At 41.6% G+C, this 126,268-nt stretch overlaps 2 protein-coding genes across 4 annotated transcripts; one reads left to right on the top strand and one right to left on the bottom strand.

Annotated features, from left to right (window-relative positions):
- Positions 1-30,429: 30,429 nt before the first annotated feature.
- RAP1A (RAP1A, member of RAS oncogene family) lies at positions 30,430-101,593 on the top strand. Of its 3 annotated transcripts, none has more exons than XM_047870222.1 (8): positions 30,430-30,523; positions 81,216-81,299; positions 85,550-85,618; positions 88,501-88,557; positions 90,870-91,010; positions 92,620-92,763; positions 97,540-97,655; positions 100,895-101,593. In XM_047870222.1, exons 2-7 carry the CDS (start codon positions 81,243-81,245, stop codon positions 97,624-97,626), a joined length of 555 nt encoding a protein of 184 aa, XP_047726178.1. In that variant the 5' UTR covers positions 30,430-30,523; positions 81,216-81,242; the 3' UTR covers positions 97,627-97,655; positions 100,895-101,593. The 3 variants fall into 3 exon arrangements, with proteins under 3 accessions (XP_047726178.1, XP_047726181.1, XP_047726179.1); XM_047870225.1 differs by having other exon boundaries at positions 30,495-30,523; positions 81,216-81,246; XM_047870223.1 differs by having other exon boundaries at positions 30,502-30,519.
- A 10,736-nt stretch (positions 101,594-112,329) lies between these two features.
- Positions 112,330-125,471, bottom strand: INKA2 (inka box actin regulator 2). Its single transcript, XM_047870221.1, has 2 exons — positions 125,287-125,471; positions 112,330-115,010 (listed from the first exon to the last, which is right to left on the bottom strand). The coding sequence occupies exons 1-2, from the start codon at positions 125,320-125,322 to the stop codon at positions 114,210-114,212; spliced, it is 837 nt and encodes a 278-aa protein (XP_047726177.1). The 5' UTR covers positions 125,323-125,471; the 3' UTR covers positions 112,330-114,209.
- Between the last annotated feature and the right edge of the window lie 797 nt (positions 125,472-126,268).

Here is a 126,268-nt window from a genome sequence, read left to right as displayed (position 1 = left end):
CAGCTTCTATTTTTTAAATATCCATAATAAATTCTTGGTTGGGAAGCAGGTAGCCATCTGACTTGGGAAGTGAAGAGTTTCCTTTTTCTCCTGTTCTTACAGCATGGAGGAATAAACTTACTCTTTTTCTCTTCTCCTCGATTCTTCAATCAAACTGGATTTATGCTAGGCTTAGGAAGAGAATCCCTCCTGCAGAGAATGCTTACAGCATCCTGCTTGTTCCCCAAAGGGAAAATTTTGGCTGAAAGTATACATTAAGCCCCATCATTAAGCAATTAATATTGTGCCCAAGAAACAAAAAGCAAGAGCATTACAAGTGGATTTTGTCATAATCCTACATCTCCCAAACGTGTAAACTCCAGGAAAGTCCAGATCCCCAGCAGGAACCCATCTGCTGTATTTCTGGTGTGATACTCTTCTGTTTATATTTGCTCATTTCTCTCACAGAGTGCCAGAAAGAAAAAGTGATATTTAAAAAATTCATCTGCTAGTATTTATGCAAACACATTTCTCTCCAAGTGTGGGTTGAGCAGTGTGAACTAAGCAGACACAAATGTCTCCAATGGACCACAATGTCCCTTTAATGAAGAGAAGAGAGAAAAATATATATGCCTGGCAGATTTAAAGATCAGAAGACAGGAACTGTCCTCTGACCAGCCACCCTCGAAGGGGAGGAGTTGTGGGACTTGAGCCCCAGATTTGGGGGCTCATTTGAATCTGTCAATGAATCTGTGGAACGTCTCCTCTGAGCTAGCCAGTTAGGAGATTACAAAAGCTTAAGATGCCTGGTTGAGGGTGTAACAGTAAACAATTATAAGACACCATGTCACTGACATAAGGAGAAAGGAGAAGAAACTTTGGTTAAGCCTCAATTATGTGCCAAACTTTTTGCTGAGCGTTTCACGCACATTATTTTGTTTAATTCTGACCCCTTTCCTATGATACCATCATCCTCGTTTTTCAGAGCCAGCATCACAGCAGCCAAATAATTTGCTCGACAGGCTATTTCGAAAATCAATGCTCTTTCCCCTATATCATACATAAGAAACTTATAAGGCTTCAAATCCAATGTTACATGTGTTTGTTGTCTAAATAGCTAACATTTGCTGAGTGCTTTTTAAAAAAATATTTATTTATGTACTTTGAGAGAGAGAGAGCGTGCGCACGTGCACAGGCCCGAGTAGGGGAGGGGCAGAGAGCGAAGAGAGAGAGAATCTCGGGCTCCTCTGTGCTGTCAGAGCAGAGCCCAGTGCAGGGCAGGATCCCATGAAGCAAGGTCAAAATCAAGAGTCAGACGCTTCGCCGGCTGAGCCACCCAGATGCCCCTGTAGAGGGCTTTCTATGAGATAGGCAGAAGTCTAAGTTCTTTATATGTGTTAACTTTGTAACCGTCCTATGAGGTAGATATAGCTATTATCTATCCCTTATTTTAAGGATGGGGAAACCGAGTTTCCATACAAATAAAGTCACCCAAGGCACAAGGAAATAGCAGAACCCAGTCTGGACTCCAAGCCCACACATTTAAGCCACACATGTACTCCACTGCCTCTCCTCTGAGGAGTCCTTCTAAGCACCTTCTAGAATCCCACTCTCCCCTTCAACCACCCCAAGCCTACACTGATCTGGTGGAGACAATATTCAGCAAACACAGTATTTTGATTCCTCTTAATCCCTCTTACAGCTCGTATCCCAGAGGCCTGCCTGGAGGTGTCATACTTCAAGCAGGTCAGGATGGTTACAGGCTTGAAAAACCCTAGATGATCTACACTCTTTAGAAGTCCAACAACCAAGCACTATGATTTTAGAGTTTCCTCTTTAGTATAAAGAGAAGATTCCTCTGTTTGTGATGGGGGCCGGCAGGCCTCCTCTTCCAGCCCGATGCTAGGAAGAGAGGCTGGCTGCAGGCTAGGCCCAGAGTCCCCTCGTCCTTGCCTGGCTTCTCCTATCCAGGTCTCTCCCTGAAGGAGAATGAGATACATTAGAAGAATCAAGGCAGGAGAGCTCTTTCCCATTCCCTGTGAAAGCCCTTGTTAGGGCGCCATGTTTAAAAGGGTAGAGCAGGGGCGCCTGGGTGGCACAGTCGGTTAAGCGTCCGACTTCAGCCAGGTCACGATCTCGCGGTCCGGGAGTTCGAGCCCCGCGTCAGGCTCTGGGCTGATGGCTCGGAGCCTGGAGCCTGTTTCCGATTCTGTGTCTCCCTCTCTCTCTGCCCCTCCCCCGTTCATGCTCTGTCTCTCTGTCCCAAAAATAAATAAACGTTGAAAAAAAAATTTTTTTAAAAGGGTAGAGCAGTGAGGAGAGGGAGCCAGGGGCCTGGTCTCAGAACCAAAAGTACCACTTGCAGAGAAGCAAGCACAAGAAGGGAAGAAACTGAGACTGCGCCTTAACCCAAAGATACCCAGTTAGGCCTAAAGGAGCTGCTTAAATCATTGAATGACTAAATTTTAAAACCTATTGAACTAAAATTAGTTTTTCCCTCCAGCTACCCAGCAGGTGTAGGATCATAAGGGATATCAGGGTGATTCAGAGAGAAAAGAAACTATGTGTTCTTTACACATCTGAGTGGAGTGAGTAATTGTGAATCCTGGTTTACACATGAAAGGGTAAGCAGATGTGAGTTTCAGCAGTCAAAGTCAAAAGCGGAGGCTCCCATGGCTTCACTCCCTCCCTCCTCCACAGTGGAGTAGGGTGCAATCCCCAGGACCTTTCTTTGAAGACCTGGTCTCTCCCCAGTGAGGTCTACATACTTATATTTAGACAATGTGAGAACACGTTCAATGGGGAGCCTGGCTGCCCCAGTCGGTACAGTATTCTACCCTTGATCTTAGGGCCGTGGATTGGAGCCCCACACTGGGTATAGATTACAAAAAAAAAAAAAAAAAAGAACATGTTCACTAACCTCAACCACCGTGTTCAGTGTGGGTAAACTGCCTGCCTGCCTGCCTGTCTCTGGTGAGTCGGTGATGATGGTGGCATCCTCTGGGTCCAAAAAGTAGAATTGCAGCCACTTTCTATTGCCTGTGGCTGTCCAGGACACTGACCACCAGAGAGTGGTAACCCACAGCTGAGAATGAAGATCTGGGTCTCCAGGCATCCATCATTCCCATCACAAGAGGAAGGTGCTGGAGATCCCCTGAGGAGAAGGAAGGAGAGGAACAAGGCTGCAGTGAGAGGGATCAGCCTCAGCAGGCCTCTAAGGGGTTAACGCGTCTGTGGGTAAAGGGACCCAGTGCTCTGTGTGGCAGAAGCCTGCCGTTACTCTATAAATGGAAAATGAGAAGAGAAGCCTCTTCTTCTCCATGTGCAGGAGTGACAATTCCTATCTCTGTACAAGCTTTCCTGAAAACAGGCTGCAGAAAGTGTAGTTGATAGGTGCCCAGGTTGGAGAGTTCAAATCCCGGTTTTGCCACTTCCTTCCTGTGTAACCTTGGGCAAGTTACTTAACCTCTCTGTAACTTCCATCTGTACTTTCATCTGTAAAATGGAGAAACTAATAGTACCTTCCTTATAGGATTGTTAGAGGAATAAATAACACATATAAAGCCTAAAGAACAGTTCTTGTCACATAGTAAGCCCTCATTCAATTTGGCTTGATTACTTTTTTGACAAGGGTATAAAAAGTATCCTTTTGCAGGTCCTTCCAGTTTAAGGTATCCCTAAAGGTGCTGAACAGTGACCGAGGGTAAACTCCAATAAGATTTTTCACCAAACAAGTCTTCGAGTATCTCCCTCCATAGGCCAGTGACCTTCAGAGGGACCTGTACTTTACACCCTGGTGTGGCCTTCAGTCAAAGAGGGTTTCAAAATGAGTTTGACATCCTGACCCTTCCTGTCATTGGACATTCTGATAACCATGTTGTGTAAGAAGACAGTACCAGGCTACTGTCCTTTTCCTGTTGAAGACTGAGTTCAGGATCAGGTCAGTCTTCGTTCAAAACAGGCACATCAGCGACACAATACCCACCGAGGGAATGTGGAGTCAGGAAGCCCTGGGTTTTCAATTCTGGCCTCATGGCTTCCTAACTACAAGAGCCCAAGAGAGTTGTCTTTCGGAAGGGGGATAATAATACCTACAAAGTAGGGTATCGTGAGGGAGAATTAGATTCTTTATATAACGTGACCAGCCTAGAGTTGGCACTCAGTAAGCGTCAGTTCCCACTTCCTCTCGCCCTGTTTCCTGCTGGGGAGGGAGCAGTCATCAAATAATGCGGCAGTTTATTTTTCTCCCATTTACCAGAGGCGAGAGATCGTGAAGATGGGAGGAAAACATGCACCCATTGTTCTAATCTTTTCTACCTGGTGAAAACTGTCCATCTGTCTCTTCCAGCCCTTAACAAAAATGATCGAAGTTCAGCCGATCCTGAATTTATCTACCTGCTCTAAGACCTCTTGAGCAACCTAGGAAAAAGTGTCTTGTTGATCTCTAACGAAGGTGGAAACAAATCAGGTCTCAAGAAAATTGACCCCAGGGGCGCCTGGGTGGCTCAGTTGGTTAAGCGTCCGACTTCAACTCAGGTCATGATCTCGCGGTTCGGGGGTTCGAGTCCCACATCAGGCTCTGTGCTCAGAGCCCGGAGCCTGCTTCAGATTCTGTCTCTCCCTCTCTCTCTGCCCCTACCCCGCTCACAGTCTGTCTCTCAAAAATAATAAATAAACATTAAAAATTAAAAAAGAAAAATAAAAAGAAAATTGACCCCCATATGGCCCCTCTGAAAGTTTGCAGGATATGTGCAACATCCAAGGGGGCGGGACAAGGGAGGCCAGGGGTCAGGCCCGGCCACGGCGCTGTGATGCTGCATCAGCAAGGGAGGAGGTCATACAAGTCCTGCTAGCTTATTACTAGAGTGTGAAGGGCAAAGATGAGTCTGCCGCCAGTCCCCTCGAGCTATATTAATTCACAATCACAGAGCTCAGATCCACTCAAGCACCCAACTGCAAAACTCACCCATGCTTCACCCCTATGGTCGCACCTGCTCCATTTTCTTCAACTGCCAGAGAACTTTTCTGAGGGGGAGCAGAGGCCAAGGACCTGGGGCCTCTGGGATGGGAGTCTTCTTTGCTGCTGACACATATACGAGCTGACATGGAGAAGTACAGCTGTTGAGTCCAGAAGCCACTTCCCAGAGATGACAGAGGGACCCAGTGCTGGGTTCCTGGAATACCTCTGATTTGGTCCAGAACCTCGAAGCCTTCCGTGCCTGTTTCCCAGCATGTGTGGGAAGGGTAATGACAGCCAAGGCAAATTGCTACCTACTACCCCACCTGTCATCACTCGAAGTTTGAAGAACTTGACCAACTTCAGACTGCTGTGGAGATTAATGAGTATTTACCATGTATTTAGAGATAAAAGGTGCCAAAATTACCTTGTGGGGCGGAGGCAAGCAGTAGGGTGTTAGCTAGGCTGTAGTGAAGATTTGACAGACTGTTGTTCCTTTAGCTTGTCAATGGAACTCTAATTTTTGTTAAGGTAGAACATTTTAGATAACAATTGTTTTATTTATTTATTTTTTCCTTTGTGAGATACTTCAACCTCACTCCTTCCAAGTCTGAGGCGCGAACGGTTGTGTTGGAACACCAAACCCGCTCCTCCCAGGTGACTGGTTCAGGACTGAAATTTAAAAAATAGTGAACATCTTTTCAATTCTTCTTCATACCATGCCTGCTAAAGAGATAGTACCTAGCTCCTTCCTCCCTGCCTCTCTTCCTTCCTTCCTTCCTCCCTCCCTCTTTTCTTTTCCTTTCAAAAAAATTTTTCAATGTTTATTTATTTTTGAGAGACAGAGAGAGACAGAGCACAAGTGGGGGAGGGGCAGAGAGAGAGGGAGACACAGAATCCGAACTGGGCTCCAGGCTGTCAGCACAGAGCCCAATGTGGGACTCGAACTTGTGAACCACAAGATCATGACCTGAACTGAAGTCGGACTCTTAAGCAACTGAGTCACCCAGGCGCCCCTCCTTTTCTTTTTTAAGTAGGCTTCATGCCCAGGGCCCAACACAGGGCTTCAACTCACAACCCTGAGATCAAGACCTGAGTTGAGATAAACACTCAGATGTTTATCCAAGCCCCCCAGGCACCCCTTAGCGTCTCTTTCTTTTCTTTCCTTCTCTTTTTAACAAAACGAGTAAACATTTCATGGTTGAGACTCTATTCAGCTTTTGCTCCCGTTCAGCTTTTGCCCCAAAAGCTGTCTTTGCTTTTTTCAGACGAGCTTCATTTCACGCTCATTTTGGAAATGCAGATGTTTATTTGCTCCTGGGCCACTTCTTCCTTGCCTCTCTACTCAAACTTCAAGAGCACAAAGGAAAAGATTGCAACGATCGTTTGTAATCGGCCGTCCCAAACCTCTGATGTAAGTAAGAGAGGGCAAAGCAGGCTAGAGAGTAGGCCTCGGCTGCTGTGCTCACAAAAGCCGTGTGAAAAGGAGGAAGTGGGAAGAGGCCCGGTGGCTGTGGTGCAGACCATCAGCAAAGTCAGCACCTACAGACTGATGAAGACAGCAGAGGAACCTGCGCCTGGTGCCCCACAGTGAAACTGCCTATCAGTCGGTATCAGGGGCTGTCGAGCCCAATTCCTGCACACCGTCTGCACTCCTCGCTGCTGTCAGTGACACAGACATCCTTTGAAGCCGGGAGGCTGCTTCCCGTGGGCCTAAAGTCTCTGCCTCATGCTCTTGTCCACGTTCTCCCTCGGCACCGGGCTTGAATCCAGATTCTTCTTGGAGGTCCCTGCTCCATGCTGGTGCTTCTCGAAATCAATTCCCAGTGGCCAGAGTGGCCAAGGTTTAAAATGAAAATCAAATGAAAGCAAAATCATCAAAACAAATACAAATGAGTCCCCACTCCTGACATAATTTTGATTTCTGGATGTGTTGACAATGCTACAGTTCCTACCTACTTCCCATCTTGCACTGACACTTGCTGCCTCTGGCCCTTTTCTTTCTTCCTCCTTTTGGGCCAAGCCATTGACAACCATTCCACAAAATGGTTGAGCAGTGAAGTCCCTGTCTTATATAAACTTATCCCTAAATCAAGTGTAGTTAAAACGATCTTGGGCCCTTTATCAAAAGTGGTCAGCAATGTGCTTTGAAACATCTAGGCCTGTCACCTCTCTGAACAGACCTAGGGTCATTTTCTGACTCATCGACCTCTCTGACTCTGGTTTTCATGCTGTTAGGCTACCTTGGGGTTAGTTGTGAGACAAAGAGCTACTGACAGAGGTTCGAGTTAGTAGCGATAATACTCCATTAAACCTCAGACGGACGGCTGACGTGGTTTCTTACCTGCCAGAAATCAGCAAACGTGGGAGTGGAGTGATTTCCAAGACTCAAGATTTGCTGAGTGGTCCTCATAGCTAACAGCTAACAGAGGAAGGGGACACCCAAAATAAGCCTATCCAGTGAAGTGTTGGGCACAGTTGGCCTACTAAGGATGGTGGTTTGCACATCTTTGTATTTTTGCCATCATTTGGGCAGGATAAACATCCCCAGGGGTCCGTTTACCCCAAATGGCCACCACTTACCAATGCAAAAACAAACACACTTAAGTTTGTTTATTGAGAAGAAAACCAAAGCTTTGAGAGAGGATAGGGACAATGTTCTTGGATCCCCAGGACCTAATGGCTTCAAAATATAATTATTGAGGTCATTGATTATTCTGAGGGTTAATCATACATGATTCTCCATCTTTTCAGTCTTGGAACTGTCTGTCTCAGAGGGCAACTCTCTGTCTCAGAGTGTAGCCAGGTAACATATTATGGGTCGATCAAATTCTCAATTTTTACAAAACATGGAAGGAGGAGGAGAAGAGGAATAGGAGCCCGAGCCTCACCAATGCTGAGAATTAATTAACCGATTCGTTCATTGGTGTGTTTTAAAGATGTTTCCCTCTAAAATTCAGTGGGGGGGGGGGGGGGGAGGGGGAAGGCAGGTCCAAAGTGGTCACCAAGATGGCCAGAAACCCAAATACTGTTACAGGCAAAGGTCTCAGTACAAGAGCAAAGAAAATCAGGCAGTAGGATTGGACTGTGTGTTTCTGAGGTCATGTCAGCAGTCTCCTGGGCCACAGCTTTTGCTTGCTCAGAATGCAATTTGTTCAGGCAGTGCAGCTGGGGGCAGCAGGGCTAAAACATTGGCTGGCGAGAGAAAATCAAAATAATCCCCATTAAGTTCCCATTATCTTAAAAATTAGAAACCCTAATGAGAGGCTTCCAGAGCAAGCAGAGCAGCAGGGGTGCACCTCTGATGAACGCTGTCCTCTGTGAGGATGTCACTGTCACCGTGGGCAGGCTGAGTGCCTGAGTGCCTGGGAGCAGTTTCCCTGGAAGCAGCCAAGACGGATTGGGCACCCCCAGGACTCAGATGTCATGAAAAGACAAGAGAAGCAGCCCAGAAGCGAGGCGAGCACTCTGAAGGAGAGACCTGTGGCCTGAGGCGTGATTGTCTTTAACCCTGAATTTGGTCAACTTGTTCCTCAGACACTGAACATATTTAACTTGGAAGGTCCCAGATTCTAAGTGTGGTGCCCTCTAAAGGCAGGTGAAATGCCCCGTGGAGGTTCTTAACCTGTGATCTCATCAGGTTTCAGGTAGAGGAGCCTCTGATAAGAAGGTAGCTGGGATGCCTACTCCCCTGGCAGTGAGCAACTGGGGACACACTCTACTTATAGGCCTGGCCAATGGCCTCCAGTGTTTTCTGTCTAAAGGCTACATCTCCTCACCAGCTCTGCAACACATCTTGACGCCACGCGGTCCAGTAGTACCACATCATCTGGTGGCACTGGGCCAGGAGCGTGCCCAGATCGCTTAGCACCATACAGGGAGTCTACAGGGCCCGCGGGCTCCCTCCCCCGCACTCCTACTGGAGCACAGGAGATTATCAGGCGGCGAGTCATGGTGTTGTTATTATTACCCTGATGTGTAATAAATCTACATGGTGCAATAAATTAAGGCAAGGCTCTGTTCTCACTTTACATACTGCCAATAGTTTTATTGTAACAGCTTGAAGATGTGAGTTTTCCTTTTTAGGCAGAGCAGAGGAAGCTGTGAAATCTGAAGAGAGAACAAAAGGAGATGAATGTAGTTTGCAAAGACAGGTATTGTACCCCAGCCGGCTCATCAGGACATCCAACACCTAACATTTTTGTGCTGAATGGTATCGGGGAACTTGGAAGCCTTACAATGCCCCGAAGAATTCATTTGAATTCATTTTCATATCAATGTATCTGCATTCTGCAGCGCTGACTTCTCTAACAAGACTTACAGCACTTTCTTTCAGCGGTGAACCTGAGCTGATTATAAGATCACAAATTGCTTCTGGAACTCATTAAAATCAGCAAATGAACATTAGCGAGATAGCTGCATGGGCTGAAATTGTGATAATCTGTTCATTTTGGCAATGACAGCTCAGGGGATGAAGAGAGGGGCGGTGAGACCCTACAACTCCCCTCCCCCACTCCCCCTCTCCCCCAGGAAGATTATGATTCATTTCAGACCCCTGTCCAGAGATGCACATGCTCTGGCTTTTCTTCCTTTACACCGAGCACCTCTGTTCTACAGGAGGCAAGGGAAGGCCTTGAGAAATGCTTCGCCTCTACCCTTTGCCAAGTTCAAAGCTCAGGCAAGGCCGTCAGCCACGTCCCCAGCATACCTGACACTTAACAAATTTTGTAGGCATCCTGTTCTTTGCTAGCAAATTGTCAGCTATGAGATTTCTTAACACACTGGTTCCACAGCCTTCCTTTTATCTTCTTCCTCTCAGGTCTCACTGTCTGTGCTTTATGTGTCATTGTATCCCCTGAAAGCTTAATAACATAGTTGATACTTAATATATAAATGTTTATGAACTGACTTTCAAAGTAGTCATCTAGCTCATTCTACAACTTCCAGCATCCTTGCCCTACTTTGCCATCATGTATTGCCCTGCAAAGCCATGGACTCCTTACCACCTTCCAGTCCACAAACAACTACCTCCCTTGGTAATCCCCTTGACAAGACCCTAAGTTCACCCCTCTCTCCTCCTTAGAAAAGCCCATACTCTTTCAGTCAGCAGCAAACGCGAAGACAGGAAATTTCACTCTCTGAGTTTGGATGTTCTCATGAATTCTATTTTTCTCTCCTAGGTTTTTCCCCTAAGACCTTCTACCTCTGGTTAATCTGCAAAAGCCTAATCAGTACACACTCTGGAAAAGCTGAGGTCATAATTTCTGAATCTGGTTTGCATTTGGGATTTGCTTCTGAAACTCAAAATTAATATTGTAAATTTACTGGAAGTGTGTTTTCTGCTTTCTGGCCTCAAACTAATATTTTTCACACACAAACATCAGTATCTGGCTCAACCTAGTTATTAAATGAAAAAGATATTTCCAACTCCTTCCCTGACCTTTCCCTGTCTCACCACTGCCTGCCTCCAACACACACACACACACACACACACACACACACACACACACAGAGTTACTGTCAATGGGAAAGATGCAGTCCTTGCTTGAATTCCCCTTAGGTTGTATCATTGTTTAGAAATTATTGGTTCTCATCCAGAGGCAGACATGGACAAAGCAAGGAGTTACTGTTTTATTTATTTTTATTTTTTTTTTTTTTTAATTTTTTTTTTTCAACGTTTTTTATTTATTTTGGGGACAGAGAGAGACAGAGCATGAACGGGGGAGGGGCAGAGAGAGAGGGAGACACAGAATCGGAAACAGGCTCCAGGCTCCGAGCCATCAGCCCAGAGCCCGACGCGGGGCTCGAACTCAGGGACAGTGAGATCGTGACCTGGCTGAAGTCGGACGCTTAACCGACTGCGCCACCCAGGCGCCCCAAGGAGTTACTGTTTTAGCTCAGCCATATAAAGTAGCACAAACCCCAGGCTTCAGTCTTTCTGTGTTCAGTGTTCTGAACTTTCTGTCTTCTGGTGTTCGGTCTTCCTTCTAATGAATAAGCAGATTCATGTTAAGAATACTTACGGAGCACTTCTGTTATTCCTAGTACCGTATTGTCCATTACGTTATCTCATTTAACTTGGTTCTTGCCTTTTAAGGTGTATTGATGTTTTCATTTTATAAATGAGGAAGCAAATGTTCAAAAGTACCAGGCGACTCGTGTTGAGTGGTAGAACCAGATTTTTGGATACTAGGTCTACTATTGTAGTAATATTTCTGCTTGTCTGATTCTCAACTTTGCGCTAACAGAATCCTGTTATATGCAAGAACCATAACTCCATACGAAGTGGTTGCTCTTAAGCAACCTACAGAGCACAGAAATCCCCTTACAGCAAATACCTTTCTGACAAAATCCCATACTAGAGCTGCATTGGCTCCTGAGTTCACCTAGTAAATACTCAAGTAGTACTTTACGAAAGTTTCAACACATTTCTCAGAGGATATTTGGCCTTTAGGACACCTTTAAGATTGGGCTGATGTGTTAGGCCACCAGGGAAAAACAGGAAGCCTGATGATAAGATGCTGGTTGTGTGCTCCTTTATGCGATAGATAGAGGTCCTAAAAGTTATACTAATTTCGTTGGCTGTAAACAAAATTGAAAGTAACGTGAAAATAGGAGAAAAAATCATCTCCACCTAGGTTTTTTTGTAAAAGGTACTTGGAATCATAATGTCAACTGAAGAAAACATTTGGAGGTAGTAAATAACCACTTATGCTTCCTACAAAAGTAGCTAGTATTTTTATCAGCATTCACTATGTGTCAGTTACCATTATGAATTTTTATGTATTATTTAATCTTCACAACAGTTCAATGAGGTAAATGCTGTTTTCGTTTTATACACAGAGAAACCGAGGCTCAGAGAGGTTAAGTAACATGACCAAGGTCACATAGCGGATGAGCGGCAGGACCAGATTTTGAACTTACACAGTATGGTTCCACAGCCTACATGTTTAATCACACTTTGAGTTGCAAGATAAAATACAGAATGTCCTGAATTTCAGATAAACAAACCCCAAATATTGCATGGAACATAGTTATACTAAAAACATGTTTGTTTATATGAAATTCAAATTTAACCGGACATCTTGTCTTTTCACTCGCTAAATCTAGCAAACCTAACCACACTATCCTGCTTTCTATAAATTCTGTATATATTCCGGTTGCCTCATTCAGTGGTTTACTTGTGCTTGAGTTTTATTACAGAATAAATAATGTTAACTCATATCCACAAAGCTAGGGCAAGCCCTCCTGGATTCCTTTTCCCTCCACTTACTGAAGGCTGGGGACCGTCTTTTCCTTGATAGCGCAGTTAAGTGCAAGCTTTTCTCTTCTGATAAGAAAAAACTTGGCTTACCGTTGGCGCATTCTGGCCTCCTGCCTACATTGGGCTTTCCCTTCAGTGGCCAGCAGTGTCCTCCCTGGTGCTCATCCGTATCCAATTTCCTTGCTGCAGAAATCCTTGATTCTTCCTAGGAGTTACAGTCCCGCATGGCTGAGTAGTTGCTTCCTTCTAGATGACGGTGTTCCCAGAAGGAAATGGAAAAGAATGAGCTGGCTACAACTTAGCAGGAAGGGACCCTGCAGATAAAGTCTGTGGCATAAAACATATAAGTAGGCAATACACACATCACCGAGCAAACAGCTCTTGCTTATCTGTGTGTGCACTCTCCACTAGGATGTACTTCATGCATTTCAGGACACGCACCTGCCTTCTTCTACCGCCCAAGCAACCTGTGCTGCAGAAATAGAAATTGCATCTAATGGCCACGTGGAAGACAAGTGTCCCATGGCACCTGGGTGGCTCAGTTGGTTAAGCATCTGACTCTTGGTTTCAGCTCAGGTCATGATCTCGTGGTTTCGTGAGTTTGAACCCCGCGTCAGGCTCTGCACTGACAGTGCCAAGCCTGCTTGGGATTCTCTGTCTCCCTTTCTCTCTCTGCCCCTCCTCCACGCTTGCTGTCTCTGTCTCTCTCAAAATAAATAAACTTAAAATTTTTTTTTAAAAAGACAAATGTCCCCCAATGTACTAAAAGGCAAATATAAAGGCCTTGGAATTAGCTGATGTTCATTATCTTTTAATAATGTGAATAATTGAAAAGCGACCATCTATTTACAAGCCTGGATAGTTACAGAATCACCTTCATAGTCAATATTTTTTAAATCTTTCAAGCAGCATGAATTTTTATGAGCCCAGGATGAAATGATAGATAATATTTCTTATAACATAAGGCAGCATTTTGTCACTATGTGACAGGCTCTGTGAAAACCACTGTACATGTCTGACCACATAATTTTTACCAAAACCCTGTGAAATTCTGTACTTTTATTATACCACAGATAAGAACACTGAGGCTGCCAGAGGTTTAGCAACTTGCCCAAGTTTGCACAGTCGGTAAGTGGCAGAACCTGTGTTTAAACACAAGAAGTCTCACTCCAGAAACCATATATTTAATTCCTGAGCAATGATGCCTCCACAGCATAAGATCAGGAGATACAGCTTCTGTGGTGAAAAGCAGTTTTGTGTGTTTTGTTTTGTTATTTCAAATCTGTTGTTAACTCTTTTATTCCAAAGGCATGAAGTGTTCTCTTTCCAAAAAAGTAAAGGATATCCAGGAGGAGAAGAAGGTGGGTGACAAATGGCCAAACTGGTTAGGATTAATAGATGATTAAATCCCTAGAAACATGCAATCTACTAAGACTAACTTATGAGGAAATAGGAAATCTGAACAGACCAATTACCAGTAAGCAGGTTGAATTGGTAATCAAAAACCTCCCAATGGACAAAAGTCCAGTACCAGATGGCTTCACTGGTGAATTCTACCAAACATTCAAAGAAGAATACCAATCCTTCTTAAACTCTTCCCAAAAAAAATAGAAGAGGGGAATACTTCCAAACTCATTTTCCAAGGCTGGCATTACCCTGATACCAAGACCAGACAAGGATGCCACAGGAAAAAAAATTACAGTCCAATATCCCTGATGGATACAGTAAAAATCCTTAACAAAATATTAGCAAACTGAATTCAACAATATATTAAAAGGATCATACACCGTAATCAAGTGGGATTTATTCCAGGGATGCAAGGATGGTTCAACATCTGCAAATCAGTTAATGTCATACACCACATGAACAAAATGAAGAATAAAAATCATATGATCATCTCAACAGATGCAGAAAAAGCCTTTGACAGTACTCGACATCCATTTATGAGAAAAACAAAGAGGGTATAGAGAGAACAGAGGGAACAGACCTTAACATAAAGCCTACATAGGACAACCCCAAAGCTAATATCATACTCAATAGTAAAAATCTGAAAGCTTTTCCTCGAAGATTAGGCATAAGAAAGAAAGAAAGAAAATGCATCCAAACTAAAAAGGAAGAAGTAAAACAGTCACTATTTGCAGATGACATGATATTATATAAAAAAAACCCTAAAGACTCTATTGAAAAAGTATTAAATGAACTAGATAATACCGCAGGATACAAAATTGATGCACATGCACCAAAATTTCCCCACTAACAATAAACCCTAAGAAAGAGAAATTAAGAAAACAATCCCATTTACAATTCCCCCCCCCCATTAGGGAAAAACACAGAGTGGCAATAATTTTCTAAAATCTGACACCAAAAATAAGAGCAACAAAAGCAAAAATAAACAAGTGGGACTACATCAAACTAAAACAACTCTGCACAGAAAAGGAAATCATCAACAAAATAAGAAGGCAACCTACTTACCAGGAGAAAAGATTTTCAAGTCCTATATCTGAAAGAGGTTATTATCAAAAGTGTATAAAGAACTCAAATAATTCAATAGCCAAAAAAAAAAAAGAAAAAAAAACCAAGCAAATAAACAAACCAAACAACCCCCCCAAAATGGACAGAAGATCCAAAGAAGGCATGCAGCTGGCCAACAGGTACATGAAAAAATGCTCCACATCACTCACCATCAGGGAAATACAGATCAGAACCACAGTGAGATACCACCTCACACCTGTCAGAATAGCTAGCATAACAACAACAACAACAAACAACAGGTGTTGGGGAGGATATGGAGAAAAGGGAATCTTGTGCACTGTTGGTGAGAATGTAAATTGGTGCAACCACTATGGGAAACTGTATGAAGGTTCCTCAAAAAATGAAAAACGGAACTACATATGATCCAGTAATTCCAATTCTGGGTATTTATCCAAAGACAACAAAAACCTAACTCAAAAGGATACCTGCACCCCCACGTTCATTGCAGCACTATTTATCATAGCCAAATATGGAAACAACTTACATGTCCGTGGATGGATGAATGGATGAAGAAATAGATAGAGATATATACACACACATATACATGTAAAATAAGTCAGACAGAGAAACACAAATATCATAAAATGTCTCTTATATTTGGAATCTAAAAACCAAAACCAAACCAAAATAAACTCTAAGCTCATAGAAACAGAGAACAAATCGGTGATTGCCAGAGGGTGGGAGGGGAGGAAAAATGGGTGAAGAGGGTCAAAAGGTTAAAAAAAAAAGTTGGATGCTTTATAACTAGTATCCAGCTCATACCACGTGACTCACCACACAAGGCAGTCGGGCAACACCTGAACTGGTTTCTGCCCTGCTCAACTGGACAAGCCTACTGATTGCTTCTTGTATGTCACAGCGATGTCAAGTTGCCACAAAGGATTCTAAATGCTCACTCTCGTTTTCTGTCATTAAGGCCAACTGGTGCTAAGATCTGAATGCTTGTATCCACCCCCCAATCTATATGTTGAAATCCTAACCCCCAAAGATGATGGTGTTAGGAGGTGGGGACTTGGAAGGTGCTTAGGTCATAAGAGTGGAATTTCATGAATGGTACTAGTGCCCTTGTAAAAAAAGGTCCCAGAGAGATCCCTAGTCCCATCCACCAGGTGAGGACACAGCAAGAAGGCACCACTATAAACCAGAAAGCAGGCTCTAACCAGAACATGACCTTGCTGACACTTTGATCTCGGACTTGCAGCCTCCAGAACTTGAGAAATAAATTTGTTGCTTATAAGCTATCCAGTCTGTGGTATTTTGTTGCAACAGCCCAAAATGGGCTAAGGCACCTGGCAATAAAAAAATTCATGGACCAGTACCAGTCTTTGAACCACACTTTGAATAGCACTAATATAGAAAATATCAGCTTAGCATGTAATTAATTAAAATATTAAAATATGCTAATGAATTAGATGGTTGGCTTATATTCTCTCCCCAGCCCTCTCTCCACAACACACACACACACACACACACACACACATACACACACACACACATTTATTGAGAACCCACAATATGCCTGGTACATTTTGGGCTCTGAGAATATAGTAATGAACAAAAAGGATCAAGTCTGCGCCCTCAGGGAACTTATATTCTAATTCAACCAATGTTTTGACACCCAAAGATCTGGGTTCCAGTTTGAGATCTTGCCAATTAATAGCTCGGCTTCTGTGCAGTTCATTGAATCCCTTTGAGCAAGTTTTCCCCTCTGCAAAATGAGACTTAAACCTACTTTAATGATATTTGTTTGTAGGATTAAGTTAGGCACTGTGGAGTCATTTTGAAAACTGTAAAATGGTATACCAATGCCCGGTCACTTATATCTGTAGCAACAAGCATAAAGTAGCAAGCACTCAGTTAAAACTTGTTGAATAAATGTGTGTAAGTTCCTATATGTGTGAGGTATGTTTTTCTGTGTAAAATATGCCTGCTTTTCAAATCCTTTAAACCACCGCACCAACAAGAAAAGCGTATTAGGTATTGTAGGATTTAGCATATGTAATTCTGTTGGGTTACAGGTTCCCAGGAATCCCGGTCTAAAAATACATTTTCTAAACATATATTGGATGGAAGCCTCTTCTTACTGATTTGTATCACAATCTGAATGCTTCTTAAAGACGTCTTCCATAAATTGACCCTAGGAGTTGCTAACTATGCTGGCCCTGCCAGTTCTAAGCGTGCTGACGACGCTCCCTAGGATTACAAAATAGAACTGAGTTGTAAAAGCACCCTAAGTTTGGAAAGCACTTGGAAGAAATTCTCAGCGAACAGTAGCATGAAAACAAACACAGTCCACTTCTCTTCAAAAGTTTGAATGTCGTGTTAGGAAATGTCATGGTTATGTGTTTGCTTTTGTTTTAATTTTAAGGTCAGTTCATTGAGTCCAATGATGAAAGCTATCAAAAGAATATTCTCCTGAAAATTACCTTTTCTTAGAAAAACAGAAAGGCAAATCAACACCCTGTCAGCACAGCGTAGACACAGATGTTGTGGCAGTCAAGTTCAGCAGACAGAAGAGTCCATTTGCCGGTCAAGGTAGGGGGTTGTAGGTAAGACTGTCCTCACCACTCAGCCCCAAGTCATCCAACTCCTGGGACAAAGACTCATCTACCTCCACGTTGTTTCCAAAATGCTCTAGAAACTGGCTACCAGATGTGTCATGATTATGATCTATTTCAAATACCTGTTTCTCAGGGTTTTTCCTGCTTGTTCTTCTTCTTTCATTCATTTCTTCTTAATTTCCCAGAGTTCTGCCCCAAACCTGGCATTCTGACCTAATAAATTCTCAATTGTAACAGAAGTGCCATCGAATGATTGTGGGTTTTTTTGGTTTCTTCTGCTTCTTTTCCGTTTTGTTTCTCCGAGGGTATAACAACATTCTCTCTGGGGGTTAGTGATAGTACTCGCAGTCAGGGAGAGGCATAAATTCGCTTCACATTCCATGAAAGCGTGTAATTCAATGCAGTGGCTAGCTGAGGATTACCTCATACATATAAGGTGCAAGACTGACAAGGGGACACGAACATGATTAAAACACAGTGATCGGCAAGGAGGGAAATGTAGTGACGGGAATAAAATGAAAACACAATACATACGACAAGGCAGCTTGCAGGTGCCACAGGTGAGGTGAACACAGAAACTGTGGGATTTCAGAGGAGAGGAAAAATCAGAAAAGGTTCCAGGTAGCTGCTGCAATTTGAGACAGGCCTCCAAGGATTTCAACAGATGTGGGGGCTGGAAGAGGGAATGGGGGGCACTATTCCAGGTAGAGACAGTTTAAGCAAACAGGTTGGCTCCTCTGTAAAAAGCTGGTAGGAATTACACCCAGTAGTTCCATTTTGCTTGAGGAACAGCTCTTTCTAAATAAGGGCGCCATGCAAGGGAAGGCTGGAAAAGTGGGATGGACGCACATCACGGGGCAAATGCCAGTTTGAAATTGACAGAGAAATAGCAATCATTTTAAAAATAGGGTGGGGTCACAATGTGGCCACCGTTTAGAGAGGTGGCTCTGGCAAGAACACATGACAGATGGCAGGGGAAGTAACTAAGCAGGAGACCAAAGAGGAGACTACGGGAAAAGTCTGGACTAGAGGTAGTCAGGCATGGCAGCAGATGTGGAGAGAAGCAGAAGAGACACTGTGGGGTGCCTGGGTGGCTCAGTCAGTTAAGCGCTCAACTTGGGCTCAGGTCATGATCCCACAGTTTGTGAGTTCGAGCCCTGCGTCAGGCTCTGTGCTGACAGCTCAGAGCCTGGAGCCTGCTTCGGATTCTGTGTCGCCCCTTCTCTCTGTGCCTCCCCCACCCCCACCGCTCATGCTCTGTCTCTCTCTCTCTCAAAAATAAATAAACGTCGGGGCGCCTGGGTGGCGCAGTCGGTTAAGCGTCCGACTTCAGCCAGGTCACGATCTCGCGGTCCGTGAGTTCGAGCCCCGCGTCGGGCTCTGGGCTGATGGCTCAGAGCCTGGAGCCTGTTTCCGGTTCTGTGTCTCCCTCTCTCTCTGCCCCTCCCCCGTTCATGCTCTGTCTCTCTCTGTCCCAAAAATAAAAAAAATAAACGTTGAAAAAAAAATTAAAAAAAAATAAATAAACGTTAAAAAAAATTTAAAAAAATAAAAAGAAGAGACATTGTGTAGGAAGGACCTCTACCCATCTGTCCAATACAGTATCCCCCAGGTATATGTGCCTCGTTAAGCCTAATTTAAATCCGTTAAAGTTAAATAAGATTTAAAATCCAATTCCTCAGTCATGTTAGCCACATCTCAAGTGCTCGATAGCCACATTGGCTGCTGTACCAGACTATGTAGATAAAGAACATGGCATAATGTTCTATTGGACGGCACAGATTGCTACACTTTGGGGACTAACTGGACACAGGGATGGGGAAGATTAAAGGCAGCTGAGGCTTGGCAGTTGAGTAACTGAAAAAGATAGTGTCATAAGCAGAAAAGGGGATATCAGGAGGAAAGATGTCATTTGGTTTCTGTCAAACACCAGGCAGAATAAAATGTCTACACAAATGCGTGGGTGTCGTCGGTGAAAAAAAAAGGCAGGTAAAGCAAAGCACCCAGTCGGCTCCCCAAAGGCTTGTAAAGGGCTTATTCCCTGCTGTGCTCAGTTTCTCCCCAGCTCGTGCAGCTCCCTCAACCTGCTCCCAACCAATGGCTCAAGTGTGCTGCCACAGGGCAAGAGCCCGAGGGCCTTGCTGGTTCTTCGTTCCAAGGCTCCTCCCTGAACCCATTTTTTCTCATAGATACCTTCACTTCCTCTTTCCCAACCCCCTCACTCACCCTTCCCCATGCTTGATCCTTGGAAAGTCCCCTTTCCCTACTTATTTCACTGCTTCCTCTTGAACTCTTCTTTCTCACAGGGACCACCAAACCCTTGACCCCACTGTTTTATTATTTGCCTCTCTTCCCTCCCAGTGTAGGTTCCAAGGGGCTATCACTACAACCACTCCCTGGTGTATACTCCCTCACCTTCTCATTGACTTTCATCAGCAAACCCAGCCCTGGTCAAATCCAACTCTCCTTCAATCCCTCAAGCAATGGAATGTGACTGGAGAGAACCATACAACTTTGCCTAATGATCTCACTTTGAATATAGGACCACCAGCTCAAGAGGGTCCTCCTCAGTGTTGTCTATACCACACTTCTCTAGTAACTCTTCAATGCTTCAAGAGAATTCTTGCTCACCTTCTTTTAGCTCCTTAAATAGCCAATAGCCCCTCCCATTCACAGTTTTTATTGCATAGAGTAAAGGAAAGCATATAGCCCAGATCTATCTCATCAGATCCAGTGAGGTAGCTAGCACATACAGTACTCAGTGTAAACTGGGAAAATATACATACTGTGTGTGTGTGTGTGTGTGTGTGTGTGTGTGTGTGTGTGTGTAGGAGGGTGGGTCAAATTGCTAAAAGGCACCACCCCCTCCAGCTGGAGTAATTAGAAGAGGTGCCCCTCCCCACCCCTGCTTCCTCCAGATTGGTATAGCCTCATAGCTGCTTGGTTGGCAGTACAGGGGCTGCGTGTTAGCTTCCACCTGTCCCCTTCTGCTCTGCAGTGGCCTAAGCATGCCAACACCAAATGGACTACTTAACCTACCTGCATTTGCACCCACAGACTGCCTTCTCTCCAAAAATAGTGTGTGAACATACAGTCCTTATTCCTACCTGAGGCCATTCCCTTCACTAGGACATCATTGCTTCTCTTCTTGAGGACAATCTTTCTCCACTTGTCTCCTATCTTCTGTGCTATCATATTTATCTCTCTAAAGGATCGTTCCTCCCATCTTAAAATACTCTCCCTTGATCCCAAATACCCCTGGGGTACTGCCCTTTTCTCAGTTGCCCTTGACAGCAAAGCTCTTCAAGAGCTGTTTAGACTTGCTATACACACTCTCTCTTCCTCACTTCTCATTCTCTTGTTCACACACCCTAATCAGACTTTCTCCCCTGTGAACCATTGAAACTGCTTTCATCAAGGACATTAGTAACCCTCATCCGGCCAAATCCAGTGTTCAAACTCTGTCCTCAGCTTATTTATTTCAGCAGTATTTGATAAGAGTGATGACTCTCACCTTCCAGAAACAATTCTCTTATCTTCCATCACTCACCCTTTCCTGGTATTCCTCTGATCTGACTGGTAGCCCTTCCTCCTTTTCTACTTAATCTCCAAGTGTTGGATTCCTCTTAGTCCTCTCCTCCAGTACTCTCCCTCCCTAAGTGCTTTTATGTAGACTTAAGGCTTAAAAAGCATCTATGCTGATGAATCCCAAAAATATATCCAATTGTTGTACTCAATATTCCATGTGGGTGCATAACAAGCACTTTATGTAACACGTACAAAACAGAACTCCTGATTTCCCCCATCCCCAAATTTCTCCTGTTGAGTCTTCCCCATCTTATTAAATGGCACCACCATTAACCCATCCTTCAGGCCTTGAACCTAGGAATCATCCATGATGTTTGTTCCTTCACACACTCTCTGCCAAATCCACTCCAAAATATATCTGAAAAGCCTTCTCACCGTTTCTCTGCTGCCATACAAGTTACCTACCACCACCAACATCCTTAGGGGTCTTCCTGCAGACGTTTGTGCTTCCCTATTGTGTATTTTACACATATTAGCAAGAATAACTTTAAAAACATTTTTTTAAGGTTATTTATTTGAGAGAGAGCTCCAGTCCTTGTGAGTGGGGGAAGGGCAGAGAAAGAGAGAATCCTAAGTAGGCTCCACGCCGTCAGTGAAGAGCCCAACTTGGGGCTCGATCTTAACAACCGGGAGATCATGAGCTGAGCCAAGATCAACAGTGGGATGCTTAACCGACTGAGCCACCCAGGTGCCCGAAGAATACTTTTTAAAAAAAAAAATTTTTTTAACGTTTATTTATTTTTGAGACAGAGAGAGACAGAGCATGAACGGGGGAGGGGCAGAGAGAGAGGGAGACACAGAATCTGAAACAGGCTCCAGGCTCTGAGCTGTCGGCACAGAGCCCGACACGGGCTCGAACTCACCGACCGTGACATCATGACCTGAGCCAAAGTCGGACGCTTAACCCACCGAGCCACCAAGGTGCCCCAAGAATACTTTTTAAAACGTGAATCAGATGTGGTCATTCCTCTGCTCATCCTCCCATGGTTTTCAGTTGCTCTTATAACAACTCACAAGGCTCCATAGGATCTGGTCCTTCTGTACCTCTCTCAACTTAACTATTGCTACTCTCTGGCCAGCTGGTTCCATTCAGCCACACTGGCCTTTTGCTGTTCCTGTAACCTACCAGGTGTATTCCCAACTCTGAGTTTATGGCTGATTGTCTTTCAGCCTGAAAAGGCTGTTTCCCTCACACCTCCACACTCATTTGCTAGGCTCATTCCTTCATATCCTATGTATATGATAGGTGCTCAAAGGTCTCCTCTGTGGGGCAGTATTCTGGCCAGCAATAAAGTCATTCCATTCCTGGTTTTATTTGTCTTCACACTACATAATACGGATTGAAATTTTTGTTTAGTTTTTTGTCTGTCTCCACTCTCCCAACCCAGTAGAATCAAGCTTCACAAGGGCCTTTGCTTGACTAGGGCATTATCCCTTGCGCCTAGACAGTGCCTGGCACTTACTAGGTGCTCAGTTAGTACTTGTTGAATGGTTGCATTCCCTTCCAAATTCTATTCCTCCTAAATCGTCGGACCCTCCTTCGTTTTGTTTCCCGCCTTTCGCAACCTCCTACTCAGCTCTTCACAATACCCCAACACCTCGCTCCTCCCCATGATCCTCAGCTCTCACCACGCTCCTCTGCGCGGCTCCTTTAAGCGGACTCCGGAAAGCCGTGGGGAAGGCGGGGCCAAAGTCTAGCTGACGGCGACTCGGAGGGGCGGGGTGGAACTGGGGGCGGGGCCAACGTGCTGCGTGCGTGCGCGTTCTGGAGGCGCCGCCGCCGCCGCCGCCGCCGCCGCTCTTGAGGCCGCTGCCGCCGCTGCCGCCGTCGCCGCGCAGAGCCGGAGCAGGAGCCACGGCCGAGAAGAGGGAGGAGGTGGAGGAGGAGGTGGAGGAGGCGCCGGACCGGGGGGGTGAGTGAGGGGCGGGGAGCCCAGCCGGCCCCAGAGGGAGCGGGGGGCGCGGGTCGGCCGAGCCTGGGCTGAGGTGGCTCATGTCGCCGGTCAGTCCCCTGGCTCCCCCTTCCTCCTCCGCGTTCCCTCGGTGTCCGGGGCGGCGGCCCGGGGGCCTGGCCGGCGGGAGGGGCCGGGGCTCCGGGAGGCCCTGCCGCCGCCGCCGGGGCCAGAGCCAACCACGCCCGCGGACCGAGCCGGTCGACTGTGGCGGGGCCTGCGGGAGACGGACGGGAGGGGCCCGGGCCGGGTGTGGGAGAGAAAGAGGACATTGTGTCCCCCACCCTCCAACTCCCCGAGGTGTCATGGCACAAGCCCGTTTCCCTCGCCATCTCCTCGGACACAGTGCCCTCGTCACTCACTGCCCGAGAGATGCAGAAGCTTGGACATCGCTACCTTTTCCCTCTTCGTGCATGTCCCCAGACTAGGGTCAGACCTTCCCTCCAACCCAGCTCTCCCCTTGGGGGGCACGCGAAGAGGGGGCTGGAGGGTTAGGTGAATTTTCTGTCCTCCCTCCTCTGCTAGAGAGGTGCGGAGAGTAGGCGGGAGCGTTGCCCTCCCTGTGTTCACTTCTGGCAGGGTCGGGGTCTCCCTTTCCTTCCTTCCCCCCTGCCCCCCACCACCCGTGCCGAGGGCTGACATCTCTGCGCCCCGCTCCATCTCCCTGCCCCTTTCCCGCCCTCTTTCCCCCACGTCTTCCGTAGCTTTGCCATGTGTTCGCCTTTTCGGCGTTGCCCTTCTTGGGTCTCTGCTTCATCCCTGAATTTTGTGAGGGAAGGGGTCACCGTGTGATTCTTGTCTTCCTTCAGACTGGGGCCGGTAGGAGTGTCACTTGTCCCCCTCAGGAAGTTAAGGACAGTGTCTTGAGCCGAATTGTGTAATTTACTGCTAAAGGGAGAAGGTGAGGGGGAAGATTCTTGCGCCCGAGAACTGGGATCTCCTCGCAGGGCGAAGCACCGAGAGTTTGGGAGACCTTTTGACCTCTTGTTGGAAAAAAGAACTATGACTGAGTTATGTATTCCTTTTTGGGAGGGAAGATGGTTTTGTCACTGCTTTGAAGGGAGGAGAGTATAAGAAACAAGGGAATACCAGGGTAGGAGGTTAAGGGGCCAGGGCCTTACAGGTGGCCACAGTTTTCTGCTTCCTGGATGTGGGATGATGATTCTTTCTGTTTTCATCACAGTCAGGAGTAAGGTATCAGCTCTTGGTTTTAAGGTGGGGCTCCTACCTTCAGAAGCATGCTGTAGGGCAGTCTCAGAAGGGATGCTGCTGGAAACAGGATTTGGAAACTTTTCTTCTGGTTTCCTGTCTGTGTGGGGGCGGGCATGTGTACGTGTACTTTTTCTTTTCTTTTCGTGTAATTGATATCTGCAGTATTTTGACATAATAATCACTAAATCAGTCCCGGAGCCCCTTTCTTTCTGTCTTTATCAGGATTTCTTACAACACTTTCTGTTTTGACATTATATTTGCATCGGTTGAAGCTGTTTTTTAGCCTGGCGTTTCACTGAATCCTGTCTCCTTGGTATTTTGAATTCTGCACTGCAAAATATGATTAGGTGCGAGGTATTGAGGATCACACGGTGCCTGGCACAAGGGAGGCACTCAGTAGTTTGTGGATGAATTGAATGATTACAAAGATGTGTCTAGGTGTTATCCATATTCTGTCCTTTTGAGAGATGGCTTATATTAGAATATTGCATTTTACTTCCGATATAAAATAGTATAGTTCTTAACCTTTTCTAGGCCACTGACACCTTTGAGATTATGATGAAATATATAGACTCTTTCCCCAGGAAAAAAAAAAAAAAGTACTAGACCAGTTTCAGGGACACTCTGAAGCCAAACATAGATACCTGTCTCAAAAGTAAACTGGAATCCTGAGTATTATTCAGTTCCATATTAAAACTGTTTAAAACTGTTCACTTTCTGTGTGGCCTCAAGAATGACAGTGTCGACACTTATAGACTAAACTTTGGGTCTTTAAGAACAAGATTTTGGAGTAATTGTTCTTATAATTTTAGGAGGAAAAGTTGTCACTAATAACTAGTACTAGTCAGTTTTAAATCAATACACTAGTGGCTTCCAAAGAAATAAGATTGTTATAGAGACTTTTGGCAGCCTAAAATCATAATCACAACTGACGTAATTTTTATTGTATAAACTGCTTAATAATATGATCAGCATGTGAACATTTTCACAAATCAAACTATTCATTTTTCCTGTTCTCCTCCAATCATATTTATATGCATAGTTTTTCATGTAGTTAAAAATTATTGTGTCAACATTTAATATTAATTCAACAAATGCTTTTTGAATGCCTGTTGTGTGAATAAAATCGAGTTCTTGTTGTCGTAGAGCTATAGTCTAATCAGGAGAGATGGGCCGTAACCAAATAAACACAGACTATGTTAGACGATAAGAGCTATGGAGAAGAGTGAACTAGGGGAGGGGAAAGAGAGGAACGGTGGCAGGGAAGACATGCGACTGGAGCAGAGACCTGAAAGAAGCGAGTTATGTGTGCTGTCTTAGGGAAGAAGGTTATAGGCCGAGAGGACTACAAGCGCAAAGACCCCCTCAGTATATTTGGCCTTTTTGAGAACAGCTAGGGAGACAGTGAGCAGGAGGGAGTGAGAGTTTAGGTTAGAGAAGTAACTGAGCATTATAGGTCATTGTAAGAACTTTGGATTTTACTTTGAGATGAGCAACCATCTATTGGAGGATTTTACGGAGAAGAGTTTCTGAGAATCGTTCTGTGTGGAAATCAGCTTGGCAGGGAGTTGAGGTGGGCAAGAGTGTGAGCAGGAAGACCAATTAGGAGGTTAATCTTTATTTTAAACCTTTTTCGGAGGTTGCAAAGTAGTTCATCTACCCTTTGTTGGGCATTATAGGCAGTTTGTTTCCCCTAACTGAAATAACAATGAAATAAACACTTTTGTATATGCAACATTTTCTTTCTTTTGGAATATTTCTTTGGGATTAATTTCCGGAAGAAGGACTGCTGAATCAAAGTATATGAATTTACTTGTCTTCTTGATGTATCTGTGAATTCCTTCCAAGAATACGTTGTACTAATTAAAGTGATAGCCACAGTCATCAGTCTTAAGTATCAAAACAGTTGTCACTGGCATTGAGTATTATTATTTATTACTTAAAAAGTCATTTGAGTTATAAAAAAATATCTTTTAGATTGTTAGTTTGAATTTCCCAATAGCTTGAATTTAGAGTTCATATGTTTGTTCACCTCTCTCTTCAACATTTAACAAGAGAGTGCTGATTGTTCGGGATATGGAGATGAATTAGACAGGGTCTTTGTCCTCAGGGAGTTTTACATTCTGTTGTAACTTAGATTCGAATCGTTAAATAACTTAAGATCTTGCTATCTTGCTAAAAGTTTACTATCATTTGTGAACTTTGTTATTATATGGCTGATAATCTTTTATATAAAATAGACTTTCCAATCAAGCATCTAATTCTTCATATTGATAATTCCTTTTTTTTCTTACAAAGGGAGTTTTAATTAATTTTTAATGTTTACTTTGAAAGAGAGAGAGAGCATGAACGAATGGGGGAGAGGCACAGAGGAAGGGAGGGAGGGAGAGGAAGAAAGAGAGAATCCCAAGCAGGCCCCATGCTTTCAGCACAGCCCAATGCAGGGCTTGATCTCACAAACAAACTGTGAGATCATGACCTGAGCTGCAATCAGGAGTCAGATGCTTAACTGACCGAGCCATCCAGGTGCCCCTACAAAGGGATTTTAGATGATATCTGCAATTTGTGTAATTTCTGTTTTGCATGTCTTTATAATCTTAAAACTGACAGCTCCATGTTTTGTTCTTTGCAATAAATTATGCAACTAGTACTTAGTTGAATTTTTAGATTGTTATAATTCTTTACAGTTACTCAAAACACAGAGACCATTGTTTCTGTTAAATAAGGTTAGCATTGCATCGTTGACATTTTTTTGAGTTTCAAAGGGAGAATGATACCAGTCTGTTTGGATAGAAATTATACCACTGTGAGGGCATTGCTCAGAGTTTCTAGTTCTGGAATCTAGATGGTTCGATTTGGCATAAGCAGAGAACTTCACCACCTCTGAAGTGAGTCAAATAATTGAGTTACCTGCAAGCACCTAGCTCTGTGTTTGACACATGCTAGGGACCCAACAAATGTTCCTGCAACCTCAAATAACCTCTGAGTTCCCAGTTCTAAAATTCTCATACTTTAGAAGTTCAGTAAAAAAAAAAAAAAAAAAAAAATTGTATAAACGGTTTATATATTAATGTTGTGGTGAGTTTAAAATTGTGAACTTAAAATTACTTCCTCCTAATGTTCTTTTTCAGATTAAACTCATCAGTTTTAAAAAGAGTTATGGCGTATTTCCAAGTATATCCTGTCCATTCTGATGTCATATATTGCTGCATGACTTAATGCCAAATTCACATCTTATGAAAGTGATCAGGGTTAAACATGAATGTATTTAAGCTTTCATATGTTATTGAGATGAAGCATCCATCCCCCCTCTCCCCTTTTTGCGTGTGAATTTTGGGGATTACAAGTGATAGTTTTTATGTGCTTTTCAGTCTTTCATGTACAGAGTTAATATTGGCCCATTCAGGTTATGCATTTTTGTAATAGTGGTTATGGACACTGAATGATTTCACACACTCTTTACAGTCCCCTTCTCACAGTTTTGAGATGAGTGGTTAAGAGGGCACTTTGTTTCAAAGTTAAATGATCCAGAAGAGTATTGAACCTATAAGCTTAGCTTATCATGATGTACTGATCAGCAAAGCAGTTTAACAGAGAACTATGCCATGCTCTTGTTTCCGCTTGAAAATAGGTCTTTAGAGGTAGAAAGTAAATGTGTGTACCAACAAGAAAAGGAAATTGTGTGTGATGATTATGGTGGAGTTGAAACAAGAAATAGTGTACTTTTATAAGTGGTCTAAAAATAATCATTTTAATATAATTTTCAGAAGTATATGCTATGCACATGGTGGATTAAATATGTTTTATGAAATTAACTTCAATCATTAGAGAAGTTAATGGCTTTTTTTTAAAGGTACTGATGACTTATTTTTTTAGGCTAATTCCAGATAAGTCTGGGAAAAAATTACTTTACATATTCAGTTTTCTTTTTTTTTTTAAATTTTTTTTTCAACGTTTATTTATTTTTGGGACAGAGAGAGACAGAACATGAACGGGGGAGGGTCAGAGAGAGAGGGAGACACAGAATCGGAAGCAGGCTCCAGGCTCCGAGCCATCAGCCCAGAGCCCGACGCGGGGCTCGAACTCACGGACCGCGAGATCGTGACCTGGCTGAAGTCGGACGCTTAACCGACTGTGCCACCCAGGCGCCCCTTCAGTTTTCTATTTCTAGCCTATTTAGTTGCCATTGATAGAGATTGGTTCAAAGTGTAGAATGGTAAAGGTAACAGAATTTGGAATTAAATATGTAATCCCGTGTTTGGTTTCAGAATTTTTTCAAGTTAGTCCATATTTCATAAGAATAGGAATATACGAAGCTACACTTTGTAACTGGTAAAAGGTACTGTTGGATTAATTAAAACTTGAAGTACCTTACTCTGAACTCACAAGTATATATACCTGTAACATTCATGGTTGTTTGCAGTGTACATTTATTCTGGTTGTATAAAATAACTTTGCTCAGGATAGAACTGTTATAGTTATTAACCACAAAAGTGTAAAAGTAAGAGAGGCACAAAGAGCTGGGTGCAATTGTTTCTTTGGGCAAATCCCAAATGTAGCTTGTACGGTTCTAAATTAGTAGTAGGAAATTATCTCCTATTGCAAACTGAACATTTCAAATTGCTCAGATGTGTAATCTGAAGAGTAAATTCATTCACTGTGTTTTCAGTGATATTTAAAAATGCATTTATAAACAGGATCATTCTGTTCTAGACAGGTTGGCTGTATTATAGAACATTAAGCAAGTAACCATAACTTAATTATTTTAGCAGTTGAAATTTAACACTAATCTTTGGATTTTATGTAGTTTTAGTGTCTAGCCCAAATCATTGATGTTTTTTGATCTACCTTTTCCATTCCATTGAATGCATGTAAAAATGTTGCATGATTTTATTAATAGATTTCAGATTCAGTCATTGAACAGATGTTTGCATGACCCAATATTAAGTTCTTTGATGGAAACTGAGATGTGACGCTGTAGTTTCTACTATAAGGAATTTATAGTCTAATAATTTGTTTGCCAGGACCTGACACGTTTTATAAATAAATGTTGTATTTTCACGGTAGAGTGGAAATAGAATGATACTCTTTTTCTAAGTAAAATCAGTGTGATATTTTCAAAATTTTCTTAGTAGCTCAACACCTATTTCTGTGGTATTATTCCCCCGCACCCATGGTGTTATTTTCTGACAGCTTACTATTACAAGAAAACCAGTTCCCCAGTTTAAAATACAGTAAAGTAAAATAAGAATTGTTTCCTTACTGTCTATTTTACTTTACTCCAAGACCTTTTTTTGGGGGGGGGGGGAGGGCAGCAAATCGCTCTCTGCATATATGCCAAACTGTAGCGAAGTCCCCCTCCCTGCCCCCAGTTCAGTTGGCAGTTTTAATTCTGTGTTTAATGCAAGAATGTTTATTTATTTATTGTTGTTTTGTTTTTTTATAGAACAGCTTAATCTTTTTTCTACACCGATAAAAATCATCTTTTGCCACTAAAGTTAACTATGCCCTAGAACAGAAATGTTCATGTAGATAAAATGCATCACTGTGCATTTTTAGTGAATGCTGGTAGTTTGCCAGCTTTATTTTCAAGTTCCTCCCCCCTCCAGACTTAATTGTGATGTGCTTATAAGGGAACAACAGTATACATAGTTAATTTGCAAAACCAGAATAGTTTTTCTGGTTTTTCCATTTTGCATGTTTTGAGTTAGGATTAATTGGACATTTATTATTCTCAGTAGACATACAGTAAAACTGTTCATTTAACTGTAGTGTTTTCTGTTGAAGCATTGGCTGACTTTTAGATAGTGAGCCTAGTGCAATTGTGTGAATACTACTGAATTTTGGATGACATTCTTTACACAGTTTAAAAGTAAGTGTGAGTATAACAGAAGCTGGAAACAAAACCAGTTTGACTTTTTTTTTTTTTTTTTCTCACTAGGAAGTATTTCTTTTCCAAGTAATATGCCCTTGTTAGGTTCAGGATCATTCTCAGTAATTATAGCCACTTAAACGTTTTTTTTTTTCCTGTTTGCAGTAATTCATGTTCCACCGTGGCAAATTTTGAAAAGAACATAATTGTAAAGAAATGGAAAATCATTTATAACCCATCACCTAGAAATAATTACTGCTAACATTTTAATGTACATTTTTCTAGTTCTTTCGTTGCATGTACACATTTTTTAATTTTTTGAAACATGGAATTATACTTTTATATACATTGTTTTGTTCCTACGTTTTTCTCTGAACAGGATATTGGTCTCCTAGTGTGGGACTTCTCGGTTGATTCTTTATAATATTACTATTTTAAATAACACTGGGGCAAACATTTTTGTACATTTATCTTTGATTGCATCTCTGTTTTTTTTTTTTTTCTTCCTTTAGGATAGATTCCCAGAAGTGGGATAACTGGATCAGAGGGTGGTTACCCTGTGTATAAGAGTGTGTGTCTCACTGCACCTTCAATGGCATTGAGTAGGTCAGTTTTTACAATCTTTGCCAATTTGATAGATATCTGTTACAATTCTTGGGTGGTAATCGCAAAATCCTCTTATTATTAATAATCTGTAAAACCATCACAGTGTATGAATAGTAATTTGCAATCATCTTTGAAAAAGTTGCCTGGAATGAATTTCTTTGAAAATATTTTAGGTGAAAGTAATCTTTGTGACAAGAAAAGACATTCTTTGAAGTTGCAATTTGAGCATTGTTCTTTTATTGGAAAGAAGTAGCATTTTCATGTTCTCCCTTTGCTAAACTGACAAACATGAGAAAGCTTATTGTATAAGAAGCAGTAAGTGGAAATGTCATGTAAAATTAAATCATTTCAGATAGTCACATGGTTCAGACAAAAAAAAAAAGGCAATGCAACTTAGTGTTTAGAGCAATGGCTCTGGACTTAGGCAGCCTGGGTTCAAATCCTTGCTTTGCCACTTACTAAGTATATGATTTGAGGCAACTTACTGAGTTAACTCAAATTTAATTTGAGATAACTTCCTAAATATATGATTTGGTGTTTCTGAACGTTGGCTTTCTCATCTTTACAAGCAAAATAATAATGCCTACTTCTTAAGTTTATTGAGAGCGTTAGAAATAATATATAAAACTGCTTGGCACAAAGCAAGCATTTAATAAAAGCTAGCTGTTGTTAATTTTTTTTTGCCCGATTGGGGGGGGCGGGTAGGGCAGGAGATATCATCTGTGTGTCCTTGTTTACATGAATAAATGCAGAGACGCAAGAAGGTCATGAGCAGTGGCAGCTGGAGGGGAGTGGTAGACATTCTTTATGGTAGGAATGGCATGAGCCAAGATAGAAAGTTCAGGACAAGTTGGAGGACAGGGGGTTGATTTGACAGAAGCCTAAGCTTGTGTAATTAGAAAATATGGCGATAAGGCTCTAGAGAGATTTATTGGGCTAGACTTTGGAAGTCATTGAATGCTAGGTTGAGAAGTATAGACTTTATTCAGGAGCACAAGATGTTTTGATATGAGGAAAGTGACCCAATCAGCGCATTTATCTTTTGGAAGATGAATCTAGCTACAGAGTACAGAATAAATTGAGGAAGAAAGGGACTGAAGGCAAGGAGGCTGGCTTAATACAGGTAAGGCATATCTGAGGGTTTAACGGAAAGCAAGAGGGAAGGATTTGAGGAGAGTTGCTAGGAGTCATTGTTGTGAAAGTCTCTGGGTCTTCAAGTGCATCCAGTTTGGAGATGAAATTCAAAAGGAACAGTCTGAGTCTAATGGATAGACGATGAAGAATTAGGAACCCCAAGAGAACATAGGACATACTATGTATGCTTTGGTTGTTGCTACTTTTTTTTTTTTTTTTTTATGTTTTTATTTGTTTTTGAGACAGAGACAGAGCATGAGCATGGGAGGGGAAGAGAGAGAGGGAGACACAGAATCCGAAGCAGGCTCCAGGCTCTGAGCTGTCAGCACAGAGCCTGACGCGGGGCTCGAACTCACAGACTATGAGATCATGACCTGAGCCAAAGTGGGACGCTTAACCGTCTGAGCCACCCAGGCGCCCCAACTACTTTTTTTTTTAACTGAAGGGTAAAAGATTCCTATTATTTCATGTGTGAAAAGCATATGTTTAAGCTTTCTTCGACCAATGGATAGTCTGCAGAAATGTTATTTATTTAGCATTTGGAGTTCTTAGTTAAAAAGGACCCCTCACTTTTAGACATTATATTTCTGGAGGTATTATCTTAAAATACTTCATTGTAAGGTTAAATTCGGAATGTGGTCTTTCAGCATTTGTCAATGCAACTGGACTTTAGAAGCATCAGTTGTGTGAGCAGAAGTGAAGAAAAGTGAAATGCAGACTTCTCGTTAAACACTTAGAATGCTGTGGGCAGTGAAATACGGAGCAATGAAAAATAGGAAATTGAGTATAGAATCTTCAGAGAGAATAATACTTTTAATATTCTGTCCTTCCCTACTTAATTTCTCAATTAAAAAAAATATTTGCAAATGTCATTCTTAGTCATTGTGGTACCTGGCTCTAGTTCTGTGCTAAATTGTACTTTCCACTTGGCTAAATAATAAACAAGAAAGTTAGCCTACAGACCGATATTAATGTTTCTTTGTGACTGGTAAGTAAACTCACATGGGCTGTGGATTATCTGCTCCCTGTCTTCTTTTAATACCACCAGTTGAGAAAAGAAGCAACCCCCAGTTTTTAAAAAATAAATAGAGGCTTGTGATAACTTTTAAGGTTATCACATTTTCTAAACCACTGAATTGTTACACCTTTCTCAATGTTTCTTTTAGTTTTCAAATATTTTCTAAACTCTGAAATAAACTCTTCATTAGTTATTTGTATTTAAAGCTCTTCCTTTTAAAAGTATTTTTAAAAATATTTTTAAATTAGTAAGCAAATGTAGCACATAGTATTAGAGATTGTGTGTGCTATTTACTACAAATACTGTGTTTTTCTTATGTGTAACTGCAAAAGCCCATGTATTGTCAATCAAATGAGATTTCATTTGCCAAAGAGACCTCAGGTATTCAAAACAGTTACAAGATTCCATTTGAGTCTCTTTTGAATTGGTTTCAAGATCTTTCAACAGAAATCAGAACTATACTCATTCTCCTAGGTCTGATCACTCTTACCCCTCTCTCCTTCCCAGCCATAGCTGAGAGCAGGATCTTCCCTGTTTTGGGCCATTCCAGCACTGTCGCTGTTAGGGCAACTGTGGCCTTCTCAGTCTGTATGTTTTATATTCGTAGAAGCTTTCCTGCAGGCATCTTGGCAGGAAAAATAAGTTATTAGGTTGAGAGGCTAGCAACTAATGACATACTTTTTTATAAGAAAATTCACAATTTTATGTCAGTTGTACTTCAATAAAACTGAAATTAAAAAAATCATTTACTTTTTTTAAAGTTTATTTATTTGGGGGGGGTGGGGCAGAGAGAGGGAGACAGAGAATCCTAAGCAGGCTCTGTGCTGTCAGTGCAGAGCCTGATGCAGGGCTTGAGGTCACAGACCGTGAGATCATGACCTGAGTTGAAATCAAGAGTTGCACACTTAACCGACTGAGCCACCCAGGCACCCAAAATTCATTTACTTTTTACATGAGGTGACATACGAAGTGTGTGAAATATTTTCTGTCTGAAAGGATAGACATAAAAGAAAGCTCACTTGTTGAATAGAATGTTGTATACATTTTTCTTATTCTCTGTAGTCAAAAACATTTTTTTTTCTAATTTCTTTTGAATCAGTAATTTTGAATGCTAAATGTAAGTTCTTTACTAAGAAATCAGTCTTTCTCCAGAATAGTCTTAAACAGCTTGGCCAGTGATCCAGCAAATAGTAACTGCATGATTATTGGGTGCCTTGTAGTATTATAGGAGCTAGAGATAGAGCAGTGAATAAAACATGTTCTCATGGAACTCTTGATATTGGTGGGGTTTGGTGGTGGTAGAGAGAAATAATAAGCAAATAAGGGAACAGGGTAATTTCAGAGGTCACAAATGCCACGAGGAAGCTGTAACAGGGTGAAATAGTAGAGTGATAGGAGGGTTTAGAGTGATAGAGTGATAGCAGGGAAAGCTCTGAGATGGTAACATTTAATCTGAGGCCTGAATGAATAAAAGCTAGATGTGATGATTTGTAAGAAGAGTGAAGTAGGCAGAGGGCCCCCGTGGTACAAAAGCCCTGAAGTGGGAACCAGTAGGTCACGTTTAAGAAGTCCATAGTGATAGGCTGAGAAGAGACTGGTGGATGGGATGGGGTTGGCAAGAATCAAACCACGTCAGGCTTTGGTGAAGGGTTTGGATTTTGTTCTTATACATACCAGGGAAGACACAGGGTATCACTACCTACTTACCTTTATGGATAAATATATGTAACTTTTGAATTTGAAGGTGGTGTTACTAATGATACTAGCTTAAAACAAATCTGTAGGGTAACTAGTAGTTTCTTTAGACATAGAAAATCACTAACCTGGTAAATAAATTACGTTTTTCCTGGGGGTCTGCAGAGAAAGGAACAGATTATTCCCATATTGTAAAAAGCCTTATGAAAATTATGTATGTTTTCTCAATAGATTTAAATAGGTGAAATATTGTATATCTTTGCTTTGACCAATAACTGTATTGACTCAAACCTTTGTGACTGATTATCACAAATCATTATCATATATTGTGATTTGTAAGCCGTTAATGAAATAAAACACGCTTGCACCTCAAGAACCTAACATTGAGTTTCATTAGTATTTATGCCTTTGGCAGTTTGAGACTTCTGATTAGCTGTTACCTATCTGGTTAATTAAATGTCAGTGCAGTTGGTAGACAAAAATCTACCAAAAATCTAAAGATGTGGAATCTGTGGACAAAAGAAAAGATTTTTCAGAGTAAGGTTGAGAACCACCGATCAGTGTCCTAATCTCTAGAGGGATCTACAGGGAGAAGGGAAGTAATGTTTTTTTGAAGGTAAAATTACTGTATCTCACGTAATCTGCACAGCAAATCTGCGAAATATTGTTCACTTTTTACAGATGATAAAACTCAAAGTAATTATATAACTTATGACAGTTAACAAACTCTAATTATAAAGGATCATACTGACAGCAAACTTCCAGAAGAGACTACCACAGTTACAAAGCACACAAGTGATCAATAAATATTTATAGTTTACTTATATCCAAACATGAATAAATGAACAAGTAGGTGAATCCCTATATTCTTATAATCCTTTCTTTAGTGTAACACATCATTTTTCTTCCAAATGAGTCTAAAAAATTCCTCAGAAATAATTGGTTTCACCTTTTTTCCTCTGTAAATCTCCCCTCACCCCCCCTCCCCCCGAAGTTTAAGTTACTTAAAATAAATCACACAGTAAAAATCCTGAGGAGGGAAATAAAGACTAAAAACTTGGGAAAGTATAATTTCCACTTTGATTTTAACTGAGTAGTCTATAATGTTTTTAGTTTTTAAAACATTCAGGATATCATCTTTTGTATTCATATTCAAGATACCATCTTTTGGTTCTATGTCTCTTATTTTTTTTTAACTTTAAAAATTTACTATAGTTTTCTGAAAACTATATTCCATTATTCCAACTGATGTTAGGCAGAACGATAGTATGAGATCTCTAAACTGTGTATTTATAAAGCTTCTAATCCTTTAAATGAATTAATGTCTTAATAAATTTAAGCTTAGAGTTTTTTCAAATGAATACCTAATAGGAATGGATGCCTAAGAGATGAAAACAGATACAGGTCATCTAGGGAGTGAAACTATTTTAGATGAAGATTACAAAAGAGAATGGATTGTGATACAGGATTAACCATAGGAGAATAAATAACACATGGAAGTTGCTATGATTAGAAAAGAAATTTATTTTCCCCGAAACAAAACCAAAATTGATGAAATGTGAGCTGTAAGGACATAAATTAATGTTGAATGAGTAAAAAGAACACTTAGTTTAGAGATGGTGGCCTATAGGGACCTTCAGAGAGGATATGATGAACCTTACCACGTGTGGCAGTAACATTATTTCATGGAGTGTGGGATCTGTCATGTTGATTTGAGTTGGAAGTACAGTACAATAAATGTAGATAGAATGAACAGGGTTGTTTTTGTGAAGCAGGAACGTATTTTAAAATTTGTTTCCAGTTGTCTGAGACTAAGGTTGTAAGATGACTGGTCTGTAAAAAATACAACTTTATGTGACATTTTGGTTCTTGGTATCCTTGAAGTGTTCTTGTTATTTTGGGTTTTTTGCTATATTTCTGCATGACAACTTTTAGACTGCTTTCTGTACATTCCACTCTTCCATTCTAATCGTAGAATCAGTTTAGTAATGACATACATAACCCCTGGTATGAAATTTTCATGCTTCCGGACATTGTTTTGCATATAAAGTAGAAGTGTCAGTTTGCCCTGTAGATGTGTATATCTAAAAATTGCGGGTGACTTTGATTAATTTAATTATTTGAGAATATCAGATTAATTTAAGAAAAACCATGGGCAAGTGAGTTTAGACGGTGAATCTTATGTCTCAGACTCACCTTTGTTTAGATTTTCAGGTAGTAGGTTACTTGGATGGTGTTTCTTTTACATCCAAATGGTAAGTCTGGAATTTGAGTAACTCAAATTGGTTGAATAGTATACTCTTTTTAAAAAGTTTTTGTGTCTTTTGAATAGTTTCACACTTAGGACAAACTTCATTGTAAAACATTCCTTTGAACTTTAAATAAATATTCAGTGACTTCTCATAGTACTCCAGTGTCATAGTTTTCACATTGTAATAGGACAGTATTATAATTCAAGAACCAACCAAAATCTGCAGTTGAAACCATGAGTAGAGTGGTTTAGATGATGTAGTCATTCTGTTATTCCCATTTTGTTTTAGACTTGGACTACTGTCATCAATGGGACGAGCTTGAGATTGTGTCACCACTCAGTACCATCTGCTTGCATGTGTATGTAAGCACTAGGCCTTCAACACTGGATATAAAGAATCCTCGCTTTGTGGTGTTCTCAGCTGGCTTTGCTTGGGTTCCAGTGTACTAGGCTGAGCTTGTGTCTAGAGTGAATTGTCACGGTTTTGATCTTTTGCAGCCATAACACTTCCATAACCATGTCTTCGATACATTGATGTGCCGAAGATGGATGTGTGCCGTTTTTTAGTAGTCCAAAGAAAATGCTTATTTAATCAGTAAAATTTAACAACGAGTTTTTAAAAACATTCAAATACTTGCAAGAGAGAGAACACTTTATGTAAAAAGTCCAGTAAACCAAAGTGTTTTGTAGAAAATCAATCAGAATTGTATTTGCACGATTTTTAAAAAATTCTCTATTGTTAGGAGAGAAATAAACAGACTACCAGTGTTTATATAGTATAATTTCAGTTTTAAATTTTACAAAATACCTATTCATATATAGGTGTAAAGGAAATACCAAAAGGACTAAAGTTATCTTGAAGTTGGGATTATAGGTGGTTTTATTTTTTTCTTTATACCTTTTATTTTCTGAATTTTTATACATTATATATTTTATAATAAGAAAATGAAAGTAATAGGGGCACCTGGGTGGCTCAGTTGGTTAAGCATCTGACTTCGGCTCAGGTCATGATCTCACGGTTCATGAGTTCAAGCCCCACATCAGGCTCTCCACTCCTGGTGCAGAGCCGCTTCATAGCCTCTGTCTCCTTCTCTCTCTGCCCCTCCCGCTCTTTCTCAAAAATAAGTAAACATTAAAAAAAATTAAGAGAAAGGAAAATGAAAGTTCTAAAATGAATTCATTATAGAATAGGAAATGAAATTTAGTAAAACTTTTAAAGATGAAGATTCTTATGGGATAAAATGAGTTAAAGGCTGTAATGATAAAGTCTGTATTTCATTATTTTTTTTAAAAAGTTTAAATGTTTATTTTTGAGAGAGAGAAAGAGCACAAACAGGGGAGGGGCAGAGAGAGAGGGTGACACAATCTGAAGCAGGCTCCAGGCTCTGAGCTGTCAGCACAGAGCCTGATGCAGGGCTCAAACTTTCAAACCATGAGATCGTGACCTGAGCTGAAGTCGGACACTCAGCCAGCTGAGCCACCCACTCACCCCTAAAATTTGTACTTGAAAACCAAGCAAAATTAAGTTGCCTTTTATGGGGTTTAAGGAGCAAGAGAAATGGGAAGAGTATTGTACTATTGATATGATAACTTGGACAATTTTTGTTCAATTCTTCTCACTCAGGTTTGCCTCAGTCACATACATTTATATGATGTTTTATGGATAATTATTTAATTACAAGTTTTAAATTTATTTATATAGAGAGATGATACACCAAATCTCACTTTGAATATTTGGTCATTTGGTAGTAACATATTTGTGGTCAGCAGGCAAAACACTCAGTGAAGGTTTGCAGATCACAGATCGCATCTACCAGCTGCAAATTCACCTCCTTATTTCTTGTTGTTGTTTTTTTTAATCTGTAAAATGGAAAAAGAACAATACCTATTTCTTAGACATGTCTGAAGACTAAATAAGTGTGTGCGGCATACAAAAGCGCTTAAATATTATTGCTGACACTGTTTGTATTACCACCACCGAAAGTTGGTTTTGGTGGCTATAAGAAATTGGAGAAGATTGCTAGGGACTGGAGCGATATCTTACACTTTGTATCCACTACTTTGACTAATCCAGGTATATTCTCAGTCAGTTAAATAGGACTCTTAGCTATGCACCAAGGTAGTTTCATTTTTTATGTATGCAATAAATCTTGGCATTGTGGTTTAACATTTTAAACCTGGAGGATTTAACAAGGGAGATTTTGAATTTGGTGTAGGCAGAATTTGGAATCCTGCGTATTTCAAGGCCGATGTGCCAAGTTAAGTATACTAACTAGAGAACTGAGTGTGACTGACTGCATCTTAGTTATTATTATCCAACAGTGACTTTTGTTCCTTGTTTAATTTGCATCATAAGAGCAAAGAAAACCTGTGTTTCTTTGTGACTAATGGTGCCTTGAGAAAGCCAATGGTTATGTTGGCCTAAGTGAGTTTATTTGCCCCTAAATTAGGGGCAAAATTTATCAATATTCCTTTTTTGTTTTATATTCTTCACAGTGCCTTGTACCCAGTAGAGATAGTGAATAATAGGGTGTGTTTGAGAGTTCATGAAGAAATTTGAATCAAGTTCCTTAAAGGAAAGGGAGGAGTTTAGCAGGGATTCCTAGATTTCTAGGCTCTTAGTTTAATTTTATCACTATAGTACATAATTTAAAAATCTCTTAGTCTTAAATTAAAATCTATCTGCATTTCATATTTCCATGGAGTGGGATGATGATATAAATATGCCTCATTTAATAAAAGCCACTCGCCCCATTCATAGAAATCTTGATTGGTCTGCAGTAAGGCCAAGGAATCTGTAGTTTACTTCTTCAGGTGAATCCAGATGTTCTGATGCAGTACTTTATCAATTTCTTTATATTTTCATTTTAGTATTATATTTTAAAAACTCTGTATTCTATTTTAAAGACAGTATAGGAATAAGTTTTATATTCAATAATGAAAATTAATGCTTTCTTAACTTTCATCGTATCTCTCTTTTTAATTAGTTAACTGTACATATATTACCATTCAAGTGCAAGTAATAATCGAGTTCATTGTAGAAAAATTGAGAGTACCAATGAGGCAGTGTTTCTCAACCTTTTTATCATTATCGCTCGTCCTGCCCCAGTGTTTTTAGATATTATTTTTCTAATTGTACCCCCTCATAAAATTTTAATACCGCTCTGTTTATGTATTATACATTAATTTGTGTTTTATAAGCAAAGAATGTTCATTTTCTTTCCTTTTTTTTCTTTTGCCCTCAGTAGCCAATTTTCATCCCCTTGGGGGTGATAATGTCCCTTTTGAGAGTGCATGAAATAAGCTAAAAAAAAAAAATAACCCTTAATTTTACTTCTCAGCCTATTAGTATTTTGGTATATATCTTTCCCAGTGGTTTTTAATGCATATGTATTTTTTTCTTTTAAAAAATGAGATCACGGGTGCCCGGGTGTCTGAGTCAGCTAAGTGTCCGACTCTTGGTTTTGGCTCAGGCCATGATCTCAGGGTTCGTGGGTTTGAGGCCCACATCGGGCTCTGGGCTAACAGTGCCGAGCCTGCTTGGGATTCTCTCTCCCCCTGCGGGCTCTCTGTCTGTGTCTCTCTCAGAATGAATAAATAAACTTAAAGGAGATCAGAAGCATAATGTTTCATTTTCCTTTCAAAAATATATTGTGGGGGTGCCTGGTTGGCTCAGTTGGTTAAGCGTCCGACTTTGGCTCAGGTCATGATATTGTGGTTTGTGAGTTCGAACCCCGCGTTGGGCTCTGTGCCAACAGCTCAGAGCCTAGAGCCTGCTTCAGATTCTGTGACTCTCCCTCTCTTCCCCTCCCCTGTTCATGCTCTGTCTCTCTTTCAAAAATAAACAAATGTGAAAAAAATAAAAATATATTGTGAATTTTTGTGAAAAATGAGTATATTTTAATAATATCTAAGAATAAATAATATCAGTGCATAGTATTCTGTTACATGAATTTGCCATCATTTAAATGATTTCATATACTTTTCAGTTTTTTTATTGTAAGAACTGGTCTGAATATCAATCATTGCAGTTGAATTGTTCCATGCAGTCTTAATTGTTTCCTTAGGATAAATTCCAAGAAGTAGAATTATTTTATTCTGTACATTTAAATATTTTTGGTAGGTATAGTTTAGAGGGTGAAAATCCCTTTCCCCAAGGACAACCACCATTAATGATGTGTAGTAATTTATCCATTCTTCTATTGAAAACCTTTTGTTTCCTGGTTTTTTGTTTTTGTTGTTTGCATACACCTTTGTTTGCTTGTGTTTTTCTGTATCAAAAATTCCCATTTGTGTTAGAATTGCTGGATCATTTAAGAATTGGAAATAAAATACATGCTTGAGTTTCTTTTTCTTTTTTCTTTTTTTAGTTTTTAGGCTTGCTTTATTTGCCTACTCTGATGTTGCTACTAGATTTTAGTTACTGTAACTTTGTAGTGTTGTGCTTTTATACCTGGAAATGTAAAATGTTCCATTAAGTAGGCAAATGTGTCTGTATATTTTTCAGATTATAAGTTACAGTTTGGCTAGCTTTTTTTGTTTTATTGTTTTTTAAAAGCCAAGCATATGTATTTTAACTAGACTGGAAAATTATGGATTTCTGAAGATTTACAGTTTTAGGCTTGAGAACTTTTAGGTGCCTAGCAGTGATTTAGAACTCTAAAAGCGCCTCTGAATTGCAAAGTAAAGAAAAAAAGCTGTTGAGCTGTGAGCTTTCTGGAATATTTGGAACATTTCTGTCAAACATGCCTTTTAATCTTTGGTTTATTGATTGAAGTATCTCGGGCATGCTCTTGTTTGCAATCCAACTTTCCTTCCTTTTAAACTTGGTAATTAGGTATATAGTTATATATAGGAGATACATTCTCTTTCTCTTTTTACATTTCTGGTACGTATTTTAGATATCTCTCACTATGCTATTCCTGCTTATTTTTATAGAGTTCCATTATATATCATCTTTAGAGTTATTCATACATTTTTTCTGAGGGTTGGAGTCTCATAAAGTTAAAAATATATCAGAATAGTTATTATATTAGGTAACACTTGTGAACCAACACCTGATTTTTATAGAATCTTAATCTTAATTAGTGTTTTTGCTGGATTCAGGTAGGTTTCTTTATGAGAAGCCGTTTAACATTGCAAAAAAATTATGCTTTGGTTTTCAAAGTAGAAATGTTTTTTTGTTTTTTTACAAAAAGGGCTAATTTTTCTCAGGTACTTTCACCTTTAAATTTAAATTGAACTGCTGACACCATCACTAAAATCTTTAAATGTTGGTCCTGACCCTACTATAATTATATGAGCTAATTTTCTTTTTTAAGACACACTCTTGAGTGAGACTTCCAAATGCTCTTAGTGTTCTGAGAGAGTTAGTTTACCTTTGTAATGAAAAATCCCTCCTGTGGGTACTACACTCGCCACTAGGATGAAGGCTAATCATAATAAATATAATAAATGCTAACTCTACCTAGGCAGTTCAGACAGGGCTATTTTCTATGAGTAGCTTCTCCACGTTGACTTGTCTACAGCTAGCCCCGGCCCATTGCAGAGGTTTACCTTGCTTTGGGTCACGGTTCTTTTCTCCAGCGGATTGAAAAACCCATCTGTTTTCCCTCATGGTGATGGTCTTTCTATTTGCCTGCTATGTTTTAAAAAATCAGCATTGCTGATGTGATTTTGTCTCTTGAGGCTTACCATTTAACCAGGTTGGAGATTCTGTTCTTTGGTGATTCTATTCTATTCTATGCTTTATGAATATACACGAAGCTGGGTCCTTTACCGAAGTATCACAACAGCAAACAAATGACAACATGTTTGGGCATTAACTCATTATGGCTTTAGACCTTTGGCCAAGCCCTGTGATTGCTTGGGCACTGCTTTACCACCCCCATTGCCTACTTCTTTGTTTTCTGAAGCTGGAAGCCGAATGAAAAACTTAAAATTCATTTAAATGTGTAATCCATATAAGGAGGCTATTTTAACTAAATTGAGACTACTATAAATATTGTAAAAATTAGCCTGTGTGATAGACATTTGTGTTAGTAAAACTTCAAAATATTTCCGTTTTATTCTTATCTAAAATATTTTCTTCTCACACTCAGTATTGTTATAAATTAGTATTAGTAAGACTTTAATTAGTAATAGCCATTTGGTGGGAAAGATTCATTAAAACGTTTGTTAGAATATAGATCTCCACTGCAGAGAAGTAGGGAGATTTTATGTTTTGTGCCCTGACAAAAAGTAAACTGCTTTTCAGTAAAAAGCACCAAGTAATTTTTACTAGTTTTTTATATAATTATTTTTCTATTCAAAGTATAATTAAAGTAATCTTTGAAGATCTTTTTAGTCACACTGTTTTTAAAAAGCTCATTATTTTGAACTAAACAAGTCATGCATTATGAGAAGAAATAACAAGTAACATATAAAGTACAGATCAAGAAAAAAAGTACAGATAAGGCAAAAAATAATAGTTAACAGTTTGCTGTGTACCCTTACTGAAATTTTTTTGTGTAAACCTATGTATATGCATATATACAAATATTTTTGTTTTCATACCTGCTTTTTTTTTTTAAATAAAGTTTTCAGATGGTGAGGCAAGAAGACTAGAAATGTTCTTTACTAGCATACTGTAGCACTAAATAAAAATTCCATTCTTCAAAGACAGGGTTTGTCAAGTTCCCATCTCTAGCCTTGCCCTTCCCCTTACCTGGATTCTTTTTCATCACTGCTCTTCTCCTTGAAAGGAGAGAAGTATACTGATGTGTGGGTCTCCATTCTGGCTTGGCCATACGTTAGAATTAACTGAGGAGCTTTGAGAAATAACCACATCCTGGCTCCACCATCCAGAAATTCTTTTATTTATTATTTTTTTAAGTTTATTTACTTATTTTGAGAGAAAGAGTGTGTGTGCACAAGTGCTCCCCAGTGGGGAAGGGGCAGAGAGAAAGAGGAGAGAGCAAGAATCCCAGGCAGGTGCTGCACTGTTAGTGCAGAGCCCACTGTGGGGCTTGATCTCCCAAATCATGAGATCATGACCTGAGCTGAAATCAAGAGTTGGACGCTTTACCTACTAAGCCACCCAGGCAGCTCCACCATCCAGAGATTCTTAATTAATTGGTCGTGATGAGGCAAGATATGTGAGAAGAGAATGTGCTTTATCTTAGCCTGAGTATGGAAACCTGCCTAAACTTTTGAGTTCAAGCATGGGATAGGGGAAAGTGATGATTGAGTCCAACGGGTGTCTTCCTCACTTTCGTATCTTTAAGAAGGGTGATAGGCATAAGTCTTGGAAATCCCTCATGTTCTCAAAGGAAGGTACTGCCACAAACTTCTTCATTTATTCTAGTATTGATTCATCTACAGAATTTGTAATATTTCAGTTCTAAGGAAAATCAACTCATTAAATTAATGCAGTGCAGATGAGATAGACAAGAAGGTCAGTGGTAAAGCAGTATGGTGGTGTTGGTTAACCTCACAGATGCTAGAGCCACACTGTCTGGGTTGCAATCCCAGTTCTGTAATTTATATCTGTTGAGCTTGGGCAAGTTTGTTTTAGCCTCTGACTCATCTATAAAATGGGGATAATAGTCTCTACCTCATAGGAATGGTGTGAAGATTAGAAATATTAATATGTGGGGCGCCTGGGTGGCGCAGTCGGTTAAGCGTCCGACTTCAGCCAGGTCACGATCTCGCGGTCCGTGAGTTCGAGCCCCGCGTCAGGCTCTGGGCTGATGGCTCAGAGCCTGGAGCCTGTTTCCGATTCTGTGTCTCCCTCTCTCTCTGCCCCTCCCCCGTTCATGCTCTGTCTCTCTCTGTCCCAAAAATAAATAAACTTTGAAAAAAAAAAAATTAAAAAAAAAAAAAAAGAAATATTAATATGTAAAGTGCTCAAAACAGTATTTTGTAGGAGCACCTGGGTGGCGTAGTTGGTTGAGCATCCGACTCTTGATCTTGGCTCAGATCATGATCCTAGGGTCATGGGATCAAGCCCTGCATCTGACTCTGTGCAGAGCATGGAGCATGCTTAAGATTCTCTCTCTCTCCCTCTCTCTCTCTCTCTCTCTCTCTGTCTCTGTCTCTCTCTCTCTCTGTCTCTGTCTCCCTCCCCATCTCTCCCCCCCCTCCCGCCTCTCCTCTTTCCCTGTGCTCCTCTCCCCAACTTGCACACACATGCTCTGTCTCTCTCAAACATAACAAAACAAACCCAGTGTTTTGTATATGGTAAATACTCAGTAAATAGTAGTACAATTAATATATTCTTTTTCTTGTATCTTCTTTTCTAACAGTTTTACCCTTTTCTTGCCCATTTGCCAAAATTCATACTTTTTTTGAATTTCTTTACTGGAGCAGGGGTCAGCAAACTTTTTTCTGTTAAGGGCCAGATAAGAAATATTTTAGGTTTTTAGGGACATACGGTCTCTGTTGCAATACAGTAGGGCAAAAGCAGCCATAGACTATATGTAAACAAATGAGCATGACTGTGTCCACTTTATTTATGGACATTGAAGTTTACATTTCATACAATTTTCACATGTCATGAAATACTAATTTTCTTTTGATTTAAAAGAAAGACGTTTAAGACTGTAAAAACCATTCTTAGTTTATAGGGCACACAAAAATAGGCAGTGAGCCCTATTTGGCCTACAGGTCAGAGCATACTGATTCCTGAACTAGAATAAAGGAACCCACCCATTCTGCCTATTTTAGACACTCTTTCTTTCTTAAGTATGCCTTCATTCTTTAATTCCCTGTACTTTGGAGGAATCTAGAAAATTATTTTTGTTGCCATTAGGTTTAGAATTTAAAAATTGTACTCATAGCTTAAACGATTAGCTCATGGATAAAACAGGGAGCTCTTTGTGAACTCTGTCCTCAGTCATGTATATAACAGTACTTAGGGTTCTTTGGTTGCAAGCAACAGGAACAGACTTTGTAGGTGTGTGTATTAGGGGTCTCCAAAGAACAGGCCAGTAGGATACAAACACACACACACACACCCACACACACCCACACACACACACACAATTATTTATGCATACATATGCATAAATAATTGTGTGTGTGTGTGTGGGTGTGTGTGTGGGTGTGTGTGGGTGTAGTGGGAGATATGTTTCAAGAAATTGGCTTATGTTGTTGTGGGGCCTAACAGGTCCAAAATTTATAGGGTAGGGCAGCTGGAAACTCTCTGGCAGCCACATGATAGAATTTCTTTTTCATGGAACCTCAGTTTTGCCCTTAAAGGCCTTCAACTGATTGGATGGAGCCTTCCCTACATTATTGATAATCTCCTTCACTTAACGTCAATTGATGGTAGATGTTAACCACATTTACATAATACCTTCACAGCAACACCTAGATTCTGTGTTTGTTTGTGTAACTGGATACTACTGTATCCTAGCCAAGTGACACCTACAACTAACCATCACGTAATTCAATAAATATTTTTCCAGTAAAAGGATGAACAAATGGCTAAAATGGTTAATTTAAGCAGAAAAAGACGTGTATTTGAAGGATGTTGAATAATAGAATGTAAGAAAAAAATAAGCATGCAGGCCTCAGGAAGCCTCAAGAAGCACCAGGGCAGTCAGTGTGCAGGGCTTGAGACCTAGGTAGCAGGAATAAACAGCGTCTTTAGCGTAGCACAGTCAGAATGAATCTACTTTAACCATTTCCCACCTTTACATCACTCTCCTCAAGATTCAGCTTCTTAGGAAAATCTGCCTGAATGGCCTACCTTGAGTTTGGGTAAGAGATCTCCTTTGCCCACTGGAGGGTGGGGCATCTTGATTGACAGTTCCACCAAAACTGCAGTGAGGGAGATGGGTTATTTCCCAACAGAGAGTCAGGATGCTGTTACCAAAAGAAGGAGGAAGGGATACTAGACATGCAAAAATAACAGATGTCTACTTCACCAATTCTTGATATCTGCCCACATAGAGGGACAGCTGGTGAAGCTGACATGGACCAGGGCCAGATCATAGAGAACTTTACAGGCCCTGTTAATGAGCTTGGTCCTAAGTCCTCTAGAAGAGTGGACCTTTTTGGAGTCGTAGACTCCATGAGAATTGAAATTTTTGGACCAAATTTTGGATCCTCTTCTATTCTTCAGAAAATTATATTTAGTCTTAAGAAAAAAAAAAGTTTTTTTTTTCTCCTATCTTTTGAAGTACATCCATGGTTGGTGGGAAGAAGGGCTAGTCTCTTAACCTGAATGGTTAAGAATTCATAGGGAGAGGGTGGTATATACTGTTAAAGGATTTTAGGCAGGGGAACCACAGTAGAGTTGCATTTTAAATAAATCGTTCTGGCTTGCACTGGAGGATGGATTCAAGGGGTGTAAGGCTGGGTGGAGGCTAAAAAAGAATGTCAGTATTACTGCTCTTCCCTCAGCTTCTGATGTTGCAGTTTTTTGATTCTCCTTAATCTCTGATTGCTCATGGAAATACTTGATTAAGGGATGATGAGTGCTTTGATTAACAAGTAATAGGGATGAAAAGGGTAAATAAACAATTTTAGGAAATATTTAGGAGGTAAAATCCACAGGACTTAGCTATCGATCATATTTGGGGAACAGATTGTACATGGGCATGCATGTTTCTAGCTTGCGTGACAGAAGATTGCAGAGGGATTAGTAGAGAGCAGGTAGAGGGATTGACCTTTAAATGTGAGGAGGGACTTTATCTTCTGAGTGGGACTTGAGGAAAAAAGATGATAGTGACTGGACTTGATACCGGTAAGGGGGGGAGGGAATGAGGGAGGAAGTATAACAATGATCGGTAAGAGGATTGATGTGCAGTACTGAAGGTCCAGGTGAGATTTCAGACCAGGAATGTGTTGTAGTGATGTCAGTTACATAATGGTGTTGTCTCCTGCAATGAAAGATTTTAAGATTCATTCATGGTTGATGTTACATTGGCTGATTTGGGGGGAAACAGAGGAATACACAGAATAGAGGTAGCTGATCAAAGACTAACTCAACAGGGTATAATTATGATGAAGAGCGGACACATATAGAGCCCATACTCTGTGCTAGGCACATTTATAACATATGCTCTAGAGATACTAACTTATTTACTCAGAGTAACCCTCTGAAGTAGGCACTGTTATCCTAATGATGAAACTGAGGCACAGAGAGGTTAAGACATTGCCTACGATTACAGAGCAAGTAAGTGACAGAGCTGGACTTCAGACCCAGAAGTTAGGTTCCAAAGTCTATGCTTAGCTACTAAGCTACACTGATGACCGCTCTTGGAATCTAGATTTAGGAGAGAAGGAGAGGAGCTGATAGGTTGGGAGATGATGAAGGGATCGATGTGTCTGAGATTTTATTTTAGTACGGTGGGAAACCTGTGCTGTGGGATTTTCCTCGGATTACAGACACAACGATTTATACCAGGCCAGGTATTGAAAAAAAGGAAATTAGTTTAGACATTTACTAATAATTCTTAATGATCAGGAGCCTTTTTCATGAATTGTATTTGGACTGCCCAGTTCTTTTTGCTTCACTTTTGTGTGCTGATAACAAGATATTCTTGTGAAAGTAAACTTCTCCGTTTCCTTTTGTATGCTTCATTACCCTAGTTTTGACAGAACCTTTAATAAGTGACCAGATTTTTTCTACTCTTTCTCTTTGCTCCCATAACATTAATTTGGCAGGCTTTTTCACTCCAGTGTGTTTGCGTCCACTGCACTGCTGCTGTTTAGTAGGGGAGCCCTGCCAGTTAGAGCTAGAGAGGTTTTGTTCTGATTTGGAGAGACAGCATGTGTCTGTCTTTCAGATTTTCTTTTCTTTCCTTCACCCACCCTCCCCCCGCACCCCGAACTTGGTGCCCAATTTGTAAATACATTTCAGCAAATGCAGACTAAAGGAATAAAAAATGAATGCATGCCTCAGAGTAGAGCCACTTCTCAACATAGAATTGGCTTTTGGAAAAATGTTTGGCTTTTTCCAATGGTTGTTGTTACCTAGAGGCCATACAGTTGATAAATTAATCAAACTAACACTTTGCACAAAGGCATTATAATATTTTTGTCTTACTAAATTTAGTCAACTGGTCTTATTTTCTTTTATCACTGCCATGTATTCGTAGTAGATCAACATAATGGATATTTGTAAGATTAGGGACCACTGTAATACTGTTTTTTTTTCCCGGTATTAATCCAGATACTGAGTTAAGTTTGATGTTTGCTGGGCTCAGTATGCCTTAGATTGATTTAGGCAAATAAATCAGTTATTTACGTCTAGCCAGTAAAAGGCATTGTTAGAAACAGGGCTCTAGATCTAAATGTTAAGATTTTAGCCTCTAGGAAATTTAGTCATATGTGTTTAATTGTAGTATCTGCCTTTGAACCTTGACCCTCAAGACTTTAGTAATACTTAATGTTTTTCCTGTACTCAAGTGGTTTTTGATTTGTCTCTAAATACTTTTTCCCAGTTAACAAGCTTAGTCCAGATCTAGGCCTCTAAGTTTTTTTTATACTCAGAGAATTAAAAAAATTTTTTTTTCAACGTTTTTATTTATTTTTGGGACAGAGAGAGACAGAGCATGAACGGGGGAGGGGCAGAGAGAGAGGGAGACACAGAATCGGAAACAGGCTCCAGGCTCTGAGCCATCAGCCCAGAGCCTGACGCGGGGCTCGAACTCACGGACCGCGAGATCGTGACCTGGCTGAAGTCGGACGCTTAACCGACTGCGCCACCCAGGCGCCCCTATACTCAGAGAATTTTAATAGTTCTTATTGATTGGTATCTTTTAACTAATATGAAGTTATTTAAATTGGTAAATTTTTATCAATAAAATATTATAATAATTCATTTTTGAAGAACATTGAAAATTATGTGAGTCCAAAAGCATTAGACTCAAACACAATGTTAAGAGTTGGTAATTTTGTAATTTACTTGTATGTAGCATTTTTCAGAGTTCGCAATTTATATATGCTGTTGTTCTTATAGTTTCATATCTACCAAAGGATTAAGATCAGTCTAGATACTGAGAAATTTCTAATCATTGTGAATGTGTATGAATGTTGTAGGTAACCTATCGGTCTTTTAGTTTGCTCTATATTGAGAATTCTGTTTTTCAGTGAAAATATCTGGTATACTTGTCAAGAATTCTGCATAGAAATTCCTCTAATCATATTTTCTGGTGTTTCATGACAAAGGCACTGCTTAACTGTGCTATTGTTTCCATTTATTTGTGGTATTTTGTGTATGTGGTTGTTTGGAAATTTTATCATATATCATGGAAATATTCCTTTTATGACAATTTAAAGATTGTTCTCATAACCCTGCATTTTATTTTTGTAATTTTAATTTTTTTATTAAATGTTGCTTCTTTGGCAACTCTTAATATCCTTAAATGTTTCCATGTTTGTGACCTCTGGTCGCTGTCTTTCAACATATTGATGTCAAATGCAAGATTTGGGAGTTATTTTCTCCTTGTACGATATTCTTTAGATAAAAGAAAGATAAAAGCTGTAATTCATTCAGCCCTAACTTTAAAATAGAGTTAGATACTACTATTAAGCAAATATTTAGCAGGATTAGTTTTCTTTCTAGTCAGAATTTTCTGGGCAGAAATGTTGTACTCAAAGTAATTTTCAGAGTTGGAAGTATTTTAAAGCTTTGATCAGAATTGCATTTTCAAGGAGATTGTTGTAATATATTGATTTCTGTAAACATGCAGACTCAGTATGTACCAGACCTTGCATTGATGTATATATACATAAGTAAAAATGGGAGTAGGGAAAGTGGAGGTGGGATCAGTTGGTTATGCTGATGGAATGTGGGTGGACCTGGGTGATAATAAGTATTTCCTGGTGGTCATTTCTGTCAGCAAACAGTATTTCAGATATTGGAAGTGCTCCTTCTCTGAGGCAGGTATTCTAGCACATTTCAGACCCATTGGAATGGGTTTTCTTAAAAGAATTTAGCCACTGTGAGCAAAGAAACCTGCTGAAACAAGGCTTAATTTTGAATTAAAATTAAATAGAAGCTGATATTAGAATGAGTACATACAAGATATGTTATCTCAATGCTTCATTTCATCACCCTATTTTGTATAGTCTTCTGTCCATTGACTACTTTTTATCAGTTTTGTAGTAGTTGGACATGGAAAGAAAATAAGATGAAGCACACATCTGGAAATCTTGCCTTTTTAAAAATTTTGTTCTTGTTTTGTTTTTACTATGGAAAATAAAATCTGGTAAACAATTTAGGAAGACAGCATAGAGTTGAGGTTAAGAATGTGGGCATTGGAATCATGTTGCCTGAATTCTGATCCCAGCTATGCAAATTACTGTGTGATCGTTGGTTAAGATACTTTTCTTAGCCTCACTTTCTTTAGCTATAATATGATATAATGGTAACTCTACCTTAGGCCATGAAAATCACATGGTATGGTCCATATGAACCACTTAGCATGGAATATTAGATATTATCATTGTTCTGTTATCCCTTCTTTTCTCTTCATCAAAACTTTACTATGGATTCTGACTTGATTTTTGAGGTTACTGTTTGGTTTCCACTGAATTTTAGCAGGCTGTTTAGTGTTTAAAGGAATATTTAGTACATTTTTCTTTTAGCTAGAATAAGCTAAAGATGCAAAATGTTGTGTTAGATTCCTGAGACCTGGGGAACCGGTCTGAATACTTTTATGCACTTGGTTAACCTTTATGCTATTCAGAATGTGAGACCAGTTTGTGCTGATTTCCATTCCTCTATTAGTCTTTAAAAAAATGAGTCACCATAGTGTCCATTGATGTCATTGGGACCATTAGGAGAATTGCTTGTTATCTATGAAGATCCAGAGAACTCTTGTTTGTACTTATTTTAATAATCAAAGCTTGGTTTTGCTTAATTCTTCTAACAATATATGAGTAATGTTATTTGTAGAGTGCTTTTTAAAACTTTTATAAACTTTGTCTCATTTGATCTTCACAGTTATGTGAAAAAGGTAGGACAGATGGAATCACTCCTACTTGTAAAGATGAGAAATCTGGGCTCCGAAGAAGTTCAGCGACTTGCCCAGAGATAAATAGTTATGTCTGCTGTCTCTTATATTAGTTTTCATTCTACTATATCAAAGAGTTTCTTTGTAGAACCAATCCCTTCTATAAGGGTCAACCTATAATTTCCAGAACATAAAATTCAAATTGTTGAAATTACTGGATTTTCACATTTGCTAGAAATATGTACCTTTTGTTATGGTTTCACTTTTTTTTTTTTTTTTACTATATATCAACTTCTGCCGAAGTATATTACTATAATTTTAATCTTATTTGTAGGTGTAGGATTTAGAGATACTTGATTTGGAAGTATTCCCTTAAAATACATTTGATGCTAGAAAGTTATTTTAATAAGTAAATTAACTGTAAATATAATTTTGATTTCAGAGGGCGTTATGAAAGACTTTTTTTCTCTGATTCTTATGGTACTTGTAGTCAAGCTGACCAATTTCAAAAGAAAAAAATGACTTTTTACTTTCTGGAATCATTTTAAAAACTAGTGTACTTTATATTGTGTAAATACCTGTGGGGAGATACATATATTTTTTTTAATTGAGGACATTCTTTGTGTAAGAAGTTCAGTTTAAGTAATTTTAGATCTTCTGCTCTTGTATTCATGAGCTCTATACAAATCATTATGAAGGAATACGAAATAGTTCTTAACTTGCTTTCAACAAAGTTGACATTGATACAAGAGAAGGTAACACTAATTATGACACAAAGTAGAGGTTGCCAAACTACAATATAAGACCTGGTTTTGTATGGCAATCAAGCTAAGATGGTATTTGCTTTTGTTGTTTAAAAAAACAAACAAAAAAACCCAGGAGAATGTGTGACTTAGACCATGTGTGATCTGCAGAGCAAAAAAAATATATATATATATATATTTACTATCTGGCTCTTTACAGAAAACATTTGCTGACTGTGAATTAGGGGAATATGTATTACATAAGATAAAGTATAGCTAGAGACATTCAGGAAGGCAGGCCAAAACCACGTGATACCGTTTCATACCCACTAGGATAGCTTTAATCAAAAACTGGACGGTAACAAGTGTTGACAAGGATGTGGAGGGATTGGAACTCTCATGGTCTGCTGGTGGGAATGTAAAATGGTATAGTCACTATGGAAAACAATCTGGCAGTTCTTCAAAAATGTTAAACATAGAGTTACCATATGACCCAGCAATTCCACTGTAGGTATAAACTCAAGAGAATTAGAAACATGTTCACATAAAAACTTGTTCATAACATTATTAGTCACAATAGCCTAAAGGTCCACAGCTGATAAGTGAATAACTAAAATGTGGTATAGCTATACAATGGAATATTATTATCCAGCCTTAAAAATAAATGAAGCACTAATACATGCTACAACATAGACGAACCTTGCATTGTATGTGAAAGAAGCCAGACACAAATTATCACAAATGCTATTATTCCATTTGTAGAAATGTCTACAGTAGTCAAATCCATAGAGACAGTAAATAGAGTAGTGGTTGCCAGAGACTGGGTGGGGAAATTGGGAGTGACTACCACTGGATGTAGGGTTTCTTTTTAGAGCAATGAAAATGTTCTGGAATTAGTGGTGATGATTGCACAGCCTCGCGAGTGTAATTTAAACCACTGAATTATATACTTTAAAATGGTGAATTTTATGTTATGTGAATTATATCTCAACAAAAGAAAATGTAACTGGAGACTAAGTAGTTTTATAAAAGAAGTAATGAGAGGTCAGGTAAAGAAGAGAAGACTATAGGCACGAATCGATTGATAAAACTTTGAAGTTGGGGCTTTAAATGCACCTCAGAGGGCGTGGAGGATTTGGATAGAAACAGAGGAAGGTAGGTAGGTAGGTGTGGCATTACAGATCTTAGGGAGGGGTATAAACTGAGTTCTTGGTGTTTGACTGGAGATGAAGGAGTGGCAAGACTAAGAGGAAGAAAGACCACTTGAATTTGTTTTCATGAGGTTTGTAAACTGGCATACTTAACTGATTTGTCCTGTTAGGGATCATGCTTTGCACTATCATTTTTATGGAACTAATTGTGTATTCTTCTAGGCTAAGGCAGGAATTTTTTATTCCAGCCAGAAAGCAAGAGCCTAAGGGCTATCCACCATGGCACCTTTAACAGGTTACTGTATGTAAGGATTTTAGTTCTCAGTATATGCTTTGAGGAATTTGTTACCATCTTTTTTTTTCTTTTTCAAGCTTTTATTTAAATTCCAGTTAGTTAACATGTAGTGTAACATTAGTTGCAGGTGTAGAATTTAGTGATTCATCACTTACACACAATATCCAGTGCCCATCACAAGTGCCTTCCTTAATACCCATCACCCATTTAGCCCCTCCGCACCTCCCCTGCCCATCTCCTGTCTAGTAACCCTATTTGTTCTCTATTGTTAAGAGTCTGTTTTCTGGTTTGCCCCTCCTTTTTCTTTTATCCCCTATATCCATCTGTTTTGTTTCTTAAATTCCACATATGAGTGAAATCGTATGGTACTTGTATTTCTCTGACTTACTTTGCTTAGCATAATACTCAGTCTCCATCCATGTTGTTACAAGTGGCAGGATTTCATTCTTTTTTATGAGTGAGTAATATTCCATTGTGCATATATAACACTTCTTCTTTATACATTCATCAGTCAATGGATGTCTGAGCTCTTTCCATAATTTGGCTGTTGTTGATAGTGCTGCTATAAACATCAGGGTCCTTGTATCCCTTCGAATCAGTATTTTTGTATCCGTTGGGTAAATACCTAGTAGTGTGGTTCCTGGGTAATAGGTAGTTCTATTTTTAACTTTTTGAGGAACCTGCATACGGTTTTCCAGAGTGACTACACCAGTTTGCATTCCCACCAGCAGTGTGAGAAGGTTCTCCTTTTTTGCTTGTTTTGTTTGTAACCAATTTTAAGTCATACGTAGTATCTGATTTTTTTGTTATTCACAAAAATCCTTAATAATATGGTTCCTTATACTTGCCACTTTATACTTTATAAAGTTCTTTCTTGTATATCCCCTCATTTAATCCTCTCACCACACCTGTGAGATAGATAGTATCATTCCCATTTTAAAGATGAAAGAGGCCATATAATAATAATAGAGTGATTTGGAGCCAGGATGGGGGCACTGGAATCAAACAAAATGCCTAGGTTTGAATTCTGGTTTGGCCATTTACTAATTGTGTATGAGTTTTGAGTTATTTTAACCTGTCTAGGTTATACGTTTTCTCTTATGCAAAATGGTGTTTGTAATATTGTAGAGTGATATTTGAATGTTACAGAAGTAAAATTCTTAGAATCGTGCTTGATGCATAGTAAGCCCTCAGTAAGTGTTGTGCTGTTACTATAGATCATGAGAATTGAGTGAGATTAAGAAGTCCAAAGTCTTCCAGCTTAATAAGTGGTAGAGCCAGCACTTAATTATTGGTGTTCTGAATCCAAGTCTTGTTTATCTAGTTGCTTTCACCAGATTTTATTGTATACTTATTTATTGGCCATACATTTATAAACTTTCTAAACTTTCATTTAAGTGTAAACCAGACAATAATCCAGGTATTGATAGCACAAGAGATTTTCTTCTACGCCCTTTACAACAGAACTTTCATTCCTAAATCCAGTCTTTTACTTTAATCCACTAACACCCAGTCCTTAGCACTTATAAACCAAATTATGAACTAGGAAGGGAAGATGACAAAGGAAAACATAGATTTAACATAGTAACAAAAATTAACTTGGATATGATAAACTATTAAAAGCAACACACCTAGGGGGAAAACCTGGAATAATCAAAAGGGTGGCTGTCCTTAATAAATAAGCAGAAAAGACTGATTGATTGGAAAAATAACTTTTTTTCAAAGACAAATGAGAAAAGACTAGGCAGTTAGCTAAAGAGAAAAGATGTGAATGATAAATATCTGAAAAATAGGTTAACTTCAGAAGTTAATCAAAGAAATTTAAGTTTAGGGTAATACATTTTTGATAATACAATTAAACTAAGAACACTTAAATTTAAAACTTTAAGTTGAAACTCTGCTGTTAGGGATATAGGGAAATGGGAACCACATATTTCTGAGGGAAATGTCAATGATAAACCCTAGTAGTCTCCATGAAAAACCTAATCTTAGATCTAGTAACGATCCATTGGAGAATGTAACCCAGAGAAAAAAATGATAACTTTGGATAAAAATTTATGCACAAATATTCATTGCATCATTATCTATAATAACATCTGGACATATCCAGCCAAAAGAATAGTTAAATTATTATACACTTATTACAATATTATTATTGAAGAGTTTCATTAAAAATTTTAATGCCCTTGGGAAAAGATGATGACATAATGTTTGGAGGGTTTGGAAAAAAGCATGATTCAAAATTGCACTAACCTCTAGTGTCAAGGGGAAACTTAAGTCTTGAGAATAAATAGTTTCTTCTGGACAAACATTTACTGAATAGCTCTCAAATGTTTGATGTGTTTGACTGTCTACCTACTGAAAAAATAGAATAAATAACACAAAAGACCTCTTAAACCCAAATCCTCTTTCCCTTGTAGTAGTGACTGCTCATTTCTCTATTCTTTTAGCAAACTCCTAAAAATTTTTTTCTACAGTTGTTTCTGATTTCTCACTCTGTCTTTCCTGAATCCAGACGGGCTTTTGTCCCTAGGTTAGTCCACTGAAATGAGTTCAAGTCTCCAGTGACCCCCAGTGGTCAGTTCCCAGCCCTCCTCTTCCTGGAATCAGCAGCAGCATTTAGCAGTTGATCACTTCTTTCACAGGTTTTCTTCTCTGTCTTCTAAAGCCACACACATGGTTTCCCCTACCTCACTGAATGTTGCTTGTCCTCCTTTGCCGACTGCTCTACTTAAGGGCTTTTTTTTAAGTTAGTGTGATGAATTATATATTTTTAAAAATTGTGATAAAATACACGTAATACAAAATTTACCATTGTAACCATTTTTAAGTGTCCAGTAAAGTACATTTACATTTTTGTGAAACCTTTCACCATATATCTCTAGAATTTTTTTCATCTTCCCCAGCTGAAACTCTGTATCCATTAAATACTTAACTCCGCATTCCCCTCTCCTCCCAGCCCCTGACAACCATTCTACTTCCTGTCTATAGATTGGACTATTGACTGCTCTAGGTATTTCATGTACCTTGGAATCATACGGTATTGGCTCTTTCGTGACTGGCTTTTTTCAGTTAACGCAATATTTTCAAGGTTCATCCATGTTGTATCATGTGTCACAATTTCCTTCCTTTTAAGGAAGGAATGTATATGCCATCGCATGTATATACCACATTTTGTTTGTCCATTCATCTGTTGATGGACACCTGGGTTGATTCCACTTTGACCTCTGTGAATAATGCCGCTGTAAACATGGATGTACTACAAATATCTGTTTGAGTCTCTGCTTTCAGTTCTCTTGGGTATATACCCAGAAATAGAACTGCTGGCTTTGGGGGGACGGGGGGAGGGGGGGGCGGCGCCTGGGTGGCTCAGTCAGCTGAGTGGCTGATTCTTGATTTCAGCTCAGGTCTTGATCCCAGGGTTGTGGGATTGAGCCCTGTCTCAGGCTCCAGTGGGTATGGAGCCTGCTTAAGATTCTCTCTGTCTCTGCATCTCTCCCCCACTCACGTGCTCACTGGCTCTCTCAAAAAATAAAATTGGGGCGCCTGGGTGGCGCAGTCGGTTAAGCGTCCGACTTCAGCCAGGTCACGATCTCGCGGTCCAGGAGTTCGAGCCCCGCGTCGGGCTCTGGGCTGATGGCTCAGAGCCTGGAGCCTGTTTCTGATTCTGTGTCTCCCTCTCTCTCTGCCCCTCCCCCGTTCATGCTCTGTCTCTCTCTGTCCCAAAAATAAATAAACGTTGGCAAAAAAAAAAAATTTTTTTTTTAAAAAAATAAAATAAAGAACATAAGAAGTAGAACTGCTGGATCATATGTTAATGATTCTATATGTAATCTTCTGAGGAACTGCCATACTGTTTTCCATATTCCCACCAGCAGTGCACAAGGGTTCTAATTCCTCCACATTCTTACCAATATTTATTATTTTCTGGTTTCCTCTTTTGTTTGTTTCGTTTATTTTGGTTTGATAATAGCCATCCTAATGGATCTGAAGTGATATCTAATTATGGTTTTGATTTGCATTTCCCTGATGATTAGTGATGTTGAATGTCTCATGTGCTTACTGGGCATTTGTGTATCTTCTTTGGAAAAATGTCTATTTAAGTCCTTTGCTCATTTTTTGTGTTATTTGGTTTTTTTGTTGTTGAGTTGTAGGAGTTCTTTATGTATTCTGGATATTAACACCTTATCAGATATATGGCTCACAGATGTTTTCTTCCACTCCATCAGTTGCTGTTTTACACTGTTGGTTGTGTCCTTTGATTCACAGAAGTTTTAAATTTTGATGTACTCTATCTTTTTTCTTCTGTTGCTTGTGCTTTTAATGTCATATCCAGGAAATCATTGCCAAATCTAATGTCATGAAGTTTTTTTCCCTGATGTTTTCTTCTAAAAGTTTTATACTTTTGCTCTTACATTTAGGTCTTTGATCCATTTGGATTAATTTTGTATAAACTGTAAGATAAGAATCCAGCTTAATTCTTTTGCTTGTGAATACCCATTTCCCAACACCATTTGTTGAAAAGACTGCCTTTTCCTCATTGAATGGTATTAGCAACCTTGTCAAGTCATTTGACCATTTATGTAAAGGTTGATTTCTGGGCTCCCTAGTCTACAAATTTTGGTGTGTTGTATTTTCATTTTCAGTCTGTTCAAAATACTAATTTCCATTTTAATTTCTTATTTGAATCATGGATTATTTAGAGATATGTTATTTTGTTTCCAGGTATTTGGGGATTTTGATGTCTTTCTATTACTGATTTCTAGGTTAATTCCATTGTGGTCAGAAAACATACTTTGTATAACAAGCTTAAATGCCTTTAAATTTATTGAGACATGTAGTTTAGATTATAGATGATAGTCTGTCTTGGTAAATGTTCCACGTGCACTTGAAAATAATGTGTTTTGTTGTTAGATGAAGTATTTTATAAATATCAGATGCAATTGATTGATGGTATTGTTTCATTCAAATACGTCCTTACTGATTTCTGCATGCTGAGTCTCTGAATTACTGATAAGGTGGTGTCGAAGTCTCCAGGTGTAATAGTGGATTCATCTATTTCTCCTTGCTGTTCTATCAGTTTTTGTCTCCTATATTTTGATGTTCTGTTGTTGGGCACATATGCTTTAAGGATTTTTATGTCTTCTTGGAGAATTGACTCCTTTTTCATTACGTAATATCACTCTTTATCTCTCATGATTTTCCTTTCTTTGAAGTCTGCTTTGTCTGAAATTGTATAGCTACTCCAAATGTTTCTTTTTTTGATTGGGATTAGCATGGTATTTCTTGCTCCATTTACTTGCTCCTTCACTTGTTTCTTCTTCTTTTTTTTTTTTTTAAAGTAGGCTCCATGACCCTGTAATCAAGACCTCAGATCAAGAGTTGGATGCTGAACCAGCTGAGCCACCCAGGCACCCCGTTGCTCCTTTACTTTTAATCTGTCTGTATTTTATATTCAAAGTGGGTTTCTTATAGGCAACATACAGTGGGATCTTGTTTTTTGGTCCACTTGGCAGTCTTTCTTTTAACTGATGTGTTTAGACCATTGATGTTTAAAGTGATTTTTGATATGCTGGATTAATAGCTACCATAGCTGTCGAGGCACCTGGGTGGCTCAGTTGGTTAAGTGCCCGAATTCGGCTCAGGTCATGATCTCACAGTTCATGGGTTCGGGCCCCACATCGGGCTCTGTGCTGACGGCTCAGAGCCTGGAGCCTACTTCGGAGTCTGTGTCTCCCTCTCTCTCTGCCTCTCCCCTGCTCATGCTCACTCTCTCTCTCTCTCTAAGATAAATAAACGTTAAGAAAAATAATGACTACCATAGTTGTTAACCGTTTTCTGTTCATTGCTCTTGTTTTTTCTTTTTTAATCTTTATTTTCTGCTGCCTTCTGGTCTTAATTTAACATTTTATGTACTTTCATTTTTCTCCTCTCTCACCATATCAGTTATACTATTTTTTTTTTTAGTGGTTGCCTTTGAATTTAAAACACACATTTATAGCTAATCCAAGTCCACTTTCATATAACACTATACTACTTCACAAGGCATTACAGGTACTTTATAACAGTATTCCTAGTTCCTCCCACCAATCTCTTATAATATTGCTGTCATTTATTTCATTTATCCATAAGCTGTAGTCACCTAATATATTGTTGCTATTATTATTCCAGACTGTTATCTGTTAGATCAATTAATGATAAGAAAAATAAAAGATTTTATTTTACCTTTATATGTTCATATTTATGTCCATGTAATCTGACCTAACTCATTTTCCTTCCTTCTAAAGAATTTCTAACATTTCTTGCAGGGCAGGTCTACTGGAATTTTTATTTGAGAACATCTGTATTTATCTTTCATTTGAAGGATGATTTTGCTGAATACAGAATTGTAGCTTGATGAGTTTTTTCTTTCAACACCTTAAATAGTTCACTTCACTCTCTCTACTTGTGTAATTTCTGAAGAGAAATTTGATGTAATTTTCATCCTTAACTCCTCTTGAGTAAAGTGTTTTTTCACCTCTGGCTTCTTGCAACATTTTCTTTTTGTCTTTGATTTTCTGCAGCTTGAATATATGCTTGGGTGTAGTTTTTCAGTATTTATTCTGCTTGATGTTCTCTGAATATTTTGGATCTGTGGTTTGGTGTCTTATTATTATTTATTATCTTTTGCTTATTATTTTTCTGTTAATTATTCATTTTTTTTTCCTTCCAATTCCTCACTCCTTTTGGCCCTGACTTCACAGTGTATCTGGAAGATAACTAATTCTTACCACTCCACCGCTACTACTTTGGTCCAGGTTACCACCTTTTGGGTTGTTTCATTTGCTTTCACATAGTTCTTCTTACCTCTGTCCTTGACTTCCTCCTTCATTTCAACAGCAGGATACCTGTTCAAAATTTCAGTGGGAATCTGTCATCCTTTCCTCACAACCAGCCAGTGATTTCCCATCTCACACCAAGTAAAAGCCAAAGTCTTAACCATGGCCTGAAAGTCTATATTTAGCTTTCTCTTACTTTATCTCCTACTAATCACATTGCACTCCTGTTAGGGTGCCCTTCTTTCTCTTTGGAAGTCAGCAGACCTCTCAAAGATCTGCGTAACTGCATTGTCTAACTTCCCATTGCCTCTAGGTGTTTGTTCAAATATCACTTCTTTTTTTTATTTTTAAATTTAAATTTATTTATTTATTTATTTTTTACATTTCTTTATTTTGAGAGACAGAGAGAGACAGCATGAGCAGGGGAGGGGCAGAGAGAGAGGGAGACACAGAATCAGAAGCAGGCTCCAGGCTCTGAGCTGTCAGCACAGAGCCCCATGCGGGGTCGAATCCACGAACTGTGAGATCATGACCTGAGCCAAAGTCGGATGCTTAACCGACTGAGCCACCCAGGCACCCCTGTTTTTAAATTTCTTAAGTTTATTTATTTTGAGAGTGAGAGAGAGCACAAGCTGGGGAGGGGCAGAGAAAAGGAGAGACAGAATCTCAAGCAGGCTCTATACCATCAGTGCAGAGCCCTATGTGGGGCTTGAACTCACAGACGATGAGATCATGACCTGAGCCAAAATCAAGGGTTGGACGCTTATACCAGCTTTGCCACCCAGGCACCCCAAATACCATTTTTTTCTAATTGTAAATCTCCATGCCCTATGAACTCTCTGTCTTCCTTTTCCTCTGTAATATTTTTCCAAAACACTTTACCAGCCAACCTGTGTCTTTGGCAGGAGAGAGCATGGCACACTGGAGAATATTAAAGCCAGTTTGGCTGGAGCATTGAGAATGAGAGGAAGTGTATTGTGAGGTGAAGCTAGGTAGGAGTTAGAGACTCAACTGTGCAGACCCTTGTAGGCCATGTTAACATTTTTGGTTTGTATTTAAAGGTAGTGGAAAAAAACTGAAGTATCTTAACTAGAGGGATTTGGGAGGAGGGTCAGTAACATGATTAAATTTATCTTTTTATACTGATCGTTCTGGCTTCATTGTGGAAAAAAGATTGGAGAGGGAAAAATTGGATGTGGGGAAACCAGATGAGAGGCTATTACAGTAATCCTGGTATAAGCTGATGGTAGCTTATCAACCCGGGGTTGATGGCCTACAGAAAAAATGTTTGGAAATGTTTGATTCTTATGAAAAAATCCATTTATAAACATACGTGGCCAGCAATTTGTAACTCCTTATTGCCAGATTAGGATCTCTCATTTATAAAATCTCATCTGATTCCATTATGAGTAAATAAAATTGTTTTAACTCTTTAAAATAAATCCTAGAAAATTAATAGTCTTATATCTTTTTGTAGATTTCTTCACGGTAGGCACAAAATCAAAGATCCCTAATTAAGTTATTTATTCTTATTTGAATGGCCAGTTTCTAGGCCTGATCAAACTGATTCATCTCTCATGAAAACAAGACTTTAAATAATTTTATTATAGGGTGCCTGGGTGGCTCAGCCAGTTAAGCGTCCGACCTCGGCTTAGGTCATAATCTCACGGTTTGTGAGTTGAAGCCCCACGTCAGACTCTGTGCTGACAGCTCAGAGACTGGAGCCTGCTTCAGATTCTGTGTGTGTGTGTGTGTCTCTCTCTCTCTCTGCCCCTCCCCCTACTCATGCTCTGTCTCTGTCTCAAAAATAAACATTTTTTAAAAATTTAAATAATTTGGGGCGCCTGGGTGGCGCAGTCGGTTAAGCGTCCGACTTCAGCCAGGTCACGATCTCGCGGTCCGTGAGTTCGAGCCCCGCGTCAGGCTCTGGGCTGATGGCTCGGAGCCTGGAGCCTGTTTCCGATTCTGTGTCTCCCTCTCTCTCTGTCCCTCCCCCATTCATGCTCTGTCTCTCTCTGTCCCAAAAATAAATAAAAAACGTTGAAAAAAAAATTAAAAAATAAATAAATAATTTAAATAATTTGATTATATTTTTTCTGACTTCCTCTTATCTCAAAAATTAAGAAGTTGATTAGGACTAAGATTGTCCTCAACAGGAGTTTTAAAAGACAAAGATGGCTGCCTGTGTTATTTCTTGTCACAAAGCCAGCAACCTCTGACAGCAGGAAACTGTGTAGAGCTTCACAGTTTATGAGAATCAGAAACTCATGACATTCTAGCCATGCTAAGATAGATTAAAGTTCTTAAAGCAAACAAACTAATAAACTAGGATCCTAACAGTAGTTTTCTAAGGTGGCAATATTTTCATCAAACCAGAATGTTGATCCTCTATTTGTTTCACTTTAGGAGGGAAAAAGCATTTAACCTGTCCCATGCTATGTATTTTATTTTATATCTACCTAAAATATGTCATATTGATTAATTATCAGAAACAAGTGAAGTTATCTTAATCCAGATTTGTTTTGTTGATACAAAAATTGCATATCAATCAGGGCAAATAACTTGTCCAGGCTCACACAATTTATAGAGTTTGGTTTTGGATCCAGATATGCCAGCAAAAAGATCTTCCCTTTCAATCAGGGGTGTTAATTTGGGTTCCTTGGTCTCTACTTCCCCCTCTGTGTTTATGGCTTTCAAAGAGCTGTGGACCCTTCAATAAAATTCAAAGTCAATAAATTTTATTATTCTGCCTCCTCATTTGGGATTCCTAATCTCATAGTGCTGTCCACTCTTGTTTTATTTTATTTACTTTATTTACTTTTTTAATCTTTATTTATTTTTGAGAGAGAGACAGCGTGTGAGCAGGGGAGGAGCAGAGAGAGCGGGAGACACAGAATCTGAAGCAGGCTCCAGACTCTGAGCTGTCAGCACAGAGCCTGACGCAGGGCTCGAACTCACGAACTGTGAGATCATGACCTGAGCTGAAATCAGACACTCAACTGACTGAGCCACTAAGCGCCCCTGTCCACTCTTGTTTTATATTACCTTTCCACAATTCTTGTCAAAATACCAGTAAGATTCTAGTTACAGTAGTAAAACAGCGATAGTAGTAGTTATTTTTTAGTGGATAATATTTGCCAGGCATTATATGGCAAATATATTTGCCAGGGCTATATATGCATTATCTTATTTGATGTTCACAGCAACGTTGCTGAACTATGCCCTTTAAGATTAACCTTCTTTTATCTCCAATCCCAGCCCATTCTTTGCTCTCCTAACTGATCTCCCTGCTCCAGTTTCTCATTCCTTTGTTCCAACCTACACAATTCTCATCGAGCTTTTTTTTTTTCTTCCTTTCCTCAAATTACTCAAAAGCCTTAGGTGGCTTTCCCCCACTGTTAGGAAAGCAAGTTCTTAAGATATCAAACAGGGATTTTGGTAGTTTACTAGCTTATTGTTCAAACAATGACTATACTCATTCCTTTCCCACTGCCTTTCACTGAGAATATTCAGCCACCTAGCCTTTTTTAAATAGTTTTTTTCATTAGACTCTTCATTTTCCTGAGTCTGCCTTTTTAAATGGAACTCCATGTCTGCAGTACTCTCTACCCGTCCTCTGGCCAGACTTTCAAGAAATGCACGCAAGGCATAACAGTGAAAAATCTCCCTTCTTTCCATATCCCTTCATTCCTCCAAAGTTTCCTTCCAAAGATAGTCTATGCATTTACAAGTTTCCATGTACATACGTGAGTATAGAAGCAAGTTAGCATGTTGGTTAATGAGTGTGAACTCTGGAACTGGGCTGCCTAAGTGTGAATCATGGCTTCTCTTCTAGATGTATGGCTTGGCCAAATTACTAGTTCCTACTTCACAAGCTTTTTGTGAGGATTTCCTAAAAGAGTGCACGGCATGTGGTAAACTCTCAGTAGGTGTATGCTATTATATTATTGTTGTGGTGTTGTTATATAACAGAGCATGATACATTGAAAAGAGATGGCATTTAAAATTGGGACAGCCTTCTAGTTATTTTGTGCCTAAGTCATTTAATCCAAGTTAAACCTAGTATGGTTTCCTCATCTTTAAAATTGGGATAATGGAGGGGCACCTGGGTGACTCAGTCGGTTGAACGTCCGACTTTGGCTCAGGTCATGATCTCGTGGTCTGTGAGTTCAAGCCCCGCGTCGGACTCTGTGCTGACAGCCCAGAGCCTGGAGCCTGCTTCCGATTCTGTGTGTGTGTCTCTCTCTCTGCCCCTTCCCCGCTCATGCTCTGTCTCTCCCTGTCAAAAATAAATGAACATTAAAGAAAAAAATTTTTTTAAATAAAAATAAAATTGGGATAATGGATTTGATTTTGATGAACAATAAAAGGAAGGAGCTTTGTAAATAATACTATGAAGTTTAGTTGTTGGTCACATCATTTTACTTTCTCTTTCGGTGAAAGGTCATAACATTTCAGCTGGTGATAAGAAATGAAGTCATCTTTAAAGGATAAAGATATCAGAAATTTAGTGATAGTTATGCTGTTTTGCTTTACAGATTTTTCGAAATTCATACTTTTTCATTAGCTGTGGCTTGCTTTTGGTGGGTTAGTCTTAAATTTTTAAATTATGATTATATAATTTATGTGTCAGTGCCATTAAGAGAATAATGTTAGAATAAATACCTCTATTTATGGAAATGTATCTAGTTTACAGAATTGATGTAATTAGCTATACTTAGCATAAATTAGTAAACCTTATCTGTAAACCTTCTCTTTTCAGGAAAAAAAATTTTTGTCAACCTAGAAAATACTAGTCACTGCCTCTAACATTTTTTTCGTGGTTTGCAAAATGTGTTATTTGCCTATGATAAGAGTTGCTGAAGAATATTTGTTTTACTAAGTAGATGGTGATACATGTAAAAAGAGGTTCCCGTTGATGCTCTTTTTGATGATTTATGCTGTTGCTAAAAGAGAGGCATTTAGTCTTTTAAAATAACTCCTGGATGCCACAGTGCGTATCAGTACCCAAAGACACAGAGAATGGGATATTTTTGGGTACTATGATACTCTCCCTTCTTTTGTTAAAGAGAAGCATTTCCAGTAGGAAATGTTCAGGAGGAAAAATGTAGTCAGAGGTCACTGAGTGGTAGAGCAGAATTCTGGCCAGCAGTATGGATCCTAAGTTCAGGCTTTAAAACATTTCAGTATATTGCTTCTGAGAATGAGACTATGAAAAATTACCAGAAGACAAAGGAAGGGGGAACTTCTGGAAATAATATAAATTTAAAAATTCAAGCTTAATAAATAGCTTTAATAAGATTAGTCTAGAGAGTTATAGAACTGGAAGATGATCTAAAGAGTAAAGCAACCAAAATAAAGCGACGGGGAGAGGAAATATGCAAGCGAAGAAAAGAGAATTCGATATCTCTAGTTTTCCTTGATTCCTTGCTAAGTTATGGATGTATTAGTTGGATCCTTTGCTGTCCAGCTATAGCTTTCATTTCACTGCCTTTCTGGTAGTGAGGTTTGACTATGTGACAGAGTTTTGTTAATTTAGATGTAAGTGGAAGTTATGTGTGCATAGGTTTTTTTTTGTTTTTAATTGTTTATTTTGGAGAGAGAGAATGAACAGGGGAGGGACAGAGAGAGGCAGAGGATTTGAAGCATGCTCTGCACTCTCAGTGCACAGCCTGATGTGGGGCTTGAACTCACAAACCACAAGATCATGACCTGAGCTGAAGTTGAACGCTTAACTGACTGAGCCACCCAGGTGCCCTTGTAGGTTTTAACCTTATAGGTTATGCCTATAAAAGGAAAGGGATATACCTTTTTTTCCCGTGGACTGGAATGTGTCCATGGTAGTAAACTATTTTTAGCTTATGGGAGAGGGCAATACTCTAAGGACAGTAGAGCAACAAGATGTGAGAACTTAGCTGACTAGTAAACTGCCCCCTGGACTATATCCCTTCTGACTTTCATATGAGGGAGAAGAAGTTTGAATTTTGTTTAAGCCACCCTAGGGTCTCTTATTATAGCAGCCTAGTCTGTGTCCTAATAGAAGAGGAGCATGAGAAAATACAACAAATCTAAGCAGAGTCCACATAGGAAGAAAAGTGATGTAAAAAGAATACTTGAGATTATGCTTGAGAATTTATAAAACTGCAAAAAGATACAAATGTAAGAAGTCACATAAAGGTTAAGTAAAAATCTAAACCTAACTTCATAGTTAAAATTGCACACAATGAAAGATCTTAAAAATAGGCAGAGAGTGGGGTGCCCAGGTGGCTCAATTGGTTGAGCATCTGACGCTTGATTTTGGCCCAGGTCATAATCTCAGGGTCATAAGATCAAGCTCCCGCATTGGGCTCTGTGCTGAATGTGGAGCCTGCTTAAGATTTTCTCTCTCCCTCTCTCTCTGCCTCTCTCCCACTGGCTCTCTATCTTTAAAAAAAAAAAAAAGAGCCAGAGGGAGAATACAGATTATTTTCAGAAGATCTACAATTAGGCTAATTTATGAAAAAGAAAATTGAAACCAAAAGAAAGGAGAATAATAACTACAGTGTGCTGAGAGTAAATAACTCTTAGAGCTAAGAATATAGGTAATATAAAGTTTTTAGATAAATGAACACTGAAGAGATTTTACTACCAATAGAACATCTCTAAGACAACTTCAAAAAGACACACTTCAGGTAGAAGGAAAATGATCCATGGTGGAGGGTCTGAGATGTTAATTAGAAAAGAAAAATGAAAATTAAAGAGCCAAGCATCCAACCTAAGTTAGGAAAAGAACAGAAGAAAGAAAAGAATGAAGTAATAGGCATAAAAGCAGATATTGAGGAAACATAAAACAAGCTTACGGTAAGCCAAAGTTGATTGCTAGAAGACAAACCTGATAAGATTGTTAAAAAAAGGGGGGGACATAATAAGAATGAAAGAGGAGCTACAACCACAGATACATAGACATCATTACACAAAAGTATACCTAAGTAAATTTTTGTTTGCAGAATAATTTGAAATGGTGGATGATTGCATAGGTTACCACAGTAGTATAGTAAGCCTTTCAAGACCACTTGTCAAATTTGCTCTCCTGAATTAAGAGGATTGGATTAAATTTTTTTTTTTTTTTAAAGAGATAGCAAGCAGAGGAGAGGGAGAAAGAGAGGGACAGAGAATCCCAAGCATAGCCTGTGCTGTTAGTGCAGACCCTGATTCAGGGCTGGAACCTACAAACTATGAGATCATGACCTGAGCCAAAATCCAGAGTCAGATGCTCAACCTACTGAGCCACCCAGATGGCCTTGTATTAAATATTTTAATCCTTTACTTGAATTTTTGGAGAATTTCAAAGGTGCAATGAATGGGATGGTTGTCTCAGTTATATTTTACTTAAGTCATATAATCTTAAGATTTTGGTAGATTTACTTGGGGATAATTGACGGATGAATTCCTTTTAAAACAATAGAGTTTATGTTCGTTTTTAGTATATAAAGAAGTGGGGAAGTATCAGTAAGGAATTGCAAGAACATAAGCAATTGTAGAAACCTTGTGTTTGTAAAATTGTTTTTTTAAAAAGTGTTACTGATAAGTTTTGGATGCTTGTACCAGAAAGTGGTGGCACAATACTGAGAATGATCTGTAATTGAGTGTTTCTTTTCTTTCTCTGTAAATAAAAAACTTGTTACCAGCCCTATAGTACATATTCATACTGTTAAACTGAATTAAACAGTGTGCTTATTTAAGAAGATTTATTGGGGCAAGTTCCTTATTTTCTGGAGGAGCAGTAGCAAATGGTAGTGATAGCACTTTGTGGATAGGCATTTTGAAGCACAGTGTTCTAAACGAATACATAAGACAGTCCTAGGTTGACAGACATCTGCAAGTCGAGAGAGCAACTGACACAGATTTCAACAAGCTCTATGAAGGGTGAGGGGTGTGGAGGGGAGGGGAATGAAGTTGATAGGTTATCTGACAAGTTGGTTGGAAAATTACGTTGACAGAGAATTCCAGAATAAACACAAGTTCTACGAAAAAGGACATGTAATCTTCATATACTACTTTGCTGTGTGTTAACGAGCACTAAAATTCTCATCTAACGTAATAGCAATGCCTAAAACTAAAAACCAAGAGATAGTAGTATAAGTACCTTATTTAAAATTTTTTTTTTCAACGTTTATTTATTTTTGGGACAGAGAGAGACAGAGCATGAACGGGGGAGGGGCAGAGAGAGAGGGAGACACAGAATTGGAAGCAGGCTCCAGGCTCTGAGCCATCAGCCCAGAGCCTGACGCGGGGCTCGAACTCACGGACCGCGAGATCGTGACCTGGCTGAAGTCGGACGCTTAACCGACTGCGCCACCCAGGCGCCCCAATAAGTACCTTATTTAGAAAATATGGAAGAAAATACTCAAAGAAGCTAGAAGTTTGAAGTAACTGTTTTAAGTGAAGGGGATACAGAGACTGCTTTTTTGTTGTTTTAAGCTTTTCAGTAATGCCTGCTAATAGTCCTAATTAGCACATAATGCTTTTATCTTAAGAGAGAGTAAGAACTAGATATTTTGCAGAGGAAAACCAGAATGATTACAGAATTTGAAACTTTAGCATTTGAAAAAAGAAATAAGACTGCTTTTTTAAAAAAAGAGGATGTGGGGGGGGGGGAATAGCTGTTTTCAAATATTTGAGGAATATAGACTTCAGAAAAGGAATTCTCTTTATCCTGTTTAGCATCAAAGGACAGAGACCCAGTAAGTGGCCACTACTAAGAAACAGTGGTGTAAAGAACATTCTAACAGTTAGATTACCCAGAAATGGAATGGACTATTTTGTGAAGGTAGAGTTCAAAGGGCTTAGATGACCTTATCTAGAGATGTTTGTAGAGTGAGTTGCCACAAACGAAACACTATATTTCAGGCATTCTGTTGTTACATACTCACTTCACAGTATGTAAAACAAGAAAAGGTGGGGTAGCTGGGTAGCTCAGTCAGTTAAGCATCCAACTCTTGATTTCATGGTTTGTGAGTTCAGGCCCCATGTTAGGCTCTGCGCTGACCTCACAGAGCCTATTTTGGATTCTCTGTCTCCCTCTCTCTGGCTCTCCCCTACTTACTCTGTCTCAAAAATAAACAAACATTTAAAAAGAAAAAAAAGGCGCAAGGGTCGCCTGGGTGGCCTCAGCCCTTAAATGTCCAATTCTTGATTTCAGCTCAGGTCATGATCTCACAGTTGTGAGATCAAGCCTCCACTTCGGGCTCTGCGCTGACAGTGTGGGACTTGCTTGGGATTCTCCCTCTCTCCCTCTTCCCCTCTCCCCATTTTGTCCCTCCCGTTCTCGTGCTCTTGTGTTTCTCTCTCTCAAAATAATTAAATAAACTTAAAAACAAAGGACAAAACCAGCTATTCATACAACATGTAAGATTTGCTGCATGGAAGTTAAGTTTATTGTTTTCCAAGCCTTACATGTGTCATCTTAGACTTCATAAAATAAGCTTTTATCATTTGTGGTTTACAGACTAGGATTTAGGAAGACTTCTTTTTATTAGGACTACTGATCTGTTTTGTCTTACTCTTACTATCTTTTGTTTACGTTTTGTTCCGGTTGTTTATTTTTCATTTTCTAACTCTGGTTGAATTGGTCAGGTCTTCTTTGTCTATTTTTCCTCTAGTGATTTTTAAATTATGTATAATGTAGTTGTTAACGTTACATTTTTCACATTTAGATTTATATTTTTTCAATCTGGAGAGAGAGAGAGAGAGAGAGAGAGAGAGAGAGAGAGAGAGAGAATCTTTTATTTTCCCAAGCAAGAGAAAAACTTCAACATGCCTTCACTTTTCCCTACTAATTCCTCTCAAACCAAAGTGTGGAGATAATCACGAAGTTTTATTTCCAGGTTTTTAAACATATTTTACAGTGATCATTAGACTTCTAACCATAATTTTTACTGATGTATTTGCTTGCCATGATTTCTTGTTCTTACGCCTTTTGATTTCCTGAATCATTTTCCTTGTTTTGTTGGCATACCTCCAACAAATAAGTTTTGATATATATTTTTTGTCGCTTAGTTCTAATTGCTTACTTTCCATTTTGATTTCTTCTTTGACCTGTGTATTTAGAATTGGGTTGTTTAACTTACAAACATTCTGATATTACGTAGTTATATTTTTATATTGATTTCTAGTTTAATTCCATTGTGGTTAGTATATATACTCTGTGTGATTTCAGTTCTTTGAAATTAGTTGAGACCAGCATGGCCTTACTAGTAAATGATCTATGTGCACTTAAAAAAAAAAAAATGTGTCATTTGCAGTTGTTGGGTGTGGTGTTCTATATATAACTATTGGGTTAAGTTGATTCATTATTTGGTCAAATCTTATATGTATATCATTACCGTTTTTATACTTTTCTATCAGTTGTTGAGAGTCATATTAAAATCTAATCATGATTGTGTATTTCTCTAGTTTTCCTTTAGTTGTGTCAACTTTTACTTTATATATTTTGCCTTATGTTTTAATTTTCATTTTTTCCCTATTGAATATTTATGGAATTAGGGAGTGGCTCAGCTGGGTGGATCTGGCCTAAGGTTTCTTAAGGTCTTGCAGTCAGAAGGTGGCTGTCCGGGATCGTCTGAAAGTCTTCTATATTTACAGGTCTAGGGGCACTGAAATGGGAGGGCTGTTCAGGCAAGTCTGTCTCTGTGGTCTCTCCAAAGTGGTGGCTTCAGGGCAGCCTGACAGCTCTGGACCCACGCCTGGCTCCCAAAAGAGAGATCCAGGAGGAGGCTCTGTTCTGGCCACCCTTTCTAGCATCAGAAGTCAGATAACACTTTTGCTATATTTTGTTTAGTAAAGCTGCCCATATTCAAAGGGAGGGGAATACATTTTTCCTCTTTAGAAGCTTTTTAGGATTTTGTCTTCACTTTCAGTGACTTGAATTTTCAACTACTATATGTTCAGTTTTGGATCTTTTATTGTTAAAATTACTATTTTTGGCATTCATTGAGCACTTTAAATCTGAAGATTTCTGATTTTCTTAATTTACTTCTGGAAATGTCTTTCTGTTATTTCTTCAGTTCTTCTGTTTCTGGACTTCCTGTCAGATGTAGCTGGTAGAACTTTGAGATTTATCTTTCTTACCTCTTTCTTTCATACATTCCATCTCTCTGTCATTTTGTGCTGCGCTCTTTGGGTAAGTTCAGTATGTTGGTTCACTGACTTCGGCTTTTCAACTACATCCATTTTTCTCTTCAGCCTGTCTACTGATTTTTTTTTTTTTTTGATGATCATATATTTTATTTCCTAAATCTCCAAGTGTGTCTTTTGCATAGACTTGATAATCTCAGGAGTTTCTTTAGGGATATTTCATTTATTTCACAGTGTTTTATAGATCCTCTTAATTGTGTTTTCTTTGGTTTTTGTTCTTGTGATTGTGGAATTCTTGTGATGTTCTTGTGACGGTGATGCCTCAGTCAGAATGTTTGCCTCATCTACAATTGTCTGCTCATCTTGAGAATCCCTATGACCTCTTAGTCTATTTATAAGAGCTTATCTCCTTTCATTGTAGGAAGGGGTAGGAATGCTACTGGGGATATGTACCTGGTTTTAGACTGTGAAGACTAATTTATAAACTTCATTTACAAGTATGTGACATCTTATCACTTTATTCCTATATCCTACCCCCAGAGTGCTAATCTTGAGAAGAACAAGAGGAGAAAGTATCAAGGAAGAGATTTTTGCATTGAGATAATAATGTGATTTTGCGTTACAAAAAAAGTTGAATTTCCATTATGATGCACTATGAAGAACATTGTTTTTTATTTTAGAAGATTAAATCTTACCATGATTTCCATATTTATTCACTACCCCCCCACCCCTTTGTGTGGTCAGTTGTCAGTTTTAAGATATTCATGGCTTCTGTAAATATTTAAATATAATCAATAACATAACTACTTGTTCTTTAAGGTAAAATTTTTTTCTTCAAAATTTCTCATCACAACCAAATTTCCTTAAGTGAATTTTGTTTTGTAGGTTCAGTTGTATATAGAAGAAACTATTTCATCTTATAATTAATTAGTTTATATATTTAAAAACTGAAACAACAAAATTGGGATTGATTTGTGTCACAAAGACAGTCAAATTATGTTATTTTGTGAAACTTAGAGGTAGTTTTGCTGAAGGAAGAATGGAAAAATTGTTACATTATAGCTTGGACTATAATGTTAGGAACTCAAGATTGACTTAAAATTTAAACATAGCGTAGTGTTTATTCTTGTGCTCCTTATTCGTCAGGGAATCTTAACCAGAGTGAGAAATTTTCTGGTGCTGTGTTGGGAGTGCAGGGCACAAGAGATTTCCATAAAAAGGCATGGGATTTGCTTGGAAGAACATAGTGATTTTCTAACTTGGCAGTAATGAGTTAGAACTAACCCCCTTTCAAAAGAAAATATTAATCCACATTATTCCTTATTGGGTATTTGTGTGTGTGTGTGTGTGAGTGTGTGTTATCTGAGCTGTATTATTTTTGTATTTGCATGTGTGCATATTGTATACATTCATGACCCATGGTATTTGTTAGGTATAAAGAAAATTTTCTGTACATGGAGTATTTTTGAAAAATGGCTTTGCGGGGCGCCTGGGTGGCGCAGTCGGTTAAGCGTCCGACTTCAGCCAGGTCACGATCTCGCAGTCCGTGAGTTCGAGCCCCGCGTCAGGCTCTGGGCTGATGGCTCAGAGCCTGGAGCCTGGTTCTGATTCTGTGTCTCCCTCTCTCTCTGCCCCTCCCCTGTTCATGCTCTGTCTCTCTCTGTCCCAAAAATAAACAAACGTTGAAAAAAAAAATTTTTTTTAAAAAAAAGAAAAATGGCTTTGCGACTTGAATATCTTACCACTTGGGTAGAGGAATAGGGGCCAAATATTTTGTTGTTGCAGAATACCCAAAATAATTTGGCCATGTCTGAGCGCTTTCCTCAAATTCTGTGGACCTAGGAGGCAATTTGGGGACTATAAATTAGTCTTGCTATATTAGGATTCCCTCTTGAAAGATCCACATTTTTGGATTAGAGATGATACATTTACATCTTTGACAGCAGTCTCCAGCTAAGAATCACCAGGGGCCTGAGAAGGGAGTTGGAGTTAATGTAGATTTGTTTGCATGAATATATGCTCTTGTGTTTAATAGTCAAGGTTAGAAGTAGAGGGTAGGATAGAGGTATAGGATGATTAGTGTTCAGCACAAACCACTCCTAAATCACATTTTCCTCAAGTTCCTGTCCATCTACATAGATGTGGTCCTTTCTCAGGTCTCAATTCTTTAACTTTCTTCTGTTTTCACTGAATAAATTCTCCTTGTTTGATTTCATCTGCTGTGATTTCAACTACTAACATTTCTTAAAACAATTCCGAAATCTGTACCCTCTAACCCTTTGGTTACTACTGAGCTTTCCGACTTGGATTTTTAACTATCATATGTCTCTACCTGCTTTTCTCATAGAAATCTCAAACTTAATTTTGGGCAGGAATATTAACTTTTTAAAACTCCTGTTAGCCACCCAATTTGTCCAGACCTAGATCTCTAGGAGTTATCCATGATTCCTCTTCATTCCCCTAAATAATGACCTCTAACCAGCTATGGAGGCCTGTCAGTTTCACCTTCGGAAAACTGTAGTCTGCTTTTCAGCCCTAGTGCTGCTGTGCAGACGTGTATCATTTCCCACCTGAGCTATTTCAGTAGCTTCCTGACTATTCTCCCTGCCTCTGGTTCTTTCAGTCCATTTTATATACTGTTATCACTTATCTTTCCAGACTATATATCTGACTGAATTACTTAAAAAACAAAACAGGTTGCTGTTTTCTCCCCATTGCTTACTAGATAAATTGTAGACACTTACATGGTGCCTTTGCAAGCATAACTCAGGCTCTATACCCTGCTCCGTTTTCTGTAGCTTGATTTTAAACCCTGTGTTTTGGCCACACCCAGCTGTGTGGTATTCCCTGGAACTTGTGTATTTAGTGATTTAGAGTGTTTGCTCAAGCTGTTTCCTCTGCTTAGAATGCCCTTCCCTACGTACCTGGAACATTCCTATTCAGTTTTTCACTAAGTTCTTACGTAACCTCCACTGAAAAACTATCCTGCTCTCTCCTCTGTTCCTCCATCCTTCCCCCACCGTTTAATCTCCACTCTGTAATAACGTTGTTCCCATCATATTGCAGTTATTTATTTTTTCTCCTCCACGAGTTCCTTGAGGATGGGAAACATTTTGTGTCCCTGGCACCTGGTATAGAACTGGTACCTACCTGGGAAATACTTTGTAAATGTTTGTTGGTTCAGAACAACAATCCTAACTGCCACCATGTCTGTCGCATAGTCTACTATAATTTATCCTTACTGTGTTTCTTGGTCAGTAAGGGCTGCTGGAACCAATTACCTTGGACTGGGTGGCTTAGACCAGAAATGTATTTCTCATAGTTCTGGAGGCTTGGAAGTCCAAGACCAAGCAAGGCACTGAGAGATCAGGTGTCTGAGGACCTGTTTCCTAACTTTCAGATGGCTGTCTGTATCTTCACTTGGTGGAGAGCAAAGAGAAGCAAACTCGTGGGACTCATAAGGACACTAATCCAGTTGTGAGGGCTATGCCCTTATGACCTCATCTAATCCTAATTACCTCCCAAAAGCCCCACTTCTTAATACTGTCACATTGGGAAACACATTGTTTATAAAACTATGTATGTAACTGGCATTCTGAGAAATACTCCTTTTTTCCTCATTGGATTTTCTTAAATTAATTCTATTGAGCTATAATTTACATGTAATAAAATGGTTTTTTGGAGGGCACCTGGGTGGCTCAGTTGGTTGAGCTCCGACTTTGGCTCAGGTCATGATCTCACATTTCATGGGTTCAAGCCCCGTGTCGGGCTCTGTGCTGACGGCTTGGAGCCTTGAGCCTGCTTCAGATTCTGTGTCTTCCTCTCTCCCTCTGCCCCTCCCCTGCTCACACTCTGTCAATCTCTCTCTCAAAAAATAAATAAGCATTAAAAAAATTTTTTTTTTATTTTTTTTCTTTTTAAATTTGTTAAATTGTATCTTTTAATTTTAATTCCAGTATAACATTCAGTGTTCTGTTAGTTTCAGGTGTATAATATAGTGATTCCACAATTCTGTATATTACTCTGTGCTTATCATAAGTGTTACCCCTCCCCACCCATCTCCTCTCTGGTACACCATCAGTTGTCTATATTTAAGAGTCTGGGTTTTTTGTTTTTTTTTTTCTTTGTTCATTTTATTTCTTAAATTCCATATATGAGTGAAGTCATATGGTATTTCTCTTTGACTTATTTCACTTCGATTATACCCTCTAGATCCGTTCATATTGTTGCAAATGGCAAGATTTTATTTTTTATGGCTGAGTAATATTCCATTGTACACATATATACCACACCTTTTTTATTCATTCATCTATCAATTAACACTGCAGTTGCTTCCATAATTTGGCTGGTATAAATAATGCTGCAGTAAACATAAGGGTGCATAATTCTTTCTGAATTAGTGTTTTCGTGTCCTTTGGGCAAATAGCCAGTAATGGAATTACTGAATCATGTGGTAATTCTCCGTTTTCCACAGTGGCTGCACTAGTTTGGATTCCCACCTGATAGTGCATGAGGGCTCCTAAAATGTACCTATCTTAAATAAGATTTGATAAATGGAAACACCTAGGTAACCACCACTGTAATCAAGGTAAAGATCATTTCTATCACCCAGAAAAGTTCCCTTATGCTCCTTCATAGTCATCACCCCTGCCCTACCACCGCTGTCCCCAGGTAATTTTTTGGCACTATAACTTAGTTTTGTCTTTTCTGGAATTTTATATAAGTGGAATCATACAGTAGTCACTCTTTTGTGTATGTTGCTGGGTGTGTTTTAAAGATTCATATCCAGGGGCACCTGGGTGGCTCAGTTAGTTGGGCATCTGACTTTGGCTCAGGTCATGATCTCATGGTGCGTCAGTTCGAGCCCCACGTCAGGCTCTGTGCTGATACCTCAGAGTCTGGAGTCTGCTTCAGATACTGTGTCTCCCTGTCTCTCTGCACCCCTACCCCCTCGTGCTCTCTCTGTCTCTCAAAAATAAATAAACATTAAAAAAAAAGATTCATATCCATCTTGTTGAATCTTTTTATTACTGAATAGTGGTAATATTCCATTGATTGGATATACCATAATTTATCCATTCACTTCTTGATGGATATTTCGGTTGTCTCTAGATTTGGGCAATTATGAACAAAGGTAAGAGTTGACATTCATATTTTTCTGACTTACTCGAAAGACTATCTCTTACATACTGAATTACTTTTGCCCCTATATTAAGTGATCTATTCCTGTGTAACAGTTTGACACAGATCTTACTGGGATTAAACCAACAATAATCATTTATTATCTTAGTTTCTGTGGATCTAAGGTGTTTCAGAGTGGCTTGACTGTAAGGTTCTGATTCATGGTATCATGAGACTGCAATCCTCTGAATTAATAAGTAAGACTTGACTAAAACTGTAAGATATACTTCTGAAGGTGGCTCACTTACACGTTTGGTAAATTGTGCTAGCTGTTGGTAGGGGTCCTCAGTTCCTCTCCAGTTGGGCCTCTCTGCAGGGCTAGTTAAGTGTCCTCATGACTTGGTGAATGGCTTCCCTTGGAGTGAATGATGCCAGAGACCATGGTACAAGCTGCAGTGCCTTTTGTGTATTTTGCCGATTGTGTATTTTATTTTTTTAATGTTTATTTATTTTTGAGCACATGCTCGGGAGAGAGCACAAGCCAGGGAAGGGCAGAGAGAGATGGGGACAGAGGATCAGAAGTGGGCTCCATGCTAACAGCAGAGAGCACCATGCGGGACTCGAACTAGGAGAGCATGACCTGAGCTGAAGTCGGGCACTTAACCGACTGAGCCACCCAGGTGCCCCTTATTGAGGGTGTTTTTAAGATTTATGCATCTTGTTGATGGATGAGGAGCTAATCTTGGAAATCACATATGGTCACTTCTGCCATATTCTCTTGGTTGGAAAACCAGTCTTAGGAGGAAACTACACAAAAGGATATGAATACTGAGAGGGAACAGTTCTGGTTATGAATACCAAGAGGCCAGGATCATTGTGTGTGTGTGTGTGGGGGGGTGGTATCTTGAAGGATGAGTACTACAGTCCCTTTATCAAAAATGAACAGAATATGTACATGCGGTTTTATGTCTGGGTTTAATTTAGTGCCACTGATCTGGTTGTCTTATGCCAATATAATAGTATCTTTATTACTGTAGTTTTGGATTATGTCTTAAAATCAGGTAGTGTAAGACTTTTTTTTCTTCTCCATCTCTGTTAACTGTTCTGTTAACATTTTCAAAAAAAAGGTTATAGTCATCTTACCAATTTTTACAAAAAAGAAACCTGCTGATTGTGCTTGCACTGAATCTGTAGATCCAACTTGGAGAGAATTGACATGTTAACAGTAATATGGACACATCTTAATATAATATGGCATGTCTCTCTGATTACTATGTCCTTAATTTCTCTGAGCCATGTTTTGTAGTTTCAGTGTATAAGCCTTACACATATTCTGTTAAATTCATCTCTTGAGTATTTTATGTCTTATTGGATGCTATTTTAGATGGTATTTTTAAAATTACATTTTTCAATTCTTTGCCTGTATGTAGACATATGATAGTTATTATTTTTTGTCTCAACCTTTTATCCTGAAATCTTGCTACATTCACTTATTAGTCTGGTAGCTTTTTTGTATATTCTGCACAGGATCATGTTATCTGTGAATAAAGACAATTTTCTTTATTCCTTTTCCATAGTCTAGACCCTACTATTTGTAGCTTAGAACAGTGTTGAATAGAAGTGGAAAGAGCAGATGTATCAGTAGAAGAAAAAGAAAAACTGTATAATACCAATAGGTGCAGAAGAAATATTTGAAAAAATCTAACATCTATTCCTGAGAATCCATATAAATGAAAGCTCTTAAGAAAGTAAAAGTGTATAAAAAAGATGTGAAACAAAAAAGTGTAAGTTTAATTAGAGTAACCAAAAATGCTGTTTAGAGTAGATAAGGATTTATAATCTAGGGCCTCCAACATTTGCATAGGAAAAAAATCTTTATTTTTCATAACTTCTGAAATGAAATTTAATATTTGTTTCTATTTTGAATGCAGGCAGCAAACCACAGTAGTAATATCAGCAGCAACTATGACTTTGTCACCAATAAATATTACTTTTAACTTTCCATGTATCTTTGAAGTTTCTTTTTTAAAATATTGATTGATTGATTGTTAGAAAGTGCATACATAGGCCAGGGGCAGAGGGAGGCAGAGAGAGAGAGAATCCCAAGAGTCTCCACGTACCCGCGAGTGGCCTATCTTATAAACCATGAGATCATGACCTGAGCAGAAATCAAGGGTCAGGTGCTTAACCCACTGAGCCACCCAGGTGCCCCTAAAGTTTCTTTCTTGAAGATAACATATGGTTAGGTCTTGCTTTCTTGACTTTGAATTGGAATGTTGGAATATTGGAATAGATGATTTACATTTATGCGATTGACTTTTAATTGTATTCTGTAGGTTTTATATTTGTCTCATCTTTGTTATTTTTGCTTGTTTGTATTCTTTTCTGCTGTGTTTTGAATGAATCAGACCCCCACCCCCACCCCGGCTGCTCTAGGTTTTAGAGTATGCATCTTTTAACATATGACAGTTTATCTTCAAATAGTATTATACTACTCCACATATACTGTAAGAACCTTGAACAATATACTTCTAGTCCCCTTCCCTTTTTGTGCTATTATTGTTAATACTTTTTACTTCCACATGTGTTGCAAAACCTTGTAGTACATTGTTATTAGTTTTGCTTTAAGTGGTCGAAAAAGTCTTGTAGATTTACTCTCACCATTTCTGGTACTTTTTATTCCTTCAGTAATCTTCATTCCTTTATGTAGATCCAATCTTCCACCTGTTATCATTTTCTTCCACCTGAAGAACTTCCTTTGCTTTTTATAAGTGTGTACTGGTGAACATTTTCCCCTTGCTTTTCCTCCTTCTTTACTTCTTTTGTTTACTTTGTCTCCCTCCCTCCCATCCTGCTTTCTTTCCATCCTTCTTTCCTTCCTTCCTTCCTGTCTATCTATTTGAAAAAAAAGAAAAGCTTTATTTCACTTTCATTTTGGAAGAATAGATTCATTGTATTTAGCATTCTGGGTTGACCATTTTTTCTTTAAGCATTTTAAAGATACTCCATTTTCTTTTGTCTTGCATAGCTTCTCAAGAAGTCTACAAATCTTCTGGGATTTCAAGTGAATTGCCTGTTTCAACAAGGAGAACTTTTAAAAAAAATTTTTTTTTCAAGTTTTATTTATTTTTGAGAGAGCACGAGCAGGGGAGGGGCAGAGAGAGAGAGGGAGACAGAGAATCTGAAGCAGGGTCCAGGCTCTGAGCTGTCAGCACAGAGCCCGACGTGGGGCTCGAACTCACAGACAGTGAGATCATGACCTGAGCTGAAGTCAGATGCTTAACTGACTAAGCCACCCAGGCACCCCATGGGAGAACTTTTCTGATCAAAACTTCAGTCTTTCTGAGCACTGTGGTTCAGCTGTTAAATCCCTGTTTATTCTTTGCCTTTACCTCATGGAGTTTCATCCTGCATGCTGTGATTAGTGTTTGGCCAGAGACTCAAGTGAAGCCCTTTGCAGATTCCTAGAATTTTTTGTACCTGTCTCCCTCTTTTTGATGTACTTTCTGGTCTCTGCTTGAGTTCTTCCTCCCTGTACCACAGTCTGAAAAGTGCCTTCAAGCAGAAAGCCAAGACAGATGTAGGTCTTACTTTATCTTGTCCCATCTCTTAGAAATCACAGTCCTATACTGCTTATTGTCAAACATCCAAAAAACAGTTGTTTCATGTATTTTGTCTGTTGTTTTAGCTGTTGACAAGGGGATGGAAAGTCCATTCATACTTACTCCATCATGGCCATTGGAAATTCTTTCCTGCCCTTTTACCTTTTAGCATAACTGGAGATAAAAAAAAGTTTGTATTTCTTTTCTTTTTTTTCTAGCAATTTGTGTCTTATGGAGTATATTGCTAATACCTACCTATAAAATTTTAACAATTTCATCAACAATACTCTTTCATATCCTAAGTATTTTCAAGGTAACATTTTACATGGTTCAGCTGTAATAGAATAATGAACAAAATAGTATATGAATTACTGTATATTTTAAGCAAATTAAATAGCATATACATTAAAGCTCATGAGTGAACTTTTCAAAAAAGTATGTTACGTCATTTAAACAATAGCTTTGTAAAGAATTGGGTTCATGATTGTAATTATAAGACAACTACTAGTTTTAATCACCTTATTTTCTGATCACTCTTGGAAGTAACATGAACAGACTCGAATGACTTGTGCCTAGTCAAAGATGATCTTTAATGAATTAAAATGCCTGGTAGTAGTCATTACAAACTTAGGTTAGAATCTTCATGGTTTTGCTATGTAGCCTGTCTTCTGCCTGATGACCTTAAGGGAAAAAGCAAACAAAATCCAAAATACCATATTATTTCATGTAAAATTTGTACATTCTAAGGCTATTCTTAGCATGTTTATTGATCTTTGTGGTTTTTTTTCTTTTTTCCAGATTGTCAGTATTTAAACAGACCACATCATGCGTGAGTACAAGCTAGTGGTCCTTGGTTCAGGAGGCGTGGGGAAGTCTGCTCTGGTAAGTTAGCCACCTAACTCTAACTTAATTAGCATAGTATAGGAAGAACATTGATATTTGCTTGCCTTAAAACTTTTAGTCACTAATGAGAAAAGGTGACAGTATTTTTTATATGCCTAGTATCTGTCTCATAGGGGCCGGGGATTCATTCAGCAACCACAGATGTGTAGTTGTAAACTAGGGGCTCACTCATTCTTTCACTTACCCAATATTTATTGACTACCTACCATATGCCGAGCACTAGTGACTAGGATTCAAAGAGGAATAAGACCATTCTCATTTTTTAAGGAACTTACATTCCAGTAGGGGAGACTAATTATTTCAGATACCAGTGGAATAAGTCCTACCTACCTAACCCTCAGCCCAGACTTAAGTGAAACATGTATTTTTTGTATACATGCTGTACTTATTTAGTAAATATTGAGCTTATATGATGTCAGATGCCAGGGTTACAACAGTGAACAAAAACAGTCACAATCCCTCAGAGCTTATCATATAGTGGAGGAGATATAAGAAATACACAATTAAACAAAGAACTACCTTATTATAATTGTGAGAGATACTTTGAAAGAAAAGTACAGACTGTTAAGAGAGACCCCATGACAAATGAACTTAAATTAGCATTTGAATAACTAAGGTCATAATTGCTGAGGCAGGAGTGAACTGGAAGGAAAGTAGAGGGAATTGAGGTGAGAAGCAGGGGCCAGACCATGACGTGAAGACCATGTAAGAGCTTGAAACTTATTCCTGATGACAGTGAGAAACCATTGAAAGTTAGTTTTATTTTTTTGGACGAGAGGGAAGGGGTTATTGACAGAATTGGATATACGTTTTAAAGAGAGTACTTTGCTATGTGTGGAGTGACTTAGAAGAGAGGCCGAGTGGAAACAAGGAGACCAGTTGGGAGTTAATGCCAAACCCCAGATTAATGTTTGTGGGAGCTTACATTGGGGCCATGGCAGTGAAGAAGAGAAAAGTAGATGTTTTGAGAATTAAATAACTTAGTGCTGGTTTGATGTGAGGACTAGGAGAGAAGGAGCTGTTGAGGATGACTACCATAGTTCCAGTTGAGCTACTAATTTTATGGATGGATCCTTTAAGTAAAAGGGAAACACTGGAGAATGAGCAGATCTGAGAGTGAAAATCAGCAGTCATGTCACATTTGATATGTGAGATGCTAAAGTAAATACATCACATAAGAAATTGGGTCCTCAAGATAATAGCTTAAAGGAGAGACTTGTGATAGGATTTGGGGTGCCATGAATATATCAACAGTATTTAATTTCATGAAAATTATGTTACTCTTAGCAATGTAAATTAGTACCTCTGAGGTGAATGAGGATATCTAATTTAAATGCATAGAACTTTCAATTCAGCAAGTCTCTTTAGATTTCACATATAAGTTCATATGTACAAAATAGCATGGTCAAGGATGTCCACAGTAACATTCTTTATGGTGGCAAGAGTTTGGAAACCACCTAAATGCCTACCAGTATGGGCTGGTTAAATAAGCTTTTAATACTAATGTTTTGAGTAGAATAATACAGAGCTATTAAAAAGAATGCAACGGGTCTGTATATACTGATAGGTAGTGATATGCAAGATGTATTATTTAGGGGTAAATAAGGTAGCAAGCAGTGTAGACTACCGTTTGTGTTTATAAAAAAAAAAAAACGGGTGAGGGGGAAGATAGTATAAAATGCACAGACTATCCCTGCGAGGTAAAATAAGCTTACAGATGACACACTGGTTACTTGGGAGTGGAATTGTATAATTGAGAACAAAGGAAGGTAGGTAGGGTTGGTCACCACTGCCTACTCTGTTGTGTCTTTTGTATTTCGTCCTATGTTCATGAATTACCTTTTCGAAAATAAATAAAATGATCAGAAATAAAAATCCATAGGAATAAATGAGATTGTCTAGGGAGAGACTAGAGAAAGAAAGAGCTCAGTACTGAACTCTGAGTACCTCTCAACCTTTAAAGAGTAGGTAGAATTGAAGGATCTAGCAGAGAAGAGTGTATGTTATACTTAAATGTAAAGAGTGGATCTCTACCTGACTGCTCAGAAGTCAAGTAGAGGAAGGAGACAATAAAGGAATATGGAGGTAGCTGGGCTTCGTGAAATCAACTTCAGTAAGGTTATGGTGCTGTAAGCGTCCTGAGGTGGGTTGAAGAGTACATGAGAGCTGAAGAAATAGAATCACCATTATAGATAGTTGAAAAAGTTTGATGATGAGAGGGAACAGAGAAAGGGGTCGGGGGTGGGGGGGAGTGAAGTTAGAGGGGTCATGGAGTTCAGGGGAATATTTATTTCAGGGTAGGAGATGGTAGAGCAAATTGTGTGCCGGAGGCCATAAGCTTATATGGAAAGGAAAATAATAGCACAGGAGAGGAAGGGAATCATTGTCCCAGGTGTCAAAAGTTCAGAAATAACAGAAGCAAAATTAATGAATCATAGAAGTAGCAATTAGTTTATTGTGCACACACCAGAAAGACAGTTTCCATACCAGACACCTTCAAACCAGAACACTGAATGAGGCTGAGGGTATATTGTTATAAAGCAGCTTATTGTGTGAGAAAGCAGTGGCTGTTTATTCTTCACAGTGACTGGTTATAGTGTTAGAATTTTCTTCAGTGACTGAAAATTGGTTAGTGGTTACCTCATACCCACCTTGGGAAACAGTGTAAGTTTTGCCTTTGATTTCCAGAGGCATAAGCAAGAAATGATCCCTAGGTCAATTTAGCTTCGCTAAATAAACTAAATTAAGCTTTGTTTGTATGACCCAACTGGTTATTATCTGCTTAGGGAATTTTCAAGGCTGGTCTCCGTTTTTTATTTTAACCCAGAAAGGACAGTAGGTAAGGAAGGAAGAGGAGGGTTCAGTAGAAAAACTACAGGAATAGAATAGAAGTCAGTATGGATGAATGAGCTGTCCCTGAGAACTGAGAGGATGAGATTCAGAGCAATGATGAAGGATTGCTTTAACAAGGACACGAAACCTGTGAGACTGTTTCTCATTTTTGCAAGTGTCTGACAACGGCTTATAGAAAGCACTTGGGTTCTCATACCTGCTTCTGCATCCAGTGTCTTGCTATAGCAGATGCTACATACCCGTGGGAAAACTCCACTGTAAATTTATGAGACAAGGAGAGTATGTCATGGTATTATGAGATACTTTTTTTCTAATCATCTGCTCTAGACCATATTTTGAGAACCTCTGTTCTAGAATAAAGGATTTAGGAAGTTTTCCGTATTTGAATTATATGTAGTACTAAGAGGATGAGGTGATTAAATCCTTGAAAAAAATAATAAAAGATGTGGTGTAATTCTGTCCTGAGTCTCTTTTGAAGAGCAAGAGCTTAGGAGAAAGAAGTTTGAAGTTTACTGTATTTTGGTTCATCTGTTTAGCTCAAGCTACACTAGTGCATAATTAAGTGTAGGTGACCTCAGGCCATATTCTTACCCTTCCTTGCTTTTAGGCAACAATATACCAGACCCGGTTTTAAATCTGTCCAGGCAGTATTTCACAGCCATCTTCTGTACTTTTTATTTACCACATGATAAAATACCTCGTTTCATAAGTCTGTGTTTACAGGAATCTTAGAGAAGTAGAAAATCTGAAAAAGATGAGCAGGAAGTGTTTCCAATGAAAAAAGGAAGTCTTTGGAATCAGGAAGATTGTATATTTGAATCTCAGCTGGCAAACGGGAAAAATAACTACTTCTGGGGAGAACGTGAAATTCGAATGAGACTGTGAATTTAATAAATTCAGTGCCTGTAAATTTCTTTTTCTCTTTCCCCCACAATTAGAGAAACTGTTTTAAGGTTCTTAAAAATTTAGACCCTTTTGTCTCATTGTTTTAAGGGCATGAGATAAAAGTTACTATAGATAATGCAAAGGAATATTAGCTTAAATACTGGTTAATTTTTATTTTTTCATAAATTAGGAGGTATGTCCTTCTTATTTGTATCTTCATTGTATTTTGAAACTTAGTATAGTTTCACAACATGAGTTAGCAGCAGCCTTGCTGATGGCTTTTGATATGAACACCTCCCTTCATAATGTGCCCTCTTGGTTGTGGATGTATCCTTGTGTTAGAAAATAATGAGACTTTACATCTGCATGTTTACCCAGAATTTTCACATAATTTCATTTAATCTTTGCCACTTTGTAAGGGTGTAAGTAGCATTCAAGAGTAGTTGATTTTTCTTTTAAGTTCTTAACTTTTCTCTGCTTTTTTTTTCTAGACAGTTCAGTTTGTTCAGGGAATTTTTGTTGAAAAATATGACCCAACGATAGAAGATTCCTACAGAAAGGTAAAATGTGAAACTTGTATATGCATGCTTACAAATAGTTCCTTAGGGCTTTAAAACTTGATCCACAGAACTGGTTTTTAAAAATAGTTTTTGAGAAGTGATACAGATGTTCTGTATCTGGTTTTAAAAATTTCACCAAGGGGCGCCTGGGTGACTCAGTTGGTTGAGCGTCTGACTTTGGCTCAGGTCATGATCTTGCAGTTTGTAGGTTTGAGCCCCACGTAAGGCACTGTGCTGACAGCTCAGAGCCTGGAGCCTCCTTTGGATTCTGTGTCCCCTCTCTCTCTGCCCCTTCCCTGCTCACTCTCTGTCTCTTTCTCCCTCTCTCAAAAATGAATAAACGTTAAAAAAAATTAAAAATAAATAAAAGTTTCTCCAAGACAGACTATTTCTCATAGAATACTACTTAGCTACAGAAAGCTCCGTGTTTGATTACTGGTGAGTAAGGTGTTCTTTAGTGTGCACATTTTCCTGTTTTGTTTTTTTTTTTTAATTATTATTTATTTTTTTTTTTAATGTTTATTTATTTTTGAGACAGAGAGAGACAGAGCATGAATGGGGGAGGGGCAGAGAGAGAGGGAGACACAGAATTGGAAGCAGGCTCCAGGCTCTGAGCCATCAGCCCAGAGCCCAGTGCGGGGCTCGAACTCATGGACCTCGAGATCGTGACCTGAGCTGAAGTCGGACGCTTAACCAACTGAGCCACCCAGGCGCCCCTTTAATTATTTTGTTTAAATGTTTTTTTGAGAGAGAGAGAATGCAGGCAGGCAGGCAGGGGAGGGGCAGAGAGAGAGAGAGAATTCCAAGCAGGCTCTGTGATGTCAGCACAGAGCCCAGTGCTGGGTTTAATCCCATGATCTGTGAAATCATGACCTGAGCCAAAATCAGGAGACAGATGTTCAACCAACGAACCCACCCAGGAGCCCCGGGGTTTTTTTTAACGTAGCAAAATTGCATAGGAATATAGGTATATTTTTGACAACTTTTTTTTGTGAACTAAAATTAAGATCACTTTTGTGCTTGAAATTATCCAGTGACTGAATGTTTTTATTTTTGTTTAGTTTTATAGTAACTTTTAAAGATATTTCATCTTTAGCAAAAATTAGATACAGGATTCTGTATGATACTGTAATGGTGGGTACACGTCATTGCACATTTTCCCAACCCGTAGAATGTACAACACCAAGAGTAAAACCATAACATTAACTGTGGACTTTGCATGATAATGATGTCTGTATGTAGGTCCATTGATTTTAACAAATGTACCACTCTGGTGTGGGAGGCTGATGGTAGGAGAGGCCAGTGAGGAGCAAGAAGAAGGGTATATGGAAACACTGTACTTTCTGCTCAGTTTTGTTTTGCACCTAAAGCCCAAGTTCTAAAACATAAAGATTATTTAAAAGGAAAAAATAATAGTCTTGACAAAACATACTATTTTATTTCATTCTAAAACTAGAATTGTGGGGAAGTTTCATAACTTTATTTCCCAACTATGTTAAGGAGGGAGGCAGGGAATTAAACGTACCTTTCAACAAATTGGGAAGGATTGAGTTGTTAGATGTTATAGAATTTACCTTTAATAGTGTTACAAGTTTTGTTAAATTAATTAAGCTCATCCAGCCATACTGGCCAGAGCAGTTTCATTATCTGCGAGTTGGAAATAAACTTGTGTTCTAGATACCTTGAGAAACTGCAGACCTCATTCATTATTCATTGAGCATGCCCATTTACTGATGATGCCGATTATGCCACATTAGTCCCGTTTAGTGGTAGGACAGTGAGTTTGTAGCACCAAGCGGTGCTTCTCATCAACCCCTGATCTGACACAGAAGCATTTAAAATAGGCCTTAGGTTAATACGTTCATGTTTTGAAGATAGTGTGGCAATACTAAAATTTCCCCCAAACAAGTTGCCGTCTAACGTTGTAACTACAAACAGATCTGTACCTAGAGTTCTGAAGATTTAACACTTTTTTTAATCCTTTCTTGATTAAAAATTTTCTGCACAGTTGATAGTTCCTGCTGTCTTTAGTCCAACCTTCTTTTAGGTTATAAAATACTGGGGAAATACAACTCAGTATATAAAATTTCACCTAACGCACACAGCTTTTCCAAAGAAGTACCTTTTTCTTAAAGTCTTGAGGACTATATGAGTTCAGTGTTACTCTTTTTAGCGCCTCTGTGTTCCCCTTACCTCTTTTTTTATTTTTTAAGTTTATTTAGTTTGAGAGAGCATGAGTGGGGGAGGGGCAGAGAGAGGGAGAGAGAATCCCAAGCAGGCCCGATGTGGGGCTCTGTCTCACGAACTGTGAGATCATAACCTAAGCCAAAATCAAGAGTCTTAACTGACTGACCACTTAGGTGCCCCTCCCCTTATCTCTTAAATTAAAATTTTCCAATGTATTAAATTTAGGGTATATTTTAGTATAACTTTAGCAACTTGAACGTGGTAAGTTGGCTGAATTTTCTTTACTCTAAAATCTTATCTGTATTTTGAGCTATTTAATACTTTTTCTTCAAAGATCATATAAATATACATATTTTTATACATTTTTATTTCTGTCAGAACTGTACCTATTGTAATTTTTCTTAAACAGAGAATATAACCATTGCCTTCTAATAGTAACAAAAATCATTACTCAGTTTACAGTGGTCAGAAACTATCTAAACTCAGCATTAGCGGTCCTGCTTCTGTAGTATTAATAGAACATGCTTGAGACCTCCTGCTGTTTATTCCACTAAGTTAAGTCTCAACCAGTATAGCAAACTCCTGGAGAAAGGCTTTGTAGTTGTTAATAGGTACTTGGAGTGAAGAGGTGGCAGGAAAACAGACTGACATTTTGATTTGATAATACTTTTCATTTTTCCTCCCTTCTCCAACAGCAAGTTGAAGTAGATTGCCAACAGTGTATGCTTGAGATCCTGGACACAGCAGGAACAGTAAGGATGTTTTCTCTTTTTTTGATAAATTTTAGTTAGTGAACAGATTTTGTCATCTGAATAGTTCCTCTGAGTAAAGTAAAAGTAATTACTCTGATTAAGAAGAAATTACCTAAAGGTAGGGCTTCTTAGATTTTCTTACAACTGCTTCCAACATGTACTTAATACCCACGTATCACTCTCAAATTGTATGTCAGGTTTACCTCCCAAATGTGTGTGTTGGGTATCTTCTCCCTATATGGAGGTAAAGATTATCCTATTACTGCTTTTAACAAAAGATATTTTAAATCCAGAATTGTAATTAAGGTAGGTATTTCTCTGGGTTCATTCCTACCTAAGGTAGGAATCTGTCTCTTGGCACCATAGTCACTATTTTTTATCAGAATTGTTTTTGCTTTTTTGTTAGCATTTTAACATTCCAAGGGGCTGGTGACAGAAAATCTGACAAAAATCTTCAGGATTATTTTGAGCCTCATTTTTCTCCTCTTTAAATGAGTATTGTATAATGACATTAGTATATCATAGCATGCTTATAATGATCAAATGAGATAATGATTATAAATCACTTGGCACAATGCCTGTTATGTAGTATGAGCTCCAAGAATTTGCTTTTATTTTCATTGCCTTCCTTTGTCATCTTCTGTATAATTTTGTTATTAATTACTGATGATTTCCTGTTATACTGCCACAAAAGAATGCACACATTAAGCGATTTTTTTTTTTTCTCCATATACATATATATAGACTTTCCCTGTTAGGCAGTTCTAAGCTTTAAAATGGATGCTACTCTTAAATGTTATAAGTTGTTTAAAATTTAGCACAAATTTTCCAAACAGTTTCGTAGATGATAAAGTTTCATGTCATTAGGAAAAGCATGTAAGTAGGCTGGAGCAGTTGTAATACTAATAAAACTGTATGTTTCCATTCTTTTGTGGGAAAATGGGTTTTGATTCCAGGAGAAAGCTTGGGATCATTAGAACTACATCTTTCTTAGATCTGCTGACTCACTGTCTCCCCCTTTTGTAATTCCATCTCCCCAGTTTCCTTAGCTTCTGAATCAGCAGTCATTCCCCTGTGTTCCCAGACACCCCAAAAGTTAAAGAATACGTACCCCATTCCTCCTCCACAAGTGTGCGAGGATTCTTTTTTCTTCCTCTTGTCCAAATTAAGAAGTTCTTTACCGGAGATATCTTTCTCCAGTATCTTAGTTGTCTGTGTCCCCAGTGCCTTGCATGAAGCTTGGAAAGTAGTTGATGTTCATTAATCGTGTCCCAGATTACTCCTTACTCCTTGAAGATTTTGGCTCACTCTCTCCATCGCTGCTTCAGTTAGAATTCTTGGTGATTTTAGTATCCAGATAGAATCTATATGGCATTATAGATGATCCATTTCCCTTGGCCTATCAGTGTCTTTTCTTTCCTTTTTTCCAACCGACGGAGCCACCCAGGTGCCCTGGTCTATCAGTGTCTTGATCTCCGTGCTGCTTCAGCCATTCACGCCCATGGTCTTCCCTAAACTATGTGATTACCAATAACTGTGATACAGCCTTCATCTTATTTTCAAGCATCCCTCTCCACTCACCACCTCTTGTTTTTCCTTCTCACTTCCTTTTATACCTTCAACTTCCCTGGAGCCTGCAGTACGTTTATCCCATCATCTTTGATCGTCCTCATATCCTAAGCCCCTTTTCACATCGATTTCAAGTCTGTGGTGGACTGTCATTATTCATGATCCGCCCTCTGCATGTATCCTCAGCTCCCTTGGACTTTTCAGCAACCTCTGACTCAGTTGATCACTATCCTCTGTACAAATTGTATTCGTTTGGCTTCCAGGAAGCAACACTTGGTTGGCTTTCTCCCTCTCTCGTTGGTTAGTCCTGAGTCTCCTTTCCTGATTCGTCTTCATCTCCCAACCCCTTAGTATTGGAGACCCTAAGGATTCAGTACTTGGGACTTCTCTTTTCTAGCAATACTTCTTGGAGGTCATCTTTAGTAGCATCAAAATAATTTAATTAGGATCTGTATGTAAAAGGGACCTACATACAGTTTTCTAAATGACAGAAAAACCGTGTTAAAGTGGTTTAAGATCTCCCTTCTGATTCTTCAGTTCATTGTCATGGTTTCTAGTCATGTAAGTAGGGAACAAGAACATTCACCTCAGTTTCTAGAAACTGTAAAATAGGTCTTAGGTTTCCTATCATGATAACGTGTAGGAAAAAAATCAGTAGCTCACTTTTGTGGTTATTCTGATATAAATTGTTCTAGTATTCAATCAAGAAATCATATTTATAATTGTACTTTTTTTTATTATAGGAGCAATTTACAGCAATGAGGGATTTGTATATGAAGAATGGCCAAGGGTTTGCACTAGTATATTCTATCACAGCTCAGTCCACGTTTAATGACTTACAGGACCTGAGGGAACAGATTTTACGGGTTAAGGACACAGAAGATGTAAGTATATTTCTCTCTATAAGACATACTGCTCTTTCTCTGTGGCCAAATAAAAAGTGTCTGTTTTTCTGTTAAGAGGATTTGGAGGGTATCTACCACAGACCTAAAAGAGTCCCTGTGATCAGAAAATTTTTACAACTTTCTAAATTTACTTGCAAATTATATGCTAAGATAGTTAGAAAAGGAGGGCATGTATGGTAAAGTGCTCATTGTGCTGTGTGTTAATAAATGCAGTAGGCAAGGAAGAGGAGTCAGAATACTTGGTAGAAGAAGTGGGGGACTCGAGTTGAGCTTTGAAAGGTGGTAGTTATGTCAGAAACAGTGTTCAGAGAACATTAGTGAGAACCATAGTGGTATGTTCCATTTCTAAAATTCTGTTGGTAGTTTTTACTTACAGTGTTTTCCTTTGAATTATGTTGAGGATTTTCATTAGCTGCATTTTTATATTTTGTACATTTTATTTTTGTTATAGAATTCTTATTTGATGAATGGCATCATTGCTGTTGTACCTTTTTGCAAAGATGAAATACATACTTTACATGTTTGCCTCAGTTTTGAACTACAGAGAGTTCCTTTTCAGTTGTCTAAATTGGGATATAAAATTTCATGTGTACCTTTCTTTCTGTTTTCCTGTGTTCTCTCTCATTAATGGGAACATATGCACCTGCTCAGGACCTCAACTTTGGGTAATACTGTAGGCGGAAGGGATTTCTACCATATGACTCATTACCAACCGTAACCTAATGAATAGTTCTCTTCTTTGCCATGACTAATTTATCGAAGAGACTTCCGTTTTCGTAGGCAATTACATGCAAATCACTGAACTCGGGTAATGTGAACCTCTTTATTCCGTGTAATAACTGAAAAAGATGGAGCTGTAGGTCTAGTATGTTTCACCTGACTTGTGATGATTGTCTGTTTGGGACACAAGATCCACGTGTGCCTTCAGTCCTTTCTTGGGTGTAGTGTCCATCACCTCACAGATGACTTTGTTCTGTGGCTACCTTTTATCTAAGGACGTTGCACAGTTTGTTAGCGACTCGTTTAATTGGCAGTTGGGACAGCATTTCTGGCATGGGGAGAAAGGGAAGGCATAGCTGCTTCGTGGCTGTATTTTTATTGTTTGTCCTTTTTTAACATCTCACCTAAACTGGTCTTCAAATCTGGACGTCAGATACAGAAGTAGAACCTGTCGCTTGGGTTGTCTTGCCACTACTTCTGGTGTTCGTTGGACCTGTGAGGTGAAGCACTTAAACCACGCTTAGGACCAGTGGAGACATTCTTCTCTGTATTGCAGGAGCTGCCTTTCCCTTCAGATTTTTGTACTTGGAATTCAGCTATTAGTAGTAGTCCACATGACACTGTTGCGATTATAGCCTTAAAATAATTTAGCAAGTGAGCATAGTAGGATCTCTTCCGTATTTTTTCTGTCTCTTCTCCCTCCATCTACCTTCTTTCCCTCAATACGCGTACAGTACATATTATTTCTTTAAGTACTTGGTGAAGCTTACGATCCTAATTAATCCATTTCAATTGGTGACAGGTAGTTGCTTACTTAGAAGAGTAACAAGTATGCTAGTGCTCATATTATGTTTTGTCCTTCCCACAGGTTCCAATGATTTTGGTTGGCAATAAATGTGACCTGGAAGATGAGCGAGTAGTTGGCAAAGAACAGGGTCAGAATTTAGCAAGACAGTGGTGTAACTGTGCCTTTTTAGAATCTTCTGCAAAGTCAAAGATCAACGTTAATGAGGTAACCTACATCTGCTAGGCAGCACAAACAAGTGCCTTTTTAGTTACCTTTCTTTTAAGTTAACAGCCAAAACCAAGTTTTTTGAAGAAAAAATTTTGTTCTAAGCAGTCTTGATTCTGTCAGTGTATACAGAACTCTAGGTAATTGCTAGAAACCATATTCCTTCACTTGCATAACATCACTTTGATGACTAATGAGGACACTTATGTTTACCTTATCGGCATAGAGAAAGTTTAAGTTAAACAATGTGTTTAAAGTCCCACTAAGCTTCTGAATGATATGCCAGAAGGCGGTAGGTGAGAAGTGTCATATTACCCTTGTATTGTAACAGTTACCTATGCACATGTGTGTGAAGAGGTTGTAAAGTCAAGTAGGAAAATACAAAAATCAAAGTAGTTATTGAGCTTATCAACTTATGTTATACAGTTATTACCTCATGGATATCACAGAGTTGGGTGTTTTGAGTCCTGCTTTCCTTTGGTTTCTGACTCAAAAGGAGGTTTTGGGAGCATGGATATGGAACTATAGTTCACCCAGTCATTGAGGCCTGATACAGCAGGTGCACAAGGCTTTTTTTGTCCATTACTCAAGCTTTCCACTATCTTGAGAACATAGCTGTGACAGGAATGCTTAACAAGTACACCCGCCTGCCTGGGTGTAAATCCAATACCCTACTGGATCCCTAAAAGATCAGCCCAGGTCCACCTGCCCCCACCAACCAACCAAAATTTAAGAGATTGTCTTTGCATCTGTTAGTTTTAACATAAGCTTTTTTAAAAAAACAAAAACAAAAACCAGAGTAGGCTTCTTTCTTCCACAGTAGTGCAAAAGTCTTCACTTGCCAGTTTGCTGGTCATTTGTGGCATCACAGGCAATCAGGAAGAATTCAGTTCATTTACAACATGGGTGAGAGTTGAGAGTGCATTAGGTCATCCGCATCCTGTGCGTTTGCTATTCCTCTCTGGCCTTTGCTTCTGTAGGTCACTTTTTATTGACTTAATATTATTATAGTTGTGGACGGACTACTGTCTGAGTTTTTTTTTTTAATATTTATTTATTTTGAGAGGGAGAGTGCAAGCAGGGGGAGGGGCGGGGGGGACATTGACAGAGGATCTGAAACGGGCTCTGTGCTGACAGCAGAGAGCCCTATGCGGGGCCCAAACTCACGTACCGGGAGATCATGACCCGAGCTGAAGTAAGACACTCAATTGATTGAGCCACCCAGGCGCCCCACTGTTGTCTGAGTTTTAAAATGACTGAGTTACTTTCAACATCTGACAGGCAAAAAAATTAAGCTTGCTGCAAATCCTGTTTTCAAATAACCAAGAATGTCAAAGCTTGCTCTTACAGGTAAAACCAATTTTTATAAGCACATAAGAATTGATAAATTTCATTTATTGTGTGCCTCTGTGTCTGGCAGTGTGTTAGGCATTGGGGTAGTAGTCATCCAGACACTGTTCCTGCCCTAAAATTTACCTCCTAGTGGAGAACAAGTCCTAGTGAGATCTTCACCTGTCATTTCTTTTTCACTGCCAAGTAAACAAAAAGGCAGTATGATCTGCTTTTAGCTTCAACTTTCTCTGTTGTGGAATTACAGCTTCACAGATGTTATTTTGAAAAATGTGGCTCCTAAAATTTTAAGTTTTAGTGCAGTCTTTTCTCAAAAAAAGCACTTTGAGATAAAAAGCATTAGGATTGATGCATGAGCTTGGATAGGGAAACAGTAGAGCAGGGCCACCATCTGCAGGATGATTGTTCTTAGAGATCTGGCTCCTTGCTGTCCCTGTTCTCGCTCTCACTGGTACCTACCCACCAAGTTCATAGGGCTCAGCTGGGGCTGGGTTGGGCCAGGGTCCAGTGAGCACAGCAGACAGGAGGTGTTCCTTACCTTTTAAGCATCCATGTTTGTGGGAACCCCCGTGCCACTTGCTGCACCTCTCTCTGGGTGCAGTTTCCAGTGCAGCAGAGGTCCTTTTTCAGGACAGTCTTGTTCCAGTCAGCCCTCGACGTGAGGCTTTATTAGACAAAAATGGAAGCAGTAAAACAAAATGGAATAGATTAGCTATTTTAAGGATCTTAACTCTTTTGAGGGACATACAAATTTCATGCTAGAGTATAATGTTTGAGTTTCTTTTACTGTCTCTCTCTTTATAGCCTGATAATCCAGCTACAGAGTTCCTTTGATAGAAACAGCTATCCTCCGACAGCTAATGCTTTGTAAATATATGAGTGATTTCTGTTGGACTTAAAAATTTGAAATCACACGGGGACATACTGCTTGGCTAAGTAGCCCTCTAATTCTCTGATACCTACATCAGAATATATGTATGTTTTAACTCTTATCCACACCATTTTTGGTATGTTCTGGAGCTAGGACATAGCAATACCAGAATCACATCAGTCTTAATCAAGAATTAATTGTTCTTTGCTGAGGCTGGAATAATAATCTTGAAATACATTAAGACATCCCAACTGAGAATGACAGAGGGTTTGAGGAACTCCTCTGTGTTCCCTTTAGATTTTTCTGTAGTTCAGAGAAATGGGGAAGAACTTAGGCTGAGGACCCTGAGCATATCTAACCAAGTACTTAACTATAGTTCGCACTTGCCTTCATCACATAACCAGCCGTGGCTGTGAGGTGGGCAGTGTTTGCCAAAGTTGTTGAGGATATTATTACAAAATCAGTCAGTGTAGTCCCAGACACCCAGAACTGCTGGCATGAACGAACGTGTGGTTTTGATTCTTCGACTATTTTAGTTTATCCATTTACTTATTTTTTATTTTACAGCTTCTTCATTGAGGCTAGGGAACAAAGGAGAACCTGTTTGTGGCTTTTCCACATTAGGTTTTTAAAGGGTTTCAGAGTTGTGAAACAAACTGCCATTTTGTCCATATATCCTGTGTTTTTAACTTTCTTAGAAATAAGATAATAGAGAAGTTAAATGGTTTGAAGAAGATGGGAATGGGGAGGATAAAGCAGAAAGAAAAAAATATAAACGAATCACTTACAGCTTTGGGATAAATCACTGAGTAGTGTTTTGTTTTGTTTTTTTCTTTTTAACGATTTAGTCTTCTAATCTGAGGACCATTTTAAAAAGTAAATAGAAATTGTTTTATCTGAGCACCATCTTAAAGAAATGGAAACCAGTGATTTAAAAAATATTTTAAAATTTATTGAAAATATGTAAAACAATAAGAATTTCTGTTTACTCTTCCTCCAGATTCACCAGTTAACATTTTGTCAGTGTTTATATATCACACTTCTTTACTGCTAAATATGTTAGTGTCTGTACTCTTAGATCAAAGACATTTTCTTACACAACCACAACACAATTATTAAAATCAAGAAAATTGTTATTCACACAGCCCATGTTCAGTGCATATTCAGATTGTGTCATTTGTCCCTATAATGCCCCTAAAAGGTAGGACCTTTTGATACACTTCTACAAAGCACTATTTATCACAAATCAGTAATAGTAAGGAGATTCTGCGGTATTTGCTTCTATTCCAGGTCATTAGTGAGTATTTGCATTTCATAGCAAAGAACCAAATCCAGCTGATTTGTTTAATTGTTCCAACACTTTGGCATACTTAGCACTATGAAACATAGAAATACATCAGAATTAAAATAGTCTGCTTCTGTGAAATAAGTACTGTTGTATTTTTGTCTTTGATGCCTTGCATTTTTCATCCAGAATGAACCCAAAAGATGTATTAATAGAAATGTTTTAATGAAGATGTATTTGTCACTTCAAATTGTGGTCACACACTTTTTTTATTTTTCACTTTAGCCAAAATTAACATCACCAAAAAGCGGCAAACGAAAACCATGTGCTTTTTTACGTATGATATCCTGAGAGGAACACATTATCTCTTTTGTCCTATTACAGCCCAAAATCTATAACATGAATCTAATCATGAGGAAACATCAGACAAACCCAAACTGAAATTCTATAAAGTTACTAGCCATCAGTTTTCAGAAATAACAATGTCATGAGAGACGAAGGCTGAAGAACTGATTTTAAAAGATTAAAATGACATGTAGTATGTGATCCGATGATGGATCCATTTGCGGTGGTGAGGAGAAGGAAGTACTCTAAAAGACATTATTGGGATAACTGGTAAGATTGGGATCTGCAGTGTAGATGATACAGAGTAACATATCCGTGCTTAAATGTAGTAAGCATGATACCTACATGGCTATATAAGAATATCCTTGTTTTTAGGAGGTACATACTCACCCATTTAAGGACCCATTGTATGCAGAGTGCTCTCACATGATGTAGAAAATAAGAGAGAATATGTCTAGAGAGAAATGATAAAGTACACATGACAAAATGTCATTGGTGCATCCGAGTAAAGAATATACACCAGTCCTTGGTATTATTCTTGCAACTTAGGGTGAATTTGAAGTTTTCTAAACATAAAGTAAATGTGAAGATTCAAGTTGAGCATTAACTATTCCCTTAATAATTATGTTTTGAAGCATGGAAGATTCCATGAAGAATTTAACTTCACTACTATATTTTTCACAACTAATTTTTTTTTTCTTAGGTTGATATTGAATGTCTTAGAGTACATGTATTTCCCTTATGGTAAATTGGTGAGTCCTGCTTTACCCTGAGGTCACCTGGGGCCTCTAAGAAACCTGCCATTAAAAACAAAGCAGCAAACAGAGATCCAAGAGCAAAATAACATCTAACAGAACCAGGATTGTTTTGTGAGCAAGATCTCAAATGTTTGTTGAATAAGACTTTTTTTCTTGTTTCTATTTAGATATTTTATGACCTGGTCAGACAGATAAATAGAAAAACACCAGTGGAAAAGAAGAAGCCTAAAAAGAAATCATGTCTGCTGCTTTAGACCCACAGTAAGCAGCAGCTCTGAGCCAGGTAAGGTACCAAAAGCAGAACAGATGCCTTTCTCATGCTCTTATTTTGGGCTTTCCCCAACCCAAACCACTTCCTGTTCCACCTGTTAGGGTATTTCCAGTTTCTGTAACTTGTAAATGGGACCTGTAGCTCGTAGATCTCTTCATCTGTTGATAATTTGTCTTTCTCCCTGGGAGAAGAAGCTGTCGGAGGGCAAGGACCATGTATGTTTTGTTCACCACTGTGTCCCCAGTGCCAGGTACAGAATGGGAATTCAAAAAATAGTGTTTGAATGAATAGAATGCCATCCAGGGTCACTCCTAAATTCATGCCACATTAAAGTGGAACATGGTTCATTCTGAAACAAATTGCTGAAGTGCACATTTGATTAATTATTTCAAAGTGAACACCCCTGTGTGTATCAATAATGGTCATTCCTACCATGGGGCGCTTGGGTGGCTCTGTCGGTTGAGCATCCGACTTCGGCTCAAGTCATGATCTCACAGTTTGTGGGTTCGAGCCCCGCATCAGGCTCTGTGCTGACAGCTTGCTCAGAGCCTGGAGCCTGCTTCAGATTCTGTGTCTCCTTCTCTCTCTCTGCCCCTCCTCCGCTCATGTGCTCTCTCTCTGTCTCTCAAAAATAAGTAAATGTTAAAAAAAAAAAAAGTCATTCCTATCCAATGTAACCCCTACCCTGATTCCTAACATCATAGTTAGTTTTGCGTCTCTTTGAACTTAACATTTAGAAAAGCCAGTATTATGTCTACTTTTACTAAAAATACGTTTTCGGGTATTATCCTTGTTGCATATGGCAGTAGTTCATTTTTATCATGTAACTGTACTAGCAATATATTTATATATTCTGCTACTAATGGACATTTGGGTTCTTTTCAAGAACCAATATGGGTAATTCTGTGCATTTTTGCATGAGTCTTTATTCACATGTGCATCATTTCTGTTTGGGGTGTGTGTGTGTGTGTGTATATGAATGAAATGGCCAGTCTAATACCATATAACTGATAGTTTTAGTAGATACTTCTAAAAAGGTTTCAAAGTAGTTGTACCAGTTTACGCGTCTAGTAGCAGTTTGTGAGTTCCATATCCTCCCCAAATTTGATATTGTCAGTCTTTTAACTCAAGCCGTTCCACTAGATACGTGGTAGTATGTTGTGGTAGTCATTTCTTTATAGGTATAGGTTGACTTCTTTGAAATGTTTTGTCTGTAGGCTTCTAAGTAGTAAGTACCACTTAAGTTTCCATTAAGTGAAACCATTGGAGAGAAATTAGTGGCAGCATTGAAGCTGCCTACCAATTGAGAAACCAGGCCCTGTGGGACCATTTGGGGTTTTTTTCTCTATTTATATTAAATCCCCTGAACAGTTTCTGCTTTGTCTTCATGAACTCTTTAAACCATACCATAAAAGAATATTTTCATGAAGTGGATTTATGATGTAATTTAATGCTGGTTATGTGCCTATTACTAATTTTGTCAGGTTAGAGGAAAGTCTGCTGTTCCCACTTGAGAGTTGGTTACACTGTTTTGTAAGTCTCTTGGGTCCATTGAGCAGATTACCTCTTTCAGAGCACCAGATTAACTAACACGTGCTTCCTCAGAGACTTGGTTGAATCATTCTCTTCAGGGAAACAACTGAGTAATTGTATCCCCTTCTTAAATGAAGGTAGAGGAAAATGGGCAGAAAGGAGGAAACAGCAGGGGTTTGCCTTCAGTACTTGGATTTGGGAAGGATAGCTTCTGGTCGAATGTTTGCTTTAGGCTCTTAGTGAAATCTTGATTCAATAACTATAAATCATTAGCTCCCTGAAGGTGATTATTTTAAAATTTGCTGATGTGTGTGTTTGGGTAAGGGTACACAGGTAGGAAAAAGAGGACTCCAGTTCCTGTTCTGATCTATATTCTTTAACTCTCTTGTAGTTGGCTGTCTTGTTGATGCCATTACCTTAGCTGACCCTAGTTTAATTTCCAGTTCTCAGAAAATCTCTTTTAGCTTACGTTTAAGGGAAGAGGTGCCGTCTCCTGGCCTGTTGTGAAAATTCCTTCATATGTTGTGTTTTACCTTAGACGAGAGATCTTGGCCTAGATCTGGAAACAAGACTTTCATCCTGTTGCATAAATTTTTAGGCTTTGATATATAATTCAGCTTAACAATATATTCAGTAAGTCACCTGAGATCTCTGTGGATGTTGGATAATAACAAATAACAAGTCATTTCTTTAGTGATCGGAATACTTTGCAGAGCAAAGAAATCCCAGAGTGGTTATAGACTGGAAGTGCCATGTTGATCTCATTTAAAAAGTACAAAGGTTGGGGGTACATTTAAGTAGTTCTATATATGTTTAGTAAGAGTACATGAATGTTGAGGGCAGTTTATCTGGCTTTACCCTTTAAGCAAGATTGTATTGAAGCATGTTAATCTCTTTTCAGTATGTCCCATTTTTAAAGACTAGGAGAGAAGAAATTCATTTTCAGGAAATTCTTTCTTTAACCTAATTTTTTTCTACTGAGCAGTACCACTAACGTTGAGTCTTCCACCTTTGCACACGGGGATCAGCTCTTTCTGTGTCCTCTTTTCTGTCCAGTATTAGAGGTGGTAGTTCTGGGCGACTGGGTGGCTCAGTCGGTTAAGCGTCTGATTCTTGACCTCGGCTCAGGTCATGATCTCACAGTTCATGAGTTCAAGCCCCGTGTCGGGCTCTGTGCTGTCAGTGTGGGGACTGCTTGGGATTCTGTCTCTTCCTCTCTGTCCCTCCCCTATTCATTATCTCCCTCTCCCTCCCTCTCTCTCTCTCTCTCTCTCTCAGAATAAATAAACTTAAAAAAAAAAGAAGTAATCCTAATATTCTATAGTACTGAAATGGTTAAAAAAATTTTATGTACAGGTGTCATTTCCTTTTTGGAAAAGGAACTTTTAAAAATAAGATGATAATGGGATAGAAATAAAGTAATCACTGTTTTCTGCTTTACAGACAGGACTGTCAGATTGTGAAAGCAATCAAACTATTTTTTAAACATTTTTAAAGGGAGTTTAAAATAGCCCTGTTACTGTAGCTGTTTAGTATAATTTGTCAAGTAACAATCATCCAAAGTCTGTTTCTTTGTATATTATTAAATATCTGCTCGTTCACTACCATTTTCTGACCTCAAGAGATTCATATACATATATATACATATATATACACATATACGTATATATATGTATGTGTGTATATATATGTATATCTCTATCTATTCGATGTTCTAGATTACAGGAATGAAGAACTGTTGCCTAATTGGGAAGTGCCAGCATTCCAGACCTTCAAAAATTAAATCTGATGAAGAGGCTTCTCCTGTTTTATATATTATGTGAAGAATTTAAATCTTGTATTGGTTTGCACAAACTCCCTGGAGAAAAAAAATTGCTCTGTGTATATCTCTTGGAAAATAAGACAATAGTATTTCTCCTTTGCAATAGCAGTTATAACAGATGTGAAAATAAATATACTTGACTCTAATATGATTATACAAAAGAGCATGGATGCATTTCAAATGTTAGATATTGCTACTATAATCAGATGATTTCATATTGACCTTTTTATCATGATTCCTCCCTGTCAAGCACTAAAAAGTTGAACCATTATACTTTATATCTGTAATGATATAGATTATGAAATTTCCCCTCAAACTCATTGCAGCAGATAACTTTTTGAGTCATTGACTTCATTTTATATTTAAAAAATTATGAAATATCATTCTGTCATTATATTCTAATTAAAATTGTTTGTGCATAATGCTTTGGAAAAATGGGTCTTTTATAGGAAAAAAAAAACTGGGATAACTGATTTCTATGGCTTTCAAAGCTAAAATATATAATATACTAAACCAACTCTAATATTGCTTCTTGTGTTTTACTGTCAGATTAAATTACAGCTTTTATGGATGATTAAATTTTAGTACATTTTCATTTGGTTTGTGTGTTTTTGTTATTGTTTATAGATTTAAGACTTTTATTTTATAATGGTCACATTGTTTCAATGTGCTTTTATGCCTGGTACCTGCACACCACTTGGCTTTAAACCCCCCAGTAATTGCTGGTTTCTCTAAGAACAGACATCACACTTTCTGTTCCAGATGTATTTATTCCTACTATACAGCAAATCACATCAGACTACATAGAATAGTTTTGTATATTCTCTCTTGATCTTAAAGATTGTATCTTATTGAATAAAATATCCCACTGTGTATTATTTTTATATGTAAAAATAAGTTTAATACTGTATCAGGGGTTAACTTTACTATTTCAGATCTTCCACAGCTTGTCATTTCATCAGGGGAATCCTTTTGCCATTGTTAATTTGTTGGGTAGAAGCCCACCAACGAAATGTTATGAAAGAATTTTCAAATTTGCTTTATGATAGATTGAAGAATTTGAAAGAAGTAGGAAAAAGTGAAAAAGCATGTCAAGAATGTTGTCAGTTTGCTTTTGCTTCGACTACATGTGAAATAGTATAGTAGTCATAGTGTGGAAACGATTGCTAAGTTAAAAGTTTAGCTGGCTGTATAGTGGTGCTTTTCTTTTCCTTCCCAATTTTCTCTGTTTTTACAAAGATGGCGCTTAATGAGGACATGAATCTAGGGTGACCATATATGTGCTGATATGCTCTCCACATATATGACTGATGTGCTCTCCACAGAGGAGCACAATAGCTTGTTCGGGCCGGTCAAGTGCTGGCAAAGGAGAGAAACCAGCTTAGGAAACCCTGTGCCTTGTCCCTGAATACTGAGGAGGAGATGAGTCCTAGAAAGTCTGCATCACTACTCAGGGATCTAGATACTGTCTCGTTGCAACTAGGTATGAAGTAGTGTTCATGCCTCGCTGAGACTTTCCAGGAATGTGGTCAGTCCATAAGCTGCTAAGTTGAGATTTAAGAATAAGATTTCAAATATAAGCTCTGACCGACCTGAGAAAATGTTAAGATATTATGAAAAAAAAAAAAAAAAGGAAGAAGAAAGAAAATTGGAAACTGTATTCTTTTGAGTTCGAGTTTCTAATACATTTAGTTAACTGATACTTTCTACTGATCCAGTTACACGTAGGTCTGGGATTGAGGGGCCAGAAATCTAATGAATGCAATAAATCGAAAATAAGTGAAGTGTTAGGGCCAGTGTGTCCAGGTCAAGGTGGCATATATTAAGGTCCTCTAGAGTCACTCTGCTTAAAAACTCACCTCTCAAACACTCCTTTCGACTTAAAATCATAGACAAACATCTCACACATAGGTAAAACTTGCCAAACATTACCTGTTACATAGATTGTGTGGTTATTTGCCAGATCAATAGGGATCATTAAGAACAATTCCCAAGCTCCAGTCTGCTCCTTGGTGACCCTCTTCTCCATTCCACTTGGGATGAAGTCAGAAGCGCGAAGAAAAACGCCCCGGTGGCACACAGCAGCACACAGAAGCGGGCCTGCTGAAATCAGAGGCGCAGTACTATCTCAGCAAAACCTGCCTCTGCTGAGCCAGGTTGGAAAGGCATCCTGTCAGGAAGGGAGCTGGGTGCGCTTTTATGTGGTCCCTCTGTGGACTCTGCAGTCTTGGTTCCAGGGAGGAGGGTGCCTGAAACTAAGATGTACTTGGTGTATCTTACATAGCTGAAAAATCCCAAAGTCCTCAAGGATATTCTCTGTGACTCTCATACGCTAAATATCCAAGAACTGGTATGTTCGTATTTGGGACTCTTTAAAGCACGATGGCTTTAGTCATATGAGTAACATATCATTTAAAGGAGGCTTGACGTCCCAGTTGATAGTTTTTCCCCACTAAAGCACGAACGACTTTAATGGCTTTCTAGTGCTCCCCCCAATCTAGTTTTAGAAACAAAACAGTAAATACATCATCTATAATTTTACCCTCCACCAGGGGGAGCTTCAGTATCAGTTAATACTTTTACAAGCCTTGAATGAATAGTATGAATTCAATCCATCTGTTCTTATAAATAAACACTGCTTGCTTCACAAAGAGGCGTAAAGGCCTTTCCTCAAGAATTTGAAATCTACCAGGCAGGGGAGAGAAGTAAGAAATTCATCAAAGATGTGGAAATACTGTAATTTATTAAACCGTGGTCACAGAGTTAGTTCTCTTAGGACTGTTAGGAGAAATATGGGTGTTTGGCATGTTATCCTCTCTCCCCTACAGCTTTGAAATAGTTTCTCTTTGGCGTCTTGATCTGCCATCATGACTGGCCACCTTTTACTCCTCAGTGAAAGGGTCTGTTTCTTTGAAATTAGAATGTACTTGGGAAAAGTTAATCCTTGGGAAGATGCTGATCTTTATTTTATTACCAGCATCATTTAAGACAGGTTACTTGGTCGGGAGCTATTTTTCTCCATAGATGAACATCATCATTGGACCTGCCCCATTTCAGTATTTTGCCTCATTTTCCTCATCAGGGACACCTATGTTTGTCAGTTCACGTATCTCATTTTCCTTTTTAGGACTGAGGGACAGAAAGAAAGGTTACCTCCGTATTTTCATTGATAAGCAATCGCAGTAGAATGTTAAAAGACATAAAATATGCTCTTACAAATTATATGTGTGTTGTGAAACCAAAGTGTGAAGACATTGTCAGGTATTTGGAGGAGGAAAATAGCTTGTAAAATAACCTTTTGTTTTATTTGGGTCTTGTACTTATTTAAGGTGCTACATAAGTGTGTATTAAAATAGCCCCTCTTGACTCAGCTCCAAACTTAAAAGGGCAGAGTGGTTTGGGTGCTCGGCCAGCATCTGGAAAAAGCCCATCTTGTGCAGGGAAGGAAATGAATGCAAGCTTTGAGGTAGTCCAACCACCAAGCTTTTAGTGTTTCTATTCCCCAAAAATGTAAAAAATGCAAGTTATTCTTGAAAATGTAGTACAGACATTACACTGAATATGAATATTTTTTTTTACTGTAGTTTTATCTTGGGTTTGCTGAATGCGCAGTCCATTTATTTAATGCCATGTCTTGCTTAAATATTCTTGTCGAGAACAGCTGGAGACTTTGAACTGGATGCTTGGTTCTGCTTTCTGGAAAGGCAACATGGATTCTGTTTTGCAGACATTAAGAAGAGCTTTAAAAGGGTATTGGGGGATACAACTCTTTGGCTTTTTAAGAAGAAGCCTCCTGTGGTTCGGAGCCCAAGGTGTGACATACATTTCCTGCTAATTGCTTCTCTTAAGAAGCATGGGCTTGGCTGTTCCTCTTGAGGAAAAACCTTAATAAACCTTCCCATTTTACCAGTGATGTGACTCTTATTTTGAGCTGTTGTTTTCAATATATTTTGTTGTTGTTGTTAAAGCTTAACCCTGTGCAAGTTCTTGTGTTTGCTTCTAACCATGTAAAAATTCTTGTAGGGCGTATAAAGCAGAGATGATCCTTATGCACCTGTCAGCAAATATTGATAGTGCTTCGACTCCATACAAGGTGCTGACCTGCATGTTGGGGATACAGCCGTGAATGATACAAAAGTCTCTTCCCTCCGGGAGTCTTTGGCAGGACACAAAAGACTGTGTGTGTGTGTGTGTGTGTGTGTGTGTGTGTGTGTGTGTGGTGTGTGTAAAATGCTGAGTGCTCCGGAGAGGAGTTAAAAGGATAGGAGTGCTGGGCAGAGAGAATGTGGTGGTGGGTCAGAGGTTTATTCCCTTGCTGAAGTTGCTATTTGCATAAATATTTGAAATGTGCCTCCCACACAACTGCCTGGGGGAAAGAACCGCCTTCCATGCATTAGGAAGTGTCTGCAAATGCCATGAGGTGGACGTGTGCCTGCATGTTGGAGCACCAGCAATATGGCTGGAGTGGAGTGTGCAAGGGGGGGAATGGTAGTAGGATTGGGTCGGGGTTGTGGGGGGGAAGGAATTTCCTTCAGCATGGGCTGAGCGGGGCCCATGGAAGGGATTTCAGCAAAGGGCATAGGGAACATGATCTGACTCAACCTATCATCAGGACACTCTGGCTGCTGAGCTGAGACTAACCTGTGAAGGGGCAAGGGTGGGAGCAGAGAGACCAGTTAGGAGAAAGTGGAGTGTGAGCGAGGAGTCCAGGATAACGCCAACATTTTTTTGCCAATAATCAAGATAGTGAAGATTGTGGCTGGAGCGGGCTTGGGAGTTCCATTTTGGACGTACTAAGTGTTAGGAGCGGGTCACATCCTAGAGTTGCACGGTAGGCAGTTGGATAGGAGTCTGGAATTGAGGGGAAGAGATCTGGACAGGAGATTCACAGTGAGCGTTCAAGAACACGGAGCTGAACAGGATCATAGTGTTGATTGTAGGTAGAGAAGTCCAGGGACTCCATCATTGAGGTTCGGAGATGCAGAGGAGTTAGCAAAGGAGAACATGAAGGTCACTGGTGACCTTGATGGGCTGTCAGTGGAGCAGTAGGGAGCAGGACTGGAGTAGCATAGGAGAAGACAGGAAGAAGGTCATTGGAGACATCAGATGTGGACTACCCTGTTAAGGTGGTTGAGACTGCGCTTGTTGGTGAGCTAATGGGAGTGGTCCACTGAGGAGGAAAACTGAGCAGGCTACATGGACGGAATCTAGCATACAAGTACAGGGGCTGAGCCAGATGGGAGTGTGGGCAGGCATGGCGGTGGGAGGAAAGACAGTACGGGGTCAGAGAAACTGGTAGGTAACAAAGAACTGGTAAAAAGTACCATGAGGAAGTGTCCTACAAAGTAGTAGGAGACAGAAAGGACTGATGCTTTCTGTTCTGGGCCAGCTGCTATGCTTCAGGAAGGGGAGTTTGAAGTGGGCCTTTAAGGGTAGAATTTCAACAGGTAAATGTGGGGAAGTGTCACAGGCAGGTTTGCAGAATACGGGAGCAAGAAATTACCTAGTTTCGGCTGACATTAATGTGGAAATAATGGGCTAAGAAGTAGATCGGGACCATGTTGTGGCGAGCCTTGAAAGGAGAAGGTGACCGTCCAGTAGGGAGAGCTAGAAAAGTAGGGCCTGCTGTTCATTCAGGTGGCACCGAGAAGGTGGGTACAGGGAAATTTCAGAAGAGATCTGGATTTGCAAGAGTAACTCCCCCTGGACTAATGGTCTTTTCAGTCTTCATTCCTCACTTCGTTTTCCAAAACCCTTTCTCTAATGATCTGAGTCATGTGGTTGTGATCATTCGCAAACAAGAGCTCAGTTTATTTTTTTTTAATTATTTTAATGTTTTTATTTATTTTTGAGAGACAGAGCGCAAGCAGGGGAGGGGTAGAGGGGGGGAGACCCATAACCCAAAGCAGGCTCCAGGCTCTGAGCTGTCCGCACAGAGCCTGACACAGGTCTCGAACTCACAGACTGAAATCATGACCTGAGCTACAGTTGGACGCTTAACTGAACCACCCAGGTGCCCCTACTTTTTTTTTTAATGTGTATTTATTTTTGAGAGGGTGCACATAGGGAAGGGGCCGAGAGATAGGAAGACAGAGGAGAGTCTGACGCGGGACTCAAACCCACAAACTGAGATCGTGACCTGTGCCAAAGTTGGACGCTTAACCGACTGAACCTCCCAGGTGCCCTGAAAGCTCAGAGAACCAGCATTAATACTTGGGCACACAAAGGTAGTGGAGAGGATTGAAGAGAAAAATCTCCTTTGTTAACTCTGTTCCTCTGTTCCTCTGACCTGATTGTGCCCCCCTCAGACCTTTTGGCTCCTCGCGGGCATACAGCCACCCTCAGTTCCACCCTCACACCCTCCCCCTGCTCTTGCTCTTACTCCCCCCACATGAGACAGCAGCCTCTGTCCCTCCCAGCCCTCCCTTTGGCATCTGCCAGCGTGATTGACAAGTCGAGTAAGGGAGCGTTTTTCCTCAGTTCGCTGCTGTTGGGGAGCTGCCAGCTTTCCCACCAAGATCCCATCGTCCAGGCCCTCCCTTGTGGGTGAGAGGAAAGGCACAGGCCACACTGTACCCACCCACCCACCACCACCACCCCCGCCGCGACCACCTTGCCCCTCCCATCCCCAGGGTCCCGGTTGAGGGGGTTGGGGAGTTTGAAGGAGCCGTCGGGATGAAGGGAAAAGCCTGCAGCCTTCCCAGGTGGGAAAACAGGACATGGAATTATGGGCCAGGCACTGGGCTCTGCCTGCTTTCCTGGGAGGGCATGCATGTAATGGAGGAGTTTAAAGAAGATATTTGATCCCCACACTCCCAGCGGGGTCCTGAAGCCAAAGCCAGCGGATATGGCATTCTTTGGGCCCTTGAAATCTCTGCTGGAGAGCCTAACCCCTTGTTTTCTGGGATATAAATGGTCTTATTTTAACAGATGCTTGGGACCTCCGACCAGGGATTCTAGCACCTGCCTCAGTCAGTCTGGCCCAGTGCTCCCTGTGATAAGGAGCAGGCTCCCTAGGCTGGTCCTGCGGAGCTGGAGCTGTCGCTGTGGCCCGTGCACGTCGCAGGCTTGGAGTGAGAGCCTGCAGGCCTTCCACTCCCAAGTCTGAGTCCGTGTAGGGATTTCGGGAGCTACACTTAGCCCATTTGGAAGAATCTGGTTTTTTGGGTTTGTGTGTGTGTGTTTGCCTTTTTAAAGCAAATTTATGCCTGAGACCCTCCCCTTTCCCACCACTTCTACGCAAATGACTACGAATGCTGCCTTGTGGGCAGCTCAGTCCCTGGGAGACAATGCCTGGACTGTGGCCAGTAGTGGGGGCTGGAGGTAGGGAAGCCTGAACACCCAACTCTCAACTTCCTTCCCCACTGCCCCACCCTGACTGAGCCTCCATAAGTACAATGGAGGAAGGAGAATCCGGCAGACTCAATGTCCCCGGGAGGGGTGGGGATCTCTGGCAGTGCAGGTTAGGAAAAACTTCTTGGGTAGAGTACGCCTGGGGCCAGATGTCGTTGCCAAATGGACAATGGCAATGGGGGAGAGGGAGTGGGCAGAAAGGGAGACCGTTGGGAGGCCGGGGTAAAAGCAGTATCCTCTGAAATGGGAACTGGGGCCCATGTGGGACTGAGCAGGCTTGGGAGAGAAGCGGCCATGGTGGCCATCCTAAGGGCCCGAGCTCTGGGCAGCCCAGTGACACTGAGGCCCCTGGAGAGCCTGCATGAGAACAAGATTGGCCTGGGCAGCTGGCGTGGAGAAGCCAAAGCCACAGGGGGTTACAGAGGGCATGCACAACAGCTTAGAGACGGGGCTAGCAACGGGCCTTGGGAGCGGCTGAGGGGGCCTTGACCGCGGCGGGCCTTACCGACGCAAGAGCCGGGCTCAGCCCAGGGCTCGCCCTGAGGACTGTGTTCGGTGCGGGAGATACAGAAATGAGTAATGAGTACTTGGTACCCTGGAGGTGCTCACAGTCTAGAGGGGAAGACAAACATGCGAAAGGGCGATTTTAAAAGGGGTTCCTGTGGCTGGGTATACAGGCGCAGGTAAGGGCCCCGGGGAGGGCTTCACAGAGGAGGTGCTCTTTGAACTGCGGTGGAAGCTGAGTAAAAAGCCAGTCTGAGGCCATGGGGAACCTGGGTCTCGGAGACCAGCCAGTGCAGAGAGCCACTCAGTAGCACAGGGCCCTGGAAGATAGAGCAGGGGTTGGGGGAGGGGAGCAGTGCCCCCAGAGGAGGCGGAGCAAGTCTGCTGGGGGAGGGCTGGGCCTCCAGACACCAGGCAAATCAGGCCGGCTAAGGATGAAGTCACAGTACCTTGAAGACCTTACCCTCACCTCCCCTATTCTCCCCCGAAGGCGAAGGAAGGTGGGGAGCATTTCCTTGCAGCTGTGGCCTCCTGAGAGGCGATGAGGAAGGGAAGGGGGCTGAGGGAAAGGCAGCAGGAAAGGGAAAGCAGCCGGGGCCGGGTGGGGGTGGGGGTGAGCAGAGCCAGAAACAGGAAAGCAGAACGCACCTCTGCCCCTGGAGGGAGGACACGGTCCCCCTACGGCAGTGCCCCCTGAGAGCCCACCCTGACCATTTGGAGGCAGCTAGGGGGCTTCCCCGGACTGGAGAGAACCAGAGGGGTAGGGGAAGACAGCCCAGAGCCGGTCACGGGCAGGAGAGGGTGGAGGTGTGGAGCAAGCCTCCAGTTTTTGGCCGTGATTCCTAGGCCCTGGAATGGGGCGGTCCTCTTGAGCGCCATGCCCAGAGGGGCATATCTAGAGAGAATGGATTCTGTGGAGTGGAAGCCAGGGCAGCAGCTGTGGCCTGAGGCCTTAGTATACAGAGTTTGAGGCACCCAGGGACCCGGCAAGAGGCAGCATAAAGGGGAAGTGTCACAGTCCCTTGTCAGATTAGTATCGCCCCAAGCACTGTGTGGAGAGGTAGGCGCCCCCCCCCCCCACCCAAGGGCCCCCTCCCTCAGTGTTCCTCAGAGGCCTCTCTCTGACCAGGACACCAGGATGCCTCCAGAGACACCTGGGGGGCAGGGACACTAGAAGGGGAGGGAGAACGAGGGTGTGAAACTTAGTTTAGAAAAAATAATACAAGTAAAAAGAAAATAGTACCAAGGGGGTGACTGCAGTCTGGGGTCCTGATCCTGCCCCATCCCCCCAGGCTGGCTAGGCCTTTCCTCCAGGCCTGTCATCCTGAGCCCCTGACACCTCTTGCCAGGGGCGGCTTCGGGGCACCTCCCACCCCATCCAGGGGGGCGGAGGGGGGGGATCCTAGCAGGAATGCCACTAGCACCTTTAGGCCACTAGTCCCCAGGGCGACTGAGGGGAGGGGCAGGGGTGAAGTGTGGGGCTTGGCAGAGACTCTAGCGACCGAGGCCTTAGGGAGCAGAGAGCAGATCAGGGCTGGACTCTTCTGAAAGCCATCAGAACTTGGCTCATTCAGCTCTCCAGTCCTTGCCAGGAATGTGAGGGCCCGCGGTTGACTGCGAGGGACAGCTGGGTACAGGAGGGGCTGGCGGTGTTCCCTAGAGCCCATCCTCGGGCAGTGGGGTCCTCAAGCAGCCCCTGCGGCCCTCTCCACACCCCTCCCCACACACGCCATCCTCCATGAGAAAGTGTCAGTTGTTTGCCATTTGGCAAATAACAGCCTACCGGGGTAATATCTGTACAACGTACAAAAACGTCGTACGTTGTCTTCTCTACAATAGAGAAACGTATTGTCTTCTCTGATCCTTGCCACGATCCTGTGAGGTAATAGGGCCCATATACGTTTTTTTAAACAGAAGAGAAAACCAAGCCTCCATGAAAGTTTTGTTGTTGTTGTTGTTGTTGTTTTGTTTTAGCGGTTTTGCTCTGGGACACGTGGTTCGTGCCTGAACTGAAGGTCAGGTGGTCCAGCCCAGAGCTTCTGCCGTGTTCCTGCATGGAGGACATGCATGATGTCCTTTAAATCTCCAGCAGCCTTGCATTACCCGCATGTCATAGACAAGAAAAATGAGGCTCAGGTTAAGCAACATGCTCAAGCTGACAGGGACAGAAATCCTGTCTGACTCCCAAATGCAGTGCTCATTCCATGGTATTGGCAGAAGTGTCTTAGCTACTCTGGGTCGGGGAGTGACCTGAGGTACCCTGAAAGCTGGAGACATGCCCCTGCTTCCCCAAGATGCAAGCTGTGCTTGTGCTTTTAGGGAGGCCCTGTAGGAAATGGTGTGACTTGGGAAAGACAGGGATGCCCCCTGCCCCACAGAGAGGAAGGGGGATGTAGTGGGGACAGAGACAAACCAGGTCTCTGTCAAACAGGCATTTGCATGTCCTAATTAACCATAAAATGAGCCCCAGGGGCAGAGTTAAGCTGTCAATTTCCCTCTGCTTACCTTCCCTACCTCCCCCTCCTCCTGCTGCTCCCCACCCCTACACTTTTCCTACATCCCGTAGGCCCCAGACATTCCCATTCACCTCTCCCCTCAGCTTCAGTGGAATGCAGTCTCCATCCTGTCACGACCAAAGCCCAGAAAAGGAGGGAAAAGGAAAAATTAGTGGTGCGGGGCAGGGGGTGTAAGTGAATTGTGTTTCATTAGCAAAGCATGACCTAGTGATGAGGGCATTCTACCAGCCCTTGTCAAGACCAGAGCAAAATTCCCCCAGTGGACAATAAGCATTCCATTTATTATCCATGCATGGATAATATGGGGAGGACAGGTTCTGTTGTTGCTCTTGACTTGGCTTTGGAGCAGATATGGACACTTTGTGGGGTAGTGTGAACAGCACAAGGCCGGAAGTCTGTCGGGACCGTTTCAATTCCAGCGCTGTGGCTGTGACCTTGGGCAAATTGCTTGACTTCCCAGGGCCTCTCCATGCAGAATAAGAGCAACAGCAGCCACTTCCAGAGTGAGGCGAGAAGGAAACGTGAACGAACGAACGCAAAGATGGTGATAGCGTTGCCCCAGGCCTGGGGATTCTGTTGCCAGCAAATGTCACTCCTAATGGTTTTGTTCTGGCCCAGTTAAAATGAGTTCATTCCCTTGGATCCCTTCTGGCTAACTGATGGGTAAAGAGTTGTTTCTTCTTACTGAACCCCTTGAGCCAGGAACCGGGTCCTCTTCCTTGCTGTGTTTTGATCCTGTCCCGATGCCCGGCCTTTAGGAGATGTTCATAAAATTTTGTTCAGTTGGGTCTGGATTGTTATGACTGGTCCACAAAACAGATGAGTCACAGATGAATGGCCAAGAGGGGACTTGGTTTCCTGCGGAATCATTCCGGACTGGGAGCTGGTGACTTCACCACCACCCAGTGGGAGGAGCCTTCACCCACACCCACACCCACCCACCCACCCCCACACACACACTGAACATATGCACACAGCACCACCATCACCAAGGCAGCCACAGCCAACAGGCCTTCCCTCAGGACTGAAATATCAGAGTTCTGTGGGGAGACAGAAAGGATGGGTAGGGCCTTGCTCCTCCAGAAAGCGCTGCCTCAACTGGCAAACTTCAGGGAGAGTACGAAAGGCCGTTTTTGCGGCCAGACAATCCTGATTCTTCCATGAGCCAGAAGCCTAATCTGGGCAGCCTATGTGACCCCCAAGGGCTTCCACCCACTTACTGGGAAGACAATCATTTCTAGGGTCATTCTGAAGTCTGAAAGACAAGTTGTGCACACTGCCTGGCAGATAGCGAGCGCTCAAGGAAATGAATGAAATTAGCACCTTCCCCTCGTAGCTTCCGCCAACAAAAACTTCTACGATTTGATTGCGTGGGGATCTGAGCGCGATCCCCACCGCCCCCCAATTCCCGCTGTGCTGCTGCTGCGCTAAGCCTCCTCCTCCAGCTTGGTCTCCGGGGGTCCAGGATGCAGGAAGAGCCTTTCTTGTTATTTTTCTTCTCCAATTTGTTAATGCGCCCAGGGCGGGAAGGCGTCTTGCCTCTAATTGCAGCTGTCACCGCCCCCCCCCCTCCCCTCCATCAAGCGGAGAGGAGCTCAGTCTGGAGGAGCGAGGCGGGGAGAGGGGGAGTGCCTCCAGGGCGGGCCGGCCCAAACAGGGACCCACATTGTCTTTTCCCAAGCAGCGGGCGGTCCCCGCGGGCGTGGGCGGGCCGGCAGCTCCCGGGGGGGGGGGGGGGGGGGGGGGCGCGGACAGCCACGTGCGCGGCTCCAGGAAAGCTTTAGGCGCCTGGAGTAGGGAGCGGAGTTGCCGCCCTTCCCCCAGCCGCCCGATCGTGGGGTGGAGCTGGGAAATCTAAAACCCGGGGCGTATTTCTTATGGGCCCACCTTGGCCTCGCTGGTGAACGCCCTGTGCCTGCGTCCGGAGCTGGGCGGGGGAGGGAGGTGGTGAGGGGGGCTTTCAGTGCTGGAGGCGGGGTGTTGGGGAAGGAGCTCCTGTGCCTCCAGGGCCCTGCTGCAGCCCTTGGGTCAGCCCTGCGCTGATCTGCCACCTGCCCGCAGGTGGCATATCTAAGCTTGCTTCCTCATCGGGAAAAGGGGGCTAAACTGCCTTACTTGCTTACTCAAAAGGAGATAACGGATATGGGATATGAAAAGGCTTTCAAACTTTAAAGTGCTATACAGATATCTTTCCTGTGCTTTTGAAAAGACATAGGGCTCCCTCGAGTACTCCTTACACATACACTCCTTATTAGGCCCATTTCCCAGGATCCAGGTATGGGCTGAAATCTTGAAGGCCAACAGGGAGAGGGGAGAGTGGGAAATTTCCTCTCTGCTGATCCCTATCCCAGGAGGGCTGGGGTTTCATGCCTGTGCCTGGAGCAGTGCTTTGCCAGGGATGCCAGCGGTTATAAGGTTGGGGACACAGGAGCCAAGGTCTTTATTGGGGGCCTTTCTAGGGGAACATGAGGCCCCAGTGCCCTAATCCATACAGAATGTTTAGTTGGGGCAGTGAAGGAATGTAAGAATTTCCTGGTCTCCTGCCCCATGCCCCTCATCACCTGCAGCCCCAAGGTGAGCACCACTCTCTCAATCTCTCTTTCAGTCCGGGAACCCTCATCTCCCCACCAGCCAGCCCCCACCACAGCCTCTACCAACCACATGCCTGTTAGTCCTACTCCAGACACTCTCGCTTCTTTTCCCTCCTTCCTGGGAAAAAGGAACCCAGAGTTAGGCTTTTGAAAGCCATAGCACCCGCCCCCCTCTCCCCATCCTTCCCAGGGCCCAGCACTGGGGACCTGGACCTTTTGGGTTCAGTCAACGTTCTGTCTCTAGGATTCAGACCCAAACAGCTGTGTTAATATCAAAGCCAGAGGGTGAGGGTTCCAGGGCCTTGGGGCAGCTTGTGGAAGGACTTTCCCCCCTTCTGGGCTCGGCAGTGCTCGGGAAGGGGAAGTGTCCAGAGCCCTTGGAATGGCTCCGCTTCTTGACCTTGTGTGAGCGGGCGGCTCTGGGCTCCGAGGCCGTGGGTGTCACCCAGCCCGGTTTCTCCTTCAGCAGCCTGTCTCGGTCAGGCCGCACGCTGCGCAGGAACTTCCTAAAGATGTTTGCTGTGAGGGCAAACCTGCGGCCCAGCTCCCGGGGCTGGCCCTTCTCCCCCTTGGGCTCCCCTGCCTCCCCCTTCTCCCCACCCTTCTCCAGTTCCGGCAAATCCAGCCAGTTGCCCACCAGGTCCGCAAAAACATTGTCACCTAGGACCAGAGGCTGTCGATTCCGGCCCCGGGACATCAATGTGGAGGTCCAGTCTTCCGGTTCCGCCAGCTCTGGCCCCTGCTGGGCACAGCTTTGGTGCTCTGGGAGCTGTGCTCTGGTCAGGGGGACCAGATCCCTCCCACAGACACTCCTACAGGACGGAAACTTCGTGCCAAAAGGTTGGTTGGAGGAGGAGCAGGCCGTGGGCCTGGCAGGGGCCTGGGGCTGTGTCCGGGGGCTTTCAGGGCAGCCTGGGGCAGGACTCCCTCCAGAGATCTCCAGCTGTTCCAGTGCTGCCTGCACCTGAAGAAGCTTTAGTTCTTGCAGCGCACCCATCATGCAGTTCATCTGATCCTGCAAGCCATCACCCACTTCCTTCATAGACATCTGCAGGGGACAGAAATGCACAGGCCCATGAGCCACGGGGGGCTGGGGAAGCGCTGCCCCTTACTGGCCCTGAACCTAGACGCCCGCCCAAACATACACCTCTGGGGTCATTCCAGCCCTCCACTGACCCCACCTCCACAGGGCCCAGTGCAGTGCAGATGGGAGCTGGGAGAGGAGGAATCTTAACGCCCATATGGCCAGACACATATATAAATGGATCTGTGGTTAATCTCCCCAACTAGTCTATGAGGTAGTGACTAGTACTAGATGAGGGAACGGAGGCGTGTGAGTAGCTTGCTTGAGACGACACAGATGCAAGAGGATGCGCGAAATGGTGGTGGCCGTCTTTGTCTTTTTACGAGGTGCTGCGCCCTCTTTGCGAGCCTCCTTGAGACAACAATGACGATGACGATGATCATGGCCACGAGAAGAGCAGTTTGCGCATGTTCGCTATGTAATAGGAACTGAGCTACCTGCTCTAGGCACATCACGTCTTAAGATCTTTATATAAACCCTGTGAGGTTGCCATTAGTGCTCTCATTTTAGTGAGTTAACCACGGCGGAGGTGAAGTAACTTGCCTAAGGTCATCTAGGTCATATCGCTGGGCCTTGGACACAGGACACCTTGCTCCAAATGCTATATACCAAGCACTGCCTGCCTCAAGATGGCTGGACAGAGGAGCTGGGCCTTAAGGCTACTCTGCCCTCCCCAGGGCGCTGGAGGAGGCTGGAGGACATGAGGGCAAGACAAGGAGCTCAGATTCCCGAAGGAAAAGGCTAGGCCGGGGGCTTCCTTTCACTGCTGTGCACATCTGGCCGCTCAGGAGAGAGACAAGGAGGCCAGGATGCTCCTGTGTGCAGAAGCCCTTCCCGGCCCTTCTCTGCCTTCCCCCTCTCAGCTGCACTTACACTTGGCTCCGGTGCTTTTCCTGCCTTCTCAGCCCAAGTGGCTGCCCCGCTCTGGCCAAGAGTGGGGACCCTGGGGGCCAGCCCTCCAGCCCCTTTGCGGGTGTCGAAGGCACGAGTCCCAGGTGCCAGCTGGAAGGGGCTGAGAGGCTGACTTGGGTGAGGGCCGAGTTTGGAGGCGGGCAGGGGATGCGTGGTCTGATAACATTCACGGCCCAAGCTGCCCTCGTCCTGACGGCTCCCTCCCCGGATCTGCTCGTGTTACCAACAGCAAAAGCCCTCGCGTGAGGGGACCATCTGTTTCTTAAGCCCCCCAGAGACCCGTGGGGATCATCTTACCGCCCAGCCTGGTCGTAATGCACAGAACTAAGCCCACGGGGTGCAGGGGTGGAGGGATTGGGAGGGCGGGCACAGAGGCACTGCACTGGCAGCTGACACTCTCAGGCTTTGCGGTCAAACCCTCACCTGGCAACCCCGACCCTGGCAGGGGCAGGGGCAGGGGACCAGGCCAGGCTCTCCTGAGCCAGCAGCACTAAGCAGCTGGAGGACTGAGTGTCCCTGAAGGCAAGGAGGCCTCAGCTGAGTGTGGTGGGTGGGAGCCCTGGAGACCCTGGGATTTGCCAGACCCTCCCCCCCCCCACCCCAGAAGCGGGTTCCGTTGGAGTGGCAGCTATGACAGCCTGTGAGGTGGCTGCGCTTGCCAATGGCCCATTGCTCTGACCTCTTTGGCTTCCGGCCTCTTGAGACCTTCCTTTTGGAGGCATTTCAGCGCAGCTGGGAAGACCCAGGGCAGAGTCAGAGGAGACCCTAAGCCTCAAACCAACCTCCTTGAGGTCCCTTCCCGCAAACTGCTTCTCTGACTTCCCTTTTTCTGCCCCTTCTCTCATACCCCTTTCCTTGTCACCCCAACCTGGACCTCAGAGTCCCGTTTGGCTTTTGTTTCCACCTTCTGCCCCTCTTCCTGTCCCCAGAGGTCTCACATCTGCTTTTCCATCTCCTGGAATGCAGAACCCTCCTCGAAGGCCTTCCGGCCACCAGCTCAGTCTTCCCACACTCCTGTGATCCTGTCACTTGCCACTCAGAAGCATGTCACTGTTCCCATATGCATACCCCCTGCTGCTGTCAGAACGTCATCAGTGACACCCCAAGTGCCTTTGTCTATCGTGCTACTTCTGTACGCGGCCCAGCCCCTCCCCCCGCCTCCACGTTTCAGTGCTCAGTTGCTCATGAAACATTCACTGAGCATTTACCATTGAGGGCAGGGTCTGAGATCTACACGTTGTTATGCCTCCCCAGAACCCAGCTAGCACCTTGCCCCTGTGACACACCCATAAAACATCTATTGAGTACCACTGAATACCCCAAGTCCTGTGTCTCCAGACCTGCTGCCCTCAGGCAGTAATGCACTCCTCAGAAAGAGTCAGGGACACCGCTCAAGGCTTCATTTCACCAACAGGCGAGAAGCCTGAACTTGCAGGCATCCTTCCAGAAGGCTGAACACAGTCCAGGTCAGAGGCAGTGAGAGGAATGAAATGACCCCATTCAGTCTCTTCCAGTATGGAAAAATCCTGAAGACATAATGCTGACATTTTGTACCATTTTCCAGTGAGAATGAATGTGTGGGTATGTATGAATTTGGGACTGCTCATAACACAGAGGCCCCAGTCAAGTCAACAGGAGGTGAAATTAGACCCCTATGGAAAATGATATTCTGTATTGGTTAAGGTCTTGGTTTCTAGAGACAAATGGAACAGGGTTCAAATCCCAGCTCTGCCACATAGCAGCAGCTGTGTGGCCGGGACGGTTATTTAAATCGTTTTTCAACTTCTCCATTCTTCAAAATGGGAATAGGAGTTTCTGCCTTACGCAGCTCTGGACAGATTAGGTGACGTAATGAGTGTTTATACGTGGCTTGGAGGTGAGTTTTGGTGGTTATCTTAAGACTTCCTGAGAACTTCCAGAACACGTCTTCCTCAGTGGACCTTAACACACAGTCGTGACAGGACTCCATTCATCTACCTGGTGGGATCAAGGAGAAACGCAGCTCTTGTCCTGTCCCTTCTGTCCTCCCCCCGGCCCCCTCCAAAGGAAGAGCAAGGAAGGAAAGGAAAGCTCCGCATCCTCTTGCCCACCAGCGAGGGTGCTGACACTGAGGGCAGAAGGCAGCTGTGAGAAGGAGGACGAGAGAAGGAGGAAGTGTGGGAAGCGGGGAGGGCCGGGGGAAGTGGGGAGGCAGGAGCATCAGCTGGGTCTTGACTGAGAGGAGCTGCCTTTCCTGGCCCCAAGGGGGAATGATGTCACCCAGGGAGAAAGAGCCAGAGGGCAAGCTGCTGTCTTCGGGGCGTGGGACCTTCTCAGATCCCAGGGTTTCTCCTGCCTCGGGAACCCAAGATGGAGCAGCGTGGGGTGGGAGCAGAGGAGAGGAGCCAGAGAAAATCCCAACTAGAAATGGTCGTCACTAATCCCAATCGCTAGGCTGTAGGGGACTGAGTTCCTCTCTGGCCTCCCAGTGCCAGGGCTTCCGGTGCTCCCTCAGGACAGGGACCCAGTCATACCCAGCTTGCCCTCAGGGGTCGGTTGGACAGGTCCTAAGAGGATCTAATTGGTTTGATTAGTCCGTGTGGCAGTGGGTCTAGCAGCCACCCCCCCCCCCCGCCCCCGTGCCCACCCCCAATCACATTCACTGCCGCGCGCAGGCGCAGGAGCTGGCCTGTTCCACCATCGAACATACTGCCCCTGACAGCATATCCCAGAGACGGGTGTGGGGCTCCTTGCAGAGAAAGACCACGGAAGTTCTTTCCTCCTCGCAGGCCTCCTCACAAGCACAACCGCCACCACCCACCTCCTAGCCCCCCAGCACCTCCTGGGCCTCAAAATGTTTCATTCTAAATATGGTCTTCATGTCAAACTTTAGTCTCTCCTGGTGCAGTTGAATCCAGCTGGATGGGCGCTGGGCACCTTCTTGGCGTTTGTGAGGAGCCCCAGGGGAGTCCTAGCTGCCTAACTGGGCCGCATGACCTCGGGCAGAGGGCTGTGGCTGTGAAATGCTGATCCCCCGTGTGTATGCGGTGTGCATCCTTCCGTCGTGCTTTGCCGGACCCCACGGTGACTCTGGCAAGCTGGTGACCCTGCTTTATGGATGAAGAAACGGGATCCGAGATGCTCGTTTTCTTCCTCGACATTCTTCCCTGGACTTCCTGCGTGGTTTTCACCATATCTCCTCATCACCTAGTCTCCCATTTAATGCTTTACATAAATCTGTTTGTATACATAAATGCATTTCTGTAGGAACTTATAGGAAACGCATAGCACTTGCCATAAACAGAGAGTAAGGATCTAAAACGAAAAGGTTTTCATCTGAGTATCAGATCTTAATGTCATCCTGAGCGCCCCTGGTGGAAATGTGGATCTATTGCCTGGAGTTCCAAAACTGGGAAGGATTCCTGGGAGGACTGGGACCCCAAGCCTGGCCCTCTTGCTCCAGCCCAGTGGGCTTTCCGAGTCATCACGATCTGACTTCTCAGCCTCGCGGGGTTGTTGTGAGAAGAAACCAGGATAGCCAATCTGACATGCAAAGTGCAATTACCATCATACGGGGAGGAAGAGCACGAAGTCTTGGAGGGACTCCAAGACCTAATTCAGTTCCTTTCCACTGACAGCGCCTCTTCATTGAATCATCTGAAGAAGGAAAAAGCACTGTCTGTCTGGAGCTGAGGGGGAAGATGCCGCCAGGAAGCAGACCCCGCCATCCTGGCCCTGCAGCACTGAGCCTTCGAGGGGTAGGGGTAGTGCGGGGTCAGCTGCCCATGGACAGCACCGTCCCCCTTGGCACTCGCTGGGCCTTTGTGGTATGGGAGGCATGGGGATGGGAAAGTGACACCAGCATCCTCGGCAACCTTCCCAAGCCCTCTCCTAGGCCCCTGACTGATCCCACAGCTGCGCCCTCCATCCGTCCATCTCACGCCCTCTCCCCGCTCAGCCAGAATCCTTTGACGCGGGCTCCAGCTTTGCCCGCGGACCTGGCAGTGGGCCCTGCCTCGCTGCCCCCACCCCCATTACTCACAAGATCCCCACACAGTTCCTTTCAGCCCCTCTGGAAGCTACAAGGAGGTTCAGGGCCGGAAACGGGAAAAGGCCCCGCTTTTGCCAAGTGGCCCATTCTGCAGTCCAGTGAATAGGGACCTTCACAGTCCCTTGCTCTTGGCGGGAACGCACGACAGGAAGGTAAAATAGAAACTGTGCCAAAGAGCTGGAGGAGGGAGGAGGGTAAAGAAAGAAGGAAGTGTGAAATGGGTGAGCCTGCTCTCGACGGAACCATCTACAGGGACCCGTGCGCTTGGGCAAGAGGCAGACACGTGGAGAGAGGGGCCCAGTCTCGCCCTGCGGGGAGCTTGCCTCTCAGCCTCACCACGCCCTTCGCCCTTGACAGCTTTAGCTCCTCTCCAAAGCAGGCAGTCCAGGGCATCCAGGGGGCCTCCAGAAGTAACCTTCCTCTTCGTTCTTGTTCAGGCCTTCATACTCTCCTTCATGGGCTCTTGTGATAACCACCTAACTCAGCCTCTGCCTCCATTTCCTCCCCCCACCCACCACCCTCCGCCCCAGACCACCCACCTCCTGGATCCCAGGGCACTGTTCTCGGCCTGCTTCTTGCAGTGCATAGAGGGAAGAGCGGACTTTTTAGCATGGCATTCAAGGTGCCCCATAGACTGCTCTCAACAACTCTTTCAGCCCCGTTGCTCACTCTTTCTCAGCACATACCCTATGTTCTACCAGACGGAAGTAGTCTTCGAACATCCCCGCCAGAAGGCATCCGGACGTCCTTGCTACTTCCATCTTGGTGCCTTTCACTCCTGTTGTTTCATGATCTGCCTGGAATGCGGTTTTCCTCCCCTTCGCATCCCTGCTTATCCCTCAAGGTCAAGCTCAAATGCTACTTCTTCCACAAAGCTTTTCCCGATCCCCTGGCTGGAGGTCATTTCTCCCTTCTCAGAGCACTGAACTCGTGCTTCTCACGTAGCAAGCACCCTCTCTCTGCTGGACACATGCATGCATGCATGGGTTACGAGTGCAAGCTTTGCAGTCAGGCTGGCTGGGTTTGAGCCCTAGCTCTGCTGCGTACCAGCTCGATGACCTTGGCCAAGTCACTTGACCTCCCCATGTCTCATTTATAAAATGAGAACAATGGAAGTACAACGTCTCCAAGTTGCTTTGGCAATTAAGTGACATGATACATTATATGTCTAGCATATCAATAAATGTTAACATCAACACTTATTATTATTATTATTATTATTATTATTATTATCATCATCATCATCTCCCCTATTGAACTACGAGTTCCCTGAAAGCGGAATCTGTGTCTGTTTATATTTGTAACTACAGTACCAGTGTCTGGTAAAGTGCTTTAAACATAGGGCAAGTTCCATTAATGTGTTCTGTGAATGAATGACTCATGCACACCAGCCCGATCAATCCATCCAGTGTTTGCTGAGCGCCTACAACACAATGTGTGTGGTATTATGTGCTAAGGACAGGCATCAATCATTTAATCTTAACAGCAGCTGTAGCAGGTAGGTATTTAAAAAAACCCATTTTACAGATGAGAAAAACAAGGCACAGAGGGGTTAAGTAATCTGCCTGGGTCACATCCTGAGCCAGGATGGAATTCAAGTTGGCTTGCCCCCGAATCCCATGCTCCACACTCCTCGCTTACGGACCCGACCCCAGCTCTAAACATCAAAGGAGGCCGAGAACTGAAGGCTATTCCTCCCATATCTCTTCATCACTTTCTTTGCTCCTTTTCTTGCCTTTAGGTCCTGGTCCTCCTCCACATGTCAGAATCTCCTGACCTTGTGGCCAGGTAACTGCCTTCTAGGAATACCAAGTTGTTCTAGAAGGACCTTCTCCAGGCCAAGAGAAGCCCCTCTGCTGCTTCATCATGCCTAAGCTAGGACGGATATTGCAGGAGGTGGCCTCCATCAACCTCCTACTCCTCCAGGAAGCCTTCCTGGCATGTCTGGACTTCATGAGCCCCTATCACCCAACCTTTACACACTCTATTTGCTTTCCACTGATACTGACTCATGAGGCAAACCCTGTAAGCATCTTATGTCTGCTTCTTCTGTGTTTCTGTGTCTACCCCATTTGTTGGAAGCCCTCAAGGGAGGAGTGTGTAGGAACAGCTGGTCCCAAGGCCTTGTGTTCGTGCAGGGCCCCTCTGTGGTGGCTGGAGGGGAGAGAGATATGTTCCCTGCTGGGTTGTTGCAGCCCTGACCCCCTCATCCTAATGAAGAAGTGTGTCAGCTGCTGCTACTCTCCTGCCACATTTCATCCCTGAAACCTGATCTCTGTCCTCTTCGAGGCAGGGGGAAAAGGCCAGTTCTCTAGACATCAAGCTAATCAAGCCAGGATCCCCAAACCCTTAGCCTCCCCGCCCCCCCACAGTGCTCACTTGTTAGAGTGCAATTTTTTTTAACTCTTTTAAATGTTTTATTTATTTTTGAGAGACAGAGAGAGACAGAGACAGAGTGTGAGCAGGGGAGGGGTAGAGAGAGGGAGACACAGAATCCGAAGCAGGCTCCAGGCTTCGAGCTGTCAGCACAGAGCCCGACACTGTGAGATCATGACCTGAGCCCAAGTCAGACGCCCCTACAGTGTGAATTTTCTGCTCCACGAAATTAAGGAATTCTGTTACTTTGGTCTTCAGGAACACACTTTTCTCATCTAGATTTTCTGAGCCAAGGACAGGGCCACAGAACACCCTTAACAAAAATTATTTTACGACCTGTTAATGTTTCCTTTTCCAGCAGGTTAACCCAGCGTCTGTAGGACGCAGGCTTCTTGAAGGGATTTAGTGGCATAAATGAATGTAGAACTCGACAAGTATTACATGAGTGTCCTTCCTGGGCATCTACTAACCTAAGGACAAAGCCAGGCAACACACAGTCTTCCTCTGTGGCGGTGGGGAAGATTCTGCCTAGGATAAACACACAAGCCCTACTGCCTGCCCCCACCCTCACCAGCTCATGACATAAAACGACTGTATGCCTGTTACAGACCTGGGGTATAAAAAGCAAGAACCTTCCACCCCAGTCACAACCAAGGTGCACTGAATTCAATCCCCACAGTCCTTAGAGGAGCCAAAGGGCCCAGACAGGCTAACTCAGCTCTACTTTCTTCTTTACTCCCATTGGCAAAACTGAGGCACTGAGATGTGGTTCAGCTACCTAAGCACTGGGCTGAGGTGTCAGGGAGTGAGTGAGACTCTAATACCTCTGCCTGTCACTCTGCTCTGTCTCACTTCTGGGCAGACTGGCACCGGGGAGGAGGCGGGGCACCAAGGGGGGGGGGGAGGGTGCAGAACTCTCCCATCTGAGTGTCATTCTGGGCCCCAGGCCAGGCATTTGGCTTCCTCGCCAAGGGAGTCAAAGGCTGAAGCTGCTCAGACAAAGGGCCAAATGAAAGCTAATGGGGAGCTCAGTGACTTCAGCCTCTCCCCTTCCTCCTCCCGGGGACTGGGGGCTCAAGTCCTTGGCAGGAGAGGGTGCAAATCAAGACCTGGAGCTCAGTTCAGTGCAGATTCCTATTTGCCTTTTTTATTCTCCTGGCATCCACAGACTGTCTTCCTCCCCTCACCCCCCCTCCCACCTAGGGTGCTATAAAAAATGCAAATCAGTAGGATTTTAAAATTCAAGCCTATGCCAGGAACACCCACAAACCCTCTATTAAGGCATATCCTGAGGTGGGTGGTGTGGTCCCAGATTCCAAGCATAAAAAGAGGACTCTATTCGATTCTCTTTTTTTCAGCATGGGCCTTGGACTTCAGACATTATCTGTGATGACCTTGACCTTTCTTTCTGGTATTGGACAAATGAATGGGAAGAGTCAGAATTGTGTATGTGTGGACTGGGGCTGACCATCTGAAACTGACACGAGAAGCATGTGAAAATGAGGGTGGGAAGGAACACGGTGGAGACTCTTCTGTCCCTCCCAGAAGCAGCATTTCTCTGGGTAACTTTACCATCTGTGTGTCACCACAAAAAGGGCTTGAGGAGGAAGTCCCAGAGAATTGACCATTGACCTGAGAAGGCAGACCCTGGAGTGGGACAGACAGGAAGAGTGCCTGGAAGCCTTGACCAGGAAGCATCAGTGAGAACACCTGCTCTGCAAGCTGCCCTCCCCCCCCCCCCCAAACTGGCCCCAGATACAGCTGCCAAGTTTCCGGGGGTGGCGGGGGGGAGCTGCTGGAAGGGAGTGTAGAGTTTACAGGCCTTAGTGGGAGAGTCTGTCACGGAATCTGGAGAGTCATGGGTCCAGGTCTGCTGTTGGGAGCCTGGGTGTCCCTGGCTTTGGAAAGTGGGAAGAAAGAGGACGGGAGAAAAGTGAGGAGTGGAGAGGTCCACTCCAAGAGACACTAAAGGGGACAAAAAGAGGCAGGGGCAAAGACACGGGAAGGAGTTGGGTGGACAGAGAGGTGGGCCCGGGGGCCGGGGTGGGGGGTGTGCATATCTGTGTGAATTCGGGTGGTTGCAGGAACAGGAAAGGTGGCAGGTGTGTGTGGGGGGGTTGGGGGTGGTATATGAAATCGGCGAGAATCAGCCTCACAGAGCTTTGGAAGCACCCCGCCCCCGACTTGGGTGATGCCCGGGTCCCAGACTGAGATCCGTCTCCCGACCTCTGCACCCCTGGCCTCCGCACGCTCCCTCCGCACTCTCCACGCCCAGCCCCGACATCTGGCCGGGCCCCCGCAGCTCCGCTCGCTATCTGCCAGGCGGCGCCCCTCCTCCGGCGCGGGGCCCTCCCCCGCCCTTCCAGCTGCCAGCCCCCTCCCTGCTGGCAGACAAGCCCGGGCAGACAGCCGGCCCAGCCTGCCCCCGCAGCCGCGCCAGCTCTGCCAAGCCCGGCGGGGCTGGGGGCCCCAGGCGGTGCCAGCTCCCCGCGAGCCAGCGGTCCCCGGCTGCCCTCCGGCCCGCGCGCCCGGCCCCTGCTCCCCGCGCCCCGCCTGCCCCGAGCGCTCCACGGCGCCCCGAGCGGCCCCAGAAGCCGGCCCGGGCGTCCCGCTCCCGCGCGTCTGTCCGTCTGGGAGTGTGCCCCCGTTTCTCCAGCGACTTCCCTGGGCGCATTTCAGTCTGGGTTTGGGGTCGCTAGGTCTCCGTCACTTGCTCGCGTCTGCCTCACTCACAAATCTTCGCTCCAAGTTTCCTCGCGGCCCTTTCCCTCGGGACAGGCCCTGCCTTCTGTCTGCCCGTCCCCTCCTCTCTGGCTTTCCCCCGCCCGAATACTCCCAGCTCCCCGGCCGGCCCGGGGCGGGGGCCAGGTGCCGTCGGGGCGGAGCAGTCCTCCCGGCCCCCGGCGCCTGCTGTGCTCTTACCAGCTCCTGCTTGAGGCGGCGCAAATAGCAGTCCATTTCCCTGCTCTCTTCCTCCTGCGCCCATTTGCCGGGCTCGGCTCCACAAGAGCGTCCCCGGGTGGGAACACCGGCCCCCGGCCCCCGCGCTCCGCGCCTCTCTCAGGGCCGAGCCGAGCCTCTGCTCCAAGGCCCGGACTTAGAGCAGCTTCCTTGGCTGGCGCGGCGCGCGGTCCGTGCGGGGGGCGGAGGAAAAGTGCGACAGCCTATGAGAATTCAGGGGGGATGCCTTCAGCCAATGAGAAGGGCGCACGGGGGGGCGCGGGCTGGGCTGCAGCGAGTGGATCCAGCAGCGGGTGGTCGCACAGGGCTAGGGCAGCCGCTGCTGGGGGCTGGCCGCGGGACACCTAGTCCTGGCCCACGCGGCTGGGGGTATCGTGCCGCCAGATTGTACCGACGTCCCCCAACAAAGCACGTGACCCCCGTTTGGTGATAGAGAGAGAGCACCGTCTTATGAGTGGGCATTAGGAAGCGGCCTCAGTAAGAGTGCCTTAGTTTCAACCCTGTTTCCCAAACTCCGATCAGAAGAGGAACATCCTCCACCAAAGCAGCCAATCAGCAGTTCTTTTGAACTCTGGAAGTGTGCTGGAAGTCTGGAAGTGTGGGTCCGTCTCACCTCCAAGTGTAGGCTCCTCCCAGCCCAGTCTTCATCGTGGAGCTGAGGAGCCGCTGCTTGGTCCACAGACTTATTTAACACAAGGCTGTTAGAGGCTCTGCTGACTCCCCGCCACGTGTAAGTCTGGGGTATGATACCGAATTAAGACAGGCAAGGTCTCTGCTCTCAAGAACGTGCGTGGGGTAGGGGAAGGGGAGGGATGAGACAGGTTAAAATAAATAAACACGGTACTCTCCAGTAGTGATTCTTTGTGAAAACATGAAACAGGGTAGTAGAATGGGGGGCTGCTTTCAGTAGGGTGGGCGGGGAGTGGAGGAATAGGCCTTTCTC

Source organism: Prionailurus viverrinus, chromosome C1 (genome assembly GCF_022837055.1).
Source record: "Prionailurus viverrinus isolate Anna chromosome C1, UM_Priviv_1.0, whole genome shotgun sequence".
Taxonomy (NCBI): domain Eukaryota; kingdom Metazoa; phylum Chordata; class Mammalia; order Carnivora; family Felidae; genus Prionailurus; species Prionailurus viverrinus.
Note: the sequence above shows the minus strand (reverse complement) of the source record. Positions and strands in the feature narration are given on the sequence as shown.

What these genes read in the sequence shown, in the direction of transcription:
- RAP1A (XM_047870222.1), top strand. Translation starts at nt 81,243, where the DNA reads ATGCGTGAGTACAAGCTAGTGGTCCTTGGTTCAGGAGGCGTGGGGAAG. An exon ending in GCGTGGGGAAGTCTGCTCTG is followed by an intron (nt 81,300 to 85,549) that starts GTAAGTTAGCCA and finishes TTTTTTTTCTAG; the next exon opens with ACAGTTCAGTTTGTTCAGGG. An exon ending in GGGTTAAGGACACAGAAGAT is followed by an intron (nt 91,011 to 92,619) that starts GTAAGTATATTT and finishes TCCTTCCCACAG; the next exon opens with GTTCCAATGATTTTGGTTGG.
- INKA2 (XM_047870221.1), bottom strand. Translation starts at nt 125,322, where the DNA reads ATGGACTGCTATTTGCGCCGCCTCAAGCAGGAGCTG. An exon ending in GCCGCCTCAAGCAGGAGCTG is followed by an intron (nt 115,011 to 125,286) that starts GTAAGAGCACAG and finishes TGTCCCCTGCAG; the next exon opens with ATGTCTATGAAGGAAGTGGG.